This window comes from Carcharhinus amblyrhynchos, chromosome 13, assembly GCF_965287045.1.
Source record: "Carcharhinus amblyrhynchos chromosome 13, sCarAmb.v2.hapA, whole genome shotgun sequence".
NCBI lineage: Eukaryota > Metazoa > Chordata > Chondrichthyes > Carcharhiniformes > Carcharhinidae > Carcharhinus > Carcharhinus amblyrhynchos.
Window position 1 is genome coordinate 44,459,369 of NC_137336.1, and position 144,179 is coordinate 44,603,547.

The window sequence follows — 144,179 nt, forward strand, 5'->3', positions numbered from 1 at the left end:
ATCCATTCAAGTGAATGATTAATGATGTGATAAGCCTTCTTTGCTGCTAACCAATTTGTCTGGCACTGAAATATTAACTTTTATATGTGAGGAGTCCCATTCTTTCAGATTGTTTTAATTTTGCTTCTCACCTTTGTCTCAGTTTAATCTTTTTGCCCCTTTCTCTGTTTTGCCTTTTGGATATGACTTGGTATGAAGTTAGATAAACTAACTTGTACTCTCAAGTTCAGACTCTGCAGACTTGGAAGGATTTTGCAAAGGCTGCTAAAGACACAAATGTACAATGTTGAGCATATTACTTGTGACGTCATTGCAGTGACAAGAGCAGCAGTGGCCAGGACCAAAATTGACACCACTGAAATCATCTGTTGTAGCCGTCGGCATGCTTTTATCCATCCTCAAGATGTTCTTAATGCATCATAAAGTAAACACAGCAGTTCCAAACCCTCCAGGCAGTGAAAATGCCTCAATTTAATTTTATGAATATATATTCAATCATTTAAAATTGCCCCTCACCGATCCTCACTTTCCCCACCTTTACAGTTTTGTAGCTTAACTCTCCAACACGGTCAGACAAACCTCCTCTTGGTGCTCAAATCCTGAGCTCTCATTCATAGTGCAGACTCGGTGGGGTGAGTGGTGAGTGAGGGAAGCAGGAAGCAGGTAGTGGTTCATCGAGAGGGAGAGCTGCTGAGAGGAATGTTAGTTTGTGGCGAACGGAAGATTTGATGAGCTGGATTGTCAGTGAGCTGAATGGGGGAACCAGGGAGCTGGAGCTTCATGAAAGGCATCGGTGGAACCTTACGAGAATTTGGCAGTCACAGAAACGCAGAGTAATCCTCGCCAATGCTGCCGACATAATTTGAGACCAAATCTTACGCTAATTTGTAAAAAGTTTTATGCTCATGAGAATAATACCCGTGCACACAGCATGCTCCTTCTGATTCGCCTACTCTGACACAATGTAATCACTGCAGTCACTGGGGAGCTCCATATAAACAGCTCCCCAGCACTTGTTCCACACATATATCCCAGGGGATGGCAGCCAATAAGTTTGCACCTTGTTTTTTGGAGGGAGTTCTCACCAGGATGCTGGCTCGTGTGCTACAGAAACGGGATGCATGCTACTCCCCTCCTGCCCCCTTTTCAGAAGAAGGCTTTCCAGCAAGGTCACCACCCCTACCTGTGATGCAATGATAGCCCTTGTGCGTGCCAGCTCATTCCCGAAGAAAACAGGTTTGCAATATCGGAAGAAGAAGAATGAACTTCCTTGTTCAGCCGGGGTAAATGAACACCCCCAGTCTCTCTCTGGACGCCCTCGTACACCCCTTCCACCTTAACTCCACTCAGCCATCTCAGAGGTTGCCAGCAACGGGCAGCCCCTCCGCCTCCCGCAATCACCATGTTTCCCTCTAGTAGCTGCCATGCTCCAGCTCCCACTGAAGTCATTCCCATCTTTGTTGTCATGATTCCTGCCTGCACTCTTCCTATCTATGTCATTGCAAGACAAACTCAACCACAACAAGTATGAGTGGGTATAGCCAGCTGGAGTCACGCCAGAGCCCAGAATCCTCATGACCTTCAAAGGAAGAGCACTCAAGTTGGCCGGCAAGGAGGAGGACTATTCCTGCACTGATGCTGAAGTGGGGGCAGCAGACAAACATGAGAATCCTCAAAACATTCTTTCATTGCTCAAGTCTCAAGTGACTAATCAATGTTCCCTCCTTTATTCCCTGCAACACACTCATGCCATCTCTCTTCTGCAGGCAAAGCAGTTGAGCAATGCAGGCTATCCCAATATCCAAAGTGTTTAGGAAGGATAGGCGGGAGGGAAAAGAGGGGGGCGTAGCTCTGCTGATTAAGGATAGCATCAGGGTGGTAGCAAGGGATGATATTGGAGCCAAAGAGCAGAAAGTGGAATCGTTGTAGGTAGAGATTAGGAACAGCAAAGGGAGGAAGACGCTGGTGGGTGTCGTCTATAGGCCCCCGAATAATGATCTGGAGGTGGGGCGGGCTGTTAACGTGCAAATAAGTGCGGCGTGCAGGAATGGGACGGCCGTAATTATGGGGGATTTCAATCTGCATATTGATTGGTCGACCCATTTTGGACACGGTGGGCTCGAGGAGGAGTTCTTGGAATGCTGCCGGGATAGTTTCCTTGAACAGTGTGTGTTGGAGCCGACGAGGGAGCGAGCTATCTTGGATCTGGTGCTATGTAATGAGGCGGGTAGAATCGGGACCTTGCGGTGAAGGATCCTCTTGGGGAGAGTGATCATTGTATGGTGGAGTTCCTGGTGCAGATGGAGGAGGACAAAGTGGATTCCCGGACACGTGTCCTTTGTTTGAACAGAGGGGAGTACGGTAGGATGAGAGAGGAATTGGCGAATGTGGACTGGGGGAGCGCGTTGGAAGGTAGGTCTGCTGAGGAGCAGTGGAGGATTTTTAAGGAGATCTTTCTTGGTGCTCAGCAGAAATTTATTCCGATGGTCACAAAGGACAGTAGGAGGAGAGGTAATAAGCTGTGGATAACGAAGGAGATGAAGGAAAGTGTTAAATTAAAAGCAGAGGCGTTTAGAGTAGCTAAGAGTAGTGGGCGAGAAGAGGATTGGGAGAGGTTTAAATGTCAACAAAGATTGACAAAGAAATTGATAAAGAAGGGTAGGATAAACTATGAAGCTGGGCTAGCGCTTAATATAAAGAAGGATAGCAAGAGTTTTTATAAGTATATGAAAAGGAAGAGGCTGGCTAGGGTGAACGTTGGACCCTTAGAGGATGAGAAGGGGGACTTAGTGGTAGGGGATGGGGAAATGGCTGAGGTCTTGAATAACTTTTTTGTTTCAGTCTTCACGGAGGAGGACGTGAATAATTTGCCGGGTGTTAGAGATGGAAAGGTGGTAGGACTGGAGGGTCTCAATGGCATTACTGTTACTAGAGAGGCGGTGCTCGACAGACTGGAGGGGCTGATTGTGGACAAGTCCCCAGGACCGGATGGAATGCATCCGAGGGTTCTGAAAGAAATGGCGGAGGTGATAGTGGATGCCTTGTGGTTATTTTCCAGACGTCGCTGGATTCCAGGGAAGTGCCGGAAGATTGGAAAGCGGCTAATGTTACGCCGTTGTTTAAGAAGGGTGCCAGGCAAAAGGCGGGGAATTATAGGCCGGTTAGCTTAACGTCTGTTGTAGGTAAAATGTTAGAATCCGTCATCAAGGAGGAAATAGCGAGGCATCTTGAGGGGAATTGCTTGATAGAGCAGACGCAGCACGGTTTCGTTAAGGGGAAGTCGTGTCTGACGAATTTACTGGAGTTCTATGAGGATGTGTCTAGGGCGGTGGATAGAGGAGAGCCGGTGGATGTGGTCTTTCTTGATTTTCAGAAGGCGTTTGACAAGGTACCTCACAAGAGGTTATTGCAGAAGGTCAGGGGACATGGAGTTGGGGGTAGGGTGTTAGCGTGGGTAGAGGACTGGTTGTCAAATAGGAGGCAGAGAGTGGGGGTCAATGGGTGCTATTCGGATTGGCAGTTGGTGACTAGTGGAGTGCCCCAGGGGTCGGTGCTGGGGCCTCAGCTATTTACCATTTGTATAGATGATCTGGAGGAGGGAACCGAGTGTATGGTGTCAAAATTTGCTGATGACACCAAGATTGGTGGAACGGCAAATTGCGCGGAGGGTGTGGAGAGTCTGCAGAAGGATCTAGATAGGCTGGGCAAATGGGCCAGGAACTGGCAAATGGAATTTAATGTTGGCAAGTGCGAGGTGGTCCACTTTGGTAGGAATAATGGTAGGAAGGATTATTACTTACGTGGAGAAAAACTGCAGCAGGCGAAGGTGCAGAGGGACCTCGGGGTCCTTGTGCATGAGTCGCAAAAACCCAGCTTGCAGGTGCAGCAGGCGGTCAGGAAGGCGAATGGGATGCTGGCCTTCATAGCGAGGGGGATTGAATATAAAAGTAGGGAGGTCTTGCTGCGGCTATATAGGGCATTGGTGAGGCTGCAGCTGGAGTACTGTGTGCAGTTTTGGGCGCCGTACTTACGCAAGGATATTTTGGCCTTGGAGGGAGTGCAGAAGAGGTTTACTAGGCTGATGCTGGAGTTGAGGGGGTTGAGCTATGAGAAGAGGCTGAATAAATTAGGCTTGTACGCGTTAGAGTTTAGAAGAATGAGGGGAGATCTCATTGAGACGTATAACATGATGAATGGGATGGATGGGATAGAGGTGGAGAGACTCTTCCCGCTCAGAAAGGACAGTAGGACTAGGGGGCACAGCCTCAAGATAAAAGGGGGGCAGTTTAGAACGGAGTTGAGGAAGAACTTCTTCACTCAAAGGGTGGTGAATCTCTGGAATTCTCTGCCCGTTGAAGTGGTGGAGGCTACCTCGCTAAATATTTTTAAGATGCGGGTTGATGGGTTTTTGATAAGAGAGGGGATTAAGGGTTATGGGGAGAGGGCAGGAATGTGGAACTGAGCCACGACAGATCAGCCATGATCTTATTAAATGGCGGGGCAGGCTCGAAGGGCCAGATGGCCTACTCCTGCTCCTATTTCTTATGTTCTTATGTTCTTATCCCTTAGACCCTCTGGTATGAGCAGCTCTGAAGAAGCTTCTCAAACACCACCACTAACAATGCATCATAGTTGTCACCCACACCCAGCACTGGCACAGATACTCACACTTCAGTGGATCCAATAAGTAAGCAGACTTCTGGATCACTCACTGGTGAGCACCTCACAGCTCAATATCCACAGCAGGTGGAGGAGGGATGTCCTTGGAAAAACAGAACTTGGAGGGATGCTGGAGGCCAAGACTCTGCTAGACCCCTGGTCATTCTAGAGCAGAGAGAACTGTACAGGAAGGGATCACAGTATCTCTCCTTGGATTACAAGGCTGACTGGAGGAGTGCCATCGGCTTCTGTCTGAGGAGGCATTGCCATCACTCCGATGCAGTGAGGCTAGCACTACAAGAGTGGCATTTGCAATGTAGAGCTTGGTGTGGAATATGTACTCCATGGCAGAAGATGTCTATATCATGGTTCAGCTCATGACCTTCATGTCTGAGGGCATGAGCTCCAGGGCGCAAGGCTTTAACTGCATGGTGAAAACACCAGTGGGAATTCATGCGCTAGTACCAGAGGATGGTAGGGCTTCTGGATCTCATTCCAGTTGCCTCTCTATCCCATTGAGGAGCATGGGAGGCATTGGAACTAAAGGGGTGAGAATTGTCATGGGGCACAGCCCAGGTCCTCCCAACCCAGGGGTGACCAGCCTATCTGGCCCACCCCTCTCTGTGAGTGCCATACTCCAGCCCCACACACTGAGGAGGGCCTCAATGCAACACCAGTGCTGCCTGCAAGAAGGCCAGTGCCTGTAAAGTCCAAGTCCACCAGAAGATGTCCATCAAGGTCATCTCAGGCAACGGGGCATGGAAGTCAGCAGGCCTCTCCAACCTTAGCTGTGGATCCTGGGGAAGCATCTAGTTGTAGTGCAAGGGTAAGGAAGGTTATACGCACTTAAATGGCATGAGTGTAAGTTGGCATGTCTAGAAAGGTCGCCATTGTATATAGGTCTCAAAATATTCACTTTGCTCACCCACAGAGCCTCCAACATGTCATTTGGTGCCCAAAGCTCAGAACCCCCTGCTTCATCCCTGTGAGTGTGAGAAAGGCTCTGCACATTGGCACAGTGGTTAGCACTGCTGCCTGACAGTGCCAGAAACCCAGGTTCAATTCCGGTCACTGTCTATGTGGAGTTTGCACGTTCTCCCCGTGTCTGCGTGGATTTCCTTGTGCTCTGGTTTCCTCCCACAAAGATGTGCAGATTAAGTTGATTGGCCATGCTAAATTGCCACCTATTACCAGAGGGATTAGGAGGATAGACATGTGGGGTTACGGGGATAGTGTCTGTGTGGGATTGTTGTCTATGCAAGCTCAGTGAGCCAAACAGCCTCCTTCTGCATTGTAGATTCAATGATCCAACCATACTGAAGAAAATATAAATGCTCAGCTGCAGGCAACTCCTCCTCAACCCATCCCTTCCCACATCCCATTCATTGATGTCCCTCCTCCCCCCATCAAAGTTAGCGTATTTGAAGAGTGCACCATTGCACCTGTGCACTAGGTGCCAAGGAGCTGTCAAAATACCCACCTTTGGTGAAAGCTGAAACTAAAAAGCTGAGTATTTGCACTTAAGGGACCTGCAGTATCTGATACTCATCTTAAACCATTTATGAGGCCCACCCATGTGCCCGTAAATTGGTAGGGAACATTCAGTTCTTTGTTAGGCAGGAGTCAGACATATCAAGAGAAGCATTGCTCTGTCCTCACAGCAAGCCATCATCACTTTCTTGCAGAGTCCGGGCAATGGCTTTGGGCCCGTGCAACATTGGTTGGACGATGCTAGCACCACATTTTTAGTTTTACTTGACATACATGGCTACTCACTCATATTCCCAAAATAAGATGCTGTAAGTCTTCCCTTGCTTGGCAGCCCATTCTGGCCCTGTCCATAACCCTGCCTTCCTCCTCCTCAGCATCATCATATCCACCTCCCTCCATAACATCCTTCTCATCTGAGAAGATGTGGTTCTTGTCTATCTCCTCCTGTTCCAGCTGGTGTCCCTCCTGCAGCAGTGAGTTATGGAGTGTGCTGCACACTCCCACAACAATGTGGGAGAACCTCTAAGGATTTTCTTGGAGGGCACCCGCCTCTCCTGGTCCGGGCAACTTCAGCATCCCAATGGCCTGTTCAATCAGCACACGTATTGAAGTATGAGCTTCATTGTGCTGAGTCTCCGCTGGTGTTTGTGGTCTCCGCAATGGTGTCATCAGCTACTCTCTGAATGGATGCCTGAGGAGCCATCCCTCCAGCAGTCACTCTCCCCCAGAAATGGCTGTTATTTGTAAGTGATCCAAGATGTAACTGTTATGGATTCTCCCCGGAAATGGACACCTGCCTGCATGATGCACATTGTGTGGTCACAGATGAGTTGCACATTGAAGGAGTGAAACCCATTGTGGTTGGTGAATGGTGTCACTTGCTGTGATGGTGACCTAAGAAACACATGGGTGTAACTAATGATACCTGGGCTTGGGGCAGCCCTGCTATGAGGCTGCCTGATTCCAGTCCAAGTTTATTATCATCACTGACCTTGCCTACATGGCACCTGTAACCTCCCTGATACCTAAGATAAACTGGGAATGCCGCAGATATCCCCAGGGAATATCGACGCTGCCCTGGAAGAAGTCGTTGGTGAAAAAGTTTGTGTGCCACTGAGCAGGAGGGTCGGCGAGCGGGAGGATGAGTGAGCGGGAAGGCGGACAGCGGGAGGGACGGAGAACGGGATGGTCGGAGAGCTGGAGAGCAGGACCGAGGGTGAACAGGAGGGACGGAGAGCAAAAGGGATGGAGAGCGGAAGGGATGGAGAGTGGGAAGGCTGGCGATCACCCTCTGACGTTATAAATAACTCCTAAATTGGACGAACTGGTAGGAATTTTTGAAGTCAATCCCAGAATAATCGCTATGATCCTAAAGTTTTTTCGGGGAAATAATGTACTTTATCTAAATGCACATCGTATTTTGATTCGGAAACAAAATGTACCTTTTTATTGTTTTCTTTATTGTTGTATCAGATGTTATTGAATTACAAAATAAAGCACTTTGATCAATAATGGACAAACTTTATCCGTTTTCTGGTAGTTTCGCTTTGACAGTCGTCTCAGTGAAAAGAATCCTGCTTATGATGATCAGGCATAAATTGAAAGCTGCACCTTCAGGCATGGATCTGCAAAGCAGAGAAAATCTGTGCTGTGCTGTTTCAACCCAACAATAATGGTATTCAAATTACGTTTCAGATAACTGCTGAGACAAACCAGTTAGTCAAGATCATTTGTCGGAAGAATCTGGGTGGAAAGCTGAAGTTGAGCTATAGGCTGTTTCAGTTTGCTATTATTATACTTGACTCACGAGAGTCCAAGGTTCATTTTCATCTGAATGCCCAACCTAACGTTTAAAGCCGGTAAGCCTGTTTGAATCTCATGCTTTGGATTGACCTGAATTTTATGCACACTCATTCTCTGGCCTAAATCTCTTCACATCTGCTCTGCTCGCAGAATGGTTTTGAACAAATAAATAGTTTAGATTTGTATTGTATGTTTTAAAATAATTAAGTACATGGAAGATTGTTTACACATTCATATGATCCTCTGTTTAATGAGCGTAGTTACATAGTAACCAGAAAAAAAATGTATTCAAAGGTCACTAATTCTGACAGACGGCCCTCTTTTCTGTGCATGGCTCCAATCAAAAGAAATCATTCTTTGTTATTTGAACATCTTATTAATTTACATTTAAAAGATACATTGCTTTTTTTCACCATTGGTTTAGAATAGTCAAGTCAAGCATCTCATTATCTGGGGGAGTAGCCACTTTTAACATTCTTTCCTCTGTACTTGTGGAAGTACCTAAGTGGTATACATGATGGCTTACACTTCCTTTCGAATTATAGTTAGATTAAGGAACTCACTGTAGAATAAGTTGTTCACCTAATCTGAGTTCTAACTCATGCTGCACTGACCGACTTGGTGTATCAACAATCCACTACAGTATAAAATTCAGAGCTTGTTTCAAATTACTTTGTCTTTTTAATTGCTTCAAGATAAATTTACATTTTTGTAATTTACGAACTTCCTTTATATTTGCCCACTGGTTATTTTGAGCCTTGTTTTTGGAGTGTTACGTGTAAAGTGTGTATTTTGGTCGCCTACCTGGTTTGCCAAGCAGATGAGTTATGGAGAGTTTTGAGCTAGGTGGCCAAAGATTTTTTAAAGTTTTCTCTCTGATGTACATTCCATGGAAACCCTGCAGTGCAGAAGGGGGCCATTCGACTCACCACGTCTGCACCGACAACAATCCCACCCCGGCCCCATCTCTGTAACCCCACATATTTACCCCACTAATCCCTCTAACCTAGACATCCTGGGACACAAAGGGGCAATTTAGCATGGCTAATGCACCTAACTCTCACATCCTTGGACTGTGGGAGAAAATTGGAGTACCCGGAAGAAAACCACGCAGACTCAGGGAGAATCGCAAACTCCGCGAAGACTGTGACCCAAGCCAGGAATCGAACCCAGCTCTCTGGCGCTGTGAGGCTGCAGTGCTTGCCACTGTGCCACTGTGCCACCCACATTCTTTCTCTTTTGTTACAAATTCTTCCGTCACAGGAAGTAAGGGTTTGCAATTGAATGGAACAAATACTGAAAGATAAAGAATGAAAGATGTATTGTGATGTCCAAGGGTCAACATGGAACTGCCATTAATGATGACAGAATGTACAATCATTATGCTGCTACATTAGAGGGAACAATTGCTTTTGTCCAAATACATGCATGGCAAATTGCAAGTTCAGGAGCACTTCTAGAGTCAGGCTACAAAAGCACCCAGTACCTGATCATGACTGTAATTCAAGACATTGGGCCATAATTTGCTGTGATAAGTCAATTAATGGTATCTGCAGCCAGTTAGACTTACCCTTGCATGTTTCAGTTTTTAATTTTTCTGTGCAGTAAGTTGTTGAATGTTTATGGTGAGAACAAGGGAGGCAAACCAGACATTTGGGATCCAAATGAACATAGGAACATAGGAATTAGGAGCAGGGGCGGCATAGTGGCACAACAGCTAGCACTGCTGCCTCACAGCTACAGAGAGCTGGGTTCGATTCTTGGCTTGGGTCACAGTTTGTGTGGGGTTTGCAATTCTCCCTGTGTCTGCATAGTTTTCCTCCAGGTACTCCGATTTCCTCCCACAGTCCAAGGATGTGCGGGTTAGGTGTACTGGTCATGCTAACTTGCCCCTTTGTGTCCCAGGATGTGTAGGTTAGAGGGATTAGTGGGGTAAATATGTAGGGTTACAGAGATGGGGCCTGGGTGGGATTGTTGTCGGTGCAGATGTGGTGGGCCGAATGGCCTCCTACTGCAGCGTAGGGTTTCTATGGAATGTACATCAGAGAGAAAACTTTAAAATTTTTGACCCAAGTTTGATTCTTGGCTTAGATCAGTGTCTGTGCAGAGTCTGCATGTTCTCTCTGAGTTTGCATAGGTTTTCTCCAGGTACTCCGATTTCCTCCCACAGTCTGAAAGATTTGCTGGATCGGTGCATTGACCATACTAAATTCTCCCTCAGTGTATCCGAACAGGCACTGGAGGGTGGCGACTAGAGGATTTTCATAGTAGCTTCATTGCAATATTAATGAAAGCCTATGGTGACAGTAATAAACTTTGAAACTTTAAAAACTTTAAACTTTAAGTAGGTAATTCAGCCCTTTGAGCCTGCTCCGCCATTTAATCAGTTCATAGCTGATTTCTTTCTGATCTCAAATCCACCCCCCTACCTGTCCCCATATCCCTTTAACCCATTTTTTGTCAGAAATATATTTATTTCCTTCTTGAAACTATTTAATCATAGAATCACTATAGTACAGGAGAAGGCCATTCAGCCCATTGACTCTGCACCGACCACAATCCCACCCAGGCCCTATCCCCATCACCCCATCCATTTACCTTAGCTAGTCCCCTGACACTAAGAGCAATTTAGCATGGCCAGCCACCTAACCCTCACAACTTTGGACTGTGAGAGTAAACCGGAGCCCCCGGAGGAAACTCGTGCAGACAGAGAAACTACAGTCTCCACACAGACAGCACAGAAAATGAGCAGCATTAACCAAGGATTGTAATGTTGCAGAATGCCAGGAATCAAATCCAGGTCCCTGGCGCTGTGAGGCAGCTGGAATACTGCGTCCAGTTCTGGTCACCACACTACCAGAAAAACGTGGAGGCTTTGGAGAAAGTGCAGAAAAGGTTTACCAGGATGTTGTCTGGTATGGAGGGCATTAGCTATGAGGAGAGATTGAATAAACTGGGGTTGTTCTTCCCGCAAAGACAGAGGCCGAGGGGCGATCTGGTAGAAGTTTATAAAACTATGAGTGGTATAGATAGGGTGAACAGTTGGAAGCTTTTTCCCAGGGCAGAAATGACAATTACAAGCGGGCACAAGTTCAAAATAAGAGGTGACGTGTTCAGTGGAGATGTGCGGGAGAAGTTTTTTACACAAAGGGAGATGGAGGCCTGGAATGCACAGCCAAGTGAGGTGGTTGAAGCGGTTACATTAGCCATATTTAAGATTTATCTCGATAGACATATGAACAAACGCGGAATAGTGGGATATAAGCAGTTGGTTTAGATAGGTAAACATGATCGGTGCAGGCTTCGTGGGCTGATGGGCCTGTTCCTGTGCGGTACTGTTCTTTATTCTTTGTTCTTTGTCCCCCTCCCGCTTCCAAATACGCTCAGGAAAATGGACACCTTAATTTCTTCAGTTATTTTGTTTGTCTGCATAAAATATTCAAAATGCTCAGTATAAGAGCTCATTGTTCCATATTTTCGTCAGAGTCCTATGACACAGAAAACTCCAGCCATTTTTGGCTAATGGAGGTCTCGTGCATGCACTCTTTGCATTGTGTTTCCAGCAGCTACCCTGATTTTTCTTTCACATAAGGCAACAACCCAAACTTCAGCCTCTTATTTAACATGCCCAACTCTATGACTGCTGCACAGTTTAGTTACCCAGGTCCTGAACATATGCGTAAAGCTTATTTTCTAACTTTTCTGTTTCCGACTTTTTCCTCGGTAAATTCATCTCCCATGCTGTCTCATAAGTGCCATTCATCGGCCTTGTCATTAGGATTTATGTTTTATATCGGAAAATTATGCTAGGGAGCACAGACAGTTTTAAAAAAAAACAGAGCTTTATTTACAAGTGTATGTTCTCTTACATGGCTGCTTCTTCCCTGCCTATTTCTTGCGCTAGGGACTTAGACATAATTTTTGGTGAACACGTTAATACTACAGAGCTAAGTAAACCAATAAGAATTAATGCTCTTTTTCTGCACCCTAACTATGACTGTAACACTACATTCTGCCCTCTCTCCTTTCCTTCTCTACGTACGGCATGCATTGTCTGTAGAGCATGAAAGAAACAATACTTTTCACTGTTTCCCAATACATGTGACAATAATAAATCAAATCAAGTTAAATGCATATCATCCACGTCCCACTTTCTGAATAACTGCTTTTTACGTCCACTCTTTGTTTTCCATCTTTCAGCCAACTAGCTACTTACTCCATTTTATTCGTTGTGTTGCCCTGGAAACACATGCTATCACCTTATTGAATAGTTTAACACATGGTACCTTATTGAAGGTCTTTTTGAAAATCCAAATAACATTAGAACGCATTACCCTTGTCTGCTCTCTCTGTGATATGCCAAGTGGTTGATCAAATTAAACTTTTCCTTTAGAAATTTATGTTGACTATTCCTCCCTGTACTTTTGGTTTCTAGGTACTGGGAGTGATCTTACCAAAAAAAATCTAATTCTGGGACTGGCCTGAAAATGGGAGACTTTTGAATCCATTTTTTTCACAAGTTCAAATCTGCGATCTTATGCACTCAGTGCATGAAAAAAATCAGCAGAAATGGTTTCTCACGTGTAGCAGGAGGGAGGCAGGTCTTAAGTCACCTGATTGCTGGCTGAGAGCAGCAGAGGATACCATTGCACATGTGCAGGTCTCTCTCAGCAGACGTGTCACTCAGCCTCTGCTGTTCTCAGCTTGCCTCCATGGCCTCAACAAAGCAACCCCCACTTCAGGTACTGTGGTGGCCTATCATGACCCTCCTTCCCCCCCCCACTTCCCCATGATCAGTGGCCCAATCCCCCAGTCAGACTCGATCATCCCCCCACTTCCCCCACCAATCCCTAGTGCAGAGTGGCAGTGGGTCTCCTCTCCCTCCCCCACCGGTCCCTGATGCAGAGTGGCAGTGAGTCCCTGGCCATCCTCAGTTTGATACCACCCACCAGTAGACCCTGCCCTCTCTGGACCCATCTCCTTGGCACTGCACAGTCCCAGTGGGCAGTGCTAGGGTGCCCAGTAGATAGTTCTGGGGTGCCAGGCTTTCTTGTTTTATGTACATGATATTGAGTTGAATATTTCCATGATTAGATGTTGTTTGGTATAATAAGGATTTTTCAATCTGCTTTGTTAAGGATATCTGAAGTTCCTTATCTTATTCACAAAAGTCCACGATGCTTTTGCGGGGAGCTGCACTGTTCTGGGTTTCTAAAGTCTGCAAGTTGCAGTGCAAAAATCATAGAACATCTGTGAACATGTGTATGCAGCGATTGGCAAGCACCATTTGTCCGCTGTTGAGCTCAAAATCCAGTCCATAATCTCTCTTTCATGTGTACTAACCATCTTCCTGTAATTCCTTGCCAAAAAAGGCAGAAGTACTTATGAGTGGAACCCCGCAGTGGTTTGGTAAGATAGCAGATGTTAAGGCACTGACAGAACTAGCAGCAATCAGTTAAATGACTTTTAAACTAAGTATATGAGCTAACAAGAAGCAATTTACACATATGAGATGCAGTAATGGATTCAAATAAGCGATTATGATTGTAAAGCACATGCTGATACTTTGAATTATTGATTTTAACTAATATTGTTCATTTTAGTCAAAAAGAATTTTACTGCAAGGCATCATAGCAAAAGCCATTAGGATGAAGCCATATTTCAAGACAATATTTGGACCTTGAAAATATGCAAGTTTTATTAGCAAACTTTCAGATGGGGGAACATTTAGAACATTTTATCATATTTCATGAATAGAGTTTATTCACTGTCCAGACAAGGTGGACTGGTGCTCAGACATGTTGTCATAAGTTAGTCTGGTTAGATAGTCACCTTTGGGGGACCCCTGACAAAGTTCATTTGAACTCTGGGCTGAGCATTTTAGGCCACTAGGCAACCAGGGTTTGCAGTCAGCCAAGAGAGAAGTCAGCTGCTGGATTTCATGGACTAATAAGACATCATTATGCTGAGGGGTTAAATTCAATTAGCTAAAGTATTTGACGTGTACTGTTGTGTATTCTAAAGATGACAGATTTAAAGCTGTTGAAAGGTGGGAATGATTGTATATGTTAGGTTCATTGGAGAGGTTCTGCTGCTATATGTCAGAGCTACTTAATCCTTTGATGAAGCCCTGGCAGCTGCTGGTTTAAATAAAGTTAAGTCTTTATACAGAGATAGCTACCTCATGAGTCTTCTATTGTCTAAACTTTGGGCAGTACCGCTCACCTCAGGTATGCCACAACAGTACTCAAGCTACAGTCTGACAAATGCCTTGTTCTTATTCTAAGTGACTGCATGTTCTATTTCAGGCAGAATACCACATATTTATTACATGTTTTTGTGTGTTCATTTTTACCTTAGACAGAAGTGAGAAAACATGTCGTGTATCTGCTCTCTTTCTCTCCAGGGATAAGCTTACAAGTCTGCAGTGTAAACTTTACTGAGTTTTCACAGGATTAAACACTATTTCCTAGATTGCAAGTTAATTGGAAAACCTGGCCTGACCTCTACCTAATTTCTCCTCCTTTAGCAGAATTCCAGCATGAAATGTAATTCTTTAAACTTTTGGAAAAAGTCTGCAAGTTGTGTGTGTATGAGAGAGAGAGAGAGAATGGGTGTTCTGACAATATAATATGAGTGATCTACAGAAGAAATGTACTTGACGGATGATTTTTAATTTCCTACATCCTTAAGTTGCTGCTAATACAAGTATTTTGTTTACATCCACAAAGGGATGTAGACATTTGTTTGATTGTTAGTGGATAATAATTATGTCAAATGGAAGGAGAATGCTCAGCCCACTACATGGTTTCTCAGAATACCTGGGCTAAATTGAGTAAAATTTATTAATAATCATTATGGGCACAATCCTACCAGCTTGCCGCGATCAGCATGGTGAAAATAGTGCGTGAGGGCAATTGCTATTCTCCCACCTCTTTTCTCCGGCAAGAATGGCATTTTGCCCAGAAAGGGCATAAAGCCTATTAACAAAAAAAAGGAAGTTTCAGCACGGCTTCTTCCATTCTCCTGGATGCTTCCACCCTCGGCAGTGTGACATCACGCTGGTGAGAATCACTACTGCTCTGCAGTATGGAGAACAGGAGCCGTGGCCATGCTGGGGGGAACCAGAGGCCATTGAAGCCTCTGGGTGGTCGGGTACATGGCCAGGCAATGACCACCTGGCACCTTGACAGTACCTGATTGGCACCATGTGTACCAGTGCCAAGGTGGTGAAGCCGGAATGGGGATGGGGATATGACAAGGGTTGTGCACAGTGATGGGTATCTTATACAGGGGGAGCTCTGCAAGGAGAGTGATTGGCAAGAGGGAAGCTGTACAAAAGGGGAAATCAGCAGGGGGAGTCCTGCAGGATAGGGCTTGTGGAGGTGTGCAGTGGGGTGGAGGGGGGGGGGTGGTGGTGGGGTGGGTCGCAGAGGGTGATGTAGCACAGTGGTGCCCAAGTGTTCTGAAGCTGGCTTCCCTGGCCTCCTTAAGCTCTGTCCTCCCTTCTCCTGCACTCCCCCCGCTCCACAAAAAAGGGAGTTCCCAGCTGTCAGCAAAACTGACATGGAGCTGGAAGATTGCAGGGCCATTTTCACACTGTTAAGACACTGAGAATGGAATTTTGTGAAAAAAATTCTAAGTGCCAAACGGACGAAAATTTGGGCAAGTTTGAACATTCTTATGGCATTTAGTGCAGGAAAAGTACCAGGATGTGATTCTCACCAAAGGTGTGTGTGTGTGTGTGTGTGTGTGTGTGTGTGTGTGGGCTCTAGGGGTGCCATTGCATAGGCACACCAATCTCCCAATACAGAGGGACATCTCCTGTCATCCCCACTCTCCCACATCCCTTACCCCCCTTCCTCCCCCATGAATACCAGGACCCTGCAAGCTACCTGCTTGTCTCCCCCTATCATACCTCCATCCCACTAGTTCTGCCCCCACTCTGGCTCCTCTTCCTGTGCACTCTGGCACAGTTATGGTGCCCATTGGGCAGTGCCAAGGTGCCAGGCAGGCATTTCCATGTTCCATGCTCAGCCCAGCCCTGCCCCAACCACCCAGTGCCTTCAATGCCCTCTGATTCCCCTGGCAAGGTTATTGTGTCTGGTCCCCATTAATGGAAACCATACATGAGTTTCTCTAGGGAGAACCTCGGCTGGCCTGTTGTAAAGGCAAGTGAGCCTGGACGATAGCGTCTGGGACTTATCAATGACATATAAAATTTCTAATTCAATTTGCGCTCTTTTTGATGCAAAGCCAATTTCACCGGCAAAACACTGCTGGCATGACTTGGTGGGGGGGGGGGGGCGCAAAAAACTGGGTGCAAACCTGATTTTTTGCCTCCCGCCCTATCTTAACACCTCACTTCACTGAAAGTTGGGCGGAACAAGGCCATTAGATCACACCCTTAGAATTTGTTTGGGAAAATTCTGCCCTTTGGGTTTTCTTACTTATTTCAAATCAGTTGAAAAGATTCATGTACAATTTATAAATTTTAAAGAAAACAATAGAATTTAGTTTGTTTTAAACAAAAGGATTTGCTGAATTTATTTTTGATATAGTAGATGGAGTAAATAGGAGAAACCCCTGTGTTGGTTTGCAGACTGAAAAAGCTTAAAGAGAAAATAAAACTGTGATGCTGATTGTGGACTGGGGTCACATTTTGCTTTATATTTTTTCCTGACATACACAATTGCAGAATTGAGTACAATAGCTTTTCTGTGAAGAAGCCCATGTATTTTGAGATGCTGCAGCATTACATTCCAGGCACAGTTTCTTTTGCAATTTTGCAACATCCAAACAATGCAACTATTCTATTTTCAATTCCATTCCAACCTCTATTAGTTATGATACATACAGCAATTCTAGGGCGTGGTAGAAATAACATTAGTATGCGCCAACATTTTGAATTATATAGACACAGGAAGTTCCCTTGTTTTTATTATGCTTAGACTTATATCCTGCTTAGGAATAACATTACACACATTTATTTAGCAGTCAAATAACAGGTTGAGAGCTATGGTACAAAAAGTAGACAGTGTGTCAGAACCCCCGTTTTCTCTCTCTCTCTCTCTCTCACACACACACACACACACACACACAAACTGCAGAATTGCGGGATCGTAAAAATTAAATGTAATATTTTATTCCAGCTTTAAAGCAATTCTGAAGTTTTTTTTTGGATTGTTTTGATTCTGAGCTGTGGAGTTAAAATTAGCCAATGAATGCACAACTGCAGATATTGCTTTGGCAGCAAAATCCCCCTGCTTGCCTGTCGTTCTTGTCAGTGATCCAGTTGCAGTGTGCAACTGCACTGTGTGAAGTATTTATTTTGAATTAGATGAACAACTTATATGAAGGGAACTGAAATATGCTGAAAAGGTATGTACCCGGCTGAGAAATTGCTAATGGTTAAAATACCGACTGAGTTGAACCACTGATCAGGAGGATGGCTCATGCAGCAATATTAGACTGGAACATTCCATGGTTGCCTGCAGCAAACAAACATAGACTGTTTATGTTGTTATGTATTAGCTAGGCAAATGTGACTGGAGTGTTACATTCTGTTCAATGTGAATCACTTCAGGATTCATTTCATAAGGAACAAAGTAAGGGGCTGTATTAGATTTCTAGAATTAGATCTCAGCTTTATAGAAAACTTATGGTTTACAAAGCAAGATCAGGTGACAAACCACAAGACCATAGTTTCAATTCCTTATGGCTAGATTAGCCAAAGGACCACGGAGAGACACCTAATCAACGTAACTGCAGTAATTCTAATTGTGTCTCCTACAGGCCTAGTTAACATGGATGATTCATCTTATGTGGAACTTAATAGCAATATCACATCAGCCAGTAAAATGGAAGGGAAACAGATGAAAGCGATAGAAGAACTGGTTGAAACAGAAAAACGCTACTTTACTTTACTACGGCAGTGTGCAACTGATATCCGGAACCATTTACAATGCAAACAGGTAATAATTTTCAGCAAGTATGTATGATCCGAGAAAAGAATTATGACAGGCTATATAACACTGTTCCAAAGGTTGGTCTTAAATTTACAATTGAGAGGCAGAATTTTCTGAGGTCACCTCAGTTAGGTTCAGGTAGTTTGGGAGGGCAAACTGTCAGTGACAAGAATGAACGAGCAGGGAAGATAAAATAAAAGTTAAATATAACAAACCATGATGAATTTAGCAAAAATGATAAGATAATGAAGTTATATAGCTGAAAAAGAGTGAAATAAAGAAACAAGACATTGGACGAAAAAAAATCGAAAGAAAATGAATACTTCAAATGCTAATTGAATCTCAAGGGCATTGAGACTATCTGTTTTAATTATTAATGTCACAAGTAGGCTTGCATTAACACTGCAATGAAGTTACTGTGAAATCCCCTTAGTCGCCACATGCCGGCGGTTGATTGGGCCAATGGACCTAACCAGCACGTCTTTACAAATGTGGGAGGAAACTGGAGTGCCTGGAGGAGTCCCACGCAGATATGGGGAGAATGTGCAGATTCTGTACAGACAACCTGGGTCCCTGGAACTATGAGGCTGCAGTGCGAGCCACTGTGCCACCGTGTCTACTAAACTAATATTGCTTGTTTTACATCCTCAAAGCTGTGAATTTCCTTAATTTTCAACTACTCTCAGCAGTAAGTGGACCAGTCACCATTTATATATAACCAATCTAACTTTATTCTAGAGAGGATAAGCACCATAATAGTACAGGCCTGAATTTTACAACCCCACCCTCCCCCCCCCCCCCCCCCCTCAACCCCAGTGGATTTTGAGACCTGTGGAGAGTGGGGGGCTATAAAATAGCAAGGACAGGATTCCCTCAGGGTAGGATCTTGGACACAAAGCCTGCCCCTTGCCCCTATTAACCTTTTTCTACCCAACCTCAACTTTCAGGCTGGTGCGCAACAGATAACTGAAAACAGGAAATAGAATAGGAAATGAATCTCATACAGGAAGTGGGAGAGAGCCATGCCACTGCCATCTAAAACATTCAGGAAATAGGGATTTATGCTCCTCCAGTAGCAGATTTGAAAGTGGGAGTGGCTCATAAAATGCAGTGTGTGGCCTACCAGCATACATGCCAATGTATCTCCCATTTTATGGAGCGGTGCAGGTGCAGCCCACCCTTGAGCCTATGGTGGCCCTTAAGTGGTCAAGTAATGGCCATTTAAGTCCTCATCCCATAAGAACATAAGAACATAAGAAATAGGAGCAGGAGTAGGCCATCTAGCCCTTCGAGCCTGCCCCGCCATTCAATAAGATCATGGCTGATCTGCTGTGGCTCAGTTCCACTTTCCCGCCCTCTCCCCATAACCCTTAATCCCCCCTCTTATCAAGAACCCATCAACCCGCTTCTTAAAAATATTTAGCGAGGCAGCCTCCACCACTTCAACGGGCAGAGAATTCCAGAGATTCACCACCCTTTGAGTGAAGAAGTTCCTCCTCAACTCCGTTCTAAACCGCCTCCCCTTTATCTTGAGGCTGTGCCCCCTAGTCCTACTGTCTTTTTTGAGCGGGAAGAGTCTCTCCACCTCTATCCTATCCATCCCATTCATCATCTTATACGTCTCAATGAGATCTCCCCTCATTCTTCTAAACTCTAACGAGTACAAGCCTAGTTTATTCAGCCTCTCCTCATAGCTCAATCCCCTCAACTCCGGTATCAGCCTAGTAAACCTCCTCTGCACTCCCTCCAGGGCCAAAATATCCTTGCGCAGGTGCGGCGCCCAAAACTGCACACAGTACTCCAGCTGCGGCCTCACCAATGCCCTATACAGCTGCAGCAAGACCTCCCTACTTTTATATTCAATCCCCCTTGCTATGAAGGCCAGCATCCCATTCGCCTTCCTGACCACCTGCTGCACCTGCAAGCTGGGTTTTTGCGACTCATGCACAAGGACCCCGAGGTCCCTCTGCACCGTCGCCTGCTGCAGTTTTTCGCCGCGTAAGTAATAGTCCTTCCTACCATTCTTCCTACCAAAGTGGACCACCTCACACTTGCCAACATTAAATTCCATTTGCCATTTCCTGGCCCATTCGCCCAGCCTATCTAGATCCTTCTGCAGACTCTCCACACCCTCCGCACAATTTGCCTTTCCCCCAATCTTGGTGTCATCAGCAAATTTCGACACCCTGCACTCGGTTCCCTCCTCCAGATCATCTATATAAATGGTAAATAGCTGAGGCCCCAGCACCGACCCCTGGGGCACCCCACTAGTCACCAACCGCCAATCCGAATAGCACCCATTGACCCCCACTCTCTGCCTCCTATTTGACAACCAATCCTCTATCCACGCTAACACCCTACCCCCAACTCCATGTCCCCTGACCTTCTGCAATAACCTCTTGTGAGGTACCTTGTCAAACGCCTTCTGAAAATCCAGAAAGACCACATCCACCGGCTCTCCTCTATCCACTGCCCTAGACACATCCTCATAGAACTCCAGTAAATTTGTCAGACACGACTTCCCTTTAATGAAACCGTGTTGCGTCCGCCCTATCAAGCAATTCCCTTCAAGATGCCTCGCAATTTCCTCCTTAATGACGGATTCTAACATTTTACCTACCACAGACGTTAAACTAACCAGCCTATAATTCCCCGCCTTTTGCCTGGCACCCTTCTTAAACAACGGCGTAACATTAGCCGTTTTCCAATCTTCCGGCACTTCCCCGGAATCCAGCGACGTCTGGAAAATAACCACCAAGGCATCCACTATAACCTCCGCCATTTCTTTTAATGTACCCCTGCAGGGGGAAGGAAGTTTTCATCAAGCTGATAGCTTGGCAGCTATAGCTATGGAAGAAGTTGCCTCCTTTGAGAGTCCCCTGTGTTTGTTGGAGGTTGTAATAACTCCACAGAAGTGAAAGTCCTGTCACCAAGTCACTTTATTTACACCATACATCTGTACCCAGTCAGCTCTCCAGTTGCTCCCTGCAAAATGCAGGCTGGGAGTCTGACACACCTGCTTTAAATAGAGAGCTTGAGGCTCCTTGATTTAACCATCAATTAAGACTCATCAGGTAGTTCATTCTCTAAAGAGCAAACCTTATTAGGCTGGCTGAAGTCATCACAGAGCTATCCCTCAATGCCATATCCCCCTTGACCCTTGCAACCCAACCTTTCAAATGTGGCCCCACCTCTACCCTCTCACTCCCCTGACTGAGACCTGCTATTCAATACTCTGGACTTACCTTCAGCCTGGCTTGTATTAGCTTCTCATTGAAGACTGGCTGCAGTCCCAGTTGTGGCCACTCTTCAAACCTGGCACTATTAGGACTGCAGAGCTGCCAATCAATCAGGTTGGCTGGCAGTTCTCTAAGGCAGAACTACCTCTCCAGGTGGGAGCAGAAGTCTTGTCCTTAAACAATTAGCATTGTATTAAACTGCTGTGGGTCAGGCTCTATCAATGGGATGCTCTTCTGCTGGCCCTCTGGACAGGAAATGCCGCCATCCGAAAAAATCCTGCCCATAGAAAAATTTGAGCCACAGAAGGAAGCCTTATGAAGCATATGAGCATATATAAGCATATATAAGCCTTACAAGCATATGAACATATGAATTAGGTGCAGAAGGAGGGCCATTGGCCTGTTCCACTATTGAATAAGATCATGGCTGATCTATTTGTGTTTTGAATTCTATATTCAGTCTATCCTCGATAACCTTTGATTTTCTTGCCTAACAAGAATCTATGTATATCCACTTTGAAAGTTTTTAATGACCCTGCCTCTGTCATCTTTTGAGGCAGAGCGTTCTGAAGTTGTACAACCCTCCAAGAGAAAAATATTCTCCCCATCTTTGTTCTAAAAAGGTATCCTTAATTCCAAAACAGTGTCCCTAGTTCTGGACTCGCCACAAGAGGAAGAATCCTTTCCCCATGTCCACCTTGTCAAGATTATTCAGGATCTTATATATTTCAATTAAGTCATCCCTCACTCTTTGAAACTGTAATGGAAATAAGCCCAGGCTGTCCAACCTTTTGCTCAAAAATCAATCCGCTCATTTCAGATATCAACCTAGTAATCCTTCTGTGAACCACCTCCAACACATCTTCACCATTCCTTAAATAAGGAAACTAGAACTGCACACATTATTCAAGATATGGTCTCACCAGCGTCCTCTATAACTGAAACATAACATTCTTTCATAATAATGGACAGTATCCCATTAGCTTTCTTAATTATTTGCTGTACCTGCATGTTAACTTTTTTGTGACATTACAAAACACCTCGATCGCTCTGCACCTTGGAATTCTGCAGTCATTCTATGTTTTAAGTAATACTTTGCTTTTTTATTCTTCCTGCTAAAGTCAACAAATTTACATTTTTCCACATTGTACCTAAATTTTTACCCATTTACTCAACCTATTTATATCCTCCTTATGTATTCTCACACTTTCTAACCTCCTCTTTGACTCATTTGGTCCATCATTGTCAACTGCTTAAAGATTATCTTGCCTAATCCACCTCCCAGGTTTTGTTCTGTAGCCCTATAAGTTTCAGCAATTGGAGTACATATTCAAATGTTTTTTAATGTGATGAGGGTTTCTGATTCTTTCAACTTTGAAGAAGTGAGTTCCAGATCCCAACCACACCAGCGTGCAAAATATTTATCTTCAATCTCCCTCTAATTCCTTCTACTAATTATTTTAACTCTGTGTACCCAGTTAACAATCTTTCTGCTACAGAAATAGATCCTTTTTATCCACTTGACACCTCAATTAAATCTTCCCCAGTTCCTTCTGTTCCGGCTTATCCAGTTTTTCCTCGGAGCTAATTTTTTCCATTCCTTGCAGCATTCTTGTAAATTCCCTCTATACCCTCCCCAGTGTTATCATGTCTTTGCTCTTGTGCTGTGACTGGAACTTTAGGAAGTATTCTAGTTACATTCTAACTTGAGGTCTATATAGTTCTAACAGAAGCTCTCTCTCACGATCTGCCGCCATGAATTACATGACTTAGATTTAGTTCCTTCGGTCCCATGTAGGATGATGGGCAGCAAGTGTCTGTCACTGTGCCTGGTGCATCACAGTCCCTTTCGCTCCAGCCCAGTTGGTATCCCACTGTTAGAGGTCCTCTTAAGTTTTTTTTCTGTGGCCTGCTCGGTCTTCTCCCTCCATCTGGTGGTGTCCATTCTACTGCCACCCTAGTGGGACATATGTCTCGGAGCCAGCCTCAGTCACCTCACTATCATGAATTCCTGAAGGCAACACAGACCAATCCTCTGCAGCACTCTTTTGCTCTGGGCCAAATAGTCTATTTCCATGCTAGACCTTTCATATCATTCTACATAATGAGCTCCCATTGATATGTTTGAACACAACATATTCTTCTTCTCGAAACCAATATCAAATCAGTGCTGCACTGAGCTTTTATACGGCAGGTTTATTCCAAGTAACCATGGGAAATCTTTTACTTCACCCATTTTCAGTGCACATTTGCATCTTCATAGAATCATCGAACCCTACAGTGCAGAAAGAGGCCCTTCGAGTCTGCATCGAACACAATCCCACCCAGGCCCTACCCCCATATCCCAACATATTATACCCACTAATCCCTCTAACCTACGCATCCCTGGACACTAAGGGGGCAATTTCTTAGCACGGCCAATCAACCTAACCTGCACGTCTTTGGACTGTGGGAGGAAACCGGAGTACCCGGGGAAACTCACGCAGACATGAGGAGAACATGCAAACTCCACACAGACAGTGACCTGAGCCGGGAATCGAACCCAGGACCCTGGAGCTGTGAAGCAGCAATGCTAACCACTGTGCTACCGTGCCACCTAGAACCTTCTGTTGTAGGTCACTGGCACATAGTTCATTGTGGTCATTAATTTTATGGAAGATCTCTATTCTTAAACGGACAGCCATTTTGTGCATTGTTTGAAATCTACCGCTTCTGTGTTATACAGGATACTGTTTCTGTGGGAGAGAAGAAAGTAATGAAACCACCTGAAGCATTAATGGCTGTTTTTTTGAATACATACTTCTGTTATGGAATTTCAGAAACCGGGAGTGCAAATTAGCATTTTCACCTTAAGGCTTCATTAGGATCCTATCATATGCTGTCACCTGTTTGTACAGGGCCAGGCTATTATCCCGGCACATGTTCCAAGATATGCAAAAACAGTAATTTGCAGAATGATGTAACCTTCTGTAGCCAAGAGTTGGAATCATTTCTGGGGCAGGTGTCAATGGCTGTGACATCTCTGTCCAATGGCTGTGAAGAAATCAGCAGCATTGAACTTTTATGCAGCAGGTTTATTCCAAATTACCTCGGGAAATCTAGGTCACATTTTCCATTTTCTTACAGCATCCGTAGCTTCATTAATTTTCATTGACAAAATGCAGCAAGCAACATTTTATTGAACTCTCCAGAGTGACAGGCATTCGTGATTACATTTATGTAGCCAATTTAACCCTAACTCCAGTACCATTTAATTCCTGAACATATCGTGCAGCTAGTCTGCAATTCTAGGAACTGACTAATCTCTGTAAATCTCCAAGAAACTGAAAACTTCGAACATTCTTTTACCCCATAACATTCCACCATGCCCTTGACAACAAGAACAGTTGCTGGAGGTTGTGGAGGGGACCTGGGGGTACGATGGTGTCACGACAGAAATATCTTATTAAACCCAAGGATATGATCTGAGATAAGGAGTAAAATGGCACTTGCTTCCACCAGGATCTTAATTGAACAAAGAATGTGCTGTAGTGCAGTGGAACGCAGTGTCTATGTATTTTGTAGTTTGTTTTGTTCCTCCACAATATTGCCCTGTAATGTTGCACGGCAATAGCTCAGTCAGGAGACGGAAGGTATAAGCAACCAAAGGCAGAAGCTGGCCTAACCATGTGCCAAGGAATTCACTGGACAGCTATTAACTCAATCAACAGGAGGCAAATATTTACATCACAGAGACATTAAATGCACATCAGTCATCTTGAAATATCCTCAATTCCATTGCCGTATATTCCTTTACCATCAGACATGTCTTCAAATTCAAGAGGCAGGATTTTTAGACCTAACTGGGGGTGAGTATGCAGCAAGGTGGATGTAAACATTTATGCTGCGGAAAGTTGTCTTTGCCGTTGCCAATCTTACCGCCGGTGATTTTGATCAAAAGGTTTAAAGGCGGAACTCAGTATCCTGCCCGATTTGGATTATCGGCCAGTTGAATTTGTTAATCTGCTAGGGAATCTGAAGCATGGGACACAGCCATGAATGCTAAGAATCGTCTGATCCTGGCTTATTTTATCAGAGTGGTTTACACCCAACAGAACTGCATGTTCTGAAATTTACTTTGACCTGCCTTTGAGAACTTATCTATTGAAGACATAACTTTAAATCAATATGTAGGGCCAATGCATAGTATACATCTGTCTAGCAGCCCCGTCATGTCCTTTCAAAGACTACAGCTTACTTTCTTCACTTCATTCCTCTTTTCCAATTTTACATGGAAGAATGGAACCTTGTGTATCTGGGTCATGTGTCAACATTTACAGTGTTAAAGAAAGTTATAAAGTGCACTCTTGCAGTGAAATGGACCCCAATCAACCATTCATTGCTCCAAATGACTCAATGGCCACTCCTATGTGGTGCTACCCTTATGGGCTGTGGAGACAGTCACTTTCTACTTGAAGTTGTGATGTTATATAGTGGTTGGCCTCATTGCAGAATTGTCAGTGGCAGCATCTCCAGAAACTGCAGTACCTGGACTATTGCAGAGATTGCCTCCAACACTGGGCCTTGCTTCACAGATAGTTCTTCAGTTAGTGGGGCAAAGCAGGCCAAATGATAATGCCCTGTGTGAGGATACACCCTTATTTGTACTGTGACTGCCTCAGGCCCTTGGCTACTGCTCTGATTCATTGGAGGGGACTTCTAGCTGGGCACAACTGACATGCAGTTCATGCTTCTTTGCATCATCAGTTTCAATGACAAGTCAATGTTACAGAGGATGGTGTGCAATCTACATGCATGCCAGGTGCTGCTGCATTTGGCTGTCCCTGAGATTAGCCACTCTTTGTTCAAAGACCTGAGCCACGGTCATGCAGATGAGCTGAATGGACACATCCATTCTCAGCCCATAACCCCACACTGCCTCGGGAGGAGCCCCTGACATGCAGATAAATGTTTCTTTCTGTTAGTCAAAGTAATGCTGCTTTGCTTAACTCCTGTGGCCCTGCATTTGCAACCAGCTGGACATGGCTGTGTCTGTCCTCCATCTTCTGAAGAGCACTGCTCATGGCTTTCTCTGGCGCTGTAAACTCCTCCTGCACATTGGTGCTATGCTTTTCACCCAGTGCCACCCTAACCATGCACAAGGACCCAATGATAGTGTATCTGTGCTGGTGCAGGATGAACTTGTATCTTGCGACTGCACTAGCTCTGCTGTATTGGATGCTTGTGAATCATTGCAGCACTACTTCTGCTCCTACACATAGTCTCCACAGCTGATCCTGTTAGAAACTTAAAAGGGGTATTATGTCAACTTATTCATGACAGTAGGAGCCTCTTCAGAGCTGAGTCTTTGATGGGGAAGAATGTTTCATCCTCTTCATCTACAAATCACAATATCTTTTCACCCAGTAGAACATAGGACATAGAACACTACAACACAAACAGGCCCTTTGGCCCACAAGTTGCACCGATCATATCCATACCTACCGGGCCATAGAACTATCTAGAACTCCCAATCCCATTAAATCCCACGTACTCATCCAGAAGTCTTTTAAAAGACCCTAGCGAGTTCGCCTCTACCACCACTGACGGCAGCCGATTCCACTCACTCACCACCCTCTGAGTGAAAAACTTAACCCTGACATCTCCTCTGTACCTGCTCCCCAGCACCTTAAACCTGTGTCCTCTCGTAGCGGCCATTTCAGCCCTGGGAAATAGCCTCCGAGAATCCACCCTATCTATTCCTCTCAACATTTTATAAACCTCTATCAGGTCGCCTCTCAACTTTCGTCTCTCCAGGAAGAAGAGACCTAGCTCCCTCAATCTATCTTCATAAGGCAATCCTCTAGGTGTCTGGGTGTTCCCATTTCTCCATCACTTGGTCCTGCAGGATACTGGGGGATGGTTGACATGGGGGTGGGAGTTTGGACTTTGGAGTAGGTAGAGTAAGGTCATACATTTGGGAAGTGGGGGAATCGGACATTGTTGGAGTGGAGGAGTCAGACATTTTGGATGGTTGGGCATGAGGGAGGGTTGGACATTGTAGCAGGGGTCAGATGTTGGGAAGGTCAGGCATTGGTGGGGTCGGTGGGGGGATCAGGCATTGAGTGGTTTGGGGAGTTGGACATTGGTGGGGGGAGGGGTCGGACATTGCAGGGTGATGGAGTCGGAACATTGGGGAGTTGGGGGGGGCCTCAGGAATTTGGACGATGGGGGGATGGGGTGGGTCAGAGATGGGGAAGTTTGGATCTGAGGAGGTTAGATTAGAGACGTGAGGTTGGGTCAGTTTGTGGCGGTGGTGTAGGTGGGGGTGGGGTTAGGTCTGGGTGGAGTGGAAGAGTCAGGTTGGGTCAGTGCAGGGTGAGGAATTCCAGTTGGTTTGGATCGGGTCAGGTCAAGTCAAGTGCAGGGGAATGGATCTAGCCAGGTTGGTGTGGAATGTGGTGTGGTGAGGGTCAGAGGCATGGGAGGGAGATTGCTGGGGAATCCTTTGCGGGTATGGGAACAGGGATGGAGTAAACTGTATGGTGGGATGCTTAGTGATGGCACAGAAGAAGTCCCCTGTGAGGTCAAGAGTGTGAGGGGAATCTGTGCGGGAATTGATCTGAGTATTTAAACTAGTTACGCTGAAGTTAGAAGTGGTTTTATTCTAATCTTTTCAGAGTAAATATTAGTGTCACCCTGGCAGAACCATTCACAGTTAGTGATTTAAGTCCCTTTGTTGGACGGTTTCAGCGCAGCGCCATTACCCAGGGAAGGCAGCACTTCCCTCCTAAACTCTTCCTTGAAAACTTGTAAGAGGGATTCTCCAGCATATCTTTGTGACCCGCTTCTCCAAATCAAGGCTGGGGAAGTTATAGGCCAAGAAGTTCCATGCATCAATGCTGTTTGGTTCTCAACAGCACTTGGGCTCTGGGCTTTACTCAGAGGTTAATAATTATCCTGGAAACACATCTCTCTCATGATCAGGGGCATCATAAATCCTCAGTTTGCTCAGCTGATGTGTCTGCTGGAGGCTGCAGAGCTAGAGACCTGTCATCCGTGTTTCACATTACACTCTCTTTGCCAGATTGCACAATGAAGGTCATTAAAACTCATTGTGGTTCTGCATTCAGTTCCTCTGAGCTTATGCTGCTCAGTTTCTGCCACCTCCAGCCAGGCCTGTTTCGTTTGGCTGGGTGGCTGTCTCCTGCCACCTTCTGGAAACAGTATCTCACGTCTCTTTCATGCAGCTTCAGGCTGTATCTGTGAAGCATGGGGAAGACCTGTCCTGACTACCAGGCCACTACCTCTCCTGTTGAGCTGAAGATTATTTACCGAATCAAAACAGCAATGGCAGCCATCATGTTTTTAAATTGGAACCCACACTTTACAAATCTCACCTCCATTCCATTGCCATTAATTGAACCCACCCATCAGTCAATGAGAACTAACCTCCAGGAAAACACTGGACTGTGATTAGTTCCCCACCATGTGGGGCCAGGATGTTGGATTCCTGTTTCTGGAGGTAAAAAAAACTTCCCTAAAATGCTACATAAGTTCTATTCAAATTCTATAATTTGCTTCATGTAAAATACTCTTTTGGTTCTGAGGGTAGGTGGCTATTGGGTTTAATGTGCTGGTTCCTGAGTGGATAATGTTTTATGTAAATCATTGAATATATGATTCAAAGAACAAAGAACAAAGCAGCACGGGAAACAGGCCCTTCGGCCCAACGAGCCTGTGCTGCCATTTTAACATTGTGAGTGCCCTCTTCTACCTATGACCTTTGTCTACGCCTATTGGACTCTACAATAAAGGAACCATAACCAGATTGAGGGAAGACTAATTTAGGGACAATTTGTTAACATCAATCAGCCTAAGAGCATGTTTTTGGGATGTGGGAGGAAACTGGAGCACCCGGAGAAAACCCACGCAAGCACGGGGAGAATGTGCAAACTCGCACAGACACTGGCCCAAATCCATGTATCTGCACAGCAAACAGTGATAGTCACTGAGCTGTCATGTTGCCTGTCAGCTGGTCCAGTTTAAGCGCACACTAACGATGTGAAACACTCGGCAACTCTCGAAGCAACATCCAAGAGCAGCCCTCGCACGACCCACCGCGTGTGTGCTCTTTGTTGGACAACAAGGCAGACCAAATCACCTGTGGATTAAAATAAAAGACATCCATAAACATGCACAGCCTATACAGACATTCACGGAATCCCCAGAAGCTCAGAAGTAAGACAAGTGAGCCACAAAATATGTTGGAATGTCCATAGGAATCAATTGATTCCCAGGAATGTTCCAAGGCTCTTGATCTTTATTTAGAACAGTCTCCTGTATCCCTCCATCTCTAGTCCGCTCATGTGCCTATCTAAGTAAACCTTAAACAACTTTAACGTGCCTGCCTCCACCACCCGACTGTTGTGTGTTCCAACAATCCTGATTACCCCTCTGCGTGCTAAAGAACTGACACTTTCTCCTCCCCGATGTAACTAAACTATTGTTGTACACAATGTTTTTGATCATGGCTTCATAGCACAAGTTACTTGTGTTTTTTCACAAGTAAATATTAAAAGGTAGGTTATAAGAGGTGACTGTCTATGAAAATTCCTTTGGCAGTTCTCCAATCTCATAAGAGAGGCCAAGGTCCAAGGTTTCTAAGCCCAGTTAACAGAGGCATATACCTGATAAAATCTTGCTTACAGCAATCAAACATTCAAATTTCTTGTATTACCATATAACAGTGTGGCCTTCACCAGCAGAAGGCTGTGGTCTGCAGTAGGGCTGGGCAGTGGAATTGTTTTATGGACCTCTCCAGTGCAGGGAGTGATGTCTTTGACAAGCTGAGGCACAGTGCCAGAAACCATGAGGAGCAGGCTAATGAAGAAGCAGGAACCTATGAATGGTAAGCTGCAGTGTGGTAGGAGTCAGAGCCATGAATGCAGCAGCCCGAAGCCTCTGCTGGTTCCTGGAGACCCAGTGAAGGGAATTGGAGGAGGCATACAGCTGCTTGAGACTGAGATGGACTTTCTAGATTATGCAGAATCTCCCTGTTTAAGTCTGAGAAGCCCCGAGGTGAGGAAGGTATCCTTCATCATCCAGATGGTAAGGTGATTTGGTTCACACAGTTGGGAGGGATGACACGGTGGCACATGGCAACACAGCAGTATTACTGCTCTTTCACAGTGCTAGGGACCTGGCTTCAATTCCTGGCTTGGGTCACTGTCTCTGTCAATTCTTCCCCCCCACCCCCAATCCAGATACTGGGTCATTTGATCAGACACAATACCTGTGGATTAAGGACCCACTCCTTCACCCAGGCCCCATCCTTTTCTGGCCCACACTCCCATAAAGTGGAATCTGCATGTTCTCTTTGTCTCTATGTGGGTTTCCTCTGGGTGTTCTGATTTTCTCCCACAGTTTGAAAGATGCGCTGGTTTGGTGCATTAGCCATGCTAAATTCTCCCTTGATGTACCCAAACCGGCACTGGAGTGTGGCAGCTAGGGGATTTTCACAGTAACTTCATTGCAGCGTTAGTGTAATTTCTGTGTGCTTGAGTCATGTGCTATAATAACTTTTGTTAACATTTCATGACTATCAACTAATAAGAATTTCAATCCAATTCATAAAAAAGTAAACAGAAGATGTGCAAAATGTACAGTGGGTCCATAACTATCTGAAAGAGGGACACAGTTTAACACTTTGACTGGGGTAACATTGAGGGGAAGTCATGAATTCTGATGAAGCATTCCCAGGAGGAAGCATTCAGTTTTGAAGAGGTCTTAAGAATGCAGATGCACATTTCCAGTGTTGTTATTTCAGATTTCCACAGGCACCAATTATCTTGCCCACTCGTTTATCCATTATAATAAAAAATGCTACATCTATCATTGACCATGATTGTGATGCAGCTTGTAACACAAAGCATTTTACAGCGGTCACGTTTCCCTTTCCTATTAGGTGCCGGACCTGGATCTGGAAGGTTTATTCGGAAATACTGACGAAGTTGTACATGTATCGTCCAATCTATCCAAAAGTCTGGAAGAAGCAGCTACTGGAAAACCAGATCAAGTCCTCTTGATAAGTAATTATTCAGATACTGCCTTGCATTAGATTTGGTGTGATAAATTATTCCGTTTGCTTGAAATCCACAGGCTGGATTTTGTTCCAGTGACGTGGGCTTCCTCTGACATTTGGACAGCCACGTGTCACATCTGAAGGAATGGCCTACACAGTTATGTGCCTGACTGGTACTTAACTCCAGGTGTTGAGCCTCCTGTGGCTAAGGTTCCTGGAAAATGGAAATCCTGCCTCGAGAGCTGCCAACCAATCGGAGTCTGCAGCTTTCCATTTCAGGCAGCGCCACCAGGTACAGCGGCTGCTGCTGGTAATGCAATGAAACCCATCCCCAGAACCAGTGTTGGATCCCAGGACAGGGCAAGTGATGGGAGAGTGGGTGATTGGTGAAGAGGTAGGGAAAGGAATGCCAGAGGAAAGGACAAGGGGGTAGCTGTTAATTCTTCCCCCCACCCTGGATACTGGATCACTTGATCAGATACAAAGTACCGGTGAGTTAAGGACCCACTCCTCCACCCACACCCCTCCCCTCTCTGGTCCATGCCCTCATAAAGCCATAAGGAAACAGATTTGCTGGGAGGCCTTTGGGAGACCTGGGAAAGCTGTGCGAGTTTTGAATCATTAAATTCCGCCAGGCTCAGAGATAATTAGTATTAAGTAGCTCATTAATGAGCTCAATGGCCTTCCTGCAGCTGGTGAGCAGGATTTCTAGATCAGGCCATTCCTACCTTCAACTTACTTGTGAATACTTTGCCTGGGAATCCAATGTGGATACTCCTTTCCCATTGTCCCAGTCCCCATATCCTTTCTCTCAGGTTCCATTAAATCCAACCCCACATTTGTATTGAATGAGCCATGATGAACTTCTACTCCTGTCTGCTATTAGCTGCAGTGTCCCTTACTGTGCAAACGAAGCCCCGGAATTCAAATGGTTCAGGCCACAAACTTAGACACTGTCACCAACCACAAAACCCATTGGGCTTAACACTAAATCCTGTCATTCTGTACAAGACAATGCTATATATCTTTTGTTAGATTTGCTAAAAATGTGGAATATTCTGATCCCTCTTCTTAATAATTTAGTTGATAAATCATTCACCAAGGCAAATTTAAGTGCAAATGCCAAAAAAGTTTTTGTTGGATGTGTGGCATTCCTTATGTTGTAGCCATGGGACTGCTTTTATTAGATTTTGTGTTACATAATAGGAATCCAGGCTATTAAAAGTCACATGCTGTAGTTTTGGCATTGTGAAATGAAAACTTGCAGCTCACGTCACTGATCTAGTGATGTAGTTTGTAATATAAATACACTTGACAGCAGTTACGTTTCTTTTCCCTGTAGGAGCTGGATCTAAATCTGAAAGGCTTATTTGGAATTACCGATGCACTGTGTGTGTGATATTTTAAAGTTTGCTATTTTATAGTGCAAAATAAATAACTTATCAATGGTTACTCAGCACATTTAAAGGTACTTGCCAAGGTTTATAAACTGTTGCCTTTCAGAACATTTTGGCCTAGAACTTTGTTTACACTGCACCTGTTTCTCAGGTGGGGAAACGGATGCTTAAGAGGCCAATAGCACTCAACCATTCTTTTTAGTAAATCAAATGAACTAAATCAAACAAACTCAAGGGCACAACAAGAAAGGCAGTCCCCAAAAGGAAGGGAACCACCCAAAACATAGAACAAAGCAGAAAGGAAATTGAAGCATTAAATCAAAATGTGGTTAAAGGGGTCAATAATAGTCTGCAGTTCCTGCTGTCCCCTGTCAACAAGGAAGGCCTCAGTGGTGCCCTTGGATACTGCATGCTCCCTTTCCAGGGACTGCTGGCTGTGGATATAGTTGTGGCAGAGGGACGGACAGTTGGGTCAAATGACACCCTCGATCACCCGCTGCGTGGATCTGTTAATAGCATGTTTGGCTAGGAATAGAACTCAATCCATGTCAAATGTGCACCACATTCCCCACTGATTAAACACATCAGGACACTTGCCTGAAACTGGGATTAAGCTCCTTACTTATGATATTCAGAGTTGGGGTTAATGCATATCTCAGATTGCCCCCAATTCCAACTTGGCTTGTGACTGACCGTAGAATGCATTGCACATGTTGCGGTCCTGTCCAAGGAACCAGAAAGGCGTGTCCCTTTAATTTTTTTTAGACAACAGTCTCCAACAGAGTAAAATCAGCTTCACCATATCATAGAAGTTAATGAGCATAATTTATTTTGAAAATGTTTATCACATCATCTTCATGAATATTGTAAAGGAACAAATTACACACATACAGCCAAGGTCATTTATTTTTGTAATTTGAATTCCAATTTTGTAGTGTATTTCAAAAGTGTTATGATTGCAGTGTTAAAATCATAACATATTTACAGATAAATCATTTTCTAAATTGCAGAGTGCACAAAGGTCATTATTTTTTATTCTTAGCACAGTAATTTGAAAATGAACACGATCCCAAATTAAATGCAATCTTCACCTCCATTTTCTCTTTCGCTGAATCACACTTTATGCCCAGCATATGAATGTATTGTTACAAATACAGGCAATATAAATACTGCAGCTATAAGAACAGGTCAGGGGCTTAGGATTTTGTGGTGAGTAACTCATTTAGTGACTCCCCAAATTCTCGCTGCCATCAACAAAGCTCAAGTCTGGAGTATAATAGAATATTCTCAACTTGTTTAGATGAGTACTGCTCCAACAACAGTCATGGTCCAAACATGGACAAAAGATCCGAACTCAGAAGGTGATGTGAGAGTAACGTCCTTGACATCACGGGAGCATTTGACTGAGAGTAGTATTAAAGACCAAAACTAAAGTCGAAGGGAATGGAGGAGGTTGCATTTGACTGGATGGAATTGTACTAGAAGCAAAGGAAGAAGGTTATAGTTGTTAGAGGCCAATCATCTCAGTCCCAGGACATCATGGCAGGAGTTCCTCAGGGTTGTGTCCTAAGCCCGACCATCTTCAGCTGCTTCATTAATCACCTTCCTTAAATCATAAAGTCAAGAGTGGGGATGTTCACTGAGTGTTTGCATAATATTTACTACCATGTACAACTCCTCAGATACTAAAGCAGTCCCTGTCCTAATGCAACAAAATATCTCACTTCCTTCAAATAAAAGGTGTGGCCATTGGGTACCTATTTGGACCCCAGTTATACCTTTCATTTTTGTGGGTTATGTCTTACTCAGGCCCCAGGTCTTAGTGATATTGTCACTGAATTAGTAATCTGGAGATACTGCATGATGATGTGGGGACTAGGGTTCCAACTCCACCATTTGGATTTAAATTTTTAAAAATCTGAAATTAAACTCTAATGGTGACCATTAAACCATTGTCGATTGTCATAAAAATGCATCTGGGTCCTTTTGGAAAGGAAATCTGTCTTCCTTACCTGGTCTGGCCTACATGTGACTCCAAACCTACAGCAATGTGGTTGACTTTTAAATGCCCTCTGAAATGGCATAGGAAGTCACTCAAAGATAATTAAGGACAGGCAACAAATGCTGGCCCAGCCAGCGAGGCCCACATTCCACGTATGACTAAAGAAAGAATGTGGCAGTTAAAGAATGCCTCGTTAACTGCCTTAAAAAATCTTTGGGTGGAATTTAGTGCCAAGGTAAATTCGGAGGTATTTGATCGGGTAGGAGGGTAACAACTGAGGACTTCGCCACCTCCCTGCCTTTGCCCAGATTATGGGCAGAAAGGCTCATGGAGGCCTTCCCATCTTGCCATTAGGACCTTTAAGTGGGAAAATAATGCCTGTGATGGGCTGACAGCATTCCAAGGACAGGATTTCAGCCCTTTGATCCTGGAGATGGCATACCACTGACCAGTAAAGTGCTTGTTTGGCACCTAATATGGTAAGTCTTCCCAAAAAGAGCCAAAGCAGGATTCCTGTCAGCACTCCAGTTGGCAGGTGAGAAGGCTGGCCTGTTCCCTGGATTAAATACTGCCCTTACACTTCTTGTTTAATTTTCCCCTTCTCGTGGAAGAGCGCTCTGAAAATGCAATTTGCTGTTGTTGTTGCTAGATTTCATACCAAATCAATGGGTAATATCACAACCAATGGTTTCAGATCCATGCCTTCAAATAAAGCTATCTTCAAAATATCTTCTCATCTTCAAAAGGTTGATTTCCAATGGCATAAAACACTTGTATAAGCACCAACTTGTATAAGCCAGTCCAACGCCGGCATACCCACATCATAAAACACTTGAGCATTATTCTAGTCATTTTGATTTTATTCTTCAGCTGAATCGAAATCATTGGGCTAAAAAGCATTATAAGGCATGTATAAGGAATGTATAAAATATATAAATTGGCCGGAATTCTCCAGTCTCATGTGCCTGGCTACTGTTGTCAACGAGGACGGAGGATTTGGCGCTCAACCAAAATCTCCATTCATGGCAGTGGGACAGGAGAATCCCAATGGCTGGCAAGGCTGGAGAATTCCGGCCATTATACTTACGTTGTTATGCAAGGTAGGGGTAATACTTTTAAATGTTATTTTTCAGAATAAGTTCCCAGAATGTCTTACACCGAGTTTATATTCCCTAGTCAGGGCATTCACGATGACATTATTAGTTGGAAAGAAACAACTATTATGGCTTACTTCATAATTTCACAGCTTAAATTGAACAGAATCACAGGATTGTTATGGTGCAGAAGGAGGTCATTTGGCCCATTGTGTCTCCAAATGAGGATCATGATTTAGTGAGGAACAGATCTTGCCTTTCTCTAATAATCTATCCTATCTTAAAGATGTCAAAGCAAATAATGGATTGGTTTTTAAGTGCAGTCGCTAATATTATCATTGTTCCAGACTCCATTGATCCAGCTTGCTGACCTACCTTGCCTTCCAGTTTATGGCTTACAGAATTTAAATTGTTGAAAAGTTACACGGGGACTCAAACTTCATGAGATTTGTCTAATCATTACAAGGAAGTAAACTGAGATGAATCTCAATAAGATGGTAGAAGGATTTTTTTTACAAGTTTTATCCCTTTCTCAGAGTTATAAAGCCAATGTTCAGCATGGACAGGGCAAGCCCTCAATCCATCTCCTGGCTCGCTCCAACGATCTAATTTAATTCAAATTAAATCCAATTTCATGATTGCCACAAAGGGACACATGAGATCCAAGCTGACAAGAACAGGCATCACATCAGATACCGGGCTTGATCCTGCCTTTGATCTTAGCCAAAGGTGGAAGGAAATAATGGTTCTAAAATTCTTCGGAGGGTTGAGGGTGGAAAATAGAGACTGAGGTTTTTGGCAGAACCTGGTTACGCCATGGCCCACTCAATGCAGGTGAGCAGATTTTGAGTGAATTAAAATCGGGGCCTGGGAACATGCCCCATTTGCCATGATATTTTGAATCTGAGATGGAATTACTCCTTCCCTTATGTCATGTTCACTTTTCAAAATTCATTCATGAGATGTGGGTGTCGCTTGCTGGCCAGCATTTATTACCTAGTTGCACGAAGGCAGTTGACAGCCAACCACATTGCTGTGCCTCTGGAGTCACATGTGGGCCATTCCTGGTAAGGACGGCAGATTTTCTTCCCTAAAGAACATTAGAGAACCAGATAGGTTTTTCCGACAATCGACAATGGATTCATGGTTATCAATAAAGTCTTAACCCAGATTTTTTTTTATTGAATTCAAATTCCGTCATCTGCCATGGTGGAATTTGAACCTGGGTTCCCAGAACATTAGTTGAGTTTCTGGATTAACAGTCTAGTGATAATACCACTAGGCCATCACCTCCCCTTAAAGTAGTTGACATTGTTGAGACGAGTCACTTCCTCGGACCAAAATTTAATTTAGAAGTGAATCCCAGAAGGTTTCTACTTCATCCAAAGGCAGATTGGCTCTTTTTGGGGACTGAAAAGAAAATTACTTTGTTTTCTTTAGCTCTGTTGGGATTTAGTGGACAGATTGAGATGGGCAATGCTAAGTCAGGCACTAACCACTCCACTGTGACCTGGAGATTTGGATTATAATCTTGGAGCATGATGGAGAGATTGTTTTCTGGGGTTGCATCAGTGGAACACTACCTCATGGAGCTCTGGGTGAAATGAAATTTTTTCCATATTAATGCAATTCAAATGCGGGTACCTATTGGTATTCAAGATAACAAACATTGACGCATATTCCTAAAGTTAAATTCAGTTCTTTTGTTATAAAACCTGAGATTCATTTTCACCATGGAAATAACATTAGCGACTCCCTGAACAGTTCCTGACTCATCACCTCATCCCACGGTTAAGCAGCTGTTCTGCAGGTAGGCCCTCAGTTGGAACCTTGGCAGAGCCTCAGTGCAAACAAGGTGACCTGATTTCAGGGTTTTGAAAATGTTGCTTTGCGCTGACTTGTTAAAAGGCACATCAGAATTGCAAGGTCAGTTTGCTTTCCAATTTCCTTCATTCATTTGAATAAGCCTCTTGCCTTAATAGCCTGGTTAAAATTGGTTACTCATTGTGAAGCAATGTGACTGCAAACATACATCAAATGCCATAGCATAAGCATATTTGTAAGCTAACATACTGCAATAACCCTGGCCATTACTGCTGCTTTAAAACAAGTATTAACCCTTCACAGCCAACAGGGTTGGAATCTGGAAATGGCACACTGCTAAGTGATCCACAGCTACACCGATGTTTTTTGAATGTTTCATTAGTTTGCTGGCTTCAATACATTTTTGTTTTTAAAACAACAATTTTGTTAGGTGTCATGATTACTTGCAGAAAAGATTACAAGTTCCCCTGGTCTTGCATAATCACAATAGTATAATTTGCAAGTTCTTGCAAAATACTCTCCCAATCTTGCAATCATTGGATGAAATTAAATATTCCAACTTCCTTGAACTATTAATCGTAAGCGTATTTATAGTGGGGGAAAATTTTTTTGCTGCCATTGACTCCTCCATTTTGACCTTTCAGTTCTGATTCTGTGTGACTGGTGGGATGCACCAAGCTGCAATGTAGGGAATCATTGATATGAACCTTCCAAACTAGTTCCACTGAAATTGCACTGTGCTAAGTACTGTGTCTTTAGAATAAATGGCGCTGAGAATACATCATTCGAGTAGGTGGAGTTTTCTTGGCTGACTACCTCTGGAAAGGTTGTCATTTTATGGCCATTATGGAGCTCTTATGATTAAATAACTAGGTTTAAATTATAGAGGGATGAATTTGCCATCCTCTATGCCAGGCACTAAAATTGCTCATAGGAACATGAATTGGCAATCCAACCTGAGGTTTGCTCTACCATTCAATTAGACAATTTGAAACACTGATCTGTATCTCCAATCTACTTTCTCCCCTTTGTTCCATATCCCTTGAGATCCAGACATAACAAAAGTTATCCAGCAGTCTCAGTCTTGAAACTTTTAATTGGCTAATCGCTCTTTGCCTTTTGGTGGAGTGTGTTCCAGATTTCCGCTTCTGATTTTTTAAACAGATTTCCTGTTCACTCCTAAATGACCCAGCTCTAAGTTTGAGATTAGACTGCCCTGTTTTGAATTCTATTACCAAAAGGAAATTGCTTCTCTGTATCCGCCCTTTCAAGTCCCTGCATTATTTTGAACATGTAAGTGAGATAGTCCCTCAACCTTCGAAACAGAAAAAGATTCAGGTTTACTCAGGTAAACTCAGCTGTCTTCATAATTCAACCGTCTAACCCTGGTATAGTTCTGGCGAATCTGCACTGTATATTTCCCAAAGCTTTTGAACTTTTTTAGATAGCTTTTTCCTGAGGTTCAGTGCCAAAAAGTTAACACACTAGGAGGAATGTTCCCATCCAGGTACTTGTGGACTTGAAGGTGAGGGGGTTGAGGGGGAGGAGGGGGAGGAGGGGGGGGGTTCAAAGAAATAGTTGGAGGTGGAGCTAAGGGGTGGAGCCACTTTGGGATGGCTACCTGACAAATTCCTATTAAGAGTATCTTTCCCAAAGCATTATAAGTATAATAAGTCCAACAGGTTTATTTGGTAGCACAAGCTTTTGGAGCGCTGCCCATTCATCAGTTGAGTGCAACGCTTTGAAGGGGTAGTGCTTGGAAAGCCCGTGCTACCAAATAAACCTGTTGGACTTTAACCTGGTGTTGCGAGACTTCTTACTGTGCTTACTCCAGTCCAACGTCAGCATTTCCACATCATGTTTCCCAGGGCAGATGGGAGCAGATGCCCACTCCACAGGCAGTTATCCAGTTCTGAGTTAAGACCCAGCAGAGCAGCTGCACACTATGTGTAGGGGCCACCATCTCAATGGAGTCAGAAGTTTCATGCCCCAGCGATGTGGCCCAAATGATTCCTCCAAAGAGGCTTCTTCTCCACTCTAAGGGCCTTCATAACTTTTCATTTGGATCCACACCTCCAAGGGCATTTTTTTGCTGAGGTGCCCTCACTATCCCTTACTGCATCAGCAACACCAAGCACTCCCAGTGCGACTGCCAAAGCTCCAGAGAAGCCAGACAGCTGATTGGCTAGCAGTATCAGGAGCCAGCCACCATTCTTAATAGGATGGCAAACTTAAGAGGTGGCTCATTAAGAGGCCACCTTGTGGAAGATTGTGCACAGAAAAATTGTGGTCTTGCGGCTGGTATTTGCAGGCTCAGAACTTCCATTTCATCTTCTTATAGCAGTGGTGACAACATGCAGTCTGCGGTCACATGGTGGCACATCTGAATCCTGAGTGTGGCCCACGAGACACTTCGTTGATAGTTGCTCATTGCACAGTTTGATTTCCGTCCGCATAGTTTTTTTCCTACCAATATTACTGAAGTGATATGCATGTAAAGCAGGGGAAAATAAAGTGAGGTGTATGCTAGTTGCACTCAACATTGGCTACAAGACTCGTGCACTCCCTTTGTGTTCAAAGTGTAAATATTTATTACGGTGGAAAAGAAGAAGGAGGCATACATAAATTTCAGGAAATTGAAAATGCATAATACTCTTGAAGAATACAAATATAGCAGGAAGGAACTTAAATGGGGACTTAGGAGGGCAAAAAGGGATCATGAAATGTCCTTGGTGGGCAGGATCAAGGTGAATTCCAATGCTTTTATGCATATATAAGGAGGAAGAGGGTAGCAATGGAAAGGGTAGGTCCATTCAAGGACAGTGGAGGGAATTTGTGTGTGTGGAGCCAGATGAGGTAGGTGAGGTCCTTAACAAGTACTTTGCATCAATATTCACAAAGGACTAGGATGTGGTGGATGATGACTGTCGAAAGGAGGATATTCTAGGACATGTTGAGATGGAAGTGGAGGAGGTATTGGAGGTTTAGAAAAACATGAAGGTGGACAGATTCCCAGGGCAGATAGGGTCTATCCCAGAATACTGAGAGAGGTGAGGGAAGAAGTTGCTGAAGCCTTGGCCAAAATCTTTGTATCCGCTTTAGTCACAGGCGAGATACCAGGAGGAGTAAAGAGTAGATAACATTGTTCCTCTGTTTAAGAAGGGCAGAAGAGACAATCCGGATAATTAAAGGCCTGTGAGCTTCACATCAGTGGTGGGGAAATGATTGGAACAGATTCTTGGGGACAGAATGTACCCAAATCTGAAAGAGAATTCGCTTAATAGTGCTAGGTGGCATGGTTTTGTGAAGAGGAGGTTGTGTCTTCCAAACTTGATTGAGTTCTTTGAGGAAGTGACAAGAAAAATTGACCAGGGAAGAGCAATGGATATTGTATACATGGACTTTAGTAAAGCCACTGATAACATTCCTCATGGCAGGCTGATACAGATGGTCAAGTCGTATGGGATCCGAGGTGAGCTGGTAAGATGGGTACAAAACTGACTTGGGCATAGAAAGCAGACAGTAGCAGTGAAAGGGTACTTTTCTAACTGGAGGTCTGTGACGTGCAATATTCCACAAGGATCATTACTTGCGCCTCTGTTGTTTCTAATATATATAAATATTTGGAGGAAAATGTATCTAGTCTGATTAGTAAATTTACAGATGATACAAAAATTGGAGGAGTAGTGAATAATGAAGAGGATTGTCGGTGGATACAGCAGGATATAAATCGGATGTAGATGTGGGCTGAAAAATGGCAGATGGAACTTAACCCAGATAAATGTGATGTGATGCGATTTGGAAAGTCTACTGCAGAAGGAAAGTATACAGAAAATGGTAGAGCCCTTAGAAATGTTAGCATACTGAGGGAACTAGGATGCAGATCCATAGTTCCCTGAAGGTGACAAGTCAGGTGGACAAGGTGGTCAAGAAGGCATATGGCATGCTGGCCTTCATCGTTTGGGCTGTTGAGTATAGGAATTGGAAAATCACGTTGCAGATGTATAAGATTTTGGTTAGGCCGCATTTGGGATATTGTATACAATTTGGTCGCCACACTACCAAAAGGGTGTTGATGCATTGGAAAGGGTGAAGAAGAAATTTACCAAAATGTTGCCTGGTTTGGAGGATGTGGACTATGAAGAAAGGTTGAACAAACTTGGGTTGTTTTCAGTGGAGCATCAGAGGATGAGGGGGAACCTGATAGAAGCTTAAAAGATTATGACATGCTTAGAAAGAGTGAATAATCAGTCTTTTCCCAGGGTTGAAGGGTCAATTACTCGGGGGCGTAATTGAAAGTGAGAGGGGGAAAGTTTAAAAGAGACTTTTTTTCACACAGAGGGAGGTGAATGCCAGGAACGTGCTGCCAGAGGAGGTGGTGGAAGCAGATTCTATGACAACGTTCAAGAGATATATGAATAGGCAGAAAATAGAGGGATATGGACCACGTAGAGACAAGAAAACATTAGATTAGAGAGACATCTTTGTCAGCACAGACAGGGCCTATTCCTAGGCTGTACTGTTCTTTGTTCTTTTGTTTTTACTATTTGAAGCTGGTGGTAGTTCTATTAATATATAAGTGATTTTGCATTTCCTATAACTCGTGAAATATTCAGCGTGTATTAAATGTATTTAATCTTATTCATGGGTTATGTTAGGAAGGCAGTTAGGAAGCAAATGCAGTGTTAGCGTTCATGTTGTGAGGGCTGGAATACAAGAGCAGGGATGTACTTCTGAGGCCGTATAAGGCTCTGGTCAGACCCCATTTGGAGTATTGTGAGCAATTTTGGGCCCCATTTTTAAGAAACGATGTGCTGGCCTTGGAAAGGGTCCAGAGGAGATTCACAGGAATGATCTCTGGAATGAAGAACTTGTCGTATGAGAAATTGTTGAGGACTCTGGGTGTGTCCTCGTTGGAGTTTAGAAGGATGAGGGGGGATCTTATTGAAACTTACAGGATACTGTGAGGCCTGAATAGCGTGGATGTGGAGAGGATGTTTCCATTAGTAGGAAAAAGTAGAATTAGAGGGCACAACTTGAAGGGACGATCCTTTTAAACAGAGACGAGGAGGAATTTCTTCAGCCAGCAAGTGGTGAATCTGTGGAACTCTTTGCCTCAGAAGGCTGTGGAGGCCAAGTCATTAAGTGTCTTTAAGACAGAGATAGATTGGTTCTTGATTAATAAGGGGATCCGAGGTTATGGGGAAAAGGCAGGAGAATGGGGATGAGAAATATATCAGCCATTTTTGAATGGTGGAGCAGACTCAATGAGCCGAATGGCCTAATTCTGCTCCTATGTCTTATGGTCTTATGTTACTGAACAAGCCTGCTATCAATCTTGTGGCCCACTGAGATGAAGGAGGGCCACTCATGCAGTCACTCACTACCTAAGCTGCCCATCAGTACCTTACAGCATTGCACAGCCCCAGGAAATTCCAGCTCAGTGTCAAGATGGGGGCTTGAACATATTTTATAAATGACACAACACCATCAATATCCAGTGGATTAGTATTGACCAGAAACCTAACTGGGCCAGCCATATAAATACTGTGCTACAAAAGCATGTCACAGGCTGAACTTCTGTGGAGTAACTCATCTCCTGACTCCCCAAAGCCTATGCTATAAGGCACAAATCAGGATTGTGATCGAATACTCTCCACTTGCCTGGATGAGTGTGGCTCCTATAACACTCAGGAAGTTTGACACCATCCAGGACAAGGCAGTCTGTTTGATTGGCACCCCTTCCGTCACCCCAAACATTCATTCTTTCCATCACTGATGCAAAGTGGCAGCATTGTGTGCCATCTACAAGATGCAACTCAGCAAGCTCCTTCAACAGCATCTTTTAAATCTGTAAACTGTATTATCTAAAGGACAAGAGTATCAGGTGCATGGCAAGACCACCAGCTGCAAAATCCTCTTCAAGCCACACGCCATCCTGACTTGGAACTTTATTGTTGTTCCTTCACTGTTGCAGGGTAGAAATCCAGGAACTTTCTGCCTAACAACATGTGGGTGTACCTACACATGTACTGCAACAATTCAAAAGGGGGCTCACCACCACCATCTTCTTGAGAGAATTAGAGATGGATATCATAATGTCCTCTTCACCTGAAAGAATAAAATAAAGGCACATGGGAACACCATCACCTGCAACTTCTTCTCCAAACCACGCACCAACATGGTTTGTATCACTAATGTCACTGGGTCAAAATCCTGGAACTACCTCCCTAAGAGCACTTTGGGTGTACTTACATCACATAAACTACAACAATTCAAGAAGGTGGTTCACCACCACCCCTTAAGTGCAGTTAGCGATGGGTAACAAATGCTGGCCTTTCCAGTGATACTCACATCTCTTGGAAAAACCCAGAAAAAAGTCCACTTTTTGAATTGAAAGTTCACTGAGATAGGTGCCAACATTTCATCAACTTTTAAAATGTACTTTGTACCTGTGCATTAGATCTTAGTGATCTGTGCACATGGATTCATAAATCCAATTGCTTCTTGCCTTCCATCAAGAAAATATTGTCATTCAATCCACCGTGATCGAAGTCACAAGTATCACGTTGGACTCCAGCTACCAGAGTTTTGTACATTCCTTTAGTTTGCTATACCTCTGCACTACGTTCTTCTCTTATCCACGCAACTTACTGTGCCTCATAGCCCAGTGTCATTTGCCAACTTGAACATACGATATTCTGATGAAAAATACTGTCTCCAGTTGTCGCACAAGATGGGTGGTATTGGATCTGCCATCCATTATATTTCATTGATGTCAATGGAAGTGAAAGTCAGAGACTGCTTATAATAGGAAGCCAATCCACTTCAACCTGTTTTGCAAAAATGCCCAAATGAATTTCTACTGCCAATAACTCCAGATTTTTCACTTTGGCCTTTATTGTACATAGCGCTGATTTCAAATAGATGGTATTCAAACTATCTATTCATGGTAGTTTAAAACAGTAAAGAGCTAGACCTGCTTGAGGCTTTTTTTAATTAAGATTTCTACTGGTGATCAGTATTGATGGCTTTATATTATTTTAACGTAGTTAGATATCAGACCTATGGCACCAGTGTTCAAATATGGTTGTTCAGAATTTCTTGTAATACATTAAGGTATTTGGGAGGATAAGCATTTAACTTTAACTCTATAAAAATATGCTATGTATATTATTCGGGTACCAGATCAGAAACCACAAGATGTTTTATGAAGTCAGACCAGACCCCAACAATTTTCTATTTTGGCATTTGTGTGAATTTAAGATGATTCATTCCAGGCACGATTCTGCTGATACATTTGGAAGCTTTTATCAAAACAAACTTTATTTAACAACACAGTTTAATTATAACAAATGAATCAGCTTAACCTTTAACAATTGAACAATACTTAAGGATGACAAGATACAAGTCTTAACTACTAACCTATCACTTTGAGTTCCAATCAAGCAAAATTTCCCTTGTAGATTTCAACCCCTCTTTATAATTAGTTCGCAAAATATAGGTGTACTTCCTCATCCCTTAGGTTAACAGTCCTGGAGCTTTCAGAGCACTTCAGGAGAGAGGGAGAGAGAGAGAGAGAGAGAGAGAGATTCTGATTTCTTCTGGCAGACCATGCAGCAACTGCTTGTATTTTAAATTGTAACTGAAATTCTTTATTTTCTGCAAGGTTAGCTCCTCCCATTACCACGTGACTCTGTCTCTGTCAATCAACCTAATCAAAACATTATTCCAAAATCCCAGGGGAACCTAAGTAAACATAAATGTATTAGCCCTGTTTAAACAAGGCTCGATTTTACCATCATGTTGCACCCATTTTCAGGCACAAAAACCTGGTAAAGTTGGGTGTGAGGTGAGTAGCGCGATCCACACCCACTTCCGTGCTGGTTCTCCCTTCAACAAGGCCCAAAAATAGCCATGATTGGGACTGTGCCCAAAATGGACATGACGGCCATTTAAATGTATTTGCATGTATTTAAATTGACTTAATGGATTGCATGCCCAACTTTACTGGCATTTCCCCCTTTACCACCATGGTCACCCATCCAGAATCGGCATGAAACAGACATGCTCCATAGAAGACCGATTCAGGTGCTCCAGCTAGTGAGGAGGTAAGTGCTTAGCGTCTGATGATTCTCTGCTTGAGATAGGTGGGGGTTGGTAAAGGGGCTCCACTACCGCTCTGCCTGAGATTGGTGGGGAGGGAAGGGGGATCCACTGCCACTCTGTCTAAGATCAATGGGAGTTAAAGGGCGTCTGCTGCCACTCTGCCAGAGATCAATGGAGGGGAAGAGGGGGAGGTCTGCTGCCGCTCTACCTGAAATCAATGGGGGGGGGTAAGAGGGCCCACTGCCACTCTGCCTGAGATCAGTGGAGGGGAAGGAGAGTCTACTGCCACCCTGTCTGAGATCAATGGGGGTTTGTTGCCACTCTGCTGGAGAACAGTGAGGGGAAGGGGAGGTCTGCTGCCACTTTGCCTGATATCAGTGGAGGGGAGAGGGGGGAGTCCGCTGTTGCTTTGCTTGAGATCAGTGGAGGGAAAGAGGGGACTGCTGCTACTCTGCCTGATATCACTGGGAGGAGGAAGTGGGAGGTCTGTTGCCACTCTGCCTGAGATCATCGGGAGGAGGAAGGGGGTCTGCTGTCACTCTGCCTGAGATCAGTGGAGGGGAGGGGGAGTCTGCTGCCAGTTTGCCTGAGATCAATGGAGGCAAAGAGGGGACTGCTGCCACTCTGCCTGAGATTTGTGGAGGGGGGAGGGGGTCAGTCAGCGATTGGCCTAGGAGGCAGGGGATGGGGGGATAGGGGAATCAGTAATCTTGAGGGGGTGGGGCAACATCTGTGGGGGCTGGGGGGAGGCATTATCTCGCCAGGCAGGATGTGACAGGGGAGCAGCATTCTATCATTTTTTTCTGCACGTGCGCAGTTGGGGACACCGATCAGAGCTGCAGGATTTTGGGTGCATTAAGCCCCATCTACAGGCTTGTGCAGCACGATTCAGACTCGCTGCTATCTTTTCAGGCAGAGTGCATATGGGGGTGCCTGAGAACAGGTCTAAAAGTTGGATCTGGAACACTCCTAGTTTCAAGTCCGCCTAGTACTTAGAATCAAAATAGTAAAATGGGGCCTCCATGTCCAAAATAACGACTTATCTTGTTCTCCCAAACCATCAATCTACAAATTAGAGCTGAATTTTAAACATACTCCTTCCAAGAAACTTGGTATTAATATATTTCTTAAAGACAACATATCCTTACAATGCATAATTCTTCAAAGTAAAACTATCTTCCGGGAAATGAAATGGTCATTAGACACATTGTATTTGTGTCATCTCATCAATCCCACCAACCGTACTTCTCCCAATCCTTGTATCTTTCTACACTTCAAATCTTCATCTACACTCACTCTTACATAATGCAGTGTTCGTTTGGTGATTCATAGATGTTTTTCTTCTGAAAGGTAATGTGTTCCTGGCCTTCAAACAAGCGCTGGAAGATACTTATAAAGAGTACTGTGCCAACTATGAAAGCACCCTGCTACTTGAAACTAATTACAAGAAGAATGAACATATTTGGAAAGAAGTTATGGAAACTCTAAGCGTAATGGGGTAGGAACCTTGCATAAGTATATTTATTTTATGTTCATGAGGCTCTAATTTGTTAAATGTATATTTTAAATATTAAAACAAGTCTTTTTTTTGTTGTAACAAATTATATCTGTTTGAAAAATATCAAAAGTGTTTCAGAGGCGTTAGAACCTTGAGATGGCCACCAGAGGAAAGCAACTGTTCACCATTATTTTGCTTCTGTTATTCATTCAATTTCATATGTTGCTATTGTCTCTTTTATTCTGTGAATTCTCATTTTGCTCACAATCCTGTGGTGTGGTATTTTACCAAATGCCTTTTGGAAGTCCATGTACAACCCTTTAACAGCATTACCTACATCAACCTTTTCTGTTATGGCAATAAAAATTTAAGCAAGCTAGTTAAACAGAATTTGCCCTTGACAAACCCATGCTGGCTTTTCTTAATTAATTTGAATTTGCCGAAGGGGTGATTAATTTTGTCCCAAGTTATTGTTTCCAAAACCTTTCCCACCAACGAGGTTAAGTTGACCAGTCTGTAGTTGCTGGCTGATCTTAACACCTTTTTTGAACAATTCTCCCATTCTCTGTCACCACCCCTAAGTCTAAGGAAGATGAGAAAATTATGGCCATTGCCTCCACAATTTCCACTCTCACATTCTTTAGTATCTTTGGATGTTTGACACCAGTCATACTACCTTATCAACTTTAAGAAGAGCCAAGGTAATAAATCCTCCTTATCATTTTTAAACCCTTGACAATATTTAAATTACCTCAGCGGTATGGTGGCGCAGTGGTTAGCACTGCTGTCTCGCAGTGCCAGGAACCTGGCTTCAATTCCTGGCTTGGGGCACTGACTGTACGGAGTCTGCATGTTCTCCCCGTGTGTGCGTGGGTTCCCTTCGGTGCTCCAGTTTCCTCCTAGAGTCTGAAAGACATGCTGGATAGGTGCTTGGCCATGCTGAATTCTCCCTCGGTGTACCTAAACAGGCACAAGAGTGTAGCGACTAGCAGACTTTCAAAGTAACTGCATTGCAGTGTTAATGTAAGCCTACTTGTGACTAATACCTAAATTACCTCCTGCTTCACCATGACCTGGGCAGCATTTTCATCCTTCACATAGACAGATATAATGCATTAATTTAACACCTCAGCCATGCCCCCTGCCTTTATACTTAAATCCTCTTTTTGGTCCCTATGGCCCCACTCCTCTTCTTACCACCCTTTTATTGTCTATATGCCTATTGAAGATTTATGAATTCCTTTTATGCTAGCTGCCAATCTCTTCTCATATTCTCTCTTTACTTCTCTTGCTTCTCTAATGTGCTTTTTCAACTTCTCTGTTGTTGTTTGTCCATCGTCATCGATGAGGGCCTTAACACCATTAGTCATTTTGAGGCTGGTTGCGGTGTGTCCGAAGATGACTGATCAGGCCGATTCGGGCACGGAATGTCCTGGCACATATTGGACAGACTTGTGTAGACACTGTAGTTGTTGTGCTGGTGGCTCTGGACTTGCGCAGCTCGCGCTTAAGTTGTGCTTCAGCAATGCACATTGCTTTGTGAGCTTGACAGCCTTTATGGATGAGGCAGTGCCAGGTAGGATGTTTTTGTGCCAGCGTTTCCCAGGTGGTCGTGTCAATGTCAAGCGACTTCAGGGAGGCCTTGAGTGTGTCTTTGAAATGTTTCTTCTGCCCTCCATGTGAGCGTCTTCCAGCAGAGAGTTCCCCAAAAAGGAGCTGCTTGGGTATGCGCTCGTCTGACATACGGATGACATGATCTGCCCACCGGGTCTGCACTCTCATTAGCAGCGTGTGGACTGATGGTAGACTTGCTCTAGAGAGAACTTCAGTATCTGGTACTTTGACTTGCCATTGGATGCGTAATATTTTGCGAGGACAAGTCATGTGGAAATGACTGAGCTGTCTTGCATGCCTTCGATACACAGTCCACGTTTCACAGGCAGACAGGAGGGTAGTGAGTACCGCTGCACTGTAAAGTTTATATGTCCAGCCTGGTCCCCAGGTGTGTTATCCACCTAACATCTGTCATAAGCACACCTTTTCAGTTTCATCATCCATAGAACCATGAAATGGATGGTTACGGAAAAGCACAAGCGATTTGGTCCATCTTGTCCATACCAGCCCAAGGACCCCCAGGTGCCCTTTCTAATCCCATCTTCCCACCAAACATCTCTGGAGCGTTGGTACCCAGCCATTAGCCCTGTAGCTCCAGATACTCTTTAAGAGTGTAGGGTCACTGCCTCCACCACCAACTCAGGCAGCAAATTCCAGACACCCACCACTCTTTGCATAAAAGAGTTCTTCCTCATATACCTCTACACCTACTGCCCACTTATCTTGAATCTGCGTCCCCTGGTTCTAGAGTTCTCCATCAAAGAAAACAATTTTATCCTGTCTGCTCTGTCTCTTCCCCTCATAATTCTGTACATGTCTATCAAGTCACCCCCCAGGTTTCTTTGTTCCAAGGAAAGCAGCCCCATCTTATCCAATCTCTCCTCATACTACACCTTTCTAGCTCTCACAACATCCTTGTAAACATCTTTTGCATTCTCTCAAGAAAAATGACACCCTTCCTGTAATACGGTGACCAGAACTATATATTCCAATTGTGCCCTCATCAGTGTTTTATATAAATTCAACATTACGAGACATTTTTTCCCATTCCGTCCAGTGCTGGAATCAAGGGGCAGAGCATAGAAAGGTCCGTTGACCTCAGGCGGGATTTTCCAGTTTTGGGGCAAATGGGGACAAAGAATCTCATCCAATATCCTTATTTTTATATTCTCTACCTCTGCCAATGAAGGAGAGCATTCCACATGCCTTTTTTACGACCTTGTCTATTTGAACTGCCCCATTTAGGGACCTGTGCACTTGTACATCAAGATTCCTCACTTCATCTATCCCTCTTAGTCTAGAGCTCTGGATTTGTCTAGCCTACCCATTTATGTACTTGACCTATCTCTTTTTTTAAAAATAGTCCATTGTTCACTTGTAGTTGTGCCTGCTAAGCTTTGATTCAAATTTATCTGGGCCTGATCCATTCTTACTCCATTGAAGTTGGCTTTCACCCAGTTAATTGTTGATTGAACATAAACATAAGAACATAAGAAATAGGAGCAGGAATAGGCCATCCAGCCCTTCGAGCCTGCCCCGCCATTCAATAAGATCATGGCTGATCTGTCGTGGCTCAGTTCCACATTCCCGCCCTCTCCCCATAACCCTTAATCCCCTCGCTTATCAAAAACCCATCAACCCGCGTCTTAAGAATATTTAGCGAGGCAGCCTCCACCACCTCAACGGGCAGAGAATTCCAGAGATTCACCACCCTTTGAGTGAAGAAGTTCCTCCTCAACTCCGTTCTAAACCGCCCCCCCTTTATCTTGAGGCTGTGCCCCCTAGTCCTACTGTCCTTTTTGAGCGGGAAGAGCCTCTCCACCTCTATCCTATCCATCCCATTCATCATCTTATACGTCTCAATGAGATCTCCCCTCATTCTTCTAAACTCTAACGAGTACAAGCCTAGTTTATTCAGCCTCTCCTCATAGCTCAACCCCCTCAACTCCGGCATCAGCCTAGTAAACCTCCTCTGCACTCCCTCCAAGGCCAAAATATCCTTGCGTAAGTACGGCGACCAAAACTGCACACAGTACTCCAGCTGCGGCCTCACCAGTGCCCTATACAGCTGCAGCAAGACCTCCCTACTTTTATATTCAATCCCCCTCGCTATGAAGGCCAGCATCCCATTAGCCTTCCTGACCACCTGCTGCACCTTGTCCTTTTCCATAGTCCACCTAAACCTTATGATGCAGTGACCATTGTCCCTTAAATATCCCCCTGTTGACACTTCATCTATCTGGCCCATCTCATTCCCAAGAATCAGGTCCAGCAATGCCTCTTTCTCAACAGCCTGGAAACACGTTGCTGTAGAAATCTTTCCTGAACACATTTTAGGGACTCTTGCACTCCTCTACCCTTTACACTATGATAATCTGAATCTATGTTCCGATAGCTAAAATCCTCCGTTATAACCTCCGGTCTGCTTCAAACTCCTCCCTGTCTGCTTCACACTCCTCCTCGCCTGCTTCAGATCCCTTCTGGTCTGCTCCAAGGCTATCCTAATCTGGTTCACACTGCTTCTAGTCTGTTTCACAGTGTTTCTGACCTGCTGCACACTCCTCCCAGTCACGTCACTGTGATTCGAGCCTACTGCACACATTTCCTGGTTGCGTCACATTAATCCCAACCTGTTGTACACTTCTCCCGGTCTTGAGTGGCGAATTGGGCTGGAGAGGCTAAATGGCCAGTGCATATTCCCATTCTTGGCTCAAAGACCGATCTGTGCGGCAGATGCGATTTAGTTTTGTGTAATATGGTACATTTGCACATGGTGGCCATTGGGTGGTGCTTTGGAGCAAATATTTGAGCGCATTCTCTTCCACCTTAGTTTTGTGTTTATACTCACCATACCTGACTGACTCCCTTCTCATTCCCAATATTGTTTTGTTTTTTGCTAATGTTCCCGGACTGCCATTTCCTTCATTTCATGTGGACCTCCGAGCACCTTTTCCTTTTCTGTCTAGAGTTACTTTAATGCAGATGAAAAAAATTAACATTATCCCGTTAATTATATTTATTTTCTGTATGGTGAGCATAACAGATCTGTGCCTTAAGGATAATTGAATATTTAGGGAAAATCATTATTCCATACTATGTATGACATCATAGAGTCATTCTGTACAGAAACAGGCCCTTCAGCCTATCTATGCTGACCATTAAATACCAATATATATGAATCCTACCAGCATTTGGGCCGTAGCTTAATATGCTTTGGTGATTTAAGTGCTCATCCAAATGTTTTTAAATGTTGCAAGAGTACCTGCCTCCACCACCCCCTCAGGCACTGTGTTCATATTTCCATCACTCCCTGGGTGAAAACATTTTTCCTTAGGTCACCTTTAAACCATTTATTCGGTCTTAGGCCCCTCTGCCATGGGGAAATTATTTCTACAATCTACCTTATCTATGTTTCCCATAATTTTGTATTTCTCAGATCCTCCATCAGCCTTCTTGGCTCTAGAATAAACAAACCCAACCCATCCGATCTCTCCTCATAGCTGAAACTTTCTATCCCAGGCAGCATCCTGGTGAATCTCCTCTGCACTGTCTCCAGTGCAATCACTATCCTTCCAATAGTGTGGTGACCAGAACTCCATCTGTGGCCTAACCAATGGTTTTTAAAGTTTACCAAAACCTCCCTGCTCCTATTCTATGCCCTGACTAATGAAAGCAAGCATCCATATGCCTCGTTCATTACCCCATGTACCGGGGCTGCCACCTTCAAGGATCTATGGACGTACGGACCAAGGTCCCTTTATTTCTCAATACTCCCTAGGGACCTGCTGTTTATTGTGTTTCTTGCCCTTATTAGACCTTCCAAAATGCATCACCTCACACTTATCAGGATTGAATTCCATCTGCCATTGCTCTGCCCATTTGATCAACTGATCAGTATCAGGTTGTGGCCTAAGACTATCCTCCTCACTATCAACAACACCACCAATTTTTATGTCATTCGCAAACTTATTAATTATACATTCAACAATCACATCCAAGTCATTAATGTGTATAACCAACAGCAAGGATCTCAGCACTGATCCCTGTGGTACACCTCTGCGCATAGGCTTCTAGTCACAAAAGCAGCCCTCGAGCATCACATTTTGCCTCCTATTAAAAGCCGGTTTTGAAACCAGTTTGCCAGCTTGCCTTGGATCCAATGGGCTCTAACCTTTTGGATCAGCCTTCCATGTGGGAACTTGTAAAAGGCCTTACTGAAGTCCATGTACACCACATCAACTGCGCTATCCTCATAAATGTATTTAATGGTTTTTTTAAACAAATCAATTAACTTTTCATTTATTGATCATCATTTATAATATATTTTTAGTCGCAACATAATAGGGGCAATTTTCCTGTTTTGCCCGCCACTGGAATCGTAGTGGCCGGAGGTGGGGAGGGGGGAAACCATGAAAGGTCCGTTGACCTCGAGTGGTACTTTCTGGTTTTGGAGCGAGCGCAGCTGGAAAATCCCGCTCAATGTGTTTGATATTATTGTTTGTTATCCATTTACTATGAATAACTTCACATCTTAATTACCATTAAATATACATGTTGTAAGCATTCAGTAGTTCCCAGACCACAAAGACTGCCTCGGTTACCACAAAATAACTCTATTAGAGACTTTCATTACCAAGAGCCTTTGATGCAAACTGCGAGCTGTGTTGAAAAGGATCACAGACCTGAAGTGCAAACTATGTTTTTTTCTTTCAGTAGATACTGCCTGATCTGCTAAGCCAAAATTTTCTGTTTCCTTTCTGGATTCCCAACACCTGCAGTGTATTTTGAGTCATGGTGGACTAAGTGCCTGTTTAGAGAAGAATTACTTTCCTCCTAAAAAATGGACTTTCTGGCTAAAATTGTTAATTGCAGTCTGCTCAAAAGATATAGTAAAAAGTCTCACAACGCTAGGTTAAAGTCCAACAGGTTTATTTGGAATCACAAGCTTTCAGAGTTTTACTCCTTCATGTGGAGAGGTAGGTTTCACAAACACGGCGTACATAGACAAAGACACCCTTATTACACCCTTCCCCTAGACAAAATTGAAATTTTCAGCTGAGGGCTCAATTTCTGCCCCACCACCAAAATGGACCCCATTGGTTTCGCAGCAGACACAGACACATTCACCTGCCATCCGGAGTTCTTCCACAACCCCAAGAGGTCAACCCAATAAGACAACCAAAATCTTTGGGTAAGTGTTCTCCAAGGCAGCTTTCAAGATAAATGACAATGCAGAATTGTTGAGCAGAAACTGATAGCCAAGTTCCACACGGATGAGGACAGCCTCTACCGGGATCTTGGGTTCATGTCACACTACATGTAAGCCCATACCATTTGGCCTGGACTTGCGAAATCCTATTAACTGTCCTGGCTTGAAACAATTCACACCTCATTAACCTGTGATTATCCCCCTCTCCACTCGCAGTGTCTGTACCTGTAAAATCTTGATTACCTGAAAAGACTCACATTCTAACCATTATCTTGCAATTGTGTCTTTGTCTATATATGCCGTCTTTGTGAACTAGCCTTCACTCACCTAATGAAGGAGCAGTGCTCCGAAAGCTCGCGATTCCAAATAAACCTGTTGGACTTTAACCTGCTGTAGTGAGATTTCTTACTGTGGGCATCCCAGTCCAATGCCGACATCTCCACATCATAGCAAAAGATATACCGCTTTAGTGCTCTAGCTAATTTAAGTATAAAGTACTTTATCCATAACATTCCTAATGAACATGCATTAAAAAAAATTTGCAAAATATTGTCATGTTAACTAACAGTGATGAATTGACAAGCTTAAATATTTACTATTAAGACCTAAAAAAGAACGGTATGATATAAATAATGAATCAGTATTTTAATATTTTAGTTAGAAAGTTAAAACCTGACACTGCCAATTTAAATGCCAATTTCAGGACAACATATCACATGAATATAAATAAAAACAACTAAACAGGTTCTGACTGGTGAAGTAGCAAATGTTCAATATTTCAATGTGTCAGTGCCACAGTGAAATCTGTGTTGCATTCTATTTATATAATAACTAGACCTTGTAGTAATTTTTGCGAAAATCTAATGCCACTTTGTTGTAAATGCAAAAAGAAAATGTAATATTGGAAGTCTGTTACATTTACATCCCATGTTATGGAGGTTCTGAGACAAAGGTAAGATGACTGGTTGTATACTGACAGGTTTGTTGAGGAGCTTGTGGTATAAACATTTTCAAGTCTTTTGCTACTTTTAAAGTAGTTGTCAATGTGCCCAACTTTACTTAGACGTTGGCAAAATACTCCAGATGTTGGAATCTGAGACAAAAATAGAAAACACTGGAAAAGCTCAGCAAGTCTGACAGCATCTGTGGAGAGAGAATAGAACGTTTCGAGTCTAGATGACCCTTGGTCAGAGCAGCTTGAAGCGTTGCCTCTATTCTCTCTCCACAGATGCTGCCAGATCTACTGAGCCTTTCCCGCATTTTCTGTTTTTGTTACTTAGATATTTACTTCTTTGGCTATGTGTTCAATTAATTAGTTCAATAAATTTTGTTCCTTTTTGAATGACGTAGAAATGATGTCTGGCCACATTCAGCTTTGGTGTGTCAGATGTCAACAAGAGAGTCCCACTAGCATCATCACACTGTTGTGGTCACAGTCATTATATTATATTATAAATTTTCTATTTTTTGGGACTGTATTACTATTCATGGCTGACACCTCTTGAGCTTCTCTGCTTGGCTCTAATGCCAACTGCATAACAAAATCTTCACTAATTTGAGGTGTGAAAATAAGATCGGAGTGCAGGTGAAGCTTTCAAAAGCTATGGCTGTCATTTGGAAGGAAGATGTTTGCTAAATGGAACCACATAAAAACAACAGCAGTCTTTGAATTAAAACACTATTTCAGAAGCAGCATTTTTATAATTTAAAACTTCATTATAAATTAGACAGGAAATAGAGAGGCAGTCATGGAATTTTCAGGCCATATTTCATCATCTGCCATTTAACTGTTATCTTATGCCTTATTTCAGGTTTCTACAATTCATTTTTTTTGGGTTCATTGTCTTTGGTCATTCTTGCAATTAAAATTTAGCCTGTATTTAACTGTTGGAGGTGGGAATCAGGAGGTGGGTTCAATTTCGGGTCAAGACTCCACCACCATTTCCAGTGTGCTGTGAGATGCAATTTTCACGGGACTGGGAGCTTAATGACCCTAGAGGTAGTTTGTTACTCAATTATTAGCTGGCAGGAGTGTAGGGGCCCGGGGTTGGTGAGGGACTGGGAATGGGGGGGGGCGGACATGGGGACAGAATTGGAGTTGGGAAGCCAGCAAAGTTGGCTGCATTCTGGCCCAACCTGGCAGTCATGGCTGCTTTCTCTGCATGGCCTTTAAACATATATTGTTGAAGAATCTACACCTTCAAAGTGACAAGAGCTGGTGGAAAGCTAGGACTCAGGATGCATTCGGGAAAGATTGGTTTGTAAAACTTTATTATTGCTCAGTACTTTTTTATCCTAACTTTCACCTTCTTGAAATAAATAAATGGATTTGGTGCTGCCACCCCAGGTTGCAGCTGCTCAGATTCGAGGAGATCCTAACAGCTGTCCGCTCTCTTGAAAAGCTTGGGAAGTCAGAAGGAAAATGCTTCAAGAGCTCCCTAACGACTTTAATCTGCCTAATTACTAGGGTAGGAAGCCACACTGCTCCCTATCCTTGAGAAAATCATCAGAGTTGGAACAGAAACAACAGATCAGCATGTAGGCTGCCACACCATGTCTTTTGTCATCGTGTCTCAGTTCCATCCCTTTTTTTGGATGGGAATATGCAGCCTTGTGTCCAATATCTAGCTAAATAGTAGTAACTTAATCAATGTGACAGCTATTGGAAAAGAGTTTATAATCCTTGCAGAATAGATTATGGTTTCAAAAGCCATATTACAAAATATTGGAAAATGCACAAAACCGTGTAAAATAACATTGAAATTTTCTGTTAAGGATGGGCATGCCCATGTAACAGATAGGGTGAAGACACAAAAAGACAAGAAAGGGAGAGAAGAGAATGTGAAAGAGCTGAATTTGAATGGAGATGGCAAAATGAGAGACAGCCAGAAGGAGAGGAGAAAAGGAGGGCAAATGGAAAGAATAGCAACTGTTGCTGCCCCATCTCCTTGGAAATTAATTTACTTAAAATGGTTGATCTGCCAGTGGAGGTTTGATAGGTACTCCAGTTTCCTCCTACTGTCCACAGATGTGCAGATGAGATTGATTGGTCATGCTAAATTGACTCTAGTGCCAAGGGATTAGCAGGTTAAATATGTGGGGTTATGGGAATTGGGCCTGGGTGGGAATGTGATCGATACAGACTCTATGGGCCAATGGTCTCCTTCTGCACTGTAGGAATCCTATGATTCCAAACCCATCCAGTCAAATAACTGAGACCTAGCATCTAACCTTGAGCTGACTTCAGCCCACTTGGTTCAGGAGCATGGAGATGACAGGTCAGTATATACCTGCCTGTGACCAATATCTAATAGGTGAGCCCTCCACCCACATGCTCCACATGTTTCATTTGGGTTTCAGCATGTGATGCAACTAAGAAACAGTTGGGGAATTGATGACGTTAGTGTTGTAGTTCATTGAAGATCAATTGGGTGCTCAGTTGGTGATTATCACACCTTCCTCAGAGAAACGTTACACATATGGAGAGCAGTAGGAAAACAGCAGGAGTGACAGCTAGGAATCACGGAGAGAATGATCAAGTGATAACATGATTTATGGAGCAAATGAAAAAGCCAGTGGAAAGACAGACAGGAAGCAAGTAAAGAATAGACACATAGAAAGTAGTCATGTACAGAATGTTTGCATTTTTATCTATGGGATCTGAAAAACATCAGTGTGAAATATTGACGTAAACCCTCAGTAGTGATGAGAAAGATAAATAGTTTAAAAATTAGCAGGGCTAATTAAAAATTAGTTACAATGACGGATGATTAACATGATTTTAGTTTGTTCTGTCCATTTCTCTTTTAGATAGCTTTATTTAAACATGCTGCAGACACATCGCTGATTTTACAGACAGTAAACAATTCTTCACATGGCTGTCATTGATTTTGCTTTCACTGCATCATATCTTTGAGTAGTGGAGAAGTGAAGCCAATGCTGCTGTTTTTACTGTCAGCTTGTCAAAAGCCACAAAATAAATCACGTAACCTGCTTTTTATATCTTTTTAAGTTACTCTTTCATTTTGTTTTTGTTTCCTATCTTGAAGATGCTGACCCACACTGAGATTTAGCTGCGTCGGTGGTGCCAGCCCTTCAGAACTAAAGAACATTAAAAACCATGAACCACAGTGGGCCGTCCGGCCCTGCGAGCCCCCCTTGCCATTCAAAGAGATCACGCATGATCTACCATGACTCTACATTCTAGCACTATTCCCATTCCCTGCCTTCCTTTGGTATCCAACAATCTTATCAACCCCCGTTTTGAATATACCATCCCCAATCCTCTTGGGTAGGAGGATTCCAAAGGCTTCAACCCCTTGAGTGAAGATATTTCTCATCCCAATTCTGAATGGCTGACCCCTTATTTTGAAACTGTGACCTACACCTGCCTCTACCATTTCCGCCCCCTTCACACCCCCCTCCCATTTCTAGATCCCTTAGCCAAGGGAGGTGAATACTCAACCTGGCTCCCCCTGGCAATCGCCACCCTTTTCAGAATCATATTAGAAATTATCATAGTATGCAACCATCGAACCATAGAATCTACAGTGCAGAAGGAGGCCATTCGGCACATCTAGCCTGCACGGACAACGGTTTCACCCAGGTCCTATCCCCATAACCCCACATGTTTACCCTCCTAATCCCCTGATACTAAGAGTCAATTTAGCACGGTCAATCAATCTAACCTACACATCTTTGGAGTATGGGAGGAAATCAGGGCACTCGGAGGATATTCACACAGACTCAGGGAGTATGTGCAAACCTCCACACAGACAATGACCCGAAGCTGGAATCGAACCTGGGTCCCTGACGCTGTGAGCAGCAGTGCTAATCACTGTGCCACCCATTTGCCACTACCAGGTGGTTGCCTCATCCTACTTATGCTGGCTGGTCCCGCCTCCTCATTTGCCATGGATGTTGCTCCCTCCCCTCCAGCCTGTTCCTCAGTTGATGTGAAGAGCCTAAGGTCAGGTACACCACCCCCTGTTCACCTCCTCTCCTCCTCCTCTCCTGCATGTCTGCTTGTCTTGCATGACAAAATGTAAAAACCTTGATATGTATACCTAACTCCCTTGTCTGCAGGCATCCATATTACACAAATGATCCTGTTATTCAAACGTGGCATCTAAGCACCCACAAAAGTTACATTTCCAGTTGCTTTGTCCTTAATTGCCATGTGGCACTCAGGCTGAATATGCATTCACCCTTCTGACATAGCTGCTCACTAACACTTACACATTTTTATGACCCTATGAGGGACTCCTGTTGAAGATATGACACAAGCGTTCACCTGTGCAGATCGGAGTAGATTGTTCACCATTTCCTGCATTGGATCCAGGATTTCCTATCACCTGAGGGTTGCACACCTCCTCGGTCACCTCTGTCCGGATCAGTTTGGTTTTACCATCTTCAGGGAAGAGAACCTCCAGTCTTTCCTTAACAACCTGGAGGACAACTTGCAGGGAGACATCCCTGAAGCATGGGACCAATTGGCTTTGGTGGTCAGATATTTCTACGAAGTTGATGCTATTATCAACCTGTGTGGAGTATCCTGCATTAATACGGCCTCCCACTCTGAACATCAACCCTTTAATAGACCAGATGTAGATGCAGCATTGCCTGGTGACAGTGGGTTGAAAAGCGTTCCCTGCAGCTAAGTCACATGTGTTTGCATGCATGGCACTGGCATTGTGAATTTTCATTATAATCATGTGGGAAAAGACAAGCAGAGAAAGCGCAAGTGGTGCTCAGGTCTGATTACGACATTGTAAGTGACATGCTGTTGACAAGTTCCTGGCTCTTTGTGGTACTTTGCTCAGCTGGCCATATAGAAATGTAATCCTTGAGCATTGACAGACTATACAAACATATGGAGAATTAAAATTGTCATGATCCAATCCTCACCTAGTCTCCACAGTTTTTTTTCTAGCAGGGACAGCCACCAGGAGCACTGGCTGATTCATGCTTCCTTTACTCATGCTGAGACAAATTCTAGCAGTCAAATTGTTAGATTGGATGTTAGCAGCAGTGAAGTCTAACTTTGGGGCGGTGCAAAACAGTCACTAGCAAATTAGCAGCCTGTTTTTACACCATGTTGACTTTCTTTTGGGTAGGGTGCGATTCACTTTAGAATACTGTCAATATAGTTTTTAGAATGCTAGAATTTTTCTTGGCTCAGACTCAGCAAACAAACGTTTTGAACTGCATAGCATCACAGACAGTTAAGCTGTCGGAGAGCTCTGATTCTCCACATTCATAATAATGCATCTGAATCATGCACCATTCTCAATGAGGTAATAGTACAGGTACATCTAGATGAACCTGTTCTATAGTTACTGCCGGGAATTGGTAGGGTTTCTAAACTTGCGAAACCAGATGGCTGAGTTCCAAATGTAAGTGAATGAGTTTGTTCTCTTTTAACATCATCGATGTGTGCAACAATCATCTTCGCTAAAGTTGCAATTACCAACAGCATCATCTATTGCCAATGGAGTCTCATCGCCAATTGAGGAGTTCACAGGAGCAGTGAGGTGGAGCAAACTAAATATTCTTTCGTACTAAGGGTTGCATTCTGTCCTGCCTGTCTGCTGCTACTGCTGCTGCATGGCCCATTAGGTCAGAACACCAATTTAATTTCAGCACCTACATCACATTTAAGGGAGTATCATTAGTGATATGACATTAAAAATTCAAATGACTAAATGTAACAATATTCTTTTACCATCTAGATCACAAGATTATTGTAAAAAAAACACATTAAAATTAAATGAACCTTTAAATTATGATTTTCTAATCTTTCTTAAAAGTATGATAATCCTTCATTTGAATATGACTCATGATCTGAATAATTGTCTGGCATCTTCTGTACCTGGCTTCTGTCCTGACTCACTCTCTAATTAAGGTGGTAGTGGATGGTAGAGAATGCACAGAGGTTTTGCTTCCACACTACCACTGCGATCTGCCAACCATAATTTCAGCCACCATTGTTGCTTCTATTTCCAAGATGTTTCAAAGCAAACATTATAAAAGTGGAACATGATATCTCAAGGATGAAATGAAACATCCAATGACTGAACTGCTTCAAAACTCAGTCTTGCCTCACTAAAGTGCCTTCTGGCATTGTGGCCAAGGCATGTTCAAAGATGCCAGGGCACGCGCTGTTCAATATATTATTCTTATGCTAAAGGTTCTGAGATTGTTTCAGTTGCCCTAATAGCTGAATCAATATGCTTTGTTTACCGACAGTAATGGTTTTGGGATATCCTGAGTTCTCAAATCATGCTATAGAAAACCAGGGCCTTTTCTTTCATTGGTCAGGATACCAGTGTAAACTTTGAAAGCACCATTAGGAAGTACTGTGTTAACTCAGCTTCTGTGCTAACATTGATATTTGAAGTATTGGCATTTATTTTGCATCTTTACATACATTTTTAAGATTAAGCAAGTGTAGCGATCTGGTTCTCATCCATAACAATAATAACTGCAGAGACCAGGGGATTAGAGTTCTTGGCAATGGTATAGATCAGTTACTTTTCTCTGTAACTAGAGCTCCATCAGCACAATGTCTAAAAAAAAGTAAAATACGTCAGATATCAGTTTTCAAATTTGCTATTGGTCTGACTCATTTGCATCGTATTGGATGGTTATAGTCTAAGCCATGTGAGGTAAATATTGGGTCGGATTCTCCAATCTCGCCTGCAGTTGGGATTTTCCCATCCCTGTGAACGGAGATTTAGCTAGGTGCCAAATCTTCCGACTTCGCTGCAGCAGGAGCAGGATGTGAATGGCCGGTAAGATCGCACCCATTATAACCATGCTTCACACTCGCTCAAAATGTGGGATTAGGTTTTTCAATGCAATGTCACATTTGATATCATTCAAGAGGTTAACTTTCATAATTTAACAAATGATAACAATAGGATCGTAGCAATAGACACCACTGTGCCATGGAAGAATTACGAAAGAAAGACATTATTCAATGATGCTATTCTAATTTTTTCAACAGAGCTCATACAGGTGCCATTACATTGACTTTCTTCTTAGTGACTCCGGTCCAGAGGATTGGTAAATATCCATTACTTTTAAAAACTATACTGGAAAATACGCCGCAATCTGATGAAGGCTACACTGCACTAGAAAAAGCTACTGAGGCAATGCTAGAAGTAAATCATAATATCAATGAATACAAGAGACTAAAGGAAGTAGGTAAGAATGATCTTTCATTTTTCCAATATGTTTATTTCCCCTCTGAAACTGGTCACATATCCGTTCAGTCTTACTATGGGTGGATCAAAGGTATGAATGGAACATTTCATTTCGACTGTTGTCAGAGTTGTTTGCTATCTTATGGTCTAGGGGCAGACAGCTTTACATAATAATTCCTTATGTTTACACAGTTCCTTTAGCCTGGTCAAATACCTGAAAGAGCTTCACAAAGAATGATTTGTATACCAACAGGAATTGGGAGAGAGGTTAAGAGACATGTCGAAAAAGTTAACTTTGAGGAGGCTTTTGGAATTGGGGACATTATAGTGAAGCAGACAGATTTAGAAACAGAATTCTGAGTGCAGCACCCATAAATATTTAAAGGCCTTGTCATAGATACTGAGTCACCATTGACCAGAAACTTAACTGGACAAATTACATAAATATTTTGGCTATAAGAGCAAATCAAAGCCTAGGAATTCCATGGCAAGTAACTCTTTCTTGACTCCCCAGAAGTCTGCCGATCATCTACAAGGCACAAGTCAGGAGTGTGATGGAATACTCCCAACTTGCCTGGCTGAGTGCAGCTTTAGCAATGCCCAAAAAGCTTGGCACAACAGGACAAAGCAGTTCTTTTAACCAGCATCTGACTATGTTAAACATTCACATTTTCCACATCGTGGCAGCAATTTGCATCATCTGCAAAATGCACTGCAACAAGTCACAAAAGCCCCTTCAACAGCACCTTCCAAGCATACAACTTCTAACACGTAGAAAAACAAGGAAAGCAGGTGGATGTGAATACCTTCTCTTCCTCCAGGTACCATGCATTAAGAATGCTTTCGCAACCATGTACTTCCATGGGATTGGTCCATGATTATGCTTGGCAAAATACTGCAATGATTTGATATTGCCTTCTGTAGTATGGCTGACCAGGAAACTCTCCCACTCTTACTCTGCCATTAGGTGAAGGGAATACCGCCACCTGCAAATTCCCTTCTAAGTCACACATCACCCTGACTTGTAACTACATTGCTGTTCCTTTATGATTACTGAGTCAAAAACCAGCGCGTCTTTTGGACTATGGGAGGAAACCGGAGCACCCAGAGGTAACCCATGCAGACATGGGGAGGATATATAGACCCTGCATAGACTGTGACTGAACCCGGGTCCCTGGCACTGTGAGGCAGCAGTGCTTGCCACTGTGCCACTCCCAACAATCTGGCGAATCTGTGGTGCACTCCTTCCAAGTGTTATGGACAGGAGGGGGGGTTAACTTCAACAGCACTAGTTTTGAATCACACCACTTGTCCGTAAGCAGGTGTTTTGATTTGCTTACCTCTTTAGAAATGGCGGTGTATTTCCCAACCCCTCAGTTTCTATGAATAACCCCACAGCAAGCCTGAGGTAGGATGAACTCAAAGGATTTGTTTATTTGCACACAATCAAAACATGGAAAAGATGTCACAACACCACCCCTCACATTCATACAGTACAAAGAGGAATAGTGAGAAGAAGGTTTTGCAGTATGGAGACCACAGAGAAACTAAATATTGTTTTGAGTGCGTTTCAGAGTCCAGGATAAAGTTCAATGAGGTATTCTTTCATGGAGGTCGGTGGGCTGAAAAAGCAACATTGTATCTTTCACTTTTCCAATGATGTTGACTTCACATGACGAGATAGACTCAGAGAGATGAATCATCTTGTAGGCAATGGTACTTAATTTCCAGCAGAAACAGTTTAGGTGGGGCCGGATGTGCACTCTGGAGTCCATTGTCTGTGAGGCTGCTGGTCTACTGATAAAGAACAGACGGAGCTCTTCAGCTTAGCAAAGTAATTTTTACTTGTTCAACAAGCCAGAGGCCTATGTCACATGACTCCTATCTCTCCATCTGATCTCCAACAATGAATGTGTATCCATCATTTGGAATGCAGCTGGGTTTCAAAGGTTGCTAAATGTCTCCATCACTATGGATTGAATAAGAATTCTCACAACACCAGATTAAAGTCCAACAGTTTTATTAGGAATCATGAGCTTTTGGAGTGCTGCTTCTTCCTCAGATGAGTGCATCCCACTCATGAACACTCATCTGAGGAAGAAGCAGCACTCTGAAAGCTCATGATTCCAAATAAACTTGTTGGACTTTAACCGGGTATTGTGATACTTCTTACATGCCCACCCCAGTCCACCACTGGCATCTCCACATCATGATTATGAATTGAAAGTAAGATTACAGGGCCTTGTGTCTCAGCAGACTATTAGTCTTCTTCTATCCAGCCTCAGTTATTAAGTACAGAGCTATCTGTGAAATTGGAATGTGCAGTCCACAGGTAGTCCATTAGTATGTCCTCAGAGATAATTACATGTGTTTCCATGAAACTGCAATGTGGCTTCTTTTGTTCAGAAGTCACAGACAGCTGACATAGGTTCAGCCATTTTAAGGTTTTTATACAGTTTTAAAATTTCTGAAATAGCAACAAGGATGTCTATATGTATTTTATAAAAATATACAGAGTAAGGTCTTGATGTCTCACTGAGGACTTCTTTATCCTTTCTAAGGTGTGGTGCCCAGAATTGAACATGACTCAAGATGTGGTCTAACCAGGCCTTGTATTGCTATAGCAAAATTAACCCCACCCCTTGTGCACCATTTATATTTTAGCCCTCTGTATATTGGCCAACTTTCCATAATCTTTTTCTGTTTGTTGTACCTATCAATGTGTTTTAGTTTTCTGTGCCCATGGGCCTGTAAATTTCATTGTTCCAATCTTCTCACCATTTAAAAATTATTTGGATCTATTCTTTTATGATCTGAAATGAGTGATCTCATACTTGGCTGCATTATTGACAATCTTAACAGATTTTGCCTATTGTCAGTGGCTCTTAGCAATTTTATGGTTTTGTCAGCACTATTCACCTTGTGGCCAATCTTTGCGTTGAAAAACTTGGATATACAGCTCTCTACTGTATTTCTTAAAAAAGAATTATTAATAAATATAGTGAATTGTTAAAGCCCAGGACAATTCCTTGAAGGACATCACTAGTCACTTCCTTGCAAGTACAGTTCATACTCATTATTCCTACTCTCTGTAATCAATCTTCAGGTCAATAATTTGCTTTCAATTTCATGAGCTTTAATTTTGGCTAACAGCCTCTTGTGTGGAATCTTATCAGATGCCTATTCAAAGGGTAGGACAGGGCCATCGAGAGACCTGAAAACAAGGATGGCAATTTTGAAATCACTAAGGCAAGGAGTCGGGATCTGGAAGAAGAAAGGCAATATGCAATGGTTACAGTAATGTTGAGGCCATGGGTCGTACTGAAGCCAGTTTGATCAAATTTGAAAGAAAGTGATGGAGAAGTAGATGAAGAAGTTCACAGTGATGAAGCATGCATGGACCTTAAACAGGCAGGGAAGGTTAGAACTTGGACAAAAGCGAGAGGAGAGAAAGAAAGGGACAAAGTTGGGCCCTTTAAGGTCAGGGTAGCAAGAACATTTCTGTAGATAGCAGGAAAAATGTTTGAGAAGGGTAAATAGTTGCTCTTTTTTGCAAACATAGGGTTAAGGGGTATTACTTAGCTGGCTAAGTTCAGGATTGGGCGGAGATGGAGGGAACAAGTAGGGGAGAAGCTGCACATGAATTTTGTTGATGTGTGAGAAAGTCATATTCGAACTTTGGAATTCTCATTTGCTATCAGATCCTGTGTGGACGGGGCAGATTTGGTACAGTGGAAACTGGTACAGAATGTAATAGAGTGCCAAAGGCAAAGACTTGGTTCTGACAATTACACATTGCATTCTGACAGCAGATGAATTGAATTAAACAAACATGCATCATCTACCAGATATTAGCCCCATCAGAAATAAATACCAGACATGGCTTTGATACTAATGTTTTATATTACTTACAATTCCAACAGCAATGAAATACAGCAGACAAGAAAATCTTTCAATAAGGGATACAATCAGCAGAATAAACAAGCATTCAATTGCAAAGAAGGCATCCAGACTCAGCCAAGTTATTAAACATGAAACTGGAATCCTTCCAAAAGTAAGTTCTTTGTCCAGAAGTTTATTGCTTACATAAAAACATTAGCAAGTTCGCAATGCATTCTACAAGTAAAGCCATGGTATTGTCTATTAGCAATATTGCAATTGCTGTGGACAAGCAACAAATCCAGACTCAATCTCAATTGAAGCGCAATACGCTTATTCAGATGGCTCATAATATGATGAATTTGACCCAATTTGTCATCTATAGATTTCAGATTTCTAAGTCCAGCTAAGAAAAAAACAGGGGGATGAACACTAGACTCAGCAGATGATAGTACAGTTCAATCAATCTGAACACCTAAAACTAACTAAGTGGACAACATACAGGAAGCAAGAAACAAAAACAGAAAATACTGGAAAATCTCAGCAGGCCTGACAGCATCTGTGGAGAGAGAATAGTGCCAATATTTCAAGACTGGATAACCCTTCGTCACAGCTAAGAGCAAAGAAAAATCAAGAAAAGATTTATACTATGAGGATAGTGTGGTGGTGGATGCTTAATAGGACAAAGGGAACGGAAATGAGGATGGAGAAGGCTGAGAGAGGTGCTAAAACTGTCCATCAAGTGATCAGGTGCGTGAATGGCAGAACAAAGATACAAATGGTTAAGGCAGTTGCCCTGAAGGTGGGGGTGGGGGGGAATGGTGGGGGGCAGTGGTGGGGACTAGAAAGAAAGCAGGAATGGAGAAGTAGAAAAATGGAACTGAGAAAGAAGGATGATAAAAATGAATGAAATGAAAAAACAAAACAACAGAGTGAAATGAAATAAATGGAAATGGGATGAAGGTGGAGGATAGAGTTCATGTTCTGAAGGTGTTGAATTCAGTGTTCAGTCCGAAAGGCTGTAAAGTGCCCAATTGGAAGATAAGCTGCTATTCCTCCAGTTTGTGTTGGGGTTCACTAGAACATTGCAAAAGGCCAAGGACAGACATATGGACTGGAGAGCAGGGTGGAGTGTTAAAGTGGTAAGCAACAGAAAGGTCTGGATCCTGCTTATGGTTGAACCAAAGGTGTTCAGCAAAATGGTCACCTAGTCTGTGTTTGGTCTCTCTGATGTTGGCAGCATCAAATGCAAAAGACCAGTCTGAAGGAGGTGCATGTGAAGCACTGCTTCACCTGAAAGTGGTGTTTAGGACCTGGGATAGTGAGCAGGGTGGAGGCAAAGGGGGCAGGTATTGCATCTTCTACGATTGCATGGGAAGGTGCTGTGGACAGGGGATGAGATGTTGGGTGTGATGAACCAGGGTGTCGTGGAGAGAACGGGCCCTGCGGAAGTAAGATTTGTTTTCTAAAAGTGGTAGTATGGTGTTCAGTATTAGTTTAATGGTATGCTGGTCTAGTAGTGGTAGTAGGAATGGGAATATATACCTTATTCTTTACTGGTGATGTGCAGGAATATGAATATGTACTTGTTAAATTTGTGGAGGACCATCCCTGTAATATATAAAATTCTATCCCCTTCAATCTAAAGCCTGAGTGCTAGACTTTACTGTCTGTCATTTTAAATTAGAATAGCAACAGGAACAAATAGCATTCTGAAATAAATTCTGAACACAGAATGGTTCAATGATAAGCATGCAGGTGCAGCATACAGCGAGGAAGGTATGTTGGACTCCATAGCGAAAAGATTTGACTACAGGAGCAGGGATGGCTTGCTGCAGTTATACAGGGCTTTGGTGAGACCACACCCAGAATATTGTGTGCAGTTTTGGTCTCCTTATCTGAGGAAGGAGGTTCTTGCTATGGGCAGCAGAAGTTTGCCAGAATGATTCTGGGATGATGGACTAACATATGAGGAGAGATTGAGTCAGTTAGAATTATATTTGCTGGAGTTTAGAATTAGGGGAATGGATCTCATTGAAACCTATAAAATTCTAATAGAACTGGATAGGATAGATGCTGGAAAGATGTTCCTTACAGGGGGCGGGGGGGGGGGGAGGTGCGAGTGTGGGTGGGTGGTCCAGAATCAGTGTTCACGGTCTGATGATACAGGGTACACCATTCAGGACCGAGATGAGGAGAAACTTCTTCACCCAGAAAGTGGTGAGCCTTTGGATTTCTCTAATACAGAAAGTATTCAAGGCTAAAACATTGTATGTTTTCAAGGAGTTAGGTAAAGCTCTTGGGGCTAAAGGATTCAAAGCTTCTGGGGGAAAGTGGGAACAGGTTACTGAATGGATGATCAGCTATGACCATAATGAATGGTGAAGTAGGCTCAATGGGCAGAATGGCCTATTCCTGTTCCTATTTTCTATGTTCCGTCAATGTTTCTATCATGTCAAAACTCAAAAGTACGAAAATGGCAGCATTGCAAAACAAAGCACAATTAAGACAAATATTAGCATTTCCCGTGATCAACTGGCTCAATGAAGCCCTCCTCAGTCAATTTACTGTTGAGTTGACCCATTAAGATTTTGTGTTGTCTTTTTATATGTATTACAATCATGATTCTCAACTGTACAAAATCATATTTAAAAGTGTTTCTTGAATTTTTGTTAATAGAAATAAACAGAATGATATTTGACTATTAGCAGCAGGTTTCGTGGTGAACTCTGCTGCATATGATAATTGATTCATGCTAAACATGCTTTATATAATATCATGAACTTGCTATGCATCAAGCACAAGTTTATCTTCATGAATCTTGAAAGCATTCAAGTTATCCAACTGAAAGTGAACTGGCAATGTTCTGTGTTACATTAGCTCCCTTTGACGTGGAAAAGAAGCAATGAAATGCACGCGTCAATATCTTTGACTGACAAGGAAGGTCACTTTCAAGATCATTGTGATAAAGCGCTCATGCTTAACACTGAGTGCTAACCTGGACCAATTTCAATAAAGTTGGCATCTGAATTCCTGTCCTGTGAATCTTATCACCATTTAATGAATGGATGCTCTTATGGAGGGTAGCTTGGACTGATTTGGATTATTATCATCCTTCCACAGATTTGCCTTTGTAATGATAACAATGTATATTTTACAATCCTCATTCTAAAATATTGGGTCCAGAGCAGCAAGCTTAATATTCAGTAGTTTTCTATTATATCAGGTTGACACAGTTTCATTGTTGATGCAAGCTACTAGTTCATGTCTGGTCTAGGTCTGGAAGCTGCCTCCTCTCTCCCCTCTTTCTCAAACCCTATCAGCATAACCTTCTGTTATTTTTGCCATTATGCCCTTACCTAGATTTCCCTTAAACTCACCTATGCTGAACTACACTTTGCAACTTCCATATGGTTAACGCTCTCTGGATAAATAATTCCTTTCTGAATTTTCTTTTGGATTTATTAGTGACTTTCTAATGTTTAGCACTCATAGTTTTAATGTCCCCTGACAAGTCCAAACATCTTCCCTATCATAGAATCATAGAAACCCTACAGTGCAGAAGGAGACCATTCAGCCTATTGGGCCTCTACCAACAACAATCCCATCCAGGCCATATCCCCATAACGTCATATATTTACTCTGCTAATCCCTCTAACCTACTCATCCCAGAAGACTAAGGGGCAATTTAGCATGGCCAATCAACCTAACCCGCACATCTTTGGACAGTGGGAGGAAACTGGAGCACCCAGAGGAAACCCACGCAGACAGGGGGAGAATGTGCAAACTCCACACAGACAGTGACCCAACCTGGGAATCGAACCCAAGTCCCTGGAGCTGTGAGGCAGCAGTACTAACCACTGTGCTACTATGCTGCCCTTCACCTATCCTATCAAGCCCTTCTATATAAGGTCTCCACTAGGGATCAAACTCAGCTTTCTATTTTGTACAAAAAAGAGCTCTTTTCCTCCTACTTTTGGCATCACTTTTCCAAATCTTTTTTGCATCTTCTTTAATGTCTGTATCTCCTTTCCATAATACGTAATGTGGAATATGAAAGAGCCAAATGAAATATGTAAACAAAGAGGAGAAGAACAAAGAACAACCCAGCACGGGAAACAGGCCCTTCGGCCCAACGAGCCCGCGCCGCCGCAGGGAGAATGAGGATAAGGTTGCCAAAGTTAAAATCTACCTCAATATGAGATACTGCTGAGGTGCAGAAGCAGATAGAGAAAGAGAGAAAGGAATACAAATAATAAAGAAAAAACAGAAAGGAGATGAAGAGACTAAATGGCTGATTTTAGATCCTGTTGGAAGCTATGAAAGTGGGGGCGACTGCAGGCAGGAAATTATTCAGCATGCTGCAAAGTGAAGCTTGTGAGCTTTTCAACTTCCAGGTTTCAGCCTCTTAAGCCCTGCCAGTCATCCGCTTCAACCCAATGAGAAACTTTAGTTGTACAATGGCTTGGGTGGGATTTTAGATTGAAACCCACTTCTGCCGGGAACCTGAAATAACCCCCTTGGCAAACAGGCAAGTAGCTGGGAGGGTTATGGCTGCAATGGCAATCAATGCTGTTGAAATCGATCAATTAATTAATCTGAAGTTGTGTGATAATACTTAAAAACGACAAATAAATATTACATTTTACCAAAAACTCTTTCCATCTATTATCAGGTAAAAGACAAGGATTATGACGATTCAGTAAAACTTTTCTGTATAATTGAAAAAAATGTTACAGCACTGAAGAAAAACACAGAAAATTATATCACAAATATGGAGGTAACTTAGTGCACTTTGTTATAGTCTTGTCATTTTAATTTAATTTTCTTTATGACACTTTGTAAGTGTCACATTCCTAGAGAGCTTCCATTTCTTTTTACTGTATAGATTACATTTTGCTTTTCATTTATTCTTTCTTTCTTCCCCTTTGTTTCTTTGGTGCATCAGTATCTATGTTATGGGTACTTTCCTATTTCAGTTTTTTTTATAAAATGCATCTTTTATTCTCTTTTACCTTATCATTGTTGCTTTTTCATTATGTCTGATAATTTTCAGCTAGTAATTTCAGATAACTAATTCCTCCCCTCCACCACCAGTTGGTACACAGTGTTTTATTATCCTTTAATGGTGGTGAATAAGAACAAATGTGTTGGGCTGCCTGTCTCCAGTAGGTCGATGTGATGCGTCTAGTCTGTGATGAAAAGAGTAAGCATGTTTTTTTGTTTCTGCATGTTAGTCTGCTTCTCATTTTCAACCTGCACCTCTGGCTAGCAGCAATGTGGAAAGGAGAGGCAAATGTGTCCTGTCAGTACACAGCCTCTCCATCGGCAAGTCCTCAGCTGTGCATCCTCATAGCGACACGCAGAAACTAGGATTCTCGTGGCTCCAGGCGAACACTGTAGAGGAACCCAGAGGAGGTTTGTCCCCACCACCTCCACCAGGTATGCACTGTGCAGACCAACTTGCATGTGAACACACCCTGACTTCGTGAACCAAACTCTGAGCTATGGGCAAATAGCACCACTTGTGGGTATTTCAGGAAACTTGAAGATGAAAGATGTAAACTCTGACAAAAAGTCTGGATTGGAGCCCAAAGGTGGACCGATGCCAAAATATGCCATCTTTCCAGAAGCCCCTGTGATCAAGCTGGCACTAAAGGTGGACTTTTGTATCCCTTTAGCTTAGCCAGGGAGGTTGAGAGAACAGCCATTGATCTCCACAAATTTTGCCGAAGATTACACCCTGGAGAGGACACTACAGGGTCATTGCAGAGTGTAACACATTACGGGAGACAGCAGTTACAAGTGATAACCCCAATTCAATCAGCAGAGAGAACAAATGGTATGGACTGTGTCTGGTAGTGGAATGGTCATTGTGTCGCACTGGTCAGCCAACACCCACCTTAAGATAGGCAGTCCTTGATCAGTAAAGTGCTGACTTACCATAGTCCATCTGCTCTAATGAGTGTTTGCAGCTTAGAGTCTCCATTCAACAAATGGAAGGAATTCATCACATCACACTAACAAACAAGAAAGAAGATGACAACTCTTCCACTAGCAAGCTGGAACAATTAGGGACTGACAGACAACTTGCAGTTGGTCTATAGACTGCTGTGATTGACATGGAACCTGACAAGCTAAACACTGACTTAGCTTCCCTACAAGAGACTAGGCTCACCAAGAATGCATCACTGAAAGGAAAGCATTACAAATTCATCTGCGTGGGGAATAGTTCAGAGGCAACGTGTGAGCAAGACGTAGATTTCACTGTGAGGAACTCACTACTCTCAATGATAAGATATGGTTCAGAATGTTTTCTTTCCTGTCACCTCTCAACTCAAAGCAAGTTCACTTAACCTCAAGAGTATCTACGCTGCAATACTGTGCTCCAATGGAGAGGTGAGAGACCTGTCCTCTGAGGAAATTGGCACTGTAATCAACAGAATCCCGAAGTCAGAACATCTTTCCTTATGGGGAAATTCACTGCAACAGTGGGATCATGAGATATGGCCCTGATATCATGACCCGGGAATTATAAGTGAGAACAGACAGAGGTTGCTTGAGCTTTGTGTAACTAATACCTTCTTTCAGAAAAAAAATTTGTTACATGGTGTCCTGAAGACATCCAGGATCAGGGCATTGGCACCAGCTGGATCTGATTATCACCAGACATGTCTCTGAACGCATTCACGACGCATACAGCTACCACAGTGCTGACTGTGATACAGATCACACCCTGCATTGTACTCGGGTGAGGATGCAACCTTTCAAGCTTTTTCATTCAAAGCAGAAACGCTGTGCTCTATTCAGTCAGCAATGCTGCTCAACCAGATAAAAACCAATGATTCCTTGGCTGGATTGAACAGGTGTTTCACAGCATTTCCACACAGAGTGCCGAAGCAAAATGGAAAAATACTATGAGACACCATCTACAATACCACACTCTCAACATATAGGAAACAACAATGAAAAGATGCTAACTGGTTCAAGGCTAACATGGCTGTGATGTAACCTGTCACTGAAGTCTCGCAGTCCATCCTCATTAACTACAAAGGAGTTCAGAGTGAGAAAACTTTGAATGCTTTGTTAACCACTCAAAGTAAAACCCAACAGATTGTCAGGCAGGGTACTAATGACTACTTGTTATAACTCAGACAGAATTTCGAGATATCCTTCATCATAAGGAATGTTGGGCGTTATGGAAGGGTCAAAAAGCTAGCAGGGCCACCAGCAAAGAAATCAGCTTAACTGAAGGCAAAGGCAGGGGAGTTCATCACTGATTATAATAAATAATCAGAGAAATGGGTGGGGCACTGCACTTTAGGGAGCACAATGTCACCAAGGAAGCTCTTGTCACAATGGAGATCATGGCCTGTTATAACAGATCTGGATTTCAAACACACAGTGGAGGAGTTTAGCAATTTCACATGTTCTCACATTATACTCCATCTACCAATTTTTTGCCCACTCATTTGAGCTATTCATATCCCTTTGCAGAGTCCCTGCCTGATCTTGACAACTTATTTTCCTCCCTATCTTGGTGTCATTGGCAAATTTAGCAACTGTATATTTAATTTCTTCATCCAAATCATTGGCGTAGATTTTAAATAGTTGAGACACCAGCACTGGTCCCTGTGGCACTCTGCTTGCCAACCTGAAAAAGACCCATTTAACACTACTCTCTACTCCTGTTAGTGAACCAGTCCTTTATCCATACTTATATATTATCCCCACAATGTACACTATCTTGTATTGTAACATTTGTTGTGGCACTTTACCAAAAGCCATTTGGAAATTCAAGTACGCCATACCTACCAGTTCCTCTTTATCCACTTTGACTGTTACTTCATCAAAAGACTAATGGATTAATCAAACAAAATTTCCTTTTCACAAAGCCACATTTTCCAGATCACATTGTGATTTTCTAAGCATCCTGCTGTAATCTCCTTAATAATGGATTCTAGCATTTTCCCTTTGACCATTCTCAGGCATGACTTTCAAAGGAGTGCTAGCTTCGTCTGATTAACATCTCTTATATCTTGTAATAAATTGAACTTTCCTTAAAGTGTTTCTTCAATGCCGATGTGTTTATTTAAATAGGATTAAGAGGTGTGCAATGGATTAATTTTGTAATTGATACTATGAATGGCTGTGTATGCTCAAACAGTCTTGTGAACAAATAAGAGGGGCAATTGTTCTCAAATGGAGTGCTGAGCGGCTGTTTTTATTTTGGCTCCTGACGCAAGACAGGAGGGATCCCTCTGCTTTACAACTCCTCTGAGGTGCCATGAATCAGAAACAGACCTGACTCCGTCAAAATTACAGGGAAGGGGTTTGAAATGCCCATACCCGCCAACCAATGGAGCCAGTCATCCCAGGGGGCATGACTGCATGTGCACTCACTAACTGCACCCTTATCCCATGCTGGAAACAATTCCAGAAAGAGGGATGAGTTTGGGAATCCTGGCATTAGGTCTCATTCAACATTTTAAAGGTGTCTTGATTGGCCCAACTATGAAAATCCAGGCTTAGGTTAGTACTTTTCTCTATCAATATATTCTAATGTAAATTCATTCATGTTCATGTATGTGGTAATTATAATTTACGCTGAGCAATTTAGCCAGTTAAATGACACTGTATTATGTTTAAGATGATATCCAAAGACTGATAAAGTATCATTTGAGTGTAATATTTACATTCATAAAGTTTAAATTCATCATTTAATTTCATTTAGAGTAGAAGCGAAAGCTGTGACAACACAGGAACCTTCAAATTTAATCATGATAATGGCAAATGTATGCAATCGGGTAATGTACCAACTCAGAAAGCATTGATTTTAACAGCAGGCTATTGAGTTCAGCACTAAAGGATTGATTTTTTTTTAACTCAGTGCACTGGTTTTAACTTTCACTTTGGTATCTTTCCATCAGACATATCTTCACTTCATGTTAGAGCTTGCATGTTAAAGCAAGGAATGTATTTGGTGCCCATATCTCTTTTTTGGAAGCCCAGTGTTAAATTTAAGGTATCAAGGTGAAGAAATAGTTACTGCACAAATAATGGCTGCCCTCAGATATATTTAGCTTGCTTTATAAAGTTGATATGATATATTTACTAAGTAATACTAATGTCTACGAATCATGCATCCATTATACACTGACATCTGACACTGCTCCATCTTTTAATTGTCTTCTCTCTAATTTTGGCTTAGCATTTTCAAAGCCTGCGGTCCTACCATTATGTATCTGATTTGGTGGATGAACGCGCTACTGTCTGCTATCAGGCGTTCAATGAGATACTCCATCAGCAGATAATTCCTGAATTTGTAAGTAAAGGCAACGTAAAGGCTTACAATTTATGGGTATTATAGTGTGTTAAGTTACACCTGTTGTATTGAAATATTTTTGTTTCAAATAGAGAAGAAGACTGGAATCCATCATTTATGAACCACTATGTGCCCTCACAAGTTTGTTCAGTGGCCCACAGCAGCTGGTTAGAAAGCATAACGATAAATTATTAGATTATGAAAAAATCCAAGAGAAGGTGAAGCAAGAAGGTAATGCATCTTATGATGAGAAGGATGCTATGCAGACTTACAAAGCATTGCATTCTTTATTGCTCACCGAGCTCCCTAGATTTAACGAAATTGTACTACAGTTACTTGAACAGATTCTTCAAGCAATTATCACTGTTCATCGTGACTTAGCCACCAAAGTGCTTCAACTGACCAGCAAGCATCTGAATGAGGTAATACTTCATTTTGCATTATTAATTGTATTAGAGAGATTTAATGGTGAATTGGATGATAATGTTGTATATTTCCTCTCTGGGATCTGGATTCAAATGCAATCCAGATTTGTGGGAAATCTGAACTCCCTGCTATCTGTTTGAAGGTGCTTTTGTCTGACAGGGTTGCAGATGAGTGAACATGCACCAATCTTACTCCTTCAAACCTATTACACTCTAAAAATGTCTCTATACACAGGGAAGCAGCAGCACCATAGTCCCACGAAGGTTGATGCATGTGCCATTGCATTACATTAACAGAGATGTGCTCGGAAGGGCAAACAGGGAGGGCCAACCTCTTATGTTACATAGCAGAGCCCAGTGTCACCAGCAGCTGACTTAAAAGGGGATCTCTGAAGTACAGCGATTTCTTTCTTAAACAAAAAATTATAGACGACAGGAAAGTGTCTTTACAAGTCTGAGGTCTTGACGGGGTTCTGAACAATTTTGATGCAGGTCACAGTTGTCTTGAGCACATGGTATGAATGGCTGATGCAAACTATGAAGTGAACAGTTTGGTTCAGAAAATACGTAAGGATACATTATGTGAAAAAGAGGAAAGTCATACTGAGGCAAAGGTATCAGTGCAAAGAAGAAGAAGGTGTTTTATTGCACCCAGCTATTACCATATTTAGCTGTGTACTTCACTAGAACAATGAACTATTTTTGAAAAATCAGAACATTGGTGGGAAAGAAAGGTTGTTGCAGCCTGTAAAAATCTATTTCTTAATATGATTTCTGTTGAAAGTGATGCCTTTCCTGGAGTATAATTTTACTGGCGTGCTAGGCCCTCTAATGGCTCAACCAAATATCCATGTGAATACTGGCAAGCATTTAAAGTTAGAGCACATCAGACTGCGACCTTTCTGAACCGTATGGCTCTGCTACTCAATAACAAATTTGCTGAGCTGTCATGAGAAAAATTGGATTTATATATCTGTTAAAATTATCTAGTCTGTCAAGATTATCTAGTCTGCCAGCTACCACATCCCACAAAATGGTTCGCAAACTTAATTTTCAGCTAAATAATATTTTAACATGATAAAACCAGGCCTCAAAATATCACATAAGCCATTAAAATCTAAATATTAAGACTGATAGAATAAGATAAATATTTAAAGGGGAAGATAGGGTTGAATTTTTTGTGATCAGACTTGCTTGGGTTTCCTCCGGATGTTCTGGTTTCCTCCTACATTCTGAAAGATGTGCTGGTTAGATGCACTGGCCATGCTAAATTTCCCCTCAGTGTACCCCAACAGGTGCCAAAGCATGGCAACTAGGGGATTTTCACAGTAACTTCATTGAAGTGTTAATGTAAGCCAACCTGTGACACGTATAAATAAACTTGAACTTAAAAGCTCGTGGGTTTTGGGATTTGAATTCAATACTAAACTATGGAGTAAGAAAACTTTTCAAGAATAATCTGATTGGCAAAAAGGACAGGTCACTAATTTAGAATGTAAGTAATAGAATTATTGGAAGCAAAGGTGAAAATATAACATTGTACTAGTCAGAACATGGCATGAGACACTGTCCCGTAACTTCCTGGTTCCCCATCATCAGATTTTGGGGGGGGTACCCCAAAGATGCACTGGGGAATACCTCTCAGAACTTCCCAGGTAAGCATGTGCACGGAAACTGTCCATAAGCATCACCTTGCCCTGGGCAATTGTGCTGCACTGACAGCATCCAATAAAACAATTTAAATCACTAACTTCTGCCTGGGTTATGTTAATAGTTACTCAGGAAAGGTTAGAAGATATAAACCACTTCTAACTTCTATATAGCCATTTTAAATACCCAGACAGATCCCCGCACGGGACTCCCCCACCCACCCGACTAATTACCCCTCCAACATATTCACACCCGATCCCCCCCATGGAAATCCATCCAACTCCGGTCCCCATCTGCACCACTCCCCCAATCGCCCAACTCCAAATTGCTGGCCCAACTCTTATTGCTGACCTGAATTACCCCACTGATCTAGTTAGAGCAGCTGTGACCTGACCCCTCCCAACCTGATCCATACCCTGCCCCCACCGACGTCCAATTCCCGCCAACCCCCAACTTTCCATCCTGCCAACCTCCCCACCTCCGACCCCTCACCCTGATCTCTGATCCCTGACCCCCCACCTTCTGATTCCCTCACCCACTCCAACCTTCTCACTGCCCCTGACCTCCCCACCCCCAACTCCCATTCCATACCTCAGTTCTGTAGAAGGGTTAGTGGACTCAAAATCTTAACTTTGTTTCCCTCCCCACAGATGCCAACAGACCTGTTGTGTTTATTTCAGATTTCCAGCATCTGCAGTATTTTGCTTTTATTTAAACCTTTTAATTAATACTATTTCTAGGTTGCAACTCTAAAAATCAATTACCTTTCCAGGCTGCAGCAGGTCATTGAATCGCCTCCTGCGCTGGACCTAGGTTCCTACAATCGGTCTTGGCTGTTTATGACGTTAGCCTGCTCCTGCCATGTGTCCATGGTGAGACTTGCTGGCTGCCTCTTTCTGCCCACTGGAATCAGGAACTGTCTCCTTTCTCTGATTATCTGCAAAAGTGCGTCCAGGGAATCATTATGGAGCAATGTTTCCTCATTCTGATGCCATCCCTGTATTTCTTTCTCTGTTGTTGATCTCCACCCATCCTTCCTTCTTGCCCCTGTTTTGAGCCTGCTTGACTTGTGCACAAGTGCCATTAAAAATTGCGGTCATGCATGAGCTGCAAGCATTAAGAATCTGTCCACAAAGATTTATTGGCCAGCTTTCCAGCTACAAGCTCAGATTGGCTCTTGCTGATAAAGTCCTGTACAAATTCCTGCCAGATTCCCAAGCATGTCACTGATCCGCATTCCCACTCAATGTCAAACCATCCACCTGGCTTCTATTCCGATGTTCCGATGTTCTGTTGTCCATTGTTGCCTGTCCCCCTGTCTCAGTGACCATCAGCATTGAGGGAAATGTAACGACCAGAATACAAAATGAGAAAAGGGTGTCAGTGGGAAGGATGAATTGTTGACTGTGGGACTGCTTTGAGCTGGGATCTGACGGTGGGCACAAATGAATTCAGCATTGGTGTGCCAGATGAAGCTTGGCTGAAGTGTACCTGAATGAGTCAGTCTTGACTCATTCAGGCACCTGAATCTCATCTTCAGCATCCCACTGGCCTGCTTAATGAACATTCTTGTGCTCATGGTGTTCATTTTGTAGTTATTCTGGGCTTCATTAGCAGAGCTCCTCATGGGTGTTATCATCCACATCCTTGGAGGCAAGCCCTTTGTCTACAAGGAGACAGTCACTGATTCTGCTTGGAACTTGGAATATCTGAGAGAGATTTGACTGGTACAGATGAAGGCATCATGTCAGCTTCTTGGGTTATCTTTCATATACAAAAATGACAATATTTTAGTGGCTATATTAATGGAGTAAAATCCCTTTTGAGTGTGAATGTGACTGGTTGTCTGAGGGTGTCTTGCTTGACACAAATGGAATGCGTGACTCTCAGTACCTGTAAGTATCCAGCCAAAGCAACAAATCTGAAGCCCGCTCTTTATGATTAGCCTCAGCAGTAACGAAGTGCCTTCCAAACTCATGATCCCTACTGCCTAGAAGGACAAGGGTAGCAGACACATAGGAACACCTTCCCCTGCATGTCCCCCTCAAACACTTACACAAACCATCCACCATTTCTTCGCTGTCGCTTAGTCACTGGAATTTCCTTCCTAATGGCACTATGCCATACCTACCCCAAATAGACTGCAGTGATTCAAGAAGGTGGCTCACCAATCTCTTCCCAAGGGCAATTATGGATTGGCAACAACACTGGCCCCATCTCATGAATGAAAAAAAGGAAAATTCACTCATGTTTCTCGGTTTGCTTCAATAATTATGCTCCGGTTTAATGCAGAGGTTGCCAGGTGCCTATTGGCATCATAAAAATGTTGTATTTTATAATTTTTTTAATGATGCATGCACACCAACACTTGTCCATGCTGGCAGATTTAAACCTGCTCAAAGTCTGCATGATGAGGAGATGCCGGCGTTGGACTGGGGTAAACACGGTAAGAATTCTCACAACACCAGGTTAAAGTCCAACAAGTTTATTTGAAAATAAACCCACTAGCTTTTGGGGTTTGTCCCTTCGTCAGGTGAGTGTCCCAAATAAACAAATAAACTTGTTGGACTTTAACCTGGTGTTGTGAGACCTCTTACAAAGTCTGTATAGCAGTTCAATGTGTAAGGCTACTGAACTAGCTTAATCCAGTCTAAACACAAGATGGTGCTCCAAATACATCTACCAGAGGTGTCCTTTTTTTCCTAATCACATAAAGTTTGGACTCTGCTGTCATTAGGGCAGATCTGCAGAAAAGGGTGGAAGGAAGCTAAGAAAGGAAAGTAAAAGTAAAGTTTATTTATTAGTCACAAATAGGCTTACATTAATGCTGCAACAAAGGTACTGTGAAATTCCCCTAGTTGCCACATTCCGATGCCTGTTCGGGCACACTGAGGGAGAATTTAGCATGGCCAATACACCTAACATCTTTCGGACTGCAGGAGGAAACCGGAGCACCTGGAGGAAATCCACGCAGAAAGTGGGAGAACATGCAATCTCCATGCAGATAGTGACCCAAGCCAGGAATCGAATCCGGGTCCCTGGTGCTGTGAGGGAGCAGTGCCAACCACTGTACTTTACTTTTACTTTTTCACTTTACTTAAACATGAATGCCTCCTCTATATCCCATCCACCATGGGCATTGTGTGCCAGTTTGTCTTTGGCATGGATAAAGTGAGGAATCTTTCCCAAGTATCCCAGATAGTTGGAGGAAAAAGATGCAGTAACATTGCTGTGTTGAAGTGAGAGATAGGGATTTAGGATTGGAAATGCAAATGTTTGGTGAAGGCTGCCTTGTGAAAGGTTATGTAGGCCCGAATTATCCAGCCATTAAGCGAACAGGATTCTCTGGTCCCATCAGTGGCATATCTCCTGTGGAAGATTTCCCGGTGATGTAGGGTGGCTTCATTGGGAATTCTCATTGACAATGGCGGGATTAGAACATAAGAACATAAGAAATAGGAGCAGGAGTAGGCAATTTAGCCCTTCCAGCCTGCCCCGCCATTCAATAAGATCATGGCTGATCTGTCGCTGCTCAGTTCCACTTTCCCGCTTTCTCCCCATAATCCTTAATCCCCTTACCTACCAAAAACCTATCTTCCTGCGTCTTAAATATATTTGGCGAGGTAGCCTCCACCACTTCAACGGGCAGAGAATTCCAGAGATTCACCACCCTTTGAGTGAAGAAGTTCCTCCTCAACTCCGTTCTAAACCGCCCCCCCCTTTATCTTGAGGCTGTGCCCTCTAGTCCTGCTGTCCTTTCTGAGCGGGAAGAACCTCTCCACCTCTACCCTATCCATCCCTTTCATCATCTTATACGTCTCAATAAGATCCCCCCTCATTCTTCTAAACTCTAACGAGTACAAGCCCAGTCTATTCAGCCTCTCTTCATAGCTCAACCCCCTCAACTCCGGTATCAGCCTAGTGAACCTCCTCTGCACTCCCTCCAAGGCGAAAATATCGTTGCGCAAGTGCAGTGACCAAAACTGCACACAGTACTCCAGCTGCGGCCTCACCAGCACCCTGTACAGTTGCAGCAAGACCTCCCTACTTTTATATTCAATCCCCCTCGTTATGAAGGCCAGCATCCCATTTGCCTTCCTGACCACCTGCTGCACCTGTAGGCTGGGTTTTTGCGACTCATGCACAAGGACCCCCAGGTCCCTCTGCACCGTAGCATGCTGCAGCTTTTCGCCCTGTAACTAGTAGTCCTTCCTACTATTATTCCTACCAAAGTGGATAACCTCACTCTTGCCAACCTTTTATTCCATCTGCCAGGTCCTCGCCCACTCGCTCAGCCTATCTAGATCCTTCTGCAGACTCTCCACACCCTCCACACAATTTGCTGTTCCACTTATCTTTGTGTCATCAGCAAATTTCGACACCTTACACTCGGCTCCCTCCTCCAGATCATCTATATAAATGGTAAATAGCTGAGGCCCCAGCACCGACCCCTGGGGCACTCCACTAGTCACCAACCGCCAATCCGAATAGCACCCATTGACACCCACTCTCTGCCTCCTATTTGACAGCCAATCCCCTATCCACGCTAACACCTTACCCCCAACTCCATGCCCCCTAACCTTCTGTAACAATCTTTTGTGCGGCACCTTATCAAATGCCTTCTGAAGATCGAGAAACACCACATCCACCAGTTCCCCTCCATCCATCGCACTAGACGCATCCTCATAGAATTCCAATAAATTCGTCAGACACGACTTCCCCTTAACGAAACCGTGCTGCGTCTGCTCTATGAAACAATTCTTCTCAAGATGCCTTGCTATTTCCTCTTTGATGATGGATTCAAGCATTTTACCTACAACAGACGTTAAACTAACCGGCCTATAATTCCCTGCCTTTTGCCTGCTACCTTTTTAAACAGCGGCGTAACATTAGCTGTTTTCCAATCTTCCGGCACTTCCCTGGAATCCAGTGAGGTCTGGAAAATTAATGGATCCCACTGCCAGCGAACGGTGTGCAGCCTCCTGCTGCTAGGAAAACGGCTGAAGGGAGGCCAGAGAATCTCACCCATAATTTTTAATTCTAGCTAGCAAAGATTAACTTAGGTCCCAAGGAAAAAAGGAAGAATGATCACAGTGATACCTTCCCTACTTAATTTGTTCCGCAGATCTGATGATAGCATTGACATTCAGAAGGCAGGAAGGTTCATGTGTCATTTGAAAATCAGAAGGGTTGGATGAGTTTTGGATCAAAAAAGGTTTTGGCTACTTCATTGAAAATAGTATGAAATTTCGCAGCAAAAAAAAGCTAAGTTAAAGGGGGAGAGATTCCATTTGCTTGCATTGGCCCCAATGCACTTTGCTTGCAATTGGCCAAACCACTGCATAAGATTGTGGAATGCTAAGTACAAGTTGTGTTCAGCATAAATTACGTTGCTACGGCACAGTGGCACAGTGGTTAGCACTGCTGCCTCTCGGCACCAGGGATGCAGATTCTGATTCCCAGCTTGGGTCACAGTCTGTGCGGAGACTGCACCTTATCCCTGTGTTTCCTCAGGGTCCTCCGGTTTCTTTCCACAGTCTGAAAGACGTGCTGGTTAAGTTCATTGGCCATGCTAAATTCTCCCTCAGTGTACCTGAACAGGTGCCAGAGTGTGGTGACTCGGGGATTTTCAGAGTAATTTCATTACAGTGTTGATGTAAGCCTACTTCTAACACGAATAAATAAACTTTAAACTTTAACTTCGCTTGGTTAAAACACATCATGCTGGAATTCGGCCTTACCTTGCCATGTCTCAGGTCAAATTAATCATCCTGTCAGTCTTGCTAATCACACTTGCTCACAGACTTTTGTGGAGGCTTTAAAAAATAACTGATACTTCTAGGTGCAAAGATATATTTTAAATATCAAATAATATTTAATTTACCAATAAAATGACTATTATACACAAGTGAAAATAATGAAAGGTTCAGCATTGTTTTAAAAATCATTTTTAGGCTATTTAAAAGTAGGTTACTTGCAAGTGGTGAATTAGACACACTTGCTACAATTGCTTATTTTTTGTGATAAATCTATTTTCAGATGGATTAATAAAACTACATTAGGTTCCCATTCTTAAATATATTTAAAAGAAATACAGTTTAATACAAGAGAAAAGTTATACTGGTTAGCACTGCTGCCTCATAGCGCCAGGGACCTGGGTTCAATTCTCGGCTTGGGTCACTGTCTGTGTGGAGTTTGCATGTTCCCTTTGTGTCTGTGTGGGTTTCCTCTGGGTGCTCCAGTTTCCTCCCACAGTCTGAAAGATGTGCTGGTTAGGAGCATTGACCCGCAGAGATGCCGGAGTGTGGCGACTAGTAACTTCATTGTAGTAATGTAAGCCTTACCTGTGACTAATAAAATAAACTTTTAAAACTTTAAACTTCAAATACTCTTAAACACTGCCTGATTGCACTGTCTCATGGAGATGATTTTATAGTTTGTGAAAATTAGTTTGAATGAAACTTGAATGATAAATTCACTTTGGAAAACTAATGTAATTTTGAGCACAGTTTGCACCTAGATTGCTGATTGTGTCAGTAGAAGCTCTCAAACTTAAATATTCCTGAAAAGTTTTTACTGAAAACTGTCCCCATCTGGATCATTTGTTGCTTTATATAGCTAAATTTTGTATGCTAGTACTTGGAGCATTTAAGCCTGGGAGGATATGTACATTAGAGATGTGATTGTGTTACTTGGGCCTCAGATCTTATAGAAGCAATTGAAACATTGATTGCTCCCATAGCAATGCAAAACATTTTGATAAAAGCAAACTTTTGCTGCATAATAAATGTTTTGTTGTGATTATACTTTGTCAATGGCCACTTGCTTGTTTATTCAAAGAAATTGTCTTTATACTTACAATGTAGTGAACTAACACATTTGTCCAGCATTCACTATTGAGAACCTCACACTCCATGGCTCCTTGTATTCAATGAGGAACCAATAGCACTGAAAGTACTAGTGATAAAGTACAAGATACTGGCTTGGTGATCATCACTTAAGTGAAGTATTATTTTCAGTTTTCAACAGTGTGGCTCCTTCACCTTTACATGATGAACGTTGCATTATTATCTACAATAATACGTTTTTTAAACTTTCTTTTCTCAGTTACTACTTAGTCGTGAAGACAACTTTTGGCAACAAACTGAAGAAATATTGCTGCGATCAAATGTAAAACTGGAAAACTTCTGTCAAATATTTGAATCAATTATGGAACAAACTGTAGAACTGGTATGTTACATGTAGAGCACTTTTGAAAGTAAACAAGAGTTTTTTTATAGAGAAGTCCTTGGGTGGTACAGTGAGTAGCACTGCTGTCTCACAGCTCCAGGGACCCAGGTTCGATTCCTGACTTGGGTCACTGTGAAGTCTGCATGTTCTCCCCATTTCTGTGTGGATTTCCTCCAAGTGCACAGTCCAAAAGGTGTGCTGGTTAGGCGCATTGGCCATGTTAAATTCTCCCTCAGTGTACCTGAACAGGTGCTGGAGTGTGGCGACTTTCACAGTAACTTCATTAATGTAAGCCTACTTGTGACACTAATAAATAAACTTAAAAAAAAACTTACCCGTACCCATTAGAAACTACATTGTACTGATAGATAAATAATAAAAATTATGAACAAAATGTTAATTTGTAAAAATAAGATTGATCCCTATGTAAAACTTTATGGTTGGTTTTAAACAACATCATGTGCATTGTAGAAACATTGTTCATGTTGGCGTTTGTTGCATTATGGTATTGCATTGAGATGATGAAGTGAAATGATACCATTTTGGCATTAAGTGGTTGAAAGTCACTCCATCAATTTGAGATGAATCCCACTAACGATGTTTGATTGCAGGCATTATGGCTTTTCCGCTTGATATTTTGTTAATCACCCAAAGATAATGGCAGAGTGTTTGTTTCAAATAGCTGCAAAAAACCACCAACGAGAAATTCAGTTACTGGAGCCTAAAATTTAGGAGGGGAGGGAATAATAATTAACCGTCATTTTTTTAAAACAGACGATAATACAGATATTCCCTGTGTGTTAACTATCTGTTGCTACAACAAGATGAGTTAAAAAATATAATTTTAACTCACCTTACCTGAGCAGTGGAATCAAACTCATAGCAGTGGACTTAGCTCCTCACACAGACAATCCACATACTAACACTTGGAGCATCAGTGGATGGAAAAGTGAAGTGTTGAAATGACTTTTGATGAGCCCAGCAGAGCAGGAGGGCTCCTATGAGCTGAATAAGAATAATGAGGGCAATGTCCCAGAGCTGGTGAACTGCATCATGACATCCTCTGGAAGCGTACACCTAGCCTCAGGTATGTTAATGAGATTCAGCACACAAAATGGGTCAAGCTTCCTGCTGCGGCTCTCAGACAGCTAGCTCAATGTTCCATCAACTCGCTACACTGCAGTTAAAGATCCACACAATGAATAGGTCGTATCCAACTGCATTTACTTCTCAATATGTTCCTTTTCAGCCTTACGATGAAGACAAACTGGAAAATCTGCTGAAGAAACACAGCCCAGACAAAATTTATCAAGTTACCAGTAACATTTCTGGAAACAAAGAACTCGACTTGACTCTTCAAAGAGGTGATCTTGTGGCACTTCTTCAGGCTGCAGATACAAAAGGAAATACAAGTAGATGGCTTGTGGATTCAGGAGGTAACAATTTTTTAGTCATGTGTATGTTAGAGATTGTAGTGTGTGGAGGTATTTTCTAATTTTGACTGCCTTTCCTCTGCCACCCAATTTTCTCCTCCGTTTCCTGAGTAATCATTCTTGGTACTTGAACTAAAACAATTAATGACAGAGTATATTTACATGGTGGAGCATATCTACATGAAGATTTTCCAATATTGCAATCAGTCAGTTGGTTGGAGTCATACCTGAGACAAAGGAAGATGGTTGTGTGGTTGGAGGTCAATCATCTCAGTTCCAGGACACCATTGCAGAAATTCATAGAATCATAGAATCCCTACGCTGCAGAAAGAGGCTATTTGGCCCATCAAGCCTGTACTGACACAAATCCCACCCAAGCCCTATCCCTGTAACCCCATGTATTTACCCTACTAATCTCCCTGACATTAATTCAGCACGGCCAATCAATCTAACCCACACATTTTTGGACTGTGGGAGGAAACCACAGCACTTGGAGGAAACCCACACAGACACGGGATGAATGTGCAAACTCCACTCAGACAATGACCTGAGGCCAGAATTGAACCCGGGTCCCTGGTGCTGTGAAGCATCAGTGCTAGCCACTGTGCCACTGTGCATGCCCTGCTCTTCAGGGTAGTGTCTTAGGCCCAACTATCTTCAGTTGCTTCATTATTGCCTTCTTTCCCTCACAGGGTCAGAAGTGGGGATGCTCGCTGATGACTGCACAATGTCCAGGAGTGTACATGGCTCTTCAGATACTGAAGCAGTCCATTCTCAAATGCAGCAAGATCTGGACCATAATCAGGCTTGGGCAGACAAGTGGCAAGTAACATTCATGCCACACAAGTGCTAGGCAATGATCATCTCCAACAAGAAGCAATGCCATTCAATAGCAGTACCATTGCTGAGTCCCTCACGATCAACATCTTGAGGGTTAACGTTGACCATAAACTGAACTGGACTAGCCATATAAGCACCATGGCTGCAAGAGAAGGTCAGTGGCTAGGAATTCTGTGGAGAGTAATTCACCTCTTAATTCCCCAGAATCTGTTCTCAAGGCATAAGTAATGGAATACTCTCCATTTACTTGAATGAGTGCAGCTCCAACAACAATCATGCAGGACAAAGCAACCCACTTGATTTGTACCACTTTTACAAACATTCACTCCCTCCACCACCAACAAACAGTGGTAGCAGTGTGCACCAACTACAAGATGCACTGCAGTAACTCACGGAGGTTCTTTAGGCAGCAATTTTGAAATCCACAAACACTACCATCTAGAAGAACAAAGGCAACAGAAACCTGGTAACACCATTATCTGGAAGTTCCCCACCAAGTCACTCACCATCCAGACTTGGAAATTTATCGCCGTTCCTTCCTTGTTGCTGAGTGCAAATAGTGCAGATAAAGTATTGAAACCAAAACTCTGCTGGTCTTTTCATTATTTTTCATTCCCAACCTCACCTCATTCCCTCAGCCACTCTGTGTACTCTTTAATGTCCCTTGGAACGATTGCTAAGCACTCGGTAAATGGAACATTGTTATTTCTTAATCAAGTACCTCCCAGTGTTTGACTGATGCATATTTCTGATAACATTACTTTCAATTTTAACTGACAAGTTTTTCCCGTGAAGATTAGAGAGAGATAACATATATCTTTTACTAAATGTGTCTAGGTAACCAAAACTTGAATCCATGACCTTTGAACTGTTGCTTAAGAGAAACTTAAATTGCAATTTATAAATAAACACTAACCCATCCTTATTTAAAAACATTTACTTACAAACATTTGCAATATAACATACCTTAGTTTTAATAGTATTAAAGTCTATTACCATGGAGTCTAAAGCACTAATTCATACAACCTTGCTTTGTTGTTGGAGTTAGAGACGTTCAAGAAAGAGTGGAAAATATACGGAATATATTTCATGAGGGAGTGGTCCATGAGGGAGTCATCAAGAGGGGAAAGATCATGCCGGAAGAACAAGTTTAGAATACAAATTTTAGGAGGATTTATTGGTGATGTTTCAGAAAAAAATTCAAGGCAATATTCAAGCACACATTACACCATCAAAAATGGACTTCTTAGTTTTGAACTTTAATTATTAGTTTATACAAAACTTTAGACGAAATTGGAGTGACATGTTGTGCAATGGATGTTGAGAGCAAACAGCGTAGATTTACAATAAGCTGCTGCCTGATATGTAAGAACATCAATATTAAAAAAAGACTTTGAAAAGGGGTGATGGAGCTTAAGATTATGAAGAAGAGCAAAAAAAATAGATAGTTCAGGTTAAATGGAAAGCTACAATAGAGAGCAGGAGAAATTTATTTACATTGGTGGTTGTGAGGCTGTGAAATACATTGCTGAATTTACTGATTGATTCAGAGGGCAGTCAATTTTTAAAGATAGGTAAATTGGTGGTTAAATGAAAACAGAATGAAGCAATAACAGCTAACTGCATTGCATTTCCTGTTGTCAGTCAAAAGCTGGCAGAGTGAACAACTGACTTTGCTAGGATTGCAGGCTTCCCCACTGTGCAAGGTGCCAAAGACTGCAAGCACATCACTTTGTGGGAGACACATGACAACTCTGTCATGTGTCAGAACTGGGAGAGATTTCTGACCCTCAACATCCTGGCCTGTGATCAAAAACAGAGAATCATGAAGTTTAATGCCTGGTACCCTGGTCACTCATGATGTGGAAATGCCAGCGTTGGACTGAGGTAAACACAGTAAGAAGTCTTACAACACCAGGTTAAAGTCCAACACCTGGTGTTGTGAGACTTCTTACCCTGGTCATAAAATCATAGGATCTCTACAGTGCAGAAGGAGACCATTTGGCCCATCAAGTCTGCATCAACAACAAACCCACCTAGACCCTATCCCTGTTACCCCACATATTTACCCTGCTAATTCCCCTGATTCTAAGGGGCAAAATACCATGACCAATCAACCTAACCTGCACATCTTTGGTTGTGGGATGAAACTGGAGCACCAGGAGGAAAGCCACTCAGGCACAGGGAGAACGTACAGACTCTGCGCAGACAGTCACCCAAGACCAGAATTGAACCCAATTTCCTGGCGCTGTGAGACAGCAGTGTTAACTACTGTACCATAGTATCAGTTCATAGTACCAGCTGTATATGAGCCACAGTGACACAGAATCAAGCTGTTCAACAGATTTATCTTTTGTATGAAATCATGACCTTCCACCTGGGTGATACCGTGAATAACTATAATGGAAAGTAAGGAGCAATTCATGCTTGGCCAGGAAGGCTGAAAATACAGGCATCTATGTTAATCTGTGGCCTTTAAGCAATCACTCATTCCCTAATTCTGAGTAGCTCTAATATTGCTAAAGCAAAAACAAATTGAATATCTCACTGTCTCTCTATATTTCTCTAATGTTATAATGACAACATAGAGCTCAGACAATGTTATTGCTTGGTTCTGTGATTTATGTGATGTTAGTCTGGCTCGTCTCCTCCTGACATTTCTTTCTATAACTTTGTGCAAATTGCTTTCATGACATTGTTGAGATGGAGGGAAGGAAGGAAGGAAAGTTTCTTTCTTGATGTGATGTCCTTTTCATTCCTGTGTAGTGACCTCTCTCTTCTGGTGTAGCGTGAATTCTTCCAGTTGATATTGCTGCCTTCTCCCAGTTTTTTTTATCACCTGCCTGAAGCTTAGTATGGGATTAATTTTCAGTATTTTCACCACCATTCTGCAACTCTCAGGCACTCACCTGGCCCCACGTGCAATTAGTGACTGATACCGTTGTGCAAGACTAAACATTCACAAGAACCAATTCTTTTCACTGTATACTCATATATGTGACAATAATAAATCAAAAACAAAATTTCACCGGTTTCACTGTGAATGTCTAGAAGCAACAGGATCGGACTTGGGGGTTCACAGTGTTTTCAGGATTCTGCCATTCCCAGAGTCTCTGTGGCTGAACCCACATCCTCCCTACTGGCTGCTTCAGATGATTCCTTTGCCCCACGAATTACAAAGACTTACACTCTTAATTTGTAACTGGTTTGTGATTACCAGCTTTAAACCGTAGAGCCCTGTTCTCAACCTCTTGTCAATTACCATCATGCTTTCATTGTGTCTCCCATCCCTTACTTCTTTTTTCCCACATAACATTTCCCACATAAGCCTGGCTGATTGTTGATTAGAGCCATTCCTGCACACTTTGCTCCTGATCTTTACAGGACCCCATGATCAGTGACTAACTTATGCTACAATTAAATCTATGCATTAACTAACGCACTCTTGGAGCAGACCATTGGAATCCACAGGCAACAGTATTGGTGCCAGTATTGTGGCTATTGGCAATGCAGCCTATAAAGAGTAGCTTGTATGAAGGGTTTACTATGTGTTGCATTATTTTGCTACAATCTCACTGACCTGTAAAATGATATGTGAATTTCCAGTGACTGACAGGAAAGATAGTACAGCAAGATTTCAAGTTCTGAGACTTTCATTGTAACAACCAAACTAAAAGCAAAAGTGTTGAAACACTATTCACTAGGCAACTTATACCTCAAACTACAGGACCATTTCCTCTATTTAGCTTTTAAACTGACCAAAAGTCCCACACCATGGTTATGCATTAATCTGCCCCTTAAATGGTCACTTGATTCTCCTGGAAACAGTCCATAGCTATACACTGCTCCCAAGGGTTGTTGTAAGGACACTCTGCATGGTGAATAATAGAGTCAGTGTTTCTGCTGCCTTGTGCAGGACTAGCTGCCTCTATGTCTCCATTCTCCCTCTCTCTCTCGCTCTGTCTCTCTCCCTCACTCTCCCTTTCTCATATCCTTGCAGACTGACCCATCTGTGAGGTTCAGAAATATCTAAAGAGACCTTCAACCTGCTATCACGATGGTTTCTTATTTGTTTTCCTGCCTAAAGCCCATTCCCAAGATTACATGAATCACATGGGCCTTGTGTCCAGATAGAAATACTAATTAGCAGTCTTCTTTAGATCACCCAACTCCATTCTATCTAGAGATTAAATAAATTGTTGAAAATATAACCACTTATGAAACCTGACATTCCTAATGGTTGGGATTTTTGCACAACCTGTTGCATGTTTCACAGTGGTGATCTTTAACCTGTGGTGGGTTCTTCTGGTCTTGCCACTGTCAACAAGATTTTCTGTTCAATGTACCACTTGTCACCATGAAACCCGTGGCAGGGGTGCACCATTGACAGGACAGGAAGATCCTGCTGGCGAGAATGGCAAGAAAGTTCTGGCCAACATCCCACCCACAGCCATCACAACTACACTTGCCATTGTATAAGTATGAACATCTTGTACTTTCTAACCATAAAAAATCCTGGGTTCCCCTTCAACCCCGAGTGAGCAAACCACCTAAGCTTGCTGTCAGGCTGAATTCAGAACAGGTCACATGAGTTCCCTTCATTACTTTGTTTTATCCTAATAGACACAAGACATTACAGTCTTATTGTATTTGTAACTCAGGACAATGCATGAAGACAATATTGAAGGAAGAATGATAAGGGAGTGGATATTGAAGGGTTCTAGTGGTTACCTGCAGTCAGAGCTCTCTATCAACACTCATTGAGGAGTGCTTCATGTGAGCAATGCTCTCCTGCATTCATAACTATATCCGACATCTCTCTTAGGTTATATAAATAGCTTCGGCATGACTGTATGGTTGTTGACTCCTCCCATCATATTACAGTTAACTGATAAGGTGCTGATTGGCTGAGCTAGCTTTATTCTTGTACTTTGCAGAAAGGACGTATCTGTATATTTGGTAGGTTCCTGTTCACAACAGCTTTGCTGGGGGAATGATACTCTAATGCATAGGTCTTCAGCACTACAGCAGGATTTGTTACGATTTTATAGCCTTCAGCGTACCTGCACACAGTCATTTCACGTCAGGTAAACCAAATTGGCCAGACATGACAATTATGATGATGATGACCCAAGCAGGGGGTTGGTAACCACTGCCAAAGCCCTCACAACATGTTCAACTGTTGGCAACCAGTTTAAAGCTCCCCCCCCCCACAAATTACTTCTTCTGCAGGAACTTTGTACACCTCAAAATCAGCAACAATAATGTTGAATATTATCTGGAATATAACTGCTGCCCCAAAAATTTCCTATTGGTGATGGGGAATGAAACATTTCCCTTACCAGTCAAGCTATTGTATAGATACAAAATCTAATTATAGAACTAAATATTCAGTGCTATCAGTACATGGAGGTGACGTAATAAATAATGTCACTGATAATACCATCTCATAAAAGATTTGAGATCTTAGGCCAGGCCCTAAGTGGAATTATTGCCATAACATTTTTTTTAACGTGTTAAATAGTTTGTACCAAATATCCTGGAACATTACAAAATAGGTTCTGTATACTTACAAAGTGGTATCAAACATTGATTGCATTGTGATGAAAGTTTAGAACATTCTGATCTGATGGATCGACTATTCTTTAATAGTTTACTTTAGCACCAGAAATAATTTGCAAGAGTACATTGTTAGGAATCAATATCCATTGCTGGCTATATTTTTGTGATGTATTCCATCAGGGTTTGAGGATTTTGTTTTGTATAGAACACAGTCCATTTGATTTTCTTTAATGGAAAAAGTGAAACCCACTTATTGGGAGTGAAGAAACTCTTAAAGTTCAGAGCAGACTGTTAAAGAAACTTTGTTTTAATGTTGCTCAATCTTGTCCAACAAAATGGTCAGATTTTTCATTATGTTGCTATCTACATATCAATCCCTAGAGCGTTAGCCATCCCTGTAACTTTTGAAGCTACAGAAACGAACATAGATTTACAACTTTTCTGATAAGCCTGTTGGACTCTTTAGAATGAGGGATATAGTTGTTGGAGACAGTTGTTGGAATTTCCCATTCAGCGTGTCTCGTTTGTATGGTTAGATTCAAAAGATACAGACTTGGGATCATCACTCAATGTCTGGGAGCGGGGACAGCCAGACCTGAGAGGAACACACAGTACTGAGGAGAATAAACAGAGGGCCAGGCTTAGGGCCTTCACTCACCTTCTGGAGCGGACACAATCAGACTGCGAAGGACACATTGTACTGAGGAGACTGCAGTAAAAATAGTCATGATGTGGGGTCCAACGCTGGCATCTCCACATCCTGAGGAGACTAAACAGAGGGCCAGGCTCAGGGCCTTCACTCATCTTCTGGTAGTGGACACAGTTGGACCTGTGAGAGACACACTGTACTGAGGAGAAGGAAATCAGAGAACCAGGCTCAGGGCCTTCACTCACGGTTCAGGAAGGAGACAGATGATCTGCAAGAAACACACTGTACTGAGGAGAGGAAAATTAGAGAGCCAGATTTGGGCCTTTGCTCACCTTCTGTGAGCGGAGGCAACCAAACATGCTAGGAACTGTACTGAGGAGAGGGTAAGTGGAGCACCAGGGACGGGGCTTTCACTCACCTCCTGGGAGCAGAGGCAGCCGGACACATTGTGCTGAGGCCGCAAGCTGAGTTTGAAAAACCAGGAAAATGGGAATCTCATTGGCTAATTTGAATTACCTATTCTAACTTGCTTTCACATTAAAGATTGTAAGGAAAATATTTCACAAATTAAAAAGCTAAAAGCCAGTTGAAACTTCTTAAAATGAAATTAAAAACTAATTAAATGAAATAGAGATGTAGGGCCAGGCGATGCGTTGTACCTGTATGATGTGGGAGCTGATGGTCCCCATCGTGGTTCCTAGTGGACACATCTGTAGTCAGCGTTGGTTGCTTGAGGAACTGCGGCTCAGAATTGATGAGCTGGAGTCTGAGCTTCAGATGCTGTAATGTATCAGAGAGGGGGAGAGGTACTTGGGTGCTGTGCTTCAGAAGGCGATCACACACCTTAAATTAGCTACCTTGAATTTGGTCAGTGGTTAGAGACACGGAGGGTGTAACTGTGAGAGAGGCAGGTAGAGGAATCCAAGGAATAGCACTGCAGGAGACTCAGCTCTTGTCCCTGTCCAACAGGTATAAGATTCTTTCTCCTTGTATGGATGAGAGAGAGAGAGGAGTTGTCTAAGGTGAACTGGGTAAACAAGCTAAGATACAGGTCAGTAGATAAGCAGTGGCAGATATTCAAACAGCTGGTCCAAAATGCTCAGCAGGAGATTATCCCAATCAAAAAGAGGGATTCCATGAGAAAGAAGCAAAATCCATGGTTACCAAAGGAGGTGAAGGATAATGCTAAACTGAAAGGCAGCATGTACAAAGTGGCAAGGGATAGTAGGAGAATAAAGTAATGGGAAGTTTTATGATTGAGCAGCAAAAGACCAAACAGCTCATAAGAGAGAAAATGAGTTTTGAGTGAAAACTTGCATTCAGCATAAAACAAACAGTAAGAGTTTCTATGAATATCTAAGTAGGAAGTGGGTGGCTAAGATAAACGTAAGACCTCTACTGAATGGAGCTGGTGAATTGATAACAGCAAACAAAGAAATGGTGGATATGCTAAATAAATACTTTGCATCAGGTTTCACCTTGGAAGACATCACAAATATTCCTAAGATATCAGATGGACTGATTTCAAATAACATGGTAGAACTTACAAAGATCCCAATTGTAAGGGATAGAGCATTAAAGAAACTCAAGGGGCTAAAGGTGGACAAGGTACTAGGATGCGATGAACAGCACACTAGGATTTCATTGGAAGTGGTTGCTGAGATAATGGACCTATTGGTTGAAAATTTTCATAACTTGCTAAATTTCAGGATAGTACAAAAAGATTGGAAAACAGCCAATGTGACTCCCTTGTTCAAAAAGGGAGAAAGGCAGAAGGCAGGAAATATAGGCCAGTTAGTTTAACAGCTATTATTGGCAAGATGCTGGAGTCAATGATCAAAGAGGAAATAGCTAATTATTTATGAAAGTTGAATATAATTAAATCTAGTGAACATAGTTTTATAAAAAGTAAATCACGTTTTGATAAATTTGCTTGAATTCTTTGAGGGTGTAACAGGGAGAATAGATAGAGGAGAACAGGTCGGTATAGTGTATTTAAATTTCTAAAAGGCATTTGACAAGGTGCCACATAAGACATTAGTGCATAAAGGCCCAGGGAATTGGAAGAAATGTGTTAGCATGGATTGAAAACTGGCTGTCACATAGAAAACATGAAATAAATGGGTCCTTTTCAGAGCAGAAAAATGTAACTAATGGTGTATAGCAGGGATCAGTTTTTAGCCTGCAATTATTCACTATTTCATTAATGATCTGGAGGAAGGAACAGAATGTAAGGTTTCCAGATTTGCCGATGATATGAAGATTGGTGGAAGGGCACATTGTGATGAAATTATTATGATTCTGCAATGGGATATAGATAGATAGTGTGATTGGGTGAAAACCTGGCAAATGGAGTTTAATGTGGGAAAGTATGAGGTCATACACTTTGGTGGGAGAAAAGGCAGATTATTATATAAGTGGAGAGAGATTGCAGGTGAGTGAAATACACAGGAATCTAGATGTTCTAGTGTATGAATCACAAAAAGCTAGCAGGCAGGTCCAACAAGTAGTTAAGAAGGCAGATTGCATCTTGGCCTTTATTGCAAAGGAATTGAAGTCTTAAAATAGGAAGATTTTGTTGCAATTATACAAGGTGTTGGTGATGCCTCACCTGAAATATTGCATGTTGGGCCTTTACCTAAAAAAGGATAGAGTAAAAATGGAAGCAGTCTAATACCTGGCATAGGTTTGTCCTATCAAGAGAGGCTAAATAATCTGGGCCTGCATTCCTTGGAGTTTAAAAGAGTGAGAGGTGCATTATTAATACATATAAGATCCTGAGAGAGTATGACAAAGTAGATGGTGAGATGTTTTCACTGGTGAGAGAGTTTTGAACAAGGGGCCATAGCTACAAGATAAAAGGCCAGTCGTTTAAAACTGAGATGTGTAGAAATTTCTCCTCACAGAGGATGTTGAATCTCTGGAATTCTCTACCCCAAAACATAGTGGAGGCTGGATCATTAGAAGTATTTAAAATGGAGGTGGATAAATATTTGATGGATTGAGGAATAGAGAGCTATGAGAAAATGATCCAGAAAAGGAGTTGAGGCCTATGTGATCAGCCATGATCGTATCAGATGATGCAGCAGGCTTGAAGGCCTAATGATCTACCCCTGCTTCTATTTCTTGTGTTCTTGTATGAGCTTTAATATAATTTTTTCTTAATCATGAAAAGCCATGGTAATGCAGTTTTTAAGAGTATATAATTTCCCTTTGTGAGAATCTCAACATTTTCAAGGGTTTTACCCGGAGTTAAAATAATTAAATTGATGGGGAAGCCAAATTTACTTTTCACTAAAAGCAAATGCTAGCACTGGGGATATCTCAGCATTTTCATACAAGCTTTTATGACATAGCCCTCAAACAAAAACAGACAGTATCAAATAGTTTTTGCAGATTACTGTTCAGAGACTACAGGAAGTGCTTTAAAAATATCCTGAGTTGTTCAAAAGGGGATGTGTTCCTTCATGATTGCAATATATGTATATTTAGCTAAATACTTGTTTTGAGAGCATATAGCAATTTTTTCTATTTTTCTCTCATTTTATCTGTAGCGAGTATAAAGTCATGTTCCTTATTTTATATTCATGCTTCCGCCTAATAGGAGCATGACTAAAGCATTTTTTGAATTTCAGCTGTTTTTAGAAAATAAACACAGTTCTCTCTCCTAATTATCTATAATTAAGTGAGCGTGTGTGGGAGCTGTTAGCATTTCACAACAGGAACAGGATGGAACGTGAGTTAGAATGCTATCCCTTCATTTTACATAATCAAATGTCATAACTGAGTAGCTTTTTATGAATGAAAATTAATAAAAGAATTATAGCAAATGTAAAAAACATCAATTAAAAGACCAAAGTTATCATTGAAGTCACAAGGATGAGAACAAAGTTCTGTCTTGGCAGCAACTTTGGACTGTAATGAAATGCTGACGTGGATAGGCTGGTGCATAGAATATCAGACCGGCAAGGTCTTGGTGCAAATGTATAAAACATTGGTTAGGCCACAATGGAGTATTGTGTGCAATTCTGGTGACCACACAATTGGAAGGACATGACTACACTAGAGACGGGGCAGAGGAGATTCACCAGGATGTTGCCTGGGATGGAAAATTTCAGCAATGAGGAGAGATTGGATAGAGTGGGTTTGTTTTCCCTGGAGCAGAGGAGGCTGAGCGGGGGATCAAATGGAGGTATACAATATTATGTGAGGCAAAGATAGGGTAGATTGTAGGAATAATTTCCCCATGGCAGAGGTGTAAAAAACCACAGGTTTAGGGTGGCTTAGATGGGATCTGAGAAAAAAATATTTCACACAGAGGGTGATGGAAATATGGAACACTGCCTGAGAGGGTAGTGGAGGCAGGTACTCTTGCAACATTTATGAAGCATCTGGACGAGCACTTAAATTGCCAAGGCATAATAAGCTATGGTCCAAATGCTGATAAATGGGATTAGTATAGACTGGTATTTGACATTCGACATAGACATGGGGGGCGGGGGCCATAGCGCCTGTTTCTTGCTGTATGACTCTGTGGCTATGATGTGAGAAAGCACATAATGCATAAAGCATTTTTTTCTAAAACTTGGCAATAATTTCAGGTGGCACAGGTCATATCAAAAAAAAATTAAAGAGAGATGTATTCTGCTGTCTGTCTTTTCCAATGGACATGCATCAAGCAGCGGTTAGCACTGCTGCCTCACAACCTGAGACTCCAAAAGCTAGTGCCAAATAAACCTGTTGGACTTTAACCTGGTGTTGTGAGGCTTCTTACTGTGCCTTACAATACCAGGGACTGTGTTCAATTCTGGCTTCAGGTCACTGTCTGTGTGGCATTCACACATTCTCCCCATGTCTGTGTGGGCTTCCTCCGGTGCTCCAGTTTCCTCCCACAGTCCAAAGATGTGCAGGTTAGGTTGATTGGCCATGCTAAATTGACCCTAGTATCAGGAGGATTTGCGGAGTAAATATGTGGGGTTGCAGGAACAGGGCCTAAGTGAGATTGTGGTCGGTGCAGACCTGATGGGCCAAATAGAATCTTTCTGCACTCTAGGGGTTTCTGTAGAGATTCTATGAAGCAGTTGCCAATCAGAATAACTTTCAACTATACAGTTTGTAATAGATGACAGGATTTGGCATTTAGGCCAGACCGAATTAGCTTTAAATGATACAACTATGCTCCACATCTTAGAAAACCCATGATCAATGCCGAGGGAAACTAGTTCTTCAAGAAAATTATGACAATACAAAATATTAAAGCAATCAAGCAGTAAAGGAAAGCCCTTTAATTGAAATGCTTTATGAGTGAGGGAAGAGAGTGAAAGAAAGCAGTGAAACAATTAAAAATCACTTCCCATGTCTGTTCTTCCTGCAGGAAGGATTTAGCAATATATGCGAGGCAAGGTTGATGCGTTTTAGCTTACTGTTGTGAGTTATGTCAGTAGTTCCATCAAAGTTTCAAGGCAATGTTAAACTCGTTCCTGGTCACCAGTAGAAAATCTCTATGACCCAGTTTATAATAATATCATTTTAGCATGTTTAATAGCATTATTATGCTAATAAAACATCAGTGGCTGACCTTTTAGCCTAAGCAATTCTGAACAGTTTCAGTTTTAGCAAACAAGTTTGTGCTTGTAACCACTGCTCTTCAAACTATATAATTTTATTTTCTCCAAAAAGGTCACAGAGGATTTGTCCCTGCTGGAAAATTGAGTCCACATCAACCTGCAAAACAACTAAATAACTTGCCACTATCGCAGAGTTCATCTCTTGATAATGTTGTAGATGGAGCAATTAGCAGAAGAAAGTATTCTGTTTTACGTGAAAGACCCCTACCACCAATACCAATGCAGTATCAAGTAAGGGACATTTCAATTAGAAAGTTTAAATGTTGATTATAATGGCATTGTTCTAAAATTCAGTTTGTCATATTTCTTAATGTGCCAAAGGAAGGCAAAAATTGGAAGGTTAATTTGGCCAGTTTTGTGTGTGATAGCCTTGACACAGTTGGTCTCACCCTCACTCTTGAGTCCCATTCTTGGGCTTGAACTAGGAAAACCTGAAGAAATACTGCACTATCAGAGATGCGGACTTTCAGTTGAAATGCTGAACCGATGACTCATCTGCTTCCTCAGGTGGGAATAAAAGGTCTGTTGGCATTATTTCAAAGAAGAGCAAGGAAGTTCTCCTTGCTGTCCTGACTCATATTAATCCCTTAACCAACATCACCAAACTAGATTATGTGGTCAATATCACGTTGCTGTTTATGGGAGTTTGTTGTCTGCAACTTGACTGCTGTGTTTCCTACACCACCGCATTGTCTACACTTCAAAACTATTTAATTGGCTGCAAAGTGGTTTGAGACATCCAGTGGTCATGGAAAGCACTATATGAATACGAGTCTTGTTTTTCTTCCTTTTCTCCCAGAAATGTGATTAGATAGGTTGGTCAAAAAGCTCATACAGTGCTACGGGACTATGGAATACACTGTAAAACTTATACAATAGTACAGTAACTTGATATCTAAAATATAACACAATCCAAACTGGTTAAGGTCCCATAGTTATTTGCAAATATATTTTGAAATTTTGTTCTAACTAGTTTTTGGATTTCTGCCTCTTTAAAAATATTGACATAGAATTAGTGAAATTACAAAAAGAGACTTACAGTAATACATTCAATAATTCAGTTTTGGGCAGCATGGTGGCACAGTGGTTAGCAAAGCTGCCTCACAGCATCTGGGACCCAAGTTCAATTCCAGCCTCGGGTGACTGTCTGTGTGGAGTTTGTAATTCCCCCTGTGTCTGCATGTGTTTCCTCCAAATGCTCCGGTTTCCTCCCACAGTCCAAAGATGTGTGTGTTAGGTTAATTGACCATGCTAAATTGGCCATTAGTATCAGGGGGATTAGCAGAGTAAATACATGAGGCTATGGGGATAGAGTTTGGCGGGGGTGGGGGGGGCGGAATTGTTGTCGGTGTAGGCTCAATGGGCTGAATGGCCTCCTTCTACACTGTAGGAATTCTATGATCCTATGAGTGGTCTCTTCCTACTCTTTTCATTGTAAACTTGACTGACAGCTTATATTACTGTGAATGTCCTTTGCGTTTTGCAATTCCTAAAGAGCAGTTAGGGGTGGACAATAAATGCAGGCCTTACCATAGAAGCTTACATCCCAGAAACGAATGTAAAAAATACACTGGGAAGAGAAGGCACACTCAGTCTCATGGAAGAACAGATAATCCATTGAAGTCATTCTAAAGTAACCAACTGTTTCTTATCCCTTCAGTTATGGGTCAGCACTAGCATATACTACACCTCTCCAGTTGAAAAAAGAAAGAGGGCTCTAAAAGTGGAGGGAATAAAATGCAGCTCCACATGAAATAAAACAGAGCAATTGCTTCTGTGTGGATAATGTAAAGCTAAGCTGCAACAGAGCCGAGTGCTGAGATAAGACCATCAGTGGAAATAGCACAAAGAAAGGTTTTCTCTCTGCATTCTTTAGAAATTAACTTTAGAAATGATTTTGTTAGCACACAGAATCTTTTCCCTAATGTAATTTATTTTGTTTATGATGAAGGCTTCTAACTGAATAAGTAAGAATTAATGCAATTCCTCTTCATACTTGACTGACAATGAATTTAAGCATCTCTGAGCTCTAATTCTGTGATTACTGGAATGTGAAGCAAGCATCTAAGACCATGTTGTTCATGTGTCATTTTTTAATGTGTGCAGATTGTCGCAGCATACCAGTTTACAGCGAGAGGACCTCATGAAGCCAGTTTACAACCTGGACAAGCTGTAACTATACTGGAACCTCATGATAAGAAAGGAAGCAACGAGTGGTACCTTGTTGAAGTGAATGGGCAAAGGGGCTATGTGCCTTCAAATTATTTGGCGAAAGTGCCTTGCACTTTAGAGAGGAAATCCTTTGGGCCATAATATTTACCAATAACATTCCCATATTGAGAAAGACTTTAAAAGATTGCACTAAACGTTGTTGCATATAAAATTTGCAATGGCAGAGTAATATGAAGAATTGAGACATTAATATTGCTTACTAGAATCATCATGTTTATCTTAAAGTTTGAGCTTTGTTAGATTTTTTGAGTATAATGAAAACCAACATTATCAGAATGGTTTGTTTTATGAATTTTCTGTCAATATTTGCATTTTAAGATGTGCCCTAACATGGGTGTGCCAATTATTGCTCTCTCAGCTGTGAATCACTCAACTTCACTTATGCACTTTTGTAGCTTGTAAAGAGATATTATTGCAGAGAATGAATTTGGAATTAGTAAAGAACAGGGACATTTTTGATCTTGTGCTTAGTCTTTTGCTTTAAGTAAGCTATTCTCCATTATCCACCAACTTATCTGTACATTTGGTTTCAACGCAGTCTAGGCACTGAAGTATTAACTTCACCTTAGGCTAGAATTTACATTTCCTGGCAGAGTAAGTGAGCTAGATTGAAAACTAAATGGTTTGCTCACTCCTACCATCTTAACTTAGCCAATCAAGTTACAAATGGCTGTTTACTGGCTGTCTGGTGGAAAGAAGGCCAATTAGAGAAACAAAGGGGAACTCTGTGACCCGGCGGCATTGTAGACCAGACACTCATGTTGTAGGGGAGTACTGCTGCTGTTACTGACAGGAGGAGCGTTAATTTAAACAGCCCTGATTAGGCCCCTCACTACCCATCTGTAAATGGACAGATATTTTTGATTTCTGATTTCCCTTTTTATAAATGGTGCCATATTTTCACCATCCCTTAAATTTGGAGTGTTCCACTCCTTTATGAGTAACTTGCACAAACTCAAGACAAGATAAAATTAAAGGATTGGTTTATTTGACACACACAAAATGCGAGAAAGGGGTTTTACAACATCAGTCTCTTTTTGCACTCATTCAATAAAAGAGGGATTAAGGAAAGATGGGGGTATAGTGCCAGGACATAAGAAAATACATGTTATGGTTGTACATGAATCCAGAATCAAAAATCTAATAGAAGATTTCTTCCAAGGGTATTTCACAGAGTGATCTGTTTTTCCAGAAGTTAAGACTTCCATGATGCCAGAAGGCACATAGAGTTGAGGTAGTCTTGAAGGCACCAGTTCCAATGTTCCTATAGTTCACAGTGTAGATGAGTGCCAGGCAGGTTGTACCTGGATGCAGCTCTTCCTGCTGCTACCTGTTCAAGGGTAAGATGGTAGATAATGGTCCCTGCTGCCTGGAGCCCCACTCTTTTTGGAGGTCAAACAGTAACTGAGGATAACTTCCAATTGCTCATTAATGAAAAGAAATCAGACAGTTCATTAATCAGTCACGTGACTGCATTGTTTCAGGTAACTTATGGGGTTAAAACCCATTGTTTGGGAGCAGATAATGGCTGGGCCAATAAGTCGCAAATAGCTGTCTTTGTCCATAGTTGGCTGGGGCAGACATACCATCGTCGGGGTTGGAGTTCTGCCTTAGAAATTTAAAAAAAAGAGTTGATTATTTTTTGCAGAATTCGATGGGCAGCAGGCATAGGAGATATTAATATCTCCTTGCAGACATTGAAGGCAGGATTTTCTGGCCATGCTCATCCCAAAACTGAAAAACCCCACCTGAAGTGAATGGACATGTTCCGTGTCTTGTCTACTGCAATTCCCATGGCGGGCAGGTGATGAAGATTCTGCAGTGAGACCCTGATTATCTGAAATTCCTCAGCTGTGAGCCATGGATAGTCATGAAAAGCCTTGTCCATTTTAAAAATAATAAAATAAATGATAACTTTTACAGAGCAGTTCAGGTGATAATAAATATGTATTTATTTTTCTGTCCTGTCTCAAACGAGACTCTGTGAACATCAAGTTGGTCACTGCTGGAAATGGAAAGGCTCCCACCTTTCAGAATCAGTGGTTTTTTTATTGAAGTCTCAAAAATGATTTAAAAATTACTTTAAAAAAAAAATGCAGAAACCGCCACTTTCCCCAGCAAATTTTGTTGGTGAGTTCAACCATGAATCTTGCAGTACACCTATTTCTCTGCCCTTGTGTCGCCTTGTCATAGCTGCGGTGAAACACTCCCAAATTATATCATTTCGGTATCTAAAAATGCAGCAAACAACAAAAAACTGCTGTCAGCTGGCGTGTTAATAAACATAATAGCTTGTTAATTATTGATTTCAAAATGGTTTGTGGACTGCTGATTTTCAGGACTGCTTGCCACCCATCATTTGTAATAATGGTGTCATAATGTCACAGCAATTACATTGCTGACCTCAATATCATTGAGCCAAATGTTTCATCAGCGTGGGGGAGTGGGTGGTCGTGTGCCCAATTTGGAAATGTAAAATCCAACCCTTCTTTCTGATGCTTAAATCTGCCACCTTATTCGGGTGATTTCAGTTTGGTCTTAAAGATAAATTTGCTGCATAGAGATGGGTAGAACCCAAAAATCTCTTGGTATGATTTTTTTTTGGAACGTTTGCTCAAAGCCAATAGTATGCCACGTAGAGGAAGATAAGCCCTGCACTATAAAGGATACAGTAATAATAATAATTTATCATTTAAAATAATATCGTGGGAGTTTTCCATTTTATTTGAATGGCATGGTGGCACAGTGGTTATCACTGCTGCCTCACAGCGCCAGGGATTGGGCTCAGTTCCAGCCTTGGGTAACTGTGTGGCATTTTCACATTCTCTCCATGTCTGTGTGGGTTTCCTCCCACACTCCAAATATATGCGGGTTAGGTTAATTTGCCGTGCTAAATTGATGCTTAGTGTTATGGGAATTAGCAGGGTTGATACGTTGGGTTACAGGGATAGGGCCTGGGTGGGATTGTTGTCAATGCAGGCTCGATGGGCTGAATGGGCTCCTTTTGCACTGTAGAGATTCTATGACTCTATTTAACTTATTCACTAACTGACATTGGTGTGCTTTGTACATTAACATTTGAAGTCAGATGCTTCATTGTGAACATGGATTAGAATTCAGACATGAAGTGAATCAGTAGGTTAAAATGCTCCATTTCTATGTACTGCCTCTCTGACTTCGCACATAGTATTTTTTTACAGTGTTAAAACCTAACTGAGGTTGGAACAAGCAGACATGTTAAACAATTTACTAACAATAATGAATTGTAACATTGTACTGTATGGTGAATTAGAAGTTTTTCAGTGTATAATATTACACTACCATGAAGGATGCATATTGTGAAGAATTAACTTTTACGAAGTATTAACATTTTTTTAAAATGGAGAAACCCATGTCTTATAATTAGGACTGCACAGATACAGCGGGTGAAAGTAAATTCCACACACACTGTAGTGGGTGGGGATTAGTTGGACGGGTCTGTAACATTGGGAGGGATGGCAGAAAGTGGAGCACCTATTGTCTTTCTGCTTCCTCCTGATTTGGTCAGGTATGAGAAAAATCGAGGCCAATTAAGGGCCTAATCACACAAGCTGGAGAGTGGGTTGGAGGGGTGGTGTGGCGGGGGGTGGGGGGGTGGGGGCTATAGGGAGGGAAGAAGAAGACTTAGGGAATCAGACAGTGAAAGCTGACAATCTTTCTAGAAGCTTTAGAGGTTGTTGTGAGGTGGAAGGGGACTCCTATCAGACAATCCTGTGGCTAGTGGAGGGTCAGCCCTACTGAAAGAACCCTCTGCTCTCACCCTCTTCTCTCACTTAACAACCCTCTTCTTACCAGGGCATGCCTGAAAGGCCCACGGGGGCTGACCCCCACTTGCTTTAATTCTGGGGCCTCCTCCATAGCTCTTGCTTCAGCTCCCACAATCTTCATCACTCAGAGTGGCACAGCAGGGTCTGAAGAACTGACAACCCTCTCATTAGTTGGGAGTTCTTGGTGCCAGGCTCTTCACTATGGAAGGCACATAAGTCCTGACAGGAAGCAGTAGTTAACAGGCAGCAAGCAGGTACAGCATGTTATTAGGCAGGCAAAAGGAGTGTTATTGCAAGAAGAGGGGAGGGGGTGAATCATAAGAATGGGACTCTCTTACTACAACAGTACAGTATGTTGGTAAGACCATACCTAGAATACTGTGAAAGGTTTTGGGGAGGAGTGATATACTGACATTAAAGCAACTTAGAGAACTCCACTAAACTGATTCCTGGGGATGATGGCATTGTCTTCTGAGGAAGGCAGGTTGGGCCAATACTCATTGGAGTTTAGAAGAATGAAAGATGATCTTATTGAAACATGTGATTCTGAGGAAGCTGACAAGGTGAATGCTGGGATGATCTTTTTGCCTTGTGGGCGAGTCTAGAACTAGGGGAAACAATTTAAAAATTAAGGATCAGAAGAATGAAATGAGGAGTTATTTCTCCTGTCAGAGGATCATTAGCCTTTGGAATTCTCTGCATGGACAGCAATGGAAGTTGGGTCATTAAATATATTCAAGGCTGAATTAGGCAGGTTTGTGACATACATGGGAGTCAAGCGTAATGGTGGGGGAGACAGGACATGGAGTTAAGGCCACACTCAGACTGGTCATGATTTGATTGAATGGCAGAGCTGGCTCAGGGAGACAAATGGCTTACTCCTGCTCATATTTCTTATGATCGCATAATCTTAATAGTCTGATGCCATGCAATCTTGTCAAGGCTTCTGAAAACAGCCACAATGGAGGTGTCCCAGCTTCACAGCCAGTAGCTGGGGCCACAATGACATGGCTATTAAATTCTATACACCATTTTAACAATGTCCATCTAATTCGTTAGAACAGTTATTGATTTGTAGTTTTCTTGGAAAGACCTTAACTCACTATGATTAATCAAATGCAAAAAATCCAATGCATTTTGCATCGGTTCTGCGTGAATGGCATGTCGTGGTAGAATCATTAACCTGACCTGTGTGCTAATCCTATCTTTAAACCTATTGTGCAACATTCCTACAAACTTCTTTCTCAACTTACTTTTGTTCAAATCACCCCTACCTTCACAAAGCATTTCCTCTTGACCATTTTGGCTTTGCTTATTTTCTAAAAATATATTTATCACAAATGTGACTGTCAAGTTTATCATTATAATTATTAGGGATCTTCATTGGAAGATTACCTACAGGTAAAAAATGTGATTTTTATTTTCTGGTTCCAAATAATAAGTTTTCTTGTATTAAATGTGTATTAACTTGTCTAAAATAATATGTAATTTTATTAAATGTGTAGTGACTTGCCCAAAATAATATATTTTACAAATTATATTCATATACACAGTATCCTTATTGTTTGAAGTGCACAACAGTAATATTTTGTGATTATTAATGAATCAGTAATATGTTTTGCAATAAATTGATGTAACTATTTGTTGTAGATTAATTACAATGTGAATTGCAATGCTGGTTGAACAAACTTTTTAATATTGCTACAGTATTTCTCATTACAGTTATCCTACTTTAGGAGCTGGTCAGATTCCTACATGATCACTTTAACAACAGTTGGTTTCAGTACAACAAGAACTTAAAAGAACACGTTAGATGACAAAAATATTTGACAGCATATGTTGCATCAATACTATCCTGCAAATAATTTCACATCATTACTAAAATGTGACATAATTGACAACATCATTGATTATGAGTCGCACTTCACTTTGATATGCCTCATAACTGAAATTTCAAATGCTTATTGAACAAAGCATAAAATTATCCACAAAGAATTCTGAATGTTGACAGGTCTATTTCCATTTGTTGTCATTGTCCAAATCAGGATTCAAATAAAAGGCGTTAAATCATCCCACTATATCTCACTTTGAAAATTGAGAATATTTGAAAATTGAGAAATGCTCATGACAAATTTTTAGTTGGATTATTTTGCTGCCACTTTATGTAAAAATAGCTCTTGCATAATGAATATTGTATTAAAATGTCAAATTGCATATTCTATTTGCCATTCCAAAAATATAACATAAGTAAATAGGAAACACAAGATGTTACATGGATTTATGGGACTATTTTTATGTATAATTCCCCAGTTACGAAAATGACTGCAAGGGCTACTGTTCACGTTCATTAAAATATTCTAGAATATTGAAAAGTGTTGTCGATCATATGACATAATCCACCCATGTTGTTATGATCCCTGTAGAGACAGGTAACTTAAAAATATCCAACTTCCAGAGGATAGCTGAAATGATTTCCTGTCTTAAGGCTTTGACTGTAACAAATGGACTAAAAGCACTATTGACAAAACACTACTTTTGGAAGGCAACTTATATTTGAAAGTAAAGGGGAACGTTCTCTTCTGTACTTTAAACACAACAGAAGAAACACTTCACAGGTACATTTCACACTGTTCCTTAAAGTAGTCATTTGAATTTTCTGGACCCATTCCAAAGTCCTTCTTAGCTCTCAAAGGCTTATTTCCATGAAGCAGATATATGCTGAATACAATGAGACAGATATACAATGAAAACCCTTACTAGATCATGTTCACTGCCACAAAAACTAAGGTGAGATGCGTCAATGCACTTAACACTTGAGGAATATATCTTGACTTGTATGGTTAGCTAGCTTAGACATTTCATATTGACGTGATTTTTTTGCTTTCTTCTGATAGTGTCAAGTGTAACGTGGGAGTAAAATTGGCCAAACCAAATCCTGGCAAGAAAACAAAGAGAACTCTGTTTTGCTGGATAGATATATTGAGCTGGTCATATAATTCATGTCTGCTAGCACAAAGTCGAGTACCAGTTTTAACCTGGTACTTGTGGTGTAACAATGGCATCATCAGGTTTCTTGCTTCTTTAGGGAAGATCATAATGATATTTTGCAGCACATTTTATTGTAAGACGTAAAAATAAGAAGCAGTAAACACATTGCTGGAGATTTATTTGCACCATCTTAATCACTAACACAGTAGTGAGCCTTGGTTCAGTGATAGCTTCTGTATTGCCAGGTTATCTATTCAAGCCCCATAAGACATTGCCCCAGCAAGCAGAGATCAGGGGTTGAAATTAATGCCCCACCCCCAAGGCAAGTTTGAGGTGAGAGTGTCATTTGATCAGGGGCGAGAGTAACCCCTCCTGAAACCCCCACCCCACCTTCTCTCCCTGTGACCTGGGTCTCTCAGCAATTCTAGGCCATTCTGTGGGTGCCTTGCCAATTGCTGTCATCACTCCCACTGACACTATCTACAATAAACAGCTGCCAGCCTTCAGTTGGTCAGCATCTCTTGCAGTGGTGGGATTTCCACACCTGGATCCTGGGGAAAGCCCACCACTGGCCTGAAAGGCACTTGATACCGTTGGGCTATACCCAATGGAGGCTATGCAGGGCTCTTCCTGGATCTGCTTACCACGTGAAAAAAAGCACTTTCCCCATGCAATGATTTCCTGAATACATTGGACAAAAATTATGAATTGCCAGAAGACATCCACGTAAGTTTATTCTACTGAATGATGAGGTAAACAATTCAAAGTATTGTCATTGGCAACAATCCCTTGACCCGTGGATGATGTCTACTTAAGGTTATGAATTTCTGGCATGAGTCTTCATGTGATTGACAGACCTATTCGCAACCCGCAAATGGACACATGGTGCAGGTCATTCCATGGCAATGAGATCCGGAATGCAGGATTTGCTTCCTTTCCTTCTCTATCACTACCCTACAAACTACGGCATATGAAGTACATGTTGGTTGGCACACAGTTAATGATTGTCATGGTTTCATTTATAAATGCATTCCTCAGCAATGTTTGTACTAAATACCATTTGATTTCTATATCAAATAGCAATAATTATAGTTAGCATTAATCTTAGAAAGTGTGATTAGTTCTTTGTGGCTAAACCTAAATCAAGTGCAAAAATAAAGTGTTTTGCTTGTAGTGCATGTTGATTGAAGTAATATTATTTCAATGCTTTTTGTTTAGATTCAGAAACATCACACCTTGGCATATTGTAAGGAATAATGAATGTAACAGTCAGAGGTCTTTCCAGTACAGTGTGTATGAGCACTGCTGAGGGTTGGTCTCTGGGTGGAATAACAATGAGAGTTATGCTCACTGTAGTGAACTGTGAATGCTTCATTCCTCTTACAGCATTTTAAAGACTGAGCTGTCATGTTATTAAAGTTTTCCCCTTTGTTATGCTCGATGGGCACAAACAGTTCTCTCTTAAGTAGAGTCATCTTAATTTCACAGCTGACCTTCAAAAGATATTTTGCAGCATTTTAGTTCCATCCACCAAAGGACAGATTGAATGTTCCAGCTCAGCAGTTTCAGGTTACTGCTGAAATAGATAGCCTCCTGAATGCAATTTTTCAATCTTCCTTTTTCCTTTTCGAGTCCCGCAAATTATTTTTGCATGCCAGTTTGTGCAACCTTACTCAGAGAGGCCAAAAGAGTCCCATTGTTGGAAGTGAGAACATTTCATTGGCTTAAGATGGGGTGCTCTACTGAGGTTAGAGTTAAAAAGCTTCACCTTATGCTAGTTTATGATATAACTAAAATGACATTGGATTAGTACAGCCAGCAAAATGTAGCATTGTCACCAAGCTAGTATCATTAGTTTCCTGAATAAGTGTAAGTGCATTTGCCGTAAAAGACACAGCATGAACTCATGTTAGTAATGGCAGGAAGTTCATTAATTAGGAGCACAGTGTTGCCAATGAAGTTCTTTGATTTTCTCCTTAACTTTTAATTGTTAATGTTGATAGAACAATGTCTAACATATCCAAGCTACTTAAGGAAACAGTGCGCATTCAACTTTATTCTGTGGAAGTCCTCAGAGGACAATTTGATGGTAATTGAGGTAGTAACTGGGAGTTTCTTTTATACCAACTCCAATAATAAAGTAATACATGTGAATGTGGATTCCATTATTGACATGAATTCAAATTTGTATAATGGACTTAGAATTCGCCTTAGACTTACAAACTTCAAAAAAAATACAGTAGTGATAGGCAAGACAAAACAATGTGTGCCTGAGTTTGTATGTTCAACATTTCCTAGTTTTGGCTGCTCTGAGGTGGGGAGATGGAATTATTTTGAGTCTTGCAACATTAGTCTTTTTTTCCATCTGGTGTTCACTGACCTAGAGAGCTTGCTGCATTCATTTCTTTACTCTGTGAGGACAGCTCTGAAACTGCTTCATAGCCAATACATAGGTCATCACTCGCTTCCGATTGTTATCTGAATATCTTCAGTCAAGGTTCAGCAAGCTGCATTAAGAACAAGGGATTAGTGAAGTAGTGTGTCCTGAATCTTTAAAAACATGTTGACGTTTGAGTCGATCTAGGTTGCATGTTACCCTGCATAAAAAAACCATACCTAGTCCAGAGGCAGAACACATATAACTTCATCCTATGAAATATGGGAACAGTTCCAGAACATAGTTAACTGAATTTCAACATACATGGTTGTAAAAGTTTGACCAGGGGTTTTGCTATAACATGCTGGAATGTATTTATGCAGTTTTTCCTCTCGTTATCATGCCATTTCAGTTTACTCTGCACTGATAATAAATCATATTGCTTAAGTGGGGCAGTATGGTGGCACAGTGGTTAGCATTGCTGCCCACAGCGCTAGGGACCCGGGTTCAGTTCTGGCCTCGGGTCACTGTCTGTGTGGAGTCTGCACGTTCTCCCTGTGTCTGCGTGGGTTTCCTCTGGGTGCTCCGGTTTTCTCCCACAGTCCAAAGATGTGTGGGTTAGGTTGATTGGCCATGTTAAATTGACCCTAGTGTCAAGAGGATTAGCAAGATAAATATGTGGGGATAGGGGAATAGGGCCTGGGTGAGAGGTTGTCAGTACAGGCTTGATGGGCTGAATGTCTTCCTTCTGTACTGTACATGATTCTATATGTTAACCAACTATCGCAGAACACTGAAAAAAGGTAATTCCATAAACCAAGAAAAATGTATTACTTTTTTTTAAACAATGTGTTTCTGTTAGGTCCTCTGAACAGGAATATAAACTGCCTGAAAGTTTTCTTTCATTTTGATTAAGCAATAGAGAATTTTTTTTAACTACCACACAGTAATCACTCAGACCATAATGTAATACACAAGTGTCAATAAGCTTTTTGGACTAGATGTAGCCCTTACACATGTCTGCTTTGATTGTATTGAAAGACGATTCATGGAAGATTTTTCACAATATCATGAAGCAGTCATGGTAAATAATTCAGTTTTCCTAACTTGTTCTTTGGCTTACTTTTCCCAATTAAAAAGCATGCATCATACAGACAGCATCAATAGTATATTTATAGTTCACGCTAACCCTCTTATAATGGATTATAGAAAATTATAACACATATTGCACAGTATGACAGAGTCTCATTTGCAGCCAATTATGCTGACTCCAATTTTTGCCTGTTGTCATATTTTTGTAGTTGTGGGATAATATTATTTACAACCTCTAAGCTATTATTACCTCAGTATTTACTCATGTAGTTATAAAACAAATTCCTGTCAAAGCTGTCATTATCCTTCTGCGTTCTCAGTTTCTATCTATAGTTTACTGGTGCTTTGTAATCAACATATTTCCTCGGCTTCTAAAATTCTTCCAGTGATCTATTTCTTCATTTTTAGCTTGTGTCTGTTATCTCCCATTAATATTCTTGTTGTCTGTCTCGTTACTTCTGCGATTTGTTTTGTCTTCTCCTAGCGTCTATTTGTATGCCCAGAAGTCAATGATTTTTGTTTAAATGCAAAGTTTACATTCATTTCAATGACAGAGCCATGTCTAATCATTTCCTGATATTGCTTACCAACCATATCCTCCTTCCCTTTCCCAACCCTAAAAAATGCCTTCCCAATTTAGTCAGAAACTCCCTTTCAAAATCCCAACTGACTAGCCTTTTTAGCTTCAATTTGTACAATATTTCTGCAAACAGTGATCTGCTCACATACAGCCTCACATGCACATTAAATGCAGTGGTCCACGTTAAAAATATTACTCTCCAAGTTATTCCCTCTGCTTTCTCAAATCCAACAGAAGCAGACTTGAATGTGTGTAGTGGACAGATGAATTAGCATTTCATCACCAAAAGGAGTTGAACCACATTAAACATTGTCTGGCCCTGCTTTTATCTACTAAAATTGATTATTCATAAGTGTACAAATAACCTCCTTCTTTTCATTGCTGCAAACTAACTTCTTAAATCCAGTTCCAGCTTTAGCTTCATAGGCTGGGGTGGAAGGAGAGAGGTGCAGCAGAGGAGATGGAGGGGAATCTCCTTTGTGGGTGCCCTGCGCTCATTGGGGCCACCCTTCTCAAGGTCATAGTTTCTCCTTTATCCTCCTACCCAAGCCCCCAGATCTCTCATTGCCCTCACCAGGCCCTGCCAGCCCTTGTCAGCACAGACCAATTTCACCCCTTCTAATCTTTTATTCCTGTTGTATGCTAATTTAATCTTCAAAGTTAAATATTGACATTTGATAGAAGATGCAGTTACAGTTAGTGACGATAACGCAGTAAGACTTAAGGTAGTTCTGGAAAAGAACAAAGGTGGGACGGAACTAAGATTTCTGAGTTGGGAGAAGGCCGATTTTAATAGGGTAAGACAGGATCTGGTGAAAGTGGACTGGGAACAGCTATTTGTAGGAAGATTCACATTAGAGGAGTGGTAGTTATTCAAAGAGGAAATTCCAACATCTTCTTGCAAAGGTAACCAACAAATTCAGAAAACCCTGGATGTCAAGGATATACAACATTAGGTAAGGAAAACAAGGGAGGCTTATGTCAAACTCAGGGGGATCAAATCAGTGGATGACCTAGGGGAGTATAGAAAGTGCTGGGGGGCAGGGATGGGGGGAGGATACTGAAAAAACAAATGAGGAGAGCAAAGAGAGAACATGAAAAAATATTGGCGGGCAAAACTTATCAAAGATAGTCAACATGGCTTTGTCGGGGGAATTCATCTTTAATAGACTTGATTGAAATTTTCAAGGAGGTGACTAGGTGTGTAGATTAGGTCAGTGCAATTGAAGTAGTCTACATGGACTTCAGTAATACTTTTGACTAAGTTCCACATGGGAGACTGAACAAGGAGATAAGAGCTTGTGGGACTCAGGGCAAATTGGATCCTCATGGGAGACATAGGGTAATGATCCAATATTGTTTTGTGCTTGGAAGACTGTGGTGTACCGCAGAGATCAATGCTGGGTCCCTTGCTGTTTGTAGTGTACATCAATAATCTAAACGTGAATAATCAGTAAGTTCACAGATGACACAAAAATTGGTGGTATAGTAAATAGGGAGGAGGAAAGCCTTACATTACAGGATGATGCAGATGGGCTGACCAGATGGACAGAATAGTGGAAAATGGAATTTAACCCTAAAAAGTGTGAGGTGACGCAGTTTGGGAGAACTAAGAAAGCAAGGGAATACACAATGACTGGTAGGATGCTAGGAATTACAAAGTAGAAAGAGGACCCTTGGGGTGCACGCCAAATAATCACTGAAGGCAGCGGAACAGGTAGATAAAGTGGTTAAGAAACATGTGGGATACTTGCCTTTATTAGCAAGGATACAGAATGTAAGAGCAGTGATGTTATAATGGAGCTGTATCAAACATTAGTTAGGCCATAGCTAGACTACTGTGTGCAGTTCTGGTTGTCACACTATAGGAAGGATGTGATTGCACTGCAGAAGCTACAAATGAGATGTACCAGGGTATTGCCTGGGCTGGAGTGTTTCAGCTATGAAGAAAGGCTGATTAGGTTGGGGTTTTCATTGGAGCTGAGAAGGCTGAGGGGGAGATATGATCGAGGTGTACAAAATTATGACGGTCATAGATAGGGTAAATAGGAAGAAACTTTTCCCCTTAGTAGATGGATCAATAACCAGTAAGGGTTTGTGGAGGATGAGATGCAAGTGAATAGGATTCCAGTGCTGATATTTGTCCCATTAATAATGTGTGAGATCTCAGAGCTGTGTGATGCTTTGAGCGCGTGATGAGTGTGTGTGTTTGGAGTGAGCTAACCATTGACTTACCTTGGCTGTGTGAATTGAATCATTCATCCTCTTCCTGCACCAGACTGCATTTATCTGGTGGTTGCCTATAAAGCTGACCTCCTTCACGACCACAAGCCAGGATGGCGAGGTAAGGTTGGCGGGCATCCTGGATGCGGCCCAAGGAAAAAGAATCTCCCAGTGCTGGTAGACACCTTTAATTAAAGCCTCCAGGGTACTGTGACTAAATCTTCATGCACTCTTCTTGTTCCTTGGGGGCCAGGTCTGAAATTTCCAACCACACAGCTGGGCTGCGGTGAGTAATGTGTGTGTTTGGGTGGTGTTTAAGTATGGCGGAAATTCAACTCAATGAGGTGATGATGAGCGGGTGCATCAGTTCTCAGCGCATTGTGTGATTGAATGAGCAGCTCACCTATATATATAATGAATGAGGTTTCAGGCAGAGGATTGGGCTTGAGAACAACACTCATTGACCAGTGGAAATGTCACTGCTAATCATGGCTGCCACCCCACTTAGTCTCCAGGGCAAAAAATTCTGATCCTTATTTTATCTCACAATATGCTAACCACGCTTGGGCAACTTTTTATTATCAATGAGATAATTGTTGACTGGCATTTTACTGCCACCATTAAAAAAGAGAATTCAATTGCATTGTCACTTCAATTCAGTATGGTGTTTCTCTCAACAGTGTAGTTGCCTTCTGATAATTTACATAAACAGGTGTCCCTTTATCATACCCTCAATAATGTGTAACATGTCAACCAACAGTTAGCTATCACGCAAGAGAATCAATAGAATGTTACCTATCTCAATCAGTGGAAGTATTATAATAATGGATACCTGAAAGGCTCCATTACATCACTGAATTGTTTTCATATCATTGCACCAGCCAATATTTTACCTTGTGTGTGCAATATAGTGACACATCGATGGAAAAGATGACTGTTAGAATGAAGATTGAGTGATAGGTCAGATTTAACATACAGTTGAAGTGCTGCTGACTATAATACCTTCTTGGTGCACAGCAACATGGGTTCAGAAACCCATTGGATTGACAGATTTAAACAGAAGAATACAGTCATAATTTGTCAAGCCAAAGGCAACAATAGTAAAAACAAGCATTCTTTTGTCCTGAAGTTTATGATTTCATTATATATTGTTTTTTACTGAATTTTTAAAATGCGCTTCACCAGTGTTCTCTCATCATCAAAGTGCAGTGCAGCTGTTACTTTGCATCCCAAAAGGAACTGTGGCAAGACTGGTCTGAAAGTGAGGACAAAAATCAAGATCAGTGCCCTGGCTGATCATCAATGGTTATCCAAGGTGACTCAGTAGGCAGGATTTTCCAGCCACACTCCGCCGAAGCTGGGAAATCCTGCCTGAGGTCAACGGATCTTTCCATGATCCGCCCCTTGCCCACTACAATTCCCGTGGCAGGTGAAATGGGAAAATTCTACCCCCCCATCTCTTTGTACTTTGGACAACATATACATTATCCTCTACACCAATAATTTAGAAAAGTCTAATAATAATAGAACACTTCCAAAGAAAAAATTTCCTCATGTTCAGGTTTTGCAACACAGATGGAGAACTTGTTGATAATGACTACATTTTGTCACATTTTAAGCAGTGTTTCCAAGAGTTTCAAAGAATGTGCTTCAACTTAATGTCCTTCCACTTTTGCACCAGGCTTGCACAGCCAGAAGGGCCCAAAATATCTCATCTCCAAGGTATGTTTGCGATTTTTTTACCCACCATAAAGCATTCTGACTATAGATATTTTGAGACTCTCAGTTGGATGAGGTATAATCGCATGATATATAGCAACTCTATTTTAAACTCGCTGTCATTGCACTATGCAAAAACAGCTATCAATCTCTGCTTAATGCCAGTCACAGCAGAACAATACCATTACAGTCCATACCAGGTCAGAAGAATGTTAATTCGCCATGTAGATGGCAGCTAGCTGACTTGGATGGGTCTATAAAAGCAGAGAGATCCAAAAGTAGATATACCATTTACCATCTGCCAGGCTAGGTTCTAACATGCAGAATTCATGTATTTTTACTGAAGGAACAAAATTGTTCCGACAATTCTTTAAATAATGCTAATACATTGAAGCAGTATACTCTTAAATGAGTACATTCAAATATTCCCTCCCTTTATCCTACTGCACCTGGGTTTTATATATAGATTCAGTTAATATCTGATGCAGCAAATCAGCTGTTTCATGCACACAAAATATATTCTTAATCAGCTAATCTTACACTCCACAGTGGAAATTGTTCCTTTTTAACAGCAATATAAAATATCAAACCTACATTCTTGTATTAAAGAATGATACTTAATGAAAAGGGACAAAACTATTTTTACAGGCCAAGATAAAGGGGAGGAATGTTCTCTAAAACATACGCTGTGGGTGGGATTTTACAGCCTCTCTCATCTCAAAACTGTAAAATCCTACCCAAGGGAATGCATTGTCCCATTGTCTGCCCCTCACCAGCTCTGATTCCCATGGTGGGCAGGGTGGTAAAATTCAGGCGCTAGAGAGTCACAGCATGCAGGAAAAGCAAAATTGAAGCTCCCAGCCCCACTGGCAGCTTTGTTTTTTAAGGATTGGGATGCCATTTTCAAAGACCATTTTTTGCCAACACAACAATTAGAAATAGAACACCCCTCCCACTGCACGCAACATTCTCCCACACAACAGCCACTCAGTAGTGCCCCCATCATTGCCCGCCGGGACTGCCCCAGCACTTCCTCTGGCACTGTCCCCGGCACTGCCCTTTGCTCAGGTATTACAGGTGGACAATGCCAGGGGACAGTGCCTGGGCTTGACACTCTCTCCCTGAGCACTCACCTGAGCTCCTCTGGCAAGTTCTGCTCAACAGGTACATGCCACCATAATTCATGCCACCGTGCCTTCACACCGACTGTAATGGATAATATAATGGAAGCAGAGGGGGGGAGGGGGGAGGGCGATAATTAGGTGTAAAGGCCTCATATAAGATGAAAATTTATTGTAATGAAGATCCCAACATCCCAGCAGCTCTGATGAAAGATCATCGAGACCTGAAACGCTGGCTCTATTCTCTTTCGACAAATGCTGTCAGACCTGCTACGGTTTTCCAGCTTGTTTCTGTCCCAACAGTGAGCATTAGGATTCCTATTACGTCACTGGCAAGGGTTGGTGGGGGGGGGGAGGCATTTATGTCATGTCTCTATGTCCATGTGAAATATGATTTGGGTCTCATGGGATTTTCTGCTCCCATCACTAATCCTGGCTAACAAAAACGGGAGCGGAAAATCCCCTTGAAGATTTCTTACAGGCCAAGATAAAATTAAAAGATAGACCTTACTGACTTGCCACTGTAAAGTATTCAATGCTTCCCAGGAGTTACATCAATGAAACTTTGAACTAGCTTCTCAAGTAATTTCTAATATCTATCCAAAAGGAGGCTTACCATCCACATAATTTTGATTTCTGGCTCCACACACATATATGAATAAACAGTCTCAGCGGCAATCTGTCTGAGAACTGTCAATAATCTCTCTTGATAAATGACTAATTTATCAATATTTCTATACAAGATGGAATCATGCTTAACTTTTCTTGTCTCATTCAGTAAAATGTTTCTTGTTTCTGGCATCGGGATAATACATTTTAACTAAAGGGACAACTTTGTGTTCAAATGTCATTTGTTGGAGCTATATATTTATCAGTTGCATGTCATTTTGTGGCAGTTATGCCTTGCATATGGTGATGTAATGTGAAGATACAAGTGAACGTTCCAGTTGTCTGTGAGCTCGAATCACACCACTGCAAGACGCAAAGTGAAGTGGAATTTGAATGCTAATATGTCGACTGGCATCAGAAAGATTTGTTTAAAAATCATCACCTCGATACATATCTAAGGACCAACACAACTCTAGTCCCACACTATACATTGCCCTCTGAAGTGTTGTAAAAAGCCACTAAGTTGCAAAAGTCATTTTTTTAATGAAGATTCACCTTTACATTCTCTGCACAATTAGCGATTTACAATAAATGCAGTCTTGCCATTGTCGCCTACATACCAATAACAAAAAAATGCAATAATAATGACTTTTTAAAGTTTTTCTTACTGACAATTTTCTTCTCTCTTCTTTTCTGAAGAAATTGCCTTCTTGTTGGGTTAGAATGACACAGGTGGCATGTTATTCTGATGTTTAATCATTGTTCATGTATGAACACAAACAATAATGGCAAGCTGTTCCCTGCTGGAGCAAAACAGTAATAGGGTAGGACTTGCACTAGCCTCTCTTTATTATACCCCAACCTCAACTCTGTTCTGGTGGATATGCATGATAGATGCCCAGCAGGATTTCCACTATCAAGAAGGAGCCTGAGCAGTTACAAAGAGGGCGATTCTCCCAAAAAAATTCTAAGTGCTGAATTTGTGGGAAAACTGGTGTAAATCACGATTGTTTCTTCAATGGGAGTTCAGATTTGATTCTCCCACACTCTGTGCAATGCAGACGTCACAATCGTGTATATAATTAAAAGCTCAAGGGACAGGGTCTATTCACGCCAGTGCCTGACAGTTTCGGGACTCTGCACACGCGCAGTGGCCCAGAACTATCCGCCTGCAGTTTGCTGGCCAGTTTGATCACCAGCCAACATGGGACCCCCGCAGTGCACCCCCCCACCCAAATCCCCCATGACCCAATTGCAGCTCTCATGAACATTCATGGGTTAGCCCCCACCCACCTCCCATCCAGCAGCAACCCAATCTCCAGCCCCACCCCCCCAGCAGTGATGATCCCTCACCCCAGCAGATCCCTCCCCCATCCTGGCAGATCCCTCCCCCACCACAGCAAACCCTCCGGCAAGCACCCCCACCAGCAGGACCCCTCCATAAGAGGCAGACCCCCACCGCAGCAGACCACCCCCACAGCTCGCACCAATGGTGAGCCTCCCTCCTGCAATAGCAGAGTGGCATGGGACCCCACTCTCACCAATTGTGCCCAAGCCTACCCCCAATCCCCACCCCTTGGCACTGCCCCATGCTCAGTGCCAAGTTGCCCCCAGGCTTGGGCACTTTGCCCCTTGGGCAGTGTCAAGGAGCACAGGCTGGCACTGCCAGGGTACCCATGCCTAGGGGGCACCATCCTCCCACCACCAACCCTGTGAGGGCACTGATTGCACCCCCTTCACTCCAGCAGGGTCTCCTGCTAATTCTCCAAATGTTGGGAAGTAGTCTGAACCCCACCGAAGTGAAATTGCACAAATGGAGTGGGAGATACTCGCAGGCCCAGACCCACTAATGACAATAAAATATGATTAAAAATAGATTAAAATCACTTATGTGTTCCCACCAGATTCCAGCGTGGTCCCAAATGCACGCGATATCCAGCGCTCGGAGAAGCATGAGCATTGGGAATGCATGCGTGAATCCCATAAATTGGCCCATACGTGATTCTCCTGGCTGGTCGCGCTAAAAGATTAGCACGTTAGGATGGAAGAATCACCCCCCAAAATCTTGTCAACACTATTGATGGGCAGTCAGGTGTTTACAAAGGCAAAAGAAACAAAGGAATCAATGGAACCTCAACCCTGTACGTTTTGTATGGAAAGGATTAATGGATTGGCTTTGAGTTCAGAGCAATGTTTGCTATATAGAAATGGAATAGTTGTGATATATGACAATTATATCAATAGTTGCACTTGTTAATTGCAGTGATATTGCTAAATTGACTAGGACAATTTACAATGAACAAAAAGGGAATCTGTTGGTAAATTTATTAGAGTTTTGTGATGATGTAATGAACAGAGTAGATAAAGGGGAACCGGTAGATGGAATACACCTGCAAAAGGTATTGATATGGTTTGCACAAAAGATTAAAATGCAAGATAAGGACTTGTGGAATTGCAAGTAATATTTTGACATGGATAGTGGATTGATTAACAGACAGAAAGCTGAGTCTGGCATTAGTGAGATATTTTCAAGTTAGCAGGATGTGAGGCGGAGAGCAACAAGGATCAGTGCTGGGGCCTCAGCTATTTACAAACTATGTTAATCACCTGGATGAAGAAGCAGAGAGTAATATTTCTAAGTTTGTTGATGATGCAAAGTTAGGTGGAAACAGAAGCTGTGAGACTGTTAGAGAGAAACTACAAAGAGATGTAGATAGATTGAATGACTGGGAAAAATGGTGGCCGATGGAGATGTGGCAAATCATGAAATTATTCACTTCGGTCACAAGAAAAGAAAAGCAAAATATTTTTTTAAAAGTGTGAAACTTATAAATGTTGAGAATTGAATGTGCTCACTGCAATGCACGCAGAAAGTATGCAAGTACAACAAGAATTAGGAAGGCAAAAGACATAGAGTCATAGTGATAGACGTTTACACCATAGAAATAGGCCCATCGGCCCAACTTGTCCATGCTGCCCTTTCTTTTTTAAAATGCCTAAGCTAATCCCAATTGCCCACATTTGGCCCAAATCCCTCTATACCCATTGTACCCATGTAAGTTTCTAAATGCTTTTTAAAGGACAAAATTGTACCCGCCTCTACTACTACCTCTGACAGCTTGTTCCAGATACTCACCACCCTCTGTGTGAAAAAAATTGCTCCTCTGGACACTTTTGTATCTCTCCTCTCTCACCTTAAACCTATGCCCTCTAGTTTTAGACTCCCCTACTTTTGGAAAAAAATATTGATTATCTAGCTGATCTGTGCCCCTCATTATTTTATAGACCTCTGTATGATCATCCCTCAGCCTCCTACACTCCAGAGGAAAAAATCCCAGTCTATCCAGCCTCTCCTAGTAACTCAATCCATCAAGTCCCTGTAGCATCTTAGTAAATGTTGGCCTATATTGCAAGGGAATTGGAATAGAGGAATGAAGACCTCCTGCTATAAATATATAGGGCTTCGGTGAGACCATAGGCTGAATAATATGCTGGGAAAATGGGTCCAGCCCATGTCTGCAGTGATGTTGGGTCATGTTCCCAACACCATTACATCAGCTAACTGCAATATGGTTGGCAGGTGGCCCTAGAAATTGATAGCCTTCCCATCATATTGAAATCTTCAATTATTTGTTAGTTAAGCTATTATTATGGCTGCAATAATGTGGGAAATTCTCCCATCCTACCCACCACAAGAATCATAGCGGGAGGTGGGGGGTGGGGGGAGCAGACTATACAAAGGTCCTTTGAGCTCAGGCGGGATTCTCCTGTTTTGGGGTGAGTGTGGCCGGAGAATCCCACCCAATATCTGTGAAATGCAATAATATGTTCAGTGTGGGAACAGTGCCAGGTGGCGAACTCTTTTTTTCCATGGTTGGATATCAGGGCAGGTTTCAAGGTGGTAGTTGGTTTCTTTGTTTGCTCTCAGCGGTGCAGCCTGCTTTGTAGGCATGTTTTGAATGTAATCCATAGGTATTTTATAGCTGAAAGTTGCCTGCAGACATGTGCAATTAGTGCTTTGTCTGCACTCCAGCCTGTGAGGTTTGATCAATATGAGAATCTCCACAAGAGATAAATTTTCCAACGAGAAGGTTGAAAAGGAGAGAGGAAAGACCAGACAGTCAGGGCTAGGATGCACTGGAAATGCATAAGAGTGGCAGGCCTGCACAGGAGCAAGGGGCCACTGAGGATAGGATACTGTAACCACGAAAGAGACTCAGGTTATCCGCAGTAACCTCTCTATATCTGATGTTACATTGCTTCCAACTTGTGGCTGGTCATCCAACATCAGTCTTCATGAAGGTTATGGTGACCCTGACGCAACTGGATCCATCCAGGCTGCATGTGGAGATCTCAGTAGAGTAACACAGTCCATTGCACAACACTGCATTAAGGTCTTCATAGATTCAGTGTTGTGTAGGGCAGGTCAGAACTTCAGATTATTCATGTGCAGTTGCCTTGTACTCTTGCCTGAGAAAAGATTGATGCAAGGGTTGATGGCTCTTCTAATGCTGTTCTGTTCATGATTTTATAAAAGAATGATAGTGGAACATATTTTTGTTGCTCTTACATAACAAAGCTTGATATAGAACAGCGCAACATAATTTAGGCAATTAATCTTGTTCATGATACAATGCTGAGTTTAGCCACAAGGTTCATTTATAATTTCTCTGTAATAGGTATGCTAATTCATCTCTTGGCAGGGCACGAATGTTGCCAACTGTGTAAGGTGAAGTTGTCCAGGAAGAGATCAAGTTTGATTTTGCAGTCTTGCTTTTCAGGCAAAGGGTGCTGCAAGAACCAGCCTGTGTGCTCAGTCCCCATCTTCAGTCTGCTGCATGCTACACTGGTGGGGTTGCCTTGTGGTCTCACAAGACGGCCTTCTGAAACTGGCGGAAAAACCTTTGCAAATTGGAGGCCAAACACTTGCTTCAGACCCCTTTTCTAAAATTTGCCAGCGACTGATGGCAGAATGAGCTGTGAACACTGTAGTCAGTTCTCTCAGATGAACAGCAGCCAAAGCAACCATCCTGTTCAAAGTTGTTACACAAGTTTAATGTATGTCATTTACCTGACTAGGAACTGCAGGGGAGCTGAAACTGCATCTCGATTCCCTTTCGTCTGTGGACTTAGCTTGAGACTGAATATAGTCCCAATGCTTTCACTATCCCTTCCATCTTAGTTGCTTAGTAATATGTGGGAAGCACTCCTCCTGACCCTAAGCCATACTGAAAAAGCACTGACCTGTTCCAGACAGCAATTCTTGCCCCCATGTTGGTCAGATGAACCTTCAATATGCAGTTTCACATAAATATTTAGATTAGCAACCCTGTCCCTGTGAGCAGCCTACAAGATGAAGACATGTAAAATCATCGGCACCCCTCCCCAAAGAGCTCAATGCATTCTATGCCCGTTTTGAACAAGAGGTCAGCGAGAGCATACTCTACCCCCCCCAGAAGCCTAGGACAAACCTTCATCCAAGGTCGCCTTTGCAGACATCAGGATAGCCTTCTCAAAGTTCAACTCATGGAAAACAACTGGCCTGGATGAAGTACCTGATAAGTATTCAGATCCTGCTGGTGGAGATATTCACAGACATGTTCAACCACTCTTTACAACAATCTGAGGTCCCTATCTCCTTCAAGAAGACTGCCAAAGAAAAGTCAGGCAGCGTGCCTTAATGATTATCATCCGATGACTCTTACATCCATCATTATGAAGTGCGTCAAAAGGTTAGTCATGGCACAAATCAATTCCAGCTTCCCAGATTGCCTGATCCACTGCAGTCCACCTAACTCCGCAACACGTCCACAGCAGACACCATTGCCCTAGTCCTGCACTCAATCCTTGAGCATCTCAATAACAAAGATACCTAAGTCAGACTCCTATTTATTGATTACAACTCAGCCTTCAACACCATTATTCCTACAAAACCATTCCTAAACATCATGGCCTGGGCCTTGGCTCCTACTTTCTCCCATCCTGAACTTCCTAACCCACGGACCACAATCAGTAAGAATAGGCAACAACACCTCCTCAACGATCATCCTCAACACCGGTGCATCACAAGGTTGTGTCTTCAGCCCCTTACTGTACTCCTTATACACCCATGACTATGTGGCCAAATTCCCCTCCAACTCGATTTCTGATGACACTACCATAGTGGGTCAGATCTCAAACAATGATGGGACAAAGTGCAGGAAAGAAATAGAGAATCTGGTGAACTGGTGCAACAACAAAAGTCTCTCCCTCAATATCAACAAAATGAATGAGATAGTCATTGACTTCAGGAATCATAGTGGAGAACATGCCTCTCTCTATATTAATGGGAACAAAGTAGAAGTGGTCGAGAGCTTCAAGTTTCTAGGTGTCCAGATCACCAATAACCTGTTCTGGTCCCTCCATGCTGTGCTATAGTTAAGAAAGCCCACCCACACCTCTACTTTCTCAGAAGACTAAGGAAGTTTGGCATGTCCGCTATGATACTGACCAGCTTTTACAGATGCACCACAGGAAGCACTTTTTCTGGTTGTATCACAGCTTGGTATGGTTACTGCTCTGCCCAAGGCCGCATGGAACTACAAAGAGTCATGAGCGAAATCCAGTCCATCCCACAATCCAGTCTCCCATCATATTGGCACTGCCTACACTTCCTGTTGCTTCAGCAAAGCAGCCAGAATAATTAAGGACCCCATGCACCTTGGGCATTCTCTCTTCCACCTTCTTCCATTGGGAAAAGGATAAAAGAGTCTGAGGACACATACCAACTGACTCAAGAACAGTCACTTCTCAACTGCCATCAGACTTTTGAATGGATTTAACTTGCATTAAGTTGATCTTTCTCTATACCCTAATTATGACTGTAACACTACATTTTGTACTCTCTCCTTTCCTTCTCCATGAAAGGTATGCTTTGTCTATATGGTGCGTAAGAAACAATATTTTTCACTGCATACTAATACATGTGATAATAATAAATCAAATCAAAAAGCTGATTGCCCATCTTCTACCTAACTGCTAATAAAACAAGGCATGGGTATGTTCAAGGCAGATTGGGTTTGGGTTGAAGATTTCTTTACATTTTAACTTCTCACTTGATTCAAAATTAATGTCTTGTGGAGAAATAAGAAGATAATTGAGATTTGTAATTAAATATTTTATTCTCGTCTGGCAACCTGAAGACTTTTTGTGTGTAACAGAGTTGAAAAGAGTACAATTTCAACCTCAATTAAAATGAGAATAACTATACTATCTCGTTGAAAGCGCATATCGTCCTGATTTTAAATACATTTGTTCATTTACTTGGGTGGATGCATGCTGGCAGTTTTATCTAATTCAAGTTTTGAATTCAAGTTATCTAATTCACTCTTGAATTGTTCAGTATTGAATTTATTTATACCATTTATAAGGACAGTTAATTTATGTTAGTTCTTTAACTTGGCACAAATAAAACAGGACAAAGAATGGCCATGCACATATGATATTGCACGTAGTAGCAGTCAGCAATGACAAGGACTGCCATTAAGTCTTTAACAATGTATGACTGAATAATTCAGGAGCTCATACTATGATCTAGTAATTCTGAAATATGAAGGCAAAAGTTTTATTAGACAACTGTCTCATTATCTCATACAGATGGTGAATGTAATGATTGCCAAGAATAAAATTGTTGCATAATTCTGTGTGCTGAGAGAATCAAGATTATTGAGATTAAAAGATTAGAATTAACTGTAAATGGGATGGAAGGATAAAATTGTTACGACTCAGAAGACCAAGTAATATAAGTTAGCCTCCTAACCCATGATTGCAGCTTTGAATCTCAGAGCTGGCTGTCACTATGAGCAAGCCATTTTCAGTGGGTGATATTCATCAATTTACAGTCAAGCCAGTAAATGAAAATGACTCTGAGGAGGTCAATGTCTTGTCATGCTTGAGTTTAATCTTGTGGCATCTAATTTCAAGTCAGAATTGATGGTCACCGTGAAAAAGTCTCCAGCCCAAAGCATCTCCCATCGTACCTGAAAGAAGAATGTGAGACAGTGAGATGGCTGAAAGCAATGTTACTGTTATGATTTGACTGTTCTCCAGGATCGGTTCAATGTGTGCGCACTTTTATAATACTGTTCAAGCCTTGTGAATACCCTTGAAGTCTGAGGCAGCATTACGCACCAATGTCACTGCTTGTGACCCTGATGCCTCTGTGGAGGTATCATTGTGCTCCTGGGGTTCGTGGGTGGAGGGGTGCTGTTGGCCTGAGAATTGAGAAAGGTGAACAGCATATTGGTTGTCAATCATTGTGCAGACTATCCATTCCTCAAAGAGCCTGGGTGCCTGTTGAATTTAAAGTACTTGACATTAAACATCAGAGCAATGTCACACCTCATTGCAGTAAAGATTAGGCCGCATTTAGAGTACTGCATCCAGTTCTGGTCGCCTTTCTACCAGAAAGACGTGGAGAACCTGGAGAGAGAGCAGAGGAGGTTTACCAGGATGTTGCCTGGTATGGAAGGACCGGGGTATGAGGAAAGATTGAATAAATTGGGGCTCTTTTCCCTTGAAGGACGGCAACTGAGGGGGGATCTAATAGAGGTATATAAGATTATGAGAGTAAACAGAGGTAAGCTATTTCCTATGATAGAGACACATAGGACAAGGGGCCATGGGGTTAAGGTGAGGGGGGAGAGGTATAACACAGATATTAGAGGGAGGTTTTTCACACAGAGGGTAGTGGGGGTATGGAATGCCCTGCCAAGTAAGGTGGTGGAGGCAAGCACGCTAGAGTCATTTAAGAGTAACTTAGACAGGCACATGACTGGGTTGAAGATGGGTGGGTATAGGAGATTGTTTTAAATAAGGGTTATTAGCATTGGGGCATCCCTGGTAAGGCAAATGGATATGGTACAACAATAATGTTTTTTTTTCTCTTTTCATTCACAGGTTTTAAGTCGGTCCGCCTTATGTCCAACGAGGGGCATACACACGATGGGTCGTACTTGGGCTGCTCTTGGTTGTTCGAGATTGGCCTAGTGCTTCATGTCGTTAGTGTGTGCCTAAACTGGACCGGATACTGGGCAAGGCGACAGCTCAGTGACTATCACTGATTGCTGTCCAGACACATGGATTTGGGCTGGTGTCTGTGGGAGTTTGCGCATTCTCCCCGTGCTTGCGTGGGTTTTCTCCGGGTGCTCCGGTTTTCTCCCACTCCCCAAAGATGTGCTGTTAGGCTGATTGGCAGTAATAAATTGTCCCTAAATTAGTTTCCCTCAATGTGGATGGCCATAAAACATTAGACAAGGGCCATGAGTGGAGTGGGGGACTGGTGGTGTTAAGATGGCGGCGCGGGCTCGTTGGGCCAAAGGGCCTGTTTCCCGGGCTGTTTTTGTTCTTTCTTTGTTTTTTGTTAAAAGAGAGCCCACAATGCCCCAGAGGTGGTGTGCCCAATCTGGCAATCTGCAGGAGGAGGTTTGACTGTTGCGCAGTATTGAGGTACTCAATTGTCAGAAGCAAAATTGGAAACTGGTGAAATTATAAGGGGCATTAGCTGGACCTGGTATTCAGAGAGGGAGAGAGCTAGAGGAATGGAGGCTGAGTCCTGGCATAGTTACATGAATAGTTTCATGAGTGGTTTATTCATTTAAAGGCTGAGAAGCTTCTTGGTAGAACTCTTGTGAGTTTGTTATAAGTGGTTTAATGGTTGCAAGGTGTCATATCTCATAATCCATATAGTGCTAATGATGTTGATATCTAATGAAGACTGTGAAAGTCAACTAACATCCTTTTTTCATGCACAGGAGAACCAACTTCTGCTGACACTGCCAGCCCTGAGGGATTGAAACTAGCCTCCGAGGAGGAAGTGGAGACTTTGGAGGATGCACCAAGCACCAGCGCAGATACTAGCATCTTATACACTTAACGACTGTGTGGGCAAATTCACTCCAACTCATTTTCAAGTTTGCTCACGATGCCACTGTCATTGGTCAGATGTCAAACAATGACGAGACAGAATATAAGAAAGTGGTGGAGAATCCGGTGATCTGGTGCAACAACAATAATTTCTCCCTTAATGTCAGTAAATGAAGGAGATAGTCACTGACTTCAGGAAATATAGTGGAGACACATGCCAATCTACATTAACAGGGATGAAGTAGAAATGGTAAGAGCTTCAAGTTTTTAGGTGTCCAGATCACCAACAACCTGTCCTTGTCCCTCCACAACAATACTATAGTTAAGAAAGCCCACCAATGTCCCTACTTGCTAAGGAAATTTGGCATGTCTGCTACGACTCTCACCAATTTTTATGGATGCATCATAGAAAGCATCCTTTCCAGATATATCAGAGCTCGATACGGCTCCTGCTCTGACCGAGAACACAAGGAACTACAAAGGATTGTGAACGTAACCCAGTCCATCACTCAAACCAGCCTCCCATCTACTGACTCTGACCACACTTCCTGCCGCCTCAGAAAAACAGCCAGCATAATCAAGGACCCCATGCATCCAACCATACTCTTTTCCACCTGCTTCCATCAGGAAAAAGATACAAAAGCCTGAGAACAAGTACCAACTTACCCAAGAACATCTTCCCTGTTGTCATCAGAATTTTGAATGAACCTACCAGAAATTCTGCACCTGCACCTTTTCTTCTCTTCTATGTACTCTATGAACAGAATGCTTTGTTTATATAGCACACAATACTTTTCATTATATCCCAATAAATGTGACAATAATAAATCAAATCAAACCTCAGCAAGGATTAGCACAACAAGCGCAATGTGGTGATGGCCCTTCACATTCACGTGTGAAGCTTCCAGAAAGCGTGATGGAGCAGGCCTTGGGCAGTTGGAGGAATGTCTGAGGTGATACAGTGACTGACTGAGTCAGATACTGAGCCTCTAGAGTCATCTTTAAAGTAGCAGATGCTGGATGTTCAGTGTGATGTCCATGGAGATTTGATGGATTTATCAGGGGGATTCCATACTCTGACCTGGACTGTAGACGTGTTCATTCAGGCCAGGACTAGCTTGGGGCCCAGTGCAATTATATTCAATGCATGACCGTTATATCACCCCATTTCCCTGCCTGTTCAAATGTACAGTTGTGCTGCTTTCTCCTTTCTCTCTGTCTCAAACTTGTGTTGATGCTCCTTATCCAGACAGTCATGTTGGCAGCATTTTTACTCCCTTTGCATTGTTCTTTGGCAGTCAGTTTGCATGTTTTTTGTTATCACATTCCCAATCATGGTGTTAGTTACTACCATTAACCTTCCAGCAGTTGTGTGTTTCACTGGCTTTGAAAGGAAATATTGGAACTGTCGGATATTGTGGGAACAATTTCTCACTATTCCCCTCAGGATCTTCAATAGCTCTATCAAATCTCCTCTCAGTCTTCTTTTCTCCAAGAAAGACAAACCCAACCTCTCCAATCTACCCTCACAGCTACAGTTCTTCATCTCTTAAATCATTCCTGTGAATCTCCTCTATATTCTTTCTAATGCCTTCACCTCCTTCCTCAAGTGTGGGACGCAGAACTGGATATAATACTCCTGGGCAGTTGGGTGGCACAGTAGTCAGCACTGTTGCCTCACAGCTCCAGGGACCTGGGTTTGATTTCAGCTTAGGTGACTGTGTGGAGTTTGCACTGTCTCCCTGTGTCTATGTGGGTTTCCTCCGGGTGCTCTGGTTTTCTCCCACAGTCCAAAGATGTGTGGGTTAAGTTGATTGGCTATGCTCAATTACCCATTAGTGTCAGTGGGTCTAGCAGGGTAAATATGTGGGGGTTACAGGGATAGGGTCTGGATGGGGTTGTTGTCAGTGCAGCCTTGATGAGCTGAATGGCCTCCTTCTGCACTGTAGGAATTCCATGATTCTACAGATGAAGCCTAACCAGTGCCTTATGCAAGTCCATCATGAACTCCTTACTCTTGTTTTCAATGTCCCTATCAATAAAATCTAGGATACCATCTGTTTTATTAACTGCTCTCTCAATGTGCTCTTCTAGCTTCAATGACTTATGTACATATGCACAGATGTCCATTTATTCCTGCACTACCTCCAGAGTTTCACCCTTATTTTGTGCTGTCCCTTCACATTCTTCCGGCCAAAATAAATCACCTCACACTTCTCCACATTGGTCTTCAACTGCCACTTATCTGCCCAATCCACCAATATGTCCTTTGGAAGTTCAAGGCTTTCCTCATCACAATTGACAACATTTCCAACCTGGAAAACAATTACTTAGCCACTACTCCTTCACTCAGTCAGTTTCTTATTCAAGTATCTTTTATTGCATGAGCTGGAATTTTGCTGACAGATTTCCTTCCCTAAAATATATTACTGAACCAGATGGGTTTTTATGACAATGTTTCATGATCATTATTTGACTTTTAATTCCAGATTTTTATTGAATATACATTCAACCATCTGCTGCGGTAGTATTTGAACCTTGGTTCACAAACCATTATTCTGAGTGTCTTGGTTATAAGCCCAGTGACAATACCACTTTGCCAAGCTTACTTTCCAGTGACTCTGTGTGGTGCTGTCACTCTCTCCTTCACTTTGGTGTTTAAATATTGTCCAGGCAGATTTCTGGTTGTTCCCACTGGCCTGCATGTAGGAATCTTGAACGATTTGTGACGATATCTATTGGGACGCCATGGAAAAGAAACAGAAAATGAAAGAACAGGAGGGAGTCTCTGCCAGTAAGAAGGCCACAGCAGGCTTGGGGGAACTGTCACTCAGCCTTGTGCCAGGTCAGACCCGGTTGCCATCTGCATCCTCTGCACAAACTATTGCCAGGCAACTGAACTTCACCTCTAGTGATACTGAGTTAACCCGAGCGAGATGAGTGCTGAGTCAGTGTTCGGGGGAGGAAAAGGGAACCTAGACAAACGTGAGTGATTCAGAACACCCCATCCCTTCCTCCCTTCCCTCTCTCCCACATTCCCTTCAACAATTAGAATCATAGAATTGCTACAGTGCAGAGGGAGGCCATTCAGCCTATCGAGTCTGCACCGACCACAATCCCATCCAGGTCTTATCCCCGAAACCTCACATATTTATCCTACTAATGCCCCTGACACTAAAGGGAAATTTATCATGACCAATCAACCCGCACATCTTTGGATGGTAGGAGGAAACCAGAGCACCCGGAGGAAACCCATGCAGTCATGGGGAGAATGTGTAAACTCTACACAGACAGTGACAGTGCTGGAATTGAACCTGGGTCCCTGGTGCCGTGAGGCAGCAGTGCTAACCACTGTGTTGCTCTCCAGCAGTGAAAAGCCATGAGCTGCAGATGGTCTTTCTCTTTTGTATTTTGACTACCTGCTCTGTATAGAAAACAAAACCTGAAAGGCTTTCTTGCAATCTGGGATGCAATTATTAATTCTTTCCCCCGCTATGAATTTACTGTCAGCGTGTACATATGTTACAATGTGCAGATCAGGTTAATGAGGCAGTCACTGAAATCAGTGTTGTTGTCTGCACATGTAGTGTTGTGACTAACTAATTTGATATTTTCCTGTCAAATGAACAATATTGCATGATGCTGCTAAAATAAAATTTGTACTCTTTGGTTTATTTAATAGTTGCCTGCAGGGCACACACAAACTACCAATGCATCATGTCATTGTTGCTCTTAATATTAATAACTCATTCTGCACATATATTAGACAATATTTGTAATCAGTTGCCAACAATAGGTGCATCATTTTACAAGGGTCCTTCTGTGATTGTTTGCTGAATAAACTGGTGAATCTTGAAAGGGGAAAAAGAAGACACATGATTGAAGGGGAGGGCTAAGGGGAAGGGTTCAGCAGGGGTGCAATGGGACCTGTTTGGGGACTATCAAGCAAGAGGAACTAAATTAAAGAACTGGTCCTCAAGCCTTATAATCTCTGGATTACTATCCCAACCATGTACAAATTGGTATAGGGTTGAGAGAGTTAGGGAAGTTAATACGTGGCTGAAGGAATGGTGTGGGAAAGAGGGGTTCCTTGTCATGGGGCACTGGCATCAGTATCGGAACAGGAGGGATCTGTACCATTGGGATGGTCTTCATCTGAACCGATCTGGGACCAATGTTCTAGCTGGATAAATAGAGTGGTCACAAGGACCTTAAACCAGCAAGTTAGGGGGAAGGGAAGAGTAAAACTACTGGAAATATAACAGTTAGTAGAAAGCAAAGGAGTAGATTAGCATGGGGAAAAGGTTCCAACTGCATCTAAAATCAGAAAAAAAGTTAAAAGGAAGAAGAACTCAGGAGATGTTATTAATGGAGATATTAGAATTAAAAAAGAGTCAGGGGACATGGAGTTGGGGGTAGGGTGTTAGCGTGGATAGAGGATTGGTTGTCAAATAGGAGGCAGAGAGTGGGGGTCAATGGGTGCTATTCGGATTGGCGGTTGGTGACTAGTGGAGTGCCCCAGGGGTCGGTGCTGGGGCCTCAGCTATTTACCATTTATATAGATGATCTGGAGGAGGGAACCGAGTGCAGGGTGTCGAAATTTGCTGATGACACCAAGATTGGGGGAAAGGCAAATTGTGCGGAGGGTGTGGAGAGTCTGCAGAAGGATCTAGATAGGCTGGGCGAATGGGCCAGGAAATGGCAAATGGAATTTAATGTTGGCAAGTGTGAGGTGGTCCACTTTGGTAGGAAGAATGGTAGGAAGGACTATTACTTACGTGGCAAAAAACTGCAGCAGGCGACGGTGCAGAGGGACCTCGGGGTCCTTGTGCATGAGTCGCAAAAACCCAGCTTGCAGGTGCAGCAGGTGGTCAGGAAGGCGAATGGGATGCTGGCCTTCATAGCGAGGGGGATTGAATATAAAAGTAGGGAGGTCTTGCTGCAGCTGTATAGGGCATTGGTGAGGCCGCAGCTGGAGTACTGTGTGCAGTTTTGGGCGCCGCACCTGCGCAAGGATATTTTGGCCTTGGAGGGAGTGCAGAGGAGGTTTACTAGGCTGATACCGGAGTTGAGGGGATTGAGCTATGAGGAGAGGCTGAATAAACTAGGTTTGTACTCGTTAGAGTTTAGAAGAATGAGGGGAGATCTCATTGAGACGTATAAGATGATGAATGGGATGGATAGGATAGAGGTGGAGAGACTCTTCCCGCTCAAAAAAGACAGTAGGACTAGGGGGCACAGCCTCAAGATAAAGGGGAGGCGGTTTAAAACGGAGTTGAGGAGGAACTTCTTCACTCAAAGGGTGGTGAATCTCTGGAATTCTCTGCCCGTTGAAGTGGTGGAGGCTGCCTCGCTAAATATTTTTAAGAAGCGGGTTGATGGGTTCTTGATAAGAGAGGGGATTAAGGGTTATGGGGAGAGGGCGGGAAAGTGGAACTGAGCCACGACAGATCAGCCATGATCTTATTGAATGGCGGGGCAGGCTCGAAGGGCTAGATGGCCTACTCCTGCTCCTATTTCTTATGTTCTTATGTTCTTATGTAAAACTAGAATAAGGGCATGTTATCTGAATGCTCGTAGCATTCGAAACAGGGTAAATGAGTTGACAGCACAAATCATCATGAATGAGTATGATTTGGTGGCCATTACAGAGACATGGTTGCAGGATGGTCACAACTGGGAGATAAATATCCAGGGGTATCAGACTGTTCGGAGGGACCGACAGGAAGGTAAGGGAGGTGATGTAGTTCTGATATCTAAGGATGACATCAGGGTGATAGTGAGAGATGATATAGGTTCTATGGAAAAAAAAGGTTGAATCCATTTGGGTGGAAATCAAAAATAGTAAGGTGAAAAAGTCACTGATAGGCATAGTCTATAGGCCATTAAATAATAACATCATGGTGGGATGAGAGATAAACAAAGAATTAATTGATGCATGTAAAAATGGTACAGCAGTTATTATGGAGGATTTTAATCTACATGTCAATTGATCAAATCAGGTTGGTCAAGGCAGCCTTGAGGAGGAGTTCATAGAATGTATCTGCAATAGCTTCCTTGAATAGTATGTAATGGAACCTACGAGGGGGCAAGCTATCATAGATCTGGTCCTGTGTAATGAGACAGGAACAATTAATGATCATACAGTTAGGGATCTTCTTGGAAGAAGCAATCACAGTATGGTTGAATTTAAAATACAGATGAAGGTTGAAAAGGTAAAATCCACTACCAGTGTCTTGTGCTTAAACAAAGGAAACTACAATGGGATGAGGGAGGAGTTGGCTAAGGTAGACTGGCAGAGAAACTTTATGGTAAGACAATTGAGGAACAGCGGAGGACTTTCAAAGCGACCTTTCACAGTGCTCAGCAAACGTATATACCAATGATAAGGAAGGACTATAGAAAAAGAGATAATCAGCCAAGGATATTTGAGGAAGTAAAGAAAGGTATCAAATTGAAAGAAAATGCAAACAAAGTGGCAAAGATTAGTAGAAAACTAGAGGAATGGGAAATCGTTAAAGGTCAACAGGAAGTCACAACAAAAGCTATAAAGAAAAGTAAGATGGGTTATGAGAGTAAACTAGCTCAGAATATAAAAACAGATAGCAAAAGTTTGTACAAATATATGAAACAAAAAAAAGTGGCTAAAGTAAACACTGGTCCTTTAGACGATGAGAAGGGGGATCTAATAATTGGAAATGAGAAAATGGCTGAGGCATTGAATAGATATTTTGTGTTAGTCTTCACAGTGGAAGACACGAATAACATGCCAAAAATGGCAAGTTATGGTGGGTGAGGGCCTAGAAATGATCATTATCACTAAAGAGATAATGTTGGGCAAGTTAATGGGGCTAAAGGTAGTCATCCCAGGGTACTAAAAGAGGTGGTGGTGGAAATAGCAAATGCACTAGTGGTAATTTACCAAAATTCACTGGATCTGGGGTGGTTCCCACAGATTGGTAAACAGCAAATGTGACGTCAATGTTTAAAAAAGGAGGTAGACAAAAGGTGGGTAACTATAGGCCAGTTAGCTTAACTTCTGTAGTAGGAAAAATGCTTGAATCTATCATCAAGGAAGAAATAGTGAAGGCTGCTTCAGAAGGTAAAGTTGCATGGTGTTACGTGTAATACATTAGCATGGATAGAGAATTGGTTAACTAACAGAAAGCAAAGAGTGAGATAAATGGGTGTTTTTCTCATTGACAGTCAGTTACTAGTAGTGTGCCTCAGGGATCGGTGTTGGAAGAGCAATTGTTTACAACTTACATCGATGATTTAGATTTAGGGACCAAGTGTAGTGTGCCAAAATTCGCAGATGACACTAAGATGAGTGGCAGAGCAAATTGTGCAAAGGACACTGAAAGTCTGCAAAGGAATATAGGTAGTTTAAGTGAGTGGGCAAGGATCTGGCAGGTGGAGTACAATGTTGACAAATGTGAGGTCATCCATTTTGGTAGGAACAACAGCAAAATGAACTTTTATTTAAATGGTGAAAAATTGCAGCATGTTGCTGTGCAGAGGGACCTGGATGTCCTTGTGCATGAATCACAAAATGTTGGTTTGCAAGTGCAGCAGGTAATTAAAAAGACAAATGGAATTTTGTCCTTCATTGTTAGAGGGATGGAGTTTAAAAACAGTGAGGTTATGTTACAGCTGGATAAGGTGCTGGTGAGGCCACACCTGGAGTACTATGCACAGTTTTGGTTCCTTACTTGAGAAAGGATACACTGGCACTGGAGGGGATACGGAAGAGATTCACTCGGTTGATTTCAGAGTTGAGAGGGTTGATTTCTGAGAAGAGACTGAGTAGACTGGGGCTATACTCATTGGAATTTAGAAGAATGAGGGGAGATCTTAAAGAAAGATATAAGGTTGTGAAGGGAATAGATAAGGCAGAAGCAAGGAAATTGTTTCCACTAGCAGGTGAAACTAGAACTAGGGGGCATGGCCTCAAAGGGGGAACAGATTTAGGACTGAGTTCAGGAGGAACCTCTTCACACAAAGATTTATGAATCTGTGGAATTCCCTGCAGTGAAGCAGTTGAGGCTGCCTCATTGAGACAAGGAAAGATAAATTTTTGAACAGTAAGGGAATTAAGGGCTATAGTGAGTGGGAGGGTAAGTGTAGCTGAGTCCATGAGAAGATCAGCCATGATCTTATTGAATGGTGACACAGGCTTGAGGGGCCAGATGGCCTACTCCTGCTCCTAGTTTTTATAATGGCAAATTAGCCTTTTGTGCAAGGAAATTGGATTTGATTTGATTTATTATTGTCACATGTATTAGAATACAGTGAAAAGTATTGTCTCTTGCATGCTATACAGATAAAATATGCCATTTAAAGAGAAGGAAAGGAGAGAGTGCAGAATGTAATGTTGCAGTCATAGCTAGAATATAGAGAAAGATCAACTTAATGCGAGGTAGGTCCATTCAAATGTTTGATGGCAACAGGGAAGAAGCTATTCTTGAGTCGTTTGGTACGTGTCCTCAGACTTTTGTATCTTCTTCCCAAGGGAACAAGGTGGAAGAGAGTATGTCCACGGTGTGTGAAGTTCTTAATGATGCTGGCTGCTTTTCTAAAGTAGGGTGAAGTGTAGACAGTGCGAGTGGGTGGGAGGCTGGTGTGAATGATCAACTGGGCTTCACTCATGACCGCTTGTAATTTTTTGCAGTCTTTGGACAAACAAGAGCCATTTGAAGCGGTGATACAACCAGAAAGAATACGTTCTATTGTATATCTTGGTAAAAGTTGGTGAGAGTTGTGACAGAATGCCAAATTTCTTTAGTCTTCTGAGAAAGTAGAGGTGTGTGGGTTTTCTTAAGGATAGTGTTATCATGGAGGGACCAAGAGAGGTTGTTGGTGATCTGGCACCTAAAAACTTGAAGTTCTTGATTATTTCCACTTCATCCCTGTTAACGTGGAGAGGGGCATGTCCTCCATTATGCTTCCTGAAGTCGATGACAATCTCCTTCGTTTTGTTAACATTGAGGGAGAGATTATTGTTGTTGCATCAGTTCCCCAGATTCTCCATCTCTTTCCTGTACTCCGTCTTATCATTGTTTGAGATCCAACCCAGTATGGTGGAGCCATCAGCAAACCTGAAGAGAAGTACAATAACAACGAAGTCTTGCTAGACTGGAAGAGGACTTTGGAGAGACCATACTTAGAGAAAGCAGTTTTGACCTCCATATCTCAGGGAGGATATATTGGAGGCAAAAGTTTGTTGGGCTGGTTTGTGGGATGATAGAAGAAAATACAGCAGTGTCAGGAGAAGGGGTGAATCATTTAAAACTGAAATGAGGACACATCTCATCACTCAAATTTTCTACCCCAGGGGGTTATGGATACTCCATCATTGAATATGATTAAGGCTGTGGACAGACAGGGTTTTGGTCTCTCAGGGAATCAGGGGTTAAGGGGACTGGGCAAAAAAGAAGAGTTGAGGGAGAAGATCATCCATAATCATATTGAATGATGGAGCAGGGTCGAGGGGCAAAATGGTCTATTCCTGCACCGAATTATGATCTCATAATTAGTTGAGATGATTGTTACTCACTGTTATAAATCTGAGTTTTTTATTTGGCATTCTCTCCGATGTACTGGTGCAAGCCACTGACACGAGTGGCCTGAGTAACATACTTAATGATGTGCCTGCTGTCCAATATCTAACAGTAGCATTTAATGACTCAAGAATGTATCCAATTACAAAATGACTTCATTGTCTATGAAGTGCTTTGGGATATCATGGAAAAGTGAAAGCTGTTTAGTTCAGTGGGAACAATTTGTTTTCATAACGTTATGAAATAATAAACAATTGTTAATTCCCATATTTCGCAATGCAGTCACCCTTGTTAACTTAAACAAAATAGTTTCTTGCTGCCCTCCTGCATTCTAAACTTTGCATCTAGGTGAAGGCCTTTCTTTGCACCTTCTGCTTTAAAGAAAATCTATTCGCCAATGAACTACCTCTTAACTCGCATATATATCTCCCCACTGCAGGAGTCAGGAGCCACACACCCCCAGGATCAAATTCCCCCAACACATCTACATTTCATCAATCTGCCTTGTGGCCAGTTTGGAGTACCTCCCGCCTGAATGGATAACCAAGCCTGGCAATTAGGCTAATGTCTCAGCAGGAAACCTGAGAAGGACTAAAAATACACGTTGTGGAAATTGAAATCCACAGCAATGTAGAAAAGCCTGAACTTCTTAGCTTCCAATTTGAAACCCCAGCTCCCTCCAACAACTCATAATGATAATTATTGGCATCCGTCTACTTCAGGAGATGGTGGACTGCACCTTGGTTTGTGTACGATTTCTGCATTATTCTGGCTGTACAGGCTGATTTGTGAGTGGCAGTCCCTTACACTACTGGCACAGTTGAACAGCATTGGCCTAACACCAACTGATGATTTTTCCTTCTGACAGGCTTCTTCTGCCCTCTGATCATTTCTTCTGATTTTCCCACACCCTTTCTGCCTGCTTGTCTCCAGGAACTCCAGTCAGCAGCAAGGACCTCACGAACCTGGTCAGTCTGAAGTCTCGCTTCTATAGACGTCCTTAATTCACAGATATAGGCGACCTGTTGGTCTCATGCCAATGGCAAACTCACCATACAGCAAATCATCCATTCAACTCTCATGACTCAGCCAACAGAGTCGCTATTGACTCAAGAAGGTAAACATGCTGGGCCTCCCTGTACACTGCTATACTTTCATATTTGGCACTCTGTCTTACTAAATATGTTTAACGTTTGTCCATAGAGGTAGAAGCTGTTCAGTCACTTTCTCTAGTTTGCATAAGTTGTCCATGTCTCACTATGGTAAAGTAGAATGCTGAGAACACAAACCTGATAAAGAAGGAACTCTGTATTTTCAGTTAATCTGCTGTTGATCCACACTCAACTTCTCAAACTTTCACATAAGCTTGGCAATCCTGGTGCTGAGTTCAACACCAAGAGAGCAGCTTCTGGTAATTGTTGATCCAGGGTATATGGGGCTGTCGACAACTCCAGAGTGAGGTTGTTGGTATTGATGGAAGGTGGATTGTCTACATCCTGACACTGAGGGGGGAGTCTCACCAAAAAAATTTTAAGTCCAGCATGGGCAAGAAAACAGGAAAGTTTCTCACCCATTTTTTGGGCGAGTTCAAATCCAGAATCTTATGCACTCAATGCAGGAAAAAATGGGCTAAACCATTCCTTGCCTGGAGGGGAAAGAGGCGGGGCTTAAATCACCAGCAAGCCTGCTTTAGCAGCAGGGGGCCATTGCACATGTGCAGACTTCTGTGTCCCACCCCCCCACCTCACCAATCACCTGCAGAGCGACAGTAGGTCCCGCCTCTCTTCCCCATCGATCACTTGCAGAGTGGAAGCAGGACCTCCCTTCCTCCCCATCAGGCCTGACTCCTCAGGCCACACCCCTTGGCATTGCCTAGTGCCTAGTGGGCAGTGCCATGGTGTTGGGTGGGCAGTGTCAGGATGCCAAGCTGGCAGTGCCCCTTGTCACCGACCTCTCCAGGGTGCCTCAATGGCCTCTGGCCCTACCCCTGAGGCCTTTACGACTGGTCCACATTGCTAGGGGCCAGATGTGATTCTCAGCAGAGAGAACCTCTCCTGGCCAGGCCACAGAGACAAGTGAGCCCTAATGATAGCATCCCTGGCTCGCTAATCACATGATAAATATTTGCAAATTAAACTTAGATTATTCATTTAGCCTCACGCTGGGAATGGATGCAAGGGTGACCTCACTGGATAGCCAGTGCCAGTAAGATCGCGAGAGGCAAGAAATGGGGCAAGAATGTGATATCTCGCTCGTACAATCTTACCAGCTCCCCCTTGCCCATTGGCCAGTGGGGCATGACAGTGAGATCACCCTGATTGTCAATCCAAACTCTGTGCAAGCCTGGGAGAACCGATCTACAAGCAGCTGCAAGTGAGATTCAATATGGGGTAACAGAGTAACATCATCAGCAAACAATAGCTCAGGGACTAGGACATTACACACTTTTGTCTGAGTGTGCAGCCTTGCCAAGTTGAACACCTTGCCATTGAGGTTAGCACACTCATTTCAGTCACTGAAAGCAAAAAATAGTATTATAGAGAAAAATATGGCAGAGAGAATTGGTGCCGGGGCACAGCCCTGTTTTACCCCACTGCTGATCTTGAAGGCCTCTGGTGAAAGTATACATGTTCTCACAGAACAAAGAAAATTATATCCAGAAAATCAGGCGTGCAGCCTATTTTCCACAGCAATTTAAAGATTCTGCCTCTTGACAGGTTTTGGTAAGGTCTATGAAGGCAATGTAGAGTGATCCACACAGATCGCTGCATTCCTGTTACTGCCAAATCATGACAACTATTGATGTGCCAGCTCTGAAGTCACACTGAGGCTCAGGGTAGAAGCAAGATGCCAAGGTTTGTAATCTGGCCAGAGCACCCAAGCAAAGACCTTTCCCATAATACTTAAAAGGGACATGCCTCAGTCATTATTACATTCACTGTGAACCCCATTGTTTTGTACAAGATGATTATTTTTGCATCTCTTGAGGCAAAAATCTTATCTTTCCTTCCCGCAGAGAGACAACGTGTTCATGGAGGTGTTGTAGCAGTGCTGATTTCCACTTCTGATGATTTCAGGTTGAATGCCAGGTGTTTCCTGAGACTTGGTCATTGTTGGGATAGTTAAAGGTCTTGTTGAGCTCCACTATGGTGGGCTTGCTATTCAGTTCCTTCAACACAGGAAACATCTCCATGGAATGGAACTGAGAGCTTCTTCTGTGAAAACTCCGCTGGAGGTAATGCTCCATCCATTTTCCATCTGCTTGCTCGGTCCAGCGATGATCATCCCAGTCTTTGTCTTCAAGGGGGCTGATTCGGTGGCTGCTGGATCTGTTGCTTTCTTGATTCTTTCATACACCTCTCTAGCATCCCTGGATTCAGTAGATTGTATGCTGCTGAAGAATTTCAACCAATATTAACATAGAACATAGAACATTACAGCACAGTACAGGCTTTTTGGCCCTCAATGTTACGCCGACCTGTGAAACCAATCTAAAGCCCATCTAACCTACACTATTCCAATATCATCCATATGCTTATCCAATGATCATTTAAATGCCCTTAATGTTGGTGAATCCACTACTGTTGCAGGCAGGGCATTCCATACTCTTACCATCTCTGAGTAAAAATGGTGTTGAATGGTGTAATGCCAAGCAGTCTACTGAGGCTTGATTCTGTCAGCTCAGAGCATCTGTGTTTTGTTTGCTGGGGACTTACTTGTAGTTCAGGAGGGCTCTCCTCCTGGCTGCAGTAATTGGCTCTACTTCAGTCTAATAAGCCTCAAAGCAGTCAGCATTCCTCTGATCTCTTTTCCCATATGGTGTGAGTGCAGTTATATATAGATGTTGCGCACATGATCCCACTTAGGCACCACACGCTGAGCCTTGGGAGTTGTTGTCCAAAAGATTGTGGATGTTGAGGAGCTTCTGGTTAAGTGGTGTGGGAAATGTCCTTTCTTGTTGGGAGAGGTATGATTTCCTTGATACACATGATGCGGAGATGCCGGCGTTGGACTGGGGTAAACACAGTAAGAAGTCTCACAACACCACATTAAAGTCCAACAGGTTTATTTGTTAGCAAAAGCCACTAGCTTTCTGGCCTCTGATCCTTCATCAGATGAGTGGAGAGTTCTGATCACAAACAGGAGATGTAAAGACATGCACGGAGTTTACAGAATACTGATTAGAATGTGAGGTTTTACAGCTAATCAAGTCTTAAAGGTGCAGACAATGTGAGTGGAGATAGCATTTAGCATCGGTTAAAGAGATGTGTATTGTCTCCGGACAGGACAGTAAGTGAGATTTTACAAGCCCGGGCAAGTCATGGGGGTTACATTGTCTGCACCTTGACTAGCTGTAAAATCTCACATTCTAATTAGTATTCTGTAAACTGAGTGTGTGTTTTTATATCCCCTGTTTGCGATCAGAACTCTCCACTCACCTGACGAAGGGTCAGAGGCCCGAAAACTAGTGGCTTTTGCTACCAAATGAACCTGTTGGACTTTAACCTGGTGTTGTGAGATTTCTTACTGTGTTCCTTGATACACACCAGGGAATGGTCAGTGTCACACTCAGCACCATGATAGCTACAAGTGATGAGGCCTCTCTTGAATGTGTATGTCTGGTGATGATGAGATCTGGCTGGTGCCAGTGGCATGATCTTGGATTTCTCCAGATTACCTTGTGTCATGGCTTAGTTTGGAAGTAACTGTTCATCACACAGACTCCATGGTAACAACATAGCTCCAGCAACCTCTGTCCAATATTGTTCATCTTGCTGATTTCCTGATTCTCCTTTTGGCTGAGCTGTGTTGTCGGTAGCCAGCCTTCCTTTGAAGTTCCTTAGAAGGTACAGTCCGTCAGTGCAGGGAATTCTGCCTATGGCATTGTCAGGAGCCTCACAGTGTCTCAAAGAACAAAGAACAAAGAAAAAAATTATAGCATAGGAACAGGCCCTTCGGCCATCCAAGCCTGCACCAACCATGCTGCCTGGCTTAACTAAAACCTCCTATCCTTCCAAAAACCATATCCCTCTATTCCCATCCTATTCATGCACTTGTCAAGACACCCCTTAAAAGTCACTACCATATCCACTTCCACTACCTACCCTGGCAATGAGTTCCAGGCACCCACTACTCTCTGTATAAAAAATCTGCCTCGTACTTCTCCTTTAAACTTTGCCCCGCGCACCTTAAACCTGTGTCCCATAGTAATTGACTCTTCCACCCTGGAAAAAAGCTTCTGACTATCCACTCTGTCCATACCTCTCATAATCTTGTAGACTTCTATCAGGTCATCCCTCAATCTCTGTTGTTCCAGTGAGAACAAACCAAGTTTCCCCAATCTCTCTTCATAGCTAATGCCCTCCACAACCCAGGCAACATCCTGGTAAATCTTTTCTGTACCCTTTCCAAAGCCTCCACATTCTTCTGGTAGTGTGGTGACCAGAATTGAACACTATATTCCAAAAGCCGTCTAACTAAGGTTCTATAAAGCTGCAACATGACTTGCCAATTTTTATACTCAATGCCCCGGCTGATGAAGGCAAGCATGCCATATGCCTTGTTGACTGCCTTCTCCACCTGCATTGTCACTTTCAATGACCTGTATACCTGTACACCCAGATCCCATTGCCTATCAATACTCTTAAGGGTTCCACCATTTACTGTATATTTCCTATCTGCATTAGACCGTCCAAAACGCATTACCTCACATTTGTCTGGATTAAACTCCATCTGCCATCTCTCCGCCCAAGTCTCCAATTAATCTATACCCTGCTGTATCTTTTGATTGTCCTCATTGCTATCCGCAAATCCATCAACCTTTGTGTCGTCCGCAAACTTACTAATCAAACCGGTTACATTTTCTTCCAAATCATTTATATATATATTACAAACGGCAAAGGTCCCAGCACTGATTCCTAAGGAACGCCACTCGTCACGGCCCTCCAATCAGAAATGCACCGTCCCACTGCTACCCTCTGTCTTCTTTGTGTTTTAGTGTTAATATCCAGGCCATAGAGACCTAAATTAATTACTCCATTTGCTTTCTCAAAGGGATTGGATGACAGCAGGGCAAATATAAATTTCTGACATTTGAAAGAAATTTGGCAGAAGTGTTTGCATTGCCAGACATTGATGGTTTGAATGGGAGGTTATAGAACAGGGGAAGGGGGTGAGTAACAAGCAGATGTGAATGATTTTATATAAAACACAATCCTTAATTGTTAAAAGTGTTGTATTCTTTATTCTTTGCTGTCTGTCCTGGCCACATTCTGTCCTTCAAGGAGAGTCATAACCATTAGCTTCCAAACTGAATCAACTTATTTTCATCATGATATGATGCAGAACACAGAAAACTAAAATTTTAAAGTTTATTTACTAATCACGGATAAAGCTTACATTAACACTGCAATGAAATTACTGTGAAATTCCTCTAATCGTCACACTTGATGGTGGATGCCTGTTCAGGTCAATGCACCTAACCAGCATGTCTTTCAGACTGTGGTACAAAACTGGAACACTCAAAGGAAACTCATGCAAACACGGGGAGAACATACAAACTCCACATAGTGACCTAAGCCAGGAATCAAACACGGGCTCCTGACCCTGTAAGGCAGCAGTGTTAACAACTGTGCCAGCGTGCCACCCCAATATTCTTACAATATTCCTACAATATTCCTCACTCTCTCGCAGATCTGTATTGCACACCTCAATCAGATCTATCCAGGCTCGAGTGAGGATTGCTGAAGTGTACCCCATGACACTTCCTGCAGTTATCTGGCCCTCCTGGTATCTGTTATTTCCCTCTGTCTATGGAAGCCTTCCTGAAGCTATAAACTACGCAATTATTGATCACTAATCACCTAACTGCACACATTTCTCTGAGTGCCAAGAACTGATGCAATAGGTCATTGAGAGTACCAACATCAGCCTCGGTGCTCTTTGGATAGAAAAGAATAACAATAATTTAAAACTGGCCAAAGTTTCTGCTCCTGGTCATTATGTGATGTCTCAGAAGTGTGCATAGTTCAATGTCCAGTGAGAACAGAATGAGGCTGGATATGATTCACTCTGTAGTTGAATGGCCTACTGACACTTTGAATCCAGGTTCACCCATGATGAGATCTACTTCTGAGTTATCTGAGTCTTGTGAACTGCACTCCAGCCTTCAC

The 144,179-nt window shown here is 42.4% G+C and overlaps 1 protein-coding gene across 4 annotated transcripts; it reads left to right on the forward strand.

Moving 5' to 3' along the window:
- Positions 1 to 7,095: 7,095 nt before the first annotated feature.
- Positions 7,096 to 104,625, forward strand: arhgef37 (Rho guanine nucleotide exchange factor (GEF) 37). Of its 4 annotated transcripts, XM_080201623.1 has the most exons (14): positions 7,096 to 7,477; positions 7,846 to 8,009; positions 17,749 to 17,927; positions 31,107 to 31,230; positions 47,000 to 47,147; positions 61,979 to 62,178; positions 66,101 to 66,231; positions 70,732 to 70,836; positions 75,268 to 75,381; positions 75,474 to 75,803; positions 84,564 to 84,686; positions 85,936 to 86,122; positions 98,850 to 99,028; positions 100,904 to 104,625. In XM_080201623.1, the coding sequence occupies exons 2-14, from the start codon at positions 7,985 to 7,987 to the stop codon at positions 101,108 to 101,110; spliced, it is 2,052 nt and encodes a 683-aa protein (XP_080057749.1). In that variant the 5' UTR covers positions 7,096 to 7,477; positions 7,846 to 7,984; the 3' UTR covers positions 101,111 to 104,625. The 4 variants fall into 4 exon arrangements, with proteins under 4 accessions (XP_080057749.1, XP_080057751.1, XP_080057748.1 ...); XM_080201625.1 differs by lacking the exon at positions 7,846 to 8,009; XM_080201622.1 differs by lacking the exon at positions 7,096 to 7,477 and having other exon boundaries at positions 7,788 to 8,009.
- Positions 104,626 to 144,179: the final 39,554 nt, after the last annotated feature.

Excerpts from the sequence above, each read along its gene's own strand:
- arhgef37 (XM_080201623.1), top strand. The coding sequence starts at position 7,985 with ATGCCCAACCTAACGTTTAAAGCCG. Across the intron at positions 31,231-46,999 it reads AGATCAAGTCCTCTTGATAA|GTAATGTGTTCCTGGCCTTC; the intron begins GTAATTATTCAG and ends TTCTTCTGAAAG. Across the intron at positions 62,179-66,100 it reads CAAGAGACTAAAGGAAGTAG|CAATGAAATACAGCAGACAA; the intron begins GTAAGAATGATC and ends CAATTCCAACAG.